Genomic DNA, 136,897 nt, shown 5'->3' with positions numbered 1-136,897 from the left:
ATAATCCAATATTTTATGAATTATTAATCCATTTTTAGACATTTGTTTTGCTATTTTTACTGCCATTTAAAAAAAAAAAATAGGCTTGATGCCATCCGTTTCTGTATATTAATGCTTTATAAAGTACACACTGAATGCATGGAAGTGTAACAGTTTGAAGAGTCTTTCAAGGGTTAGTTTTTACACCATTATGAAAGGATTTTTCATAGAAAGCATGATTCATGGCTCGCATATGTGTCTCAAATGGATATATTTCTCACAGGATATCTCTTAAAGGTTGATAAATCTGGTTGACCCCCACACTATTCAGTGTAACTGTTCTACAATGTAGTTTGCTTGTGCCCTGGTTGGGTCTATCACTGTGATTATATGGCATCACAAATGTTCATGTAACTTGAGGGGTATGAAGTGCTTCTCCTCGGCAAAGAGGAAAATCACATCAGTGTTTGTGTTTATCTATGAGAAGTTCATCGTAGGAGAGGCATGCATGGTGAGTAATTTTTGTCTATGTTATGACAAACACCCAATTTTTTTAATGTGTCGCACAGCTTTGTTTTCATGTCTTCTGTGATTGTCTTGCCTTAAAATCGTCGGTGTTAATTTGAAAGAAACAGGGAGAAACTAGGAAGTTTTCTACGATGAGCCCTTGCACGCATCCATATCCATTGCTTGGACAAAACAACAAAACAATCCTTACACAAATAATACGTCATATAGAGAAGTTATGAATAAAAAATGACAGCCAGACAAGATAAAATGAAAGTCCCAATGGGTCCCTTCAGGACATTTCTTTTTCACACAGTAGCAATAGAAAAGATATATGCTTTAAATGTCACCAAATAAACCACCAGTTGAACACTTGAGTTGATTAATTATTCCAGCAAAAGCATCTCTCCCACTGCTTCCTGGCTTCTGCGGGATTATGGCATTATTGAGTGCCATCTGGTGGCACAGTCACTGCAGGGCTCAGCAGAGCCGCAGTCAGTCTGAACATTTTGGAGAAAGTGATAGAAATGTCACTGGGCTGCTGAGGTCACCCGGGAAATCAAAGGGTTTCTAGGCGATAGATGAGCTCATATAACAGACAGCTTCCAGCTTCCAGCTAAAAAAAAAATAATTGACAGTACCCAAAGCAAGAGTGCATTGAGATATTACACCACAACTCTCTGTTTTTTTTTTCTGATTTCCAAGAATGAGTGGCTCCATCTCCTGTATCTATAAATCTATAAGCAGCAGCCAACCACAAAATGCAGTTGTCTGTGGAGATCAGGTTCTTTTAGGGGGATACAGCGGTGTTGTTGTTTGGTTTTTTTGTACTTTTGTAGCACAGAGCACCAGATGCCATGTAACTAAAATGAGTTTAGGGTATTTATTGTGCTGTAGAGCTGAAAAGTCAAGGTTGTCTCAAATGCAAGCTGGAGCCTTTCATGTAATACCAAGAGCTGCCAGTAGAGTGCAATGCTCACACAACACTAGACAAACGTTCAATGACCACACACACACACACACACACACACACACACACACACACACACACACACACACACACACACACACACACACACACACACACGAGGAGTAGTACAGGAAGCATCATCTCTTCACCATAAATGACAATGAGCATCACAAACAATAAAGCTGTTGTATTGCTTTCAAAACACCATTTCCCAGATGCACTCATGATCATGATCATCCCCTCAAACTGAGATTTAAGATATAAAACTGCAGTCTGATGCTGGCGGGGAGCAGAAAAACCCAGGTGCTGCATTACATTTTGGCTTGAGGTAAGACATACCCCTTTTTGTCAGCGTCAAAACTGTCTGAACACACACACAAACATCTTATCTATGACTATGCAGCATCTCTGTGATATTTCATAATAATGTGCTCCTTTGCTGCCTTGAGGGTGTACAGAAAACAAAGTGAGAGGTTGGTCTCTCCTGATCGGCTGCTGGGGCAGAAAGCTTCCCCAGCACTAATAGAAAATCTCTATTTCAGGCTCCTCAATTAAGCTGCTCTGTTCAGCCTGCTGACTGTCTGTGGTGGACAATCTGTGCTTTTTAGATTCTTTGTCCCATACTGTACTAAAAAAAAAACCCTGAATTAAGCCTTTAATGATGGTCAGCACTGCAGCTTGTAGCTTCGCTTGATGTTGTTTCACTTCATTAGGACTCTGAAAAACAAGATGCAGTGCTGGAATAAAAGTAACAATTGCTCAGACAGATAATTACTAAAGCACTTGCACCATTTCTCGGAGTCTATTTGCAGTTCATGCTTCAGCGCCATACTAAAGAGGAATACAGCAACAGTACATACTGTACATTCACCGAGGGAGGCCATGCTCATACATGCAAAAGTACATGTATTTTTTTATTGTTTGAGACAATTTCTTGAACAATTTCTTATCAGGATACTTTAGCTCTCTATTTGGCTCCGCAGCTTTTCTCTGTGATCATCTTCCTTCTTTTGTCTGTCATCTCTCTCTTTTTTTTTTTAACACCTTTTCTATCAGACATGAAATATCATGCAGTGGTGGCGTGGTCAGCACGCTTGCCTCACAAAAAAGAAAATCTCTAAGTCAATCATGGGCTTTGACTTCTTTCTGTGTGAATTTCACATGTTCTTCCTCTCTGCAAGGTTGTTTTTTTTTAATAATTCAGTTTCCTGCCACGGTCCAAAAACATGCATGTGAAGTGTGTGTGTGTGTGTGTGTGTGTGTGTGTGTGTGTGTGTGTGTGTGTGTGTGTGTGTGTGTGTGTGTGTGTGTGTGTGTGTGTGTGTGTGTGTGTGTGTGTGTGTGTGTGTGTGTGTGTGTGTGTGTGTGTGTGTGTGTGCGTGTGTGTGTGTTTCTGTGGTTGAAAACTGCAATGAGCTCCAAACCTGTACAGCCACTCATGACCCTGACACGGTGCAATATGTGCGGGGAAAAGGTTTTTGAAAATGAAAGAACCTCAGATCAAAAGACAATAAATCGTGCAAACACTCTCAAAAAAAAACAAAAAAACTGACATTCATCTAGAAATCTCATTTATTACATTTTGCTTTGCAGAGTTCAACAATATATGTAGATATATAATAATGTGGTAAAAGAGAGGTATGGATGGAAGGGTAAAATGCAGTAATAAAAAAGGTGTTAGGGAAATAAATACTGAAAATAATAGAATATGTATGGAAGTACAAGGTTGTCATTTGACAGCTTGTTTGTGAGTTCAACCTTCACTTTTACTTGTGGACTTTCATGTTGTGCAATATTGCTTTTTTTAACGCACATATATGCGCACACGTTCAGTAAGTATAGAGGATTTCTTTTTCTTCAGATGTGTGTATATTCAGTTGGTAATTCCCACTGCTCACAAAAATATTGAAATAAATTAATGCCCCCAAAAAACCCTGCAGTCCTCTAAGTCCTCTTCAACTTAACTACAAGTCAAATTTTCATCAAGTCAGCACAATTTCATTTTGCTCTTTTGTACTTTTTCACCCCAATTTTCCACCACTCTTTCTTTTTTATCTCCTCTGACATAATCGCTGACTGAAGTGTTTTTGTAAAGTCCATTGCTCACTTTTTCTCAAAGGTGCCCTGGCTTTTGGTGAGTTTCTGAGTCCAAGTCCAAACAGAACATTGACATTTTGCTCAGCACTGACGGAACTGCACGGAAACACACACACACACACATACACACACACACACACACACACACCGGCGTTGATACCGCTACAGGAGGGTTATCAATTCCCCAGCTGTGATACGTCCAGGTTCCATCACAGGAAGAAATGTTTTGGGAAGTTTCTCTGAAACTGCAAAAGCCATGTTTAACCCCTGACACCTGGGGCCCCCAGTTTAAAGCATGAAGGGATGCACTGGGAAACTTCGACCCCTCTCGCTTCTGCGGTATTATTTCCCTTCTTAAGTGAAAGCGTTTGGGTATTCGAAATGAATATTTCATCTCCATTTCGCACCTGGCACTCCATCGTCGTTGCCAGACATAATGTGGTGATGACACACCACGATGGCACACGCGCGATCGGAGGAGGGATGGAAAGAGGGAGCGGCAAATATAGAAATCAGAGTCTTGGCGGGAGCCTGACGACAATCTAGGACCTAATCTGAGGCAGTTATCAGCATCTGTTGCCTGGCACCCAGTTCTGTGGGGGTTTTAGTTATTCATCTATTGCTCCATATCTGTCACTTTGCTTTATTTATTTATTTATTTATTTAGTTTGCATCTGAATATGCCCACAGAGGGTGTATTCAAGACTGTGGGAGGATGTAGCCTTTCAATACCCCCCAGTGCGTGAGCCAGTAATACACGCTGTGTCTTCCTTGTTCTGCTCACCTGATTGCATGAAGAGGCTAAGGTTTGGAAATTGATTTGTTTTGCCAGTGGCCGTGGCAAAATGCAAATTGCCCGAGCTGCCTGACCTTGACGCAGTCCTGCTCGTTTGCATATCTGCAGCGCGTCGATGCGTCTTCGAGCAGCAGATCCCTGTCACTGCGCATTTCTTCCCTAATCATGTGGAGGCAGCCCGATGCGAGATTTATTATTTATCGAAGCTTTGTTATTTATGTATTCACTGTGTACGGAGGCAACTTGATTGCTTACAATGTTTTGATGTGCGGCATTCACTGGATCCGTCAAAGTCTGCAAAACTGGAGATGTGTCCCCTGTTGGCTCTCCTATGCACGCGTACGTTGACTTCAATAACTAAAAGAGACACATGATCTGTGGGGGGATTAAGTGTGAAAGACATAACCAGTCTGATGTATCACCGGGACAAGAAGTCTCTGAGCTCAGACACAACTATGGTCCTCCTGAGTGCGAGCTGACAAAAGCGGAGCCCGACATAAATATAGAGCTTATAGGAGCAGAGAGACAAACATAACCTCGACCTGTCGGGAGTGATTTACCAGCATCTTGCAATATTTGATCCAACTTATTAACAAAGTTCTTCTCTCTCCGAATACACAAGCGTTTATTTGGATGCTCACTGCAGTCTTTGTGATTCACACCCGATATTTCTACACTGAAATCATTTGGATCAGCGTGGCGTTTGTTTTATGACCCTCTCTGAGCTCAATCCGTCTCCACTCATTTTCCTCAAGGTTGAGCTGTTTTTGTAAATTTCGCGCCGAGAAATAGATATGCCGAGTTTGACGATCGTGGCGCCGTTGGGCCAAAAAATGTTTGATACATAAACAAGGAAGGATTGCTTTCATAAGCTCAAATACTTCTCAACGTCAGCGGCAAATCTCAGAGTGTCATCTCTGATATGCTGATCAGTCGTGGCCTTCGTGTTGTCCATTCATCTGGTACATCATGGATAGGTCCTCAGTGCTTCAATAACACAGAGAGACGAGCGGCCATTCACAGCAGGGGGGCTTTGAGTGTATGAGGATGAGACCCCTTCACACAGCTGAAAGCTCACTGCGAACTCCAAGCACGTCTAATCTCATGATTTTATCTCACGTCAAGCACAATGTACGATTTCAATCTTTTTTGACATAATTGTTAATGGGTGTTGGAATCAATGATGATGATGATGATGATGATAATGATGATGATGATGATGATGATGATGATGATGATGATGATGATGATGATGATGATGATGATGATGAAGATATATACACATTCAGACAACCACAGAGATCAACAAAGGCACAGATATTAAAGTGTACAGATATCATATTCTTGCCTGCTCACAAATGATACTAAAAGAAGCGTCGGGAAAAGTAATTTGAATAAATAATGGATCAATATAGAACACACACACACACACACACACACACACACACACACACACACACACACACACACACACACACACACACACACACACACACACACACACACACACACCTCCTTTCAAAGAAACTGTTTATCCAGGCAAGCATCCAGGCTAAAAGCACCAGATAGCAACGATATGAATGGTAATTTAATCACATAATGGCTCCTACACTCTCCAAAAGTCTAATTCCTTGTGTCTGCTCCTCTGTAACAAGTATGCAGTGTGAATTTTAATGATGAGTATTCAAGACTATTGTTTTATTCCATTTGAGACAATTCCGTTCATGGCCGATGGAAAATGGTCTTCATCAGATTGAATATAATAATCCAAAGGAGAGCATCATGGAATAAGAGCACTGTTATACAAGTGAATTAGATTATTAGCTTTATAAGAAGTACCAAAGCTATAATAACTCAAAAAATGACTCGTTATGCTTTCTTCTCCTACTTCACAGGGAACATTCAACTATTTGTCCGCACAGCTCGAGTGCATTTGAGGAGACAGTTGATAAGATTTGGGGGATTTGTTATGGAATATATACATAAATGGTTTTGAGCCTTTATTATTATCTGTGCTATATTGGTTGTTGATTTGAAGCTTAATAAGAATTCAGTCCATCTGGGATGCCTGTAAGTCACCAGCTGTCTGCACAGCAACTGTAAATTGAACTTTGATATTCAAACATACTGTCGGGCAAAAACATTTTTATTGCGTTATTCTGCAGAATTTATACACAGAGTAACAATTTTTTCAAAATATATGCATATGGTTACAGTAATGTGGTTTAGGTTCAGGAAATATCGCGGTTGTGGTTACTGCAGACGATTTGAAGCTTGTGTGGCTGCGAAAGGAAGACGGTCTCCCGTGTTGGGAGTTGAACGTGTTATTTTCCATCCAGTAACTTGACCTCCATGTCCTTTCCTTCAGCTCCCTAAACATATAACACACAATAATTGACAATTTGCTCAGTGCAACCCCCCCAAATTACTGCAGTGGAGTCTATCCGCCTTTCCATTTTACACTGCATGCATGAAATTTACAGTGATAACAAGACGGTTCTCCAGCTTCAAGCGGGTAAAAAAATTAATCATATGGGGTACACCACACAAAACTTCACTTTGTGACAGATCATCTCCCATATTGTGCTTTTTTCTTCTTCTTTTTTTTGCTTAATTTTCCATGATTTATCTTTTGTAACACCCGATGTGGTTGGTGACTCTTTTCACCAACATGTCCAACTCAATGATATCACATTTAATTTTGTGCTTGGAGGGATCAGCGCTTCAGGTATTATTCATCTGTCAATTCTCCAGCAAACCAAATGGTAATAAGTGCAAAAAAAATTGAAAATGAATTTTTGTTCTTGTAACTCTGATTAATGTAATATTGTATTTTAGGATAAGTTCTGAGAGACCTTCAGTTATAGGAAAATGGAGAACTTTTATAATACTGTTCATTTATATGAAATATTTCACTTTGGCTGTAAGTAATCTATCGCCAAGGGATGGATTTGGGTTAAAGCCGGAGGACGTATCCCACAGGACAAAGCATGGCAGGTTGTTGCTCAGTCGGTGTGGCTCTGAAAGCCATTCACATTTAACTTTTATGTTAAGATGATGGCACTATTGATTCATTGACCAAAACAGTGAGGGGCTTTCAAAGCATCTCCCCCATCCCCCCCTTTGGTATCAAAGATGTGTCTGAAGGGATTTACGGGTGAACGCCTAAAAAGAAAACCCCAAATCGGAGCAAATGCTTCAAGAAATCAATGAACGATAAGAGGCATCGCTTTATGTGTTAAAACGATGGGCAACAGGGAGCAACCGCCAAAGAAAATGGAATGATTTCTTGATCCAGAACAATGTCAGCGTGTCAAACGACAGACAGGTTTGTTACGTCTGTATCAATTTCATGATGAGATATTTTGATCTCAAGCAGGCTGGTCTTTAGCTGGACCCCCCCGCCCAGAAAACAGCATTTGACTTTTTAGGTGAGTAATTTCTCTCTCTGATGTGAAATGGCAGACTGTGACTGCTCATGTAGTGCAGTGTTTACCTCCAGCTTTGTCATTATCGCTCACCAGACAGATTGGCTCCCAGGCACAATCAGGCCAGTTGAAGAAGATTGTTTATGTCTCTCTGGCTTTAGGTATTTTCTATTTTTTTTTTGGGTTGAGTGCCGTCCCGCTTCAGTCTTGGAAATAAACCACAATTTCACTGTTCACTATGGCAAAGGTCCTTCGAGTAAACCTCCTATATTCATTCATTTTAATAAGTATATACGTCAAAAATAAAAGATTGATCATTGGCGACGCTGATAGTCATATTAAGTGTGTAACAAAGGATTTTTTTTTTTTTAAATTCAAATTGAGTTAAATTGAAGTGTCGTAGCAGCAGGCAGATTTCCCAGAACTTTAAAGAAATCTATTTTAAACGGAATTATGAAATGACACACACACACACACACACACACACACACACACACACACACACACACACACACACACACACACACACACACACACACACACACACACACACACACACACACACACACACACACACACAGCTCGGAGGAAATTGGTCGCAGCCAAAAATGAATCCTGCTGCCCAAAAACTTTAAGTCCTCAGTCATACTTCACTCTAATCTAATTGAGTTGGAAATTAAAGCTCCAGAATAAGGTTAGTGACAGAGCTTTTATAAATGAGGTATAATAATAGCCAAGGAAAATTGGATGTAATGATATCATCAGGTCAGTTTTAGGATTATGACTTTGTATAGAAGGTAAAATACCTGCAGGCAAAGTAGTGTAAAGTCACCATTTTTATTTATTTTTTTTGTAGGTACATATGCAGATGGAAATATTATTAATACGTTTTGTATTCAAGAGTGAGTGGAAGTGTGTGTCTCTCTGTGTTTTCCCTGTGGTGCGAGTATGGTATAGATGCAGATGAAGCCAGGTGGTGGATGAAGGGATAAAAACCTCATACATGTATGAATGCAGGGGATTAGGTGGGATGGAGTGGGATGATCTGGTGGTGGTGACCCCTGAAGAACAGTCGACACAATATAAATAACTAAATGCGCCTACAGAATAGTTTTGTAAATTGTCCAAACAAAAATGCGCCCTCAGAGTCTTTTACAGAATCATGTGTAACAATGTGTACTGTTACTGATGAAAGGATTGTAACAACCAATCAGGTGATTATTTTTGGCCTTTTTCAATATAAATACACCCACAGAGTAATATTTGCCAATAGTTGAATGAGATATTTGATCTATTATTGCTCGATCATTTTGTCACATTCTTTCGTATAATAACAGCAGCCAAGTAAGTAATATTGAATCAATAGGTCTGCATTTCTTGAAAATAAAAGCGTTGTTTGTTTTTTCTTCAGGTGTTGTGTTGTTTGCATACAAAAAATAGATCTGGTGGATTGAATAGTCATCAAATTCATTCATCGAGGATACACACAATTTTGCTCTTTTATTACGCTTAATAATTATTGCATTACTGGCCATTATTGTGTTATTGGCTGTTACAAGGCTAGTATTGGAAACCTGCTCTGCTCTCCTCAAAGCGACCTGTTTAACTTGTTCCTGTGTTTGACTTTTAAAGCCCATCGGGTTCATAGCATGCATGTAAGCTTTCAAGCTACTATCAACATTGTCCGTGAAAATATCATCTAAATGTCATCACAACATCATACCTTACATGTCTTTGTGAGTGTGCAGCCACCGACCTGTGGCTGATTGGGCCACAGTGTTCACACGCTGGTATGAGTGTGTCCTTGTCTTTGATTTCTTGCGTTTGTATTTTGAAGCCTCAGTCAGTACAACGTGATGCCTCTCCCTGAATGCCCACTCTCACACACTTCTGTGGGTTTTTGCACACCGTTATTCAGCTTAATTTCTTAATGCTGTCATTCAAAGTTCTATATTTCTCATCTAAATTTCCATTATTATACAATGACACTTGCATACATTTAAATATACACAGAGTACATGTGAACTACAGCTTGTCCAAAATGCTTTAGCAACTGCACAACGTTGGCAGGAGTCTGCTTTTAGGCCTTTAAACTTTTTTTTAAATCACTTTCAAAAAGCGCTTTACGATATTTCAGATTACAAATGAAGATATAGCTGTATATTTGAACTGTGAATACTTCTTGTTAGTCTTGATGCTTCGACTTGTATTTCGCGTTCCTGGTTCAATACCTGCTGGAAATATTCTGTGTTCAGTTTACACATTCTACTTGTGCCTATGTGGTTGGGTTTTTTTTCTGGGTACTTTAGTTGTCTGTCTCTCTATTTACTCTGCAATTAGATGTTTGCTGCCTATCGGTGCAATTTAGCGACTGCAACAAACCCGTCTGAATAAAGCAGCTATTGGAGATGGATGCAATGATGCTCATCCTTAAATTTGTGTTTCAGTATTTTTCCTTGCTGTTATCTAGTCTGTAAATCAAACAATTCGTGGAGGACCTTCCATGAACTTTGGACCTGTCTATGAACTAACTGGGAAGTACTGAAGGTCCTTCTACTTTGTAGTAAAAACGCATCTGATCTAATTCAAAGTTTCCCTGGATTTTGAACCTATTGAAACAATTGCAAACACAAGAAAAAAAAATAACGGTTCTACTGCAAATTTGTACAAATATAGTGTAAAAATAAAGTGCTGAAGGCAGCGTAATTATTATTGTCACGTTGATGCTGGAAACTTAGGACAATTCCCAACGGGTAAACTATTAATAATATTCTCATATGATTCTGTTCTGTTTCCAACTTTGTCATTACAATGCAAAAGTTACAAAACTCAAAAGTCAGAGATTTGAAAATGATGTGAAAGTGAGAAAATGAAATCAGCAGTCGATCACATCAGTGAAAGTGGAACTGGAAAACATCAGTAGCGACACGGCTCTGGGGATAACAAAGTTGGTCTCTCGACCAGGCGGCTCTACGCTTTGATCCAGACTTAAATATCTCAACAGCTCTTGGATGGATTAACATGAACTGTGGCACTGATGTACAACGGTGCCCAGAAGAAGAATCCTAATTACCCCAGAGGTTCTCCTACACATACATTATGAGGAGACTTCCATGATTTAAAGACAACCCATGGTGATGTGAGGTCCACCTCTGTAGGTCTAATTGAAAAATGTCCACAGGTTCGATGCACGTGACATTTAGTACCCATATTTACATGTTTCATGATCCATTGTGACTTTTCCAGGACATTTTGTCTGGCGCCAAAACCACATCCAGTTCTTAGATGTCCTCATAAAAGCTGTCAATTAATCAACTCCCCATGTCAGCACTTGTTGCTCAGCTTGCTTCCATCCAACAACAATCATGTGACGTCTCTGAATGATTGTTAAGATAATGATGCAAACAATTAGTAACTGGGTCAAGACAGCAGAGACCCGGTTGGACTTCTACAGCCTCCCGCTGTCACTTTGCCATCCAGCAGCACAGCTTGTGGGTTTTCTGCTCATTAGAAAGGCCAAACATACATTACATTAAAAAAAAAAGAAAAATTAAGAGTGAAAGAAAGAAAGAAAGAAAGAAAGAAAGAAAGCAAACATTGCTGACTCCCACATGAGATCCAGCTGAAGCTGTTGAACAGGACAGAGGTTGTCTCTTTTGAACCCGTGGCAGGTGCCAATTTTGTCAGCCAGGACTTCTATAATTGAAATTATTCATTACTGTATGTAATTTATTACTTCGTCATAAATCAGGCAAGGAGTCCTTGGTCTGTGCTCATTAAAGCTTTAATTAAAACATAGAACAACGATAACGTTGAAAATTCCTGAAGGGAAATTTAAAGTAACAGGGGGGGAAAAAAAACTATATCTGCTGTTTGTTGTTTTCTGATGTATAATAAAAGGTATTACCATAATGAACAATGTAGAGCTATTTCATTAAGTAGACATCTCCTCTGTGTTCACAGTTTCTTTGTTTGTAACCTGAAAAGTAAGATCATATGAAACTTGTTGGGCAATTTTAAAAGAAAATGTGTAGGTTGTGAGCCAGTGAGTTTTATATATTCTCTGTAGAATTACTTCGAAGTGAACCATAACTAATAATTCAAATTAACATTAACCTTGTCTAATGTATGCCTTCATTAAAAAAAAACAAAAAAACATGATATTGTCCCTATTTGGAACTTGATTTCTGTTCTCATAAAGAGGACAAACGCCCATGATGTGAGTAAAACAGAACTGTGACATGAGCCCTCATGGGTCAGCGAACAACCAGGTTGCCCGCTACGACTGAAGCACACAAATTTACACACGACTGAGCCTCATCAACACCACATTAGTAACAAACACACTTCTGCAGTTACATCCACTTTAACATAAAATTGCTTATATTTACATCTCGAAAACACCTGCAATCATTTGCTGTTGACTGACGAGCTTTTAAAACTTTGCATTGATGCTTTCTTATTATCTATTCAGGGGACTTTACACCAGGATAAAATGGATGTATGCTAATCTATCAGTTTCCCCTATCTGATCTGAATGCGTGAGTTTTTGGCTGCTTTGACGTGCGCATAGAACTTTGTATGCTGTTTGTTTGCTCTGTAGCTTAAGAGGTTCCCGCAGGAAAAAAAAAAAATAAATTTCATTTCAAGTGGCTGAGCTTTCATGAGCAGCTCCAACACGACGGCCAGCCTGGTGATGTTGGTCGACGCTGCAGTCAATACATCTTTTGTTTTTGATTTTGAACATCTTCAGGTTGCATGAATGGGATTTACAAATATGTGCTGTTCTGTGTTGTGACTTGTGCTTTGGACAATGGAGGCCGGGCTCAGTTGTTTTGTAAGTGAGTCATCAAATAGCTGTTTAAAGACAATCAATGCCTTTTGGTTTTCATGTGAACTCATTTATCCACACCCAATCTGTCTATTCAGCCTCGTAGCCTGTCAGCCCGCTGGTTGGTCTTACACTCTCTCCTTGAGATATCCCTCTGCCTTTTTAGTCTTAGAATTCACATCTCGTTTCTATAATCTCTTTCCTGTTTTATTTCTCTCTTTGCTCTATTGCCTCTCTCGCAGTCCATGCTCTGTAACTGTTTAAAAGACACCTGTGGGCCATATCCACAATCTGACTCCTCCTTTCTCCATCGAGTTGTTATGCCTCAGCTGCTCTGTGTGATTGTTAACCTTTTTAAGGTATTCATTGAAATACTTTGGAATTTCAACCCTGAAGAGTTGTTTAAGCAGTTCTTAAGACTTTCTTCAATTTTGAAACTTAAATCTGCTTATTTAGATGCTTTTTTTGCCATGGCCTTTATCTGATTTTCCTTTCTTGGCTTTCATTTGTTGTTACTTCTTGTCCTGTTTAGACTACATGGTTTGTATTCACGGTTATTTTCTACACGTACACATATTGGTCTCTTGTCTCCAGTTCATGTCTGGTGTGTTTGTGCCTGGGTACTTCCTCTTTCCCCATTTATTGTGTCTTGTCTTGTGTTTTCAGTCCATCCCACTGCTGGCCAATCTGCCTTATTCTGGATGATTGTTGTAGTTTCTCCCTCATTTCCCTGGATAAACATTGCTTTAGTTGAACCAGCCCGTGAATTTGAGTCCTTTGTCAGTCTGTCAGACAATTTGTATATACAAGTATCAGTTGGAAAATATGAACTCGACCAAAATAACGATTCGAGATTCAAAACAGGATTTCTATAAAAGACTGTCGATATACTCATGAGTCCCATTGTCTTACAACATAATCTTTTTGGGAAAAATATGCCAAAATATAACTTCCTAGATGCTTTGGACATACAGTACATCTTGAAGCTGACAAGTTGGGAGGAAGTTATCAAATAGGGTCACTTGCTTCAAATTGGTTAAGTTGGTAGAGTGGTTTGTCCTTCACGCCTACAGTTGATGGTTCAATCCTCCTTATCACCCTGTCCTTGGACAAGACACTTAACGCAAAGTAGTTCCCAGTAGTGTTCGGACACTAAGGCAGCCATTGCTGTGTGAATGTCTGTATAAATGTGTAAGCAAGTGGCTAAACGTTACGGATCTAAAGCACATTGGGACAGACGACACATTAAAATGTGAATATAAGTCCATTTATCCTCTACCCTTTCTTTCCTGAATCTCAGTACTGCAGTTATTTCAGCAAACAGCAGTGTGATGGATGATAGATGTACACAGACTCCTACCGAATAAAAAAAAAAAAAATCTAAATATCAAACCATCTATATTTACAGCATTTCCACTTATGATGAATATTCAATAGGCTGGGGCTCAGCGGAAAGATTGCATGAAAGCATTCGTGATTATCATGGGTCATACGAGGCATGTTTTATATATGAGTTGAGCGGCGTGAGACAGCGCAGAGTAAATTATGAAAATACACGCTCCTTTTGGTTTTAATTTCCAAACCAAAGATTTTAAACAATAAATGGCTGTAATGACAGCTCGGTTTATTACAGGCGTGCAATGGCTCTCCGATGTTAAAAGCGGCTCTATTCCTACATTTAGATAGTTAGACATTACAATTTTCAGGGAAAGGAAGTTGTAATTACACAATAAAGTGAGCCAGTCTCTGAAGATTGTGAGTAAATACAGTACTCATTTTGTCATTAATACGCTGCTGTTGGCTACACACACTGCTATTAATATGGCAATTTTCTCTATGTAAGTTCATGTTTCTTTTTCCACACTTTGTCTCTATGACGGAAACTTTTCTGTGGATCTATGAACTCTGCCTTCAATAAACTGAAGTTAAACATGCTTTTTGAGTCTTGGAAAGATTTTTGAAAGAGAGCAAATTCAGGACATATAAATGATTCCACTGTAAGGACAAGGATCCATGTTTTGGATTTCACATAATTGCCAATTTGTTCAGACCTGGTTGCCTCAGCAAATTCAGCCCAAGAGATAAATCCTTCATGTCAAAATGAGTGTCTAATAGAACAACCCTGAAAGTTTATTCCTGGTTCTGAATTATGTTTTTTTATCAGAGTTGGCTTTTCAAAGAGCTGCACACACAACCAAACAAAAGATTGTTCAAACTGTGGGGTGAAACAAAACACTGTAGAAGGTGACTGGTCACAAAGGCCAAATTTAAGGTACATCACTTAACATCTCTTACAATAAAGTCTGTAAGTAGAAGTCTCGGGGAGCCAGCCAAGGAAATCACTTTCTTTGCAATAAAAGCAACATCTCTGCTGAAGGCTGAGTCAGGTTGCATCTACTTTTCAAATGCATTAAAAACAGACACATGTTTTCAAAGGTAGTAAATCACATTGCACACAATTATATTTGTAGAAACTCCTAGTATCTAATGCGATCTGGGGGAAACACACACGATATTCATTACGTATTTCTTAAGGATGATGTGCTATATACGTAAGTAAGCTTGGTTCGTGTCTGTCGGTAATCTACAGACTATTATAGTGTAGGTGTCTCTTCAATCATCTTCATCATCATGACGTTTCTGATGCTATCAGAACATTATCTCGGGCTATCTGTGGTTGCGCCACATGACCTTGACAATGGCAGAACACTTCACCCTCTCTCTGCACAATACAAGAACAGAAATTGTATCCCATGATCAAAGATAATCTCTTTTTCCTCTTCCTTTTTTTTTTTGAAGTTTCACAGTGCACAGTCGTCGTAAGGGTGCTCAAAGGAGAACAGGAAGCACTGGGGAATAAACAAGACATTGAATAATGTAACAGCATGGAAAAGTGAGAACAAGATGTGACTCAGTCCTTCGGAAAACATGACTATGACTGAATACTCATAACTTAAACTTAAACAAACCTAACTAAAAAAAAACATTAGACTCGACACTAATGTGGCTCACAGGATAAATATAAGTTAAAGTGTTGCCCTTTTTTTAACCTTCACCAATTTCATAATAAGTAGAAGTAAATTTCTGCTTTCCAAAATCATTTACATACACTTGATATTTCCATCTCTCACAGTTGGGTTGAGCTCACCAGTGCACAGTCAAAAAGGAATACATCTTTAGTTCTCCACAAAGTCTGATGTGTGTGAACAAAAATCTGACTTTGAATGACTTTAACCCATTTCATTTCTCTCAGTTCAAAAATATAATTCATAAAACCAGTTTTTCTCTCCAGTGATAACTCGACATGTCACTATAAACGTCTCTTTTTCAGCTGAAGTGTGATGCTGAATGTGGAAAGTGTCGCAGTCAGCCGCTCGTGAAAGGAGGTGTTGATAACCATTCACTTCAGTTTTATTCTCACTGAGGAGGTGAAGTCAAGGTAATAGCTTGTAAAAGTTGTGAGTTAAGAGAGGATTGTCAGTAAACGTTGTTTATGACAAGTTCTGCACAAAAGCCAACATGTCTCCAAATTTTGTGTTATTCCATGGGGCTTCAGAGCAACTGAAGAGTGGCGATGGAAAATGTTTGTCCATGCAACAATGAAAAAAATTGTGGAACAGAGACCAAAGAACATTCTCAACACAATGGTGATCAAACATCAGAATAGATTTTTTATTTTTTATTTTTTTAAATTGAACTCAGCTCAATCAAACTGAGGGAGAGGTCAGATAAAAGGAAGCATGAAGGTTGCATCAGGTTGAGTACTCTTGTGGCACTTGGGTTGAAAAAAAAAGAAGAAAATGGTTGTCAGTCAACCAGCAAACTGTAGCCTGGTTCAGGACCGCCGGAAGAAAAAGCCTGAAGTCTCGGCTGCATTCGCTCCAGTCAACTGAAATGCAGTGATGTGTTGTGACAGAATTGTTAACAATTACACTGTAGGATTTACATGACACGCATAATAAAACGATGGTTGTTTTTATCTGTTTTTCTAAAGGTCAACGCTCTGAACAGATTAAATTCCGCTTTATTATTGCACAGCTAAATGACACACGCTGGTGCATTCTATTATCAGTGACCATTTGAGCGTTAGTATGACCTGATGTATATATAATGTGTGTGCATGATGTGTATTACCCTGAATATGTATGCAAAGTTCACTTCATAGGTACACCTTGCCCTACTGACATGAAAGGACGCATCCATCCCGCCTTACAATGCAAGACTGCATTGTGTGTAGAGTACATGACATCAACAATTGATTTCATACCCTTTGGCAAGAGCAAAAGCAATGTGAAAGGCGAAGAAAAACAAGGAAAGATAAGAACATCAACACATTACAATAAAACACTAAAGCAAAAATAATACAAGGGTACAAGATACATTGCAACATAAAATAAATGCTTGCTTTACTGAAGGTTTTCAGCCTTATTATAAAATAGCTAAGAATTAGGGGATTCTCAGCAGGTCTCAAGGATGTCAACAGTCAATGCTGCTGCTGGTGGTGTCACGCTCTAGGATCTTTCTTGGAAGAAATTGGTCCCCTTATTTGTTTTCCTAAACTTTATTGTCATTCTGACAATTACATCAGAGATGCACTGCAGAACGAAATTTCAATGCAGGGTCAACGATAAAACATAAAAAGTACCGGAGATAAAATAACTTCAAAATCCCTGACATTAAATGCTTTGCCTAAAATGCAAGAATAAATAAGTGGAATAAGTTAAAATGGAAGAATACATAAGTATTACAGTCCTCTGTTTAAAAGACGAATGGCGGTGGGAACCATCAGAGTATCGTTCAAGCGCCACAGCCTGTAGCTGATGATTGTTTCACACCATGTCCGTTCCTTCATGGTGACAGCCATCTTCAGATTATTGTACTTCAATGACATCCGCAGTCATCAGACCTTAATCCAATCCAGTACCTTTGGGATGTGCTGCAAAGGGAAATTCACTTCATGGAGGTGCAGCCGGCAAATCTGCATCTGTGTGATGCGATCATGTCAATATGGACCAACATCTCTGAGGACTCCTTGTTGAATTAAAGCACCAAGTATTAAAGCAGTACTGGAGGCAATCGAGGGTCCAAGCCAGTATTGGCAAGGTGTACCTAATAAGGTGGCCAGCGAGTACACTGTATAAATGTATAAATAACACACACACGCACGCACGCACGCACGCACGCACGCACACACGCACGCACGCACGCATGCACAAATTGCATACTATTTCTTTTATTTCACTTTCTGTCTTGTCTATAATGGTGCTGCTGTGACATACAGATTTCCCCTGGTGATCATTTGATTTACTCTGAACAATGAAATTCCCTTAAAATATCCACACAGCAATTTATTATAAATCAGCACCAACAACCAACTTGTTTATTGACTTGTTGGCAAGGTACAGTGAGGAAAAAAAAACAACAACAAAAAACCCCCGATGGATTAGCAGGGAAACAAGAAAATATGCTGCAGTAAACAATGATGCATTACCTCAACACAACGTTCCAATACTGTTGACATAATTGTTTTTCTTTTAGTCATTTGCGCACCAGTTTCTCTCTCTGCGATGTATTCTCTTCTGACGTTCTGTCCTTCATTCTCCTCAGATATTCTTCTTTTTTTTTTAATATCTGAAAGCCTTTACTGTCACCATAGCATGCAAAGAACCGTGAAAAATTGCAAGTAAATGTTCTTCTCTAAAGTTCAACTGCCACCCCAGAGGTTTGAAGATGTCAGAGGAAGGAGCGAGAGCGGGGAAAATGATCCACAGCATAGACGGCAGTATATTGGCATTTGGCAGATTGAGGTGATAAGTGAAAAAAAAATGTAAGAATTACTCTTCTGCAGACAAATGATGTCAATGATATCAATGTCAGAAACTCTAACGTCATTGTTTCATCTTTGTTTTGTTTTGTATGCACTAATATTTCTTTCAGAGCATGTTTTGATATAACTGTGAGTATAACTGTGAGTATTGTCTGAATTTATTGTGCTCCAGCTTCTGCTTTAATGATACAGTGCTGAAGCAAGCCTATGTGGCTCCACCACAGAGCAAAATGTAAAAAAGAAAATAGGAAAACACACCTAAAAATATATCAATCTAACACCCCAGGGATGAGTACAGATAAAACAAAAACAATCTGTCTGTTTGCATGATAAACCGTGCAACTTAAAATATGTTCAAAGACTCGATACATGAATATTTTACTTGGCGTGCCAGAACTTCATCTGAATATTTGAATGTACTGGAGTCCATCAATAGCCTATCTGTCTCAAAACTGACGTCACGCAGCCTCCTTGCCTCTTCCCCTTTTTTTCTTTCTTTCTCTCTCCGCTCTGCCTCTCCTTTCCAACGGCCACACACAAGGCCGCCCATTCAAAGGCCCTCGTCATGCAGCCGCAGCAGCCCCCTGAGGTGTCTCTGGACGGACCGCGCTGCCCGGGATTGAAGCGCTGGATAGAAGGAGCCAGTGGGGCTTGTTTCTTCTTCTGCGCATGCAGGCGACGAGGCTTTATGGGGCTTTCTTTGACACCCACTCTGTTCTGCTCGGCTTCATGATGAAAGCATGCTTGAGCAAGATGCAGACCAATGGTGCTTTTAGTAGTGGTTAACATTTATACTTATATCTTGTGTCAGAGAAAGAAGTTGAAAGCATCATTAGACACTGACACTACGCTGCAGCATAGCTCAAGCTTTTAGAAAAAAAAAAAAAGGCCTGGCTGGATTTATTTTTGTTGTCCCCATCAGCCGTGTGTGGAAGTCCATAAAGAGAGGGGGCATGCTGCTTTGTTAACTACTACACAATATACATACTGCAACTTCAGGAGGCACTAACATTAAAACCCAGGGAGTGATAACCCACCAGACTGAGCAGGGAACTGCTCCATAGCTCTAAAACTTACACTGATTGGATTGAAAATTTATTGAATAATATTCAACGATAATGTTTGGCATTCAGGGATTTTTTTGCTTTTTTTTTTATTTTCTTTTGCTTTTTAAATGCTTATATTTTGAGTCCATCACAATTTATGTGTTTTAAAAATGCAGACTCACAAAAGTTTGGGACATTTAGTGTTTTCACGGCCAATATCTATATGTTACATTTGGGAGAAAGAAAATTGCAAATAATGGCATTTTTCCATCCTTGTTTTTACCACAGTTCTCTATACGTTGTAGGACTTCCTTCAACCAGCCAACTAATACATAAATATCTAAATAAATCATTTTGTGTTAAGGATTGTTAGCCTATATGTGCTTGTCTGCATGCTTGTGTCGATTGGAAAAACATGATGTCCATATTGCTTTGTTTGGAGCTGTGGTTCAGTTGGTAGAGCAAATCGTCTTTCAATAACAAGGTTGAAGGTTTGATCCCACATCTCCATCGGTCTATATGTTGAAGTGTGTTTGATCAAGATACTGAAGCTGAAATTGCTCCCGGTGGAGGCTAAGTGCCTGTCAGTCGTCACTATTGGTGTGTTTGTGTGTGTGTGTGTGTGCGTGCGACTCTAAACAACGTTGAGAACATCTTGCGCGGTGAAAAACATTTCTGCTCTCACATAATTTACATGTGCAAACCTATAGTCAGTACAAATACAATAACGAAGGTTAACTGTAGTTCCTGAGATCACTAGACGACGCGAGCCCCTCCACCACGTCCAGGAAGGCGATCGTATGTCAGTATAAATTCTTTCGTTATTGTGTCTGGAAAGAAAACCAAAGCACATAGTGTCCTGACACACACTGATACGTTGTTAGAGACAGGATTGTAATGATGGCAGCTGGAGATGATTTGAGAAGTACCCTGCTCACAGAGCGAATGCCTGAACACGAGAGGACTATCTTTTGCCATATGAAAGTTGAATGAGTTGCCAGTTTAATCAAGTCTGTGGCAAAAAAAACTTTTCACCTTGATTTCTGTGTACGAATCAAGATGCCTGCTTGGATACGTTGGCAGTATTTCCTTGTTTCCTTCTTAAACATTCCCCTGAAGCTCTTTGCTTTCTGGCTTTAGCGAAATTGAGAACTTGTCCTTGCTTGTACACTTAAACTGGCACATCTTGTGGTATGTGTTTGTAATTTAGAATGAATGAATGAATAAATTAATTGATGAATGGATGAATGAATGAATGAATGAATGAATGAATGAATGAATGAATGAATGAATGAATGAATGAATGAATGAATGAATGAATGAATGAATGAATTAAGTTTTTTTGTCTATAAAATAACTAAAACAAACAATGAGGACAATGGAAGCTTAATAAGGCTCCAAAAAGGAGTAGGAAGAACAAAAAGGTTATTAAATCCGATTCCGTCTCCGTCTGTGTGCATCCTGTGATTATTTTTCCTGTTTTTCTTTACTCCTTTTTTTCAATCACATACTAAATGAAATAACAACAAAATAATACAATAAACAAGTAAATAAACACAATCGCAAAGCACATAGTGCAGGTTACACCCTTCTTCTTTCCTGTACTTTGTAAACACCATTTCTTTGTACTGCTGTCTCATGCTCGGACGCTGCCCCGGCTCCACTGTCAGTCTGTTCCACAATTTCACTCCACAAATGGAAACACGGAATGTTTTTAAGGTTGTGTGAGCACATGGATTTAACATTTGGCTTGCCTTTCGTTTATATCTCCCCTCTCTTTGAAATAACTTCTCTGGGAGTAAGCTATCTGATGCTTTGTGCATGATTTGTGCTGTCTGAACCAGATCAGTGGTTTTTAATGTTTTAGGGATAGTGGATGTGTGTGTTTTCTGTTAGAGGTGTTGTGAATTAATCTTAATGCCTTTCTGTCGCGGTGTGAACAGTGATTTCGGTGTACATTTGGAAGTATTCCTCTGAATCTCTGCACTGTGATTTAATTATGATAATATCAAGGAATATGGTGTGAATTGTGGTCTAGAATGTGTTTTGCCTTAGTGAGTACTAAAATGCTCTGTGACAGTTTGCTTTGCACATGTTTAACATGACATTTTTGGTAAAAAGATTTTCATCACATATGACGCCAAGACATCTGATCTCCTGTGATCACACAATGTCAACACCACCCATCTCTATTATTGAATAAGAATTCCTTTTAAAAGGTTAAAAACGTTATACATGTCATTTATATATAAGGAGTCAATACTGGATTCAATACTGACCCCTGGGGGGACGGCACAAGCAATGTCCAAGTATTGTGACCATGCTTCACAAACTGCATGTCCCAACTCAAGGGCCGTAGCCAGGATTTTTTAATGGGTGTGGGGGCTGAACTCAATGTGTGGTGTACATTATACACAGCTTTCTTTATGAATGGTACACACTGTTTTTCACAAGTCATACACATTACATGTTGGTTTCTTGCATAACTGCTCATAATTTGAAATTGTGTCATCAACTTCTACTTAATCAAAACTTCCCACTTGAGGCTGGGCACTACCTCACATCTTGACTTGGCTTCAACATTTTCACAGCTTGGATCCTAACTTTAGGAACACGAGCGGGAAAGAATAGCCTCGGTCCCACTGCGGTACATGGCGGAGGGGGACGGTATGGTAAGGCAAAGCGCACCCAGACTCAACTCTGTTCCGCCTTAACTGTACTCTCTGTGGTGGGACCGTGCACCAGAGTTGGGTCTGTGTATGCTTTGCCTTACCTTAACGTACCGGTCCAGCCTGACACGTACTGCACAGTGGAACTGCGGCTTTTCACATCTCGACATGCCTGTCACGGTTTGCTTTGATGTTAAGGTCTAGTCAAGTAGTCGCGGGGGGGGGGGGGGGGGGGGGGGCTCTTACTGGGCAGGGGCAGGGGGCTGGGCACATTTCATCTTTACACCTTTACATGCCTGCAAGATCTTGGATAAGGGTCATTGGCTCATTGCTGCAACTTTCACACAGTAGAGGGGGGGGGGGGGGGGGGGGGGGGGGGGGGTTCTGATTGAGCAAGAGGGGCTGAGCAAGGGCTTAGAGGACACGTTTCCTTAAAACTAACATTTAAAACACTTCAAATAATTTTGCTGAAGAACCCCCAGTTTTTCTTTCTGATCTGCACATACAATTCTTGCAACCTATCATTCTTTCAGTATTTGCCAGTCACCTGGTGTGGGAGCCCAACTGGGGACAAGTGTGAAGTAGGAGTATTGGCATTAGCAAAACCCACCTTCAAACAGCAGTCCCTGTAGATCTGCAGGCAAGCTCCATATAGTGCCAAACTTCCTATATTCCCATGCACAGAAGACAGTTGAAATTAGACATTTAGCACAATTAGTAATTTTCATTCTTGTGTGCTCATAAGGACTGCTCATTATGTGTCTTTGAGAGTCAGCCCTCAGTGTGTCAGCAGGCCGTTGCTGAGGGTTTAACGGAGGAACAGAAGATTTCTTTTCTGCTCTGTGTGCCCCTCTGCAAAAAGGATGAAGACAATATCTTCCAATAGAACCCATGTGACACAGTGGTTCAAGACCTTATTAAAGACTTAGTCCAAAATGGGGTCACACCACTGAATTAGTTTGAATATTACTTTTACTCTCTCACCTGTTTTTGCATTTGGAGATGATCATTGTTTATTCTGACCGCATGAATAAAACAATTAATCATCCAAGAGGTGTGTGCAAGAAACAGACAGCCACACTAGGATGGTACCTCATCCTCGTGGTAGGATTAGTTTTGTTCTGGGGGAAATTGACAGCAGCTCTAAGAAGGAGTCATAACTAAGAACTAAATTAGAGACATGGCTTGATATATGTATATATATATACACAACATCGTTAAATTTGAACAAAAATAAATGTATGTTGTTTGAATTTTGTTCAAATTACTAAATTGAATCATCAATAAAGTTAATGTAGAAAGATTGTAAGAAAATGAGAGTGAGATTTTAGACCATATCCTCTGCTGGAAACTATATAAAATTATGTAAGTGCAAAATAAAATGATGCATAAAGTGTTAGGGAGAGTCCTTTGTTGACAAGCAAAACATTGCATACACTATATTATACACTTAATTTATGTGCAGAAGTGTGGCATCAGGGTTAGCATGCACAATATAAACAGACTATATATGGAGAAGGTGATTATATTTATATAGGGACAATACATTTATACAAAAACTAATCTTAGAATTAAATGTATTTCATCGTGTTGTGTTTTTGTGGGAAAAGATGACGGGAAACATTAAACCAAGTCAAAACGTCATACAGTTTAAAGAGTGTTCACTTCATCTGCATGTTTTTGGTTCTTTCTACTGCTTCTTCTTCTGCAGTGACTGGACTGGAGTAGAAGGAAAGCCAGGCTTCATCCAATTCCATTCCAGATAAAAGTCATCCTCAATGTGCTGCAACAGTTCAACTGTGTGTAAATTATTAAATTTATATTGTAATTTTTATTTTTTTTAACTCCAGTTTATTTTCCCCTTCTTTCTTTTATTTGGTACACACCAAAAGTTGATCCTGCAAGTGAGCATTGAGGTTGAGGTCAGGATTGCTATTTCATTCTCTCCACTTAGAAATGCCAGAGGTATGCCTCTGATAAAATCCACTCTGTGGGGGCGACCTGGATAGAGTTTGGGCTCAGACTGTGGAGGGATTGGACTGCTACTGGTTGCAGAATCTCATCCTGATCTCTCTCTCTCTCTCTGCATATAAACGTGCCAATCCGATATTAGGCTGTGCTCAAAACAAGAATGGATAACAGAGAGCTGTTTGGCACTGACAGGGAATTTTCACATTTTTACTGCTGATTTTACACAGATATGGCACAATGAGACGGAAATAATTAGGTTTTCCAGTTGTATGAGATGCACCATTATAACAAAGAAAGATGCAAAGATTTCAGCAGCCTTGAACCGTCCAGCAATTCTTTTTATTACAGGCAAACACATCTGTTTGGAATTAAACTAGCCGCAGTACTGTATTTGAGCTTAATTCAATAAGCCTCTTTTAAGTTCACACGCCTTATTATTTCTCATATAATGTGTCGTTTTTGGTTTAACCAACACAGCAGAGCCGAAACAATATTGGATTCAGCTGGAGTGGCAGGTGAGTCTGTCACAAATGCTGGTAAAGTGAGGCAGAGGAGGAGGAAGAGGAGGAGGAGGAGGAGGACTGAAGACAAGGAGGAGGCTCAGTGAGGGAGGAGAGACGCACATTGTAGTTTGTGCAGGAGGATAGAGGAGGCGCGCGCTGCAGCTCCTCACCACGTTTCACTTTACAAACACTACTGACGGGGAAACAAACAAGCCAGGATGTGATAATCCGTCAGGGGGGGAAAAAGCCCTCGATTCCTGCCGCAGACAGTTTCCAGTGAGTCCCGCTGAGTGTCCGTGCCTCGGTGGTTCGGGCGCGCTCGGCTCGGCTCGGCGCGGCTCGGCGCGGCGCGGCGGAGAGGCGCTGCTCGCTGCCTCCGCTCGCTGGATGGATCCGCGCTCCTTTCTCTCACTTGGAACTGAGGACTTCGTGCAAACTCTCTGGTCCCTGTTTGGAAGAGTTGGGATTTTGTTCCCTTCTCCACTCTGTCTGATTTCGGTGAGTGTTTCGACACGTCTTATTTCTTCTTTGTTCTTTTCTCAACTCAATTTCAGTGGTTTGGAAATGTTTCAAAATATCGCTGCAAAATTGGCATGTGTCAAGAAATCCGATGTATTTTCTTATTGGCTTTGATCGGAAGGGGGATTTACAGTGTGGAAAAATGGCACAGCTGTCCTTTTGAATGCAATAGGAATTGTTAACGCTTGTTTCTTTCACATGATAACTTCATGAGATGCTCAGTGCCAAATATAATCGGATTAGAATAAAAAAAACAAGTATCTATATATCAGGATGACGCTGTAATATTACAATATCAGATAAACCTCGAGCTTATTAACATTCAACAGGTTTGCCCCCCCCCCCCCCCCCCCCCATCAGTGATTCTCAATAACAGTTAACTATTGATCTGCCATAAGACAGTGAGGCGATAGAGATGTCATTATTAATAGTATGGACGCTGATTCGGAGCTTTTCATTTACTGTACGACAAACTGTACTTGAAGCTGACGTGGCTTGAGTCACAAACCAGTAATTTGGTTCACAAATGCAGCTCAACAAGTGCAAACTGTTTCAGACAAATTGGATTTCATTACAAGTGGATTTGCATTATGTATAGTTTCCTTTCCTGTGTGTTGCCCACATTTCACGGTTGGTTGACATTTGTGCTTTAGTTGTTGCCATTTATCAGCTTTCTCCTTTAAATTGGGTGACATTTTGAGCAGACACTGTTGGATTTGGAAAAGAGCTGCACAGAGTGAGAGAAGATTTTAAGAGGACTGAAACTCTTTTGGAAATATAACAAGCTTCAATAATATCATTGCCAAACATTGATAGTTTGGTTTTATCATTGCATGTGCAACTGGTCATTTTCACTTGCTTCTTATTATTTATGTCCTTCAGATGCCAGTTCAGCTTGAGGACAGTCGAGTCTGAAGGACGGGAAGACTACTCCCAGGACTCTGCTTCATCATGGCAGCAGGAGTCGCGGCATGGCTCCCTTTTGCCAGGGCTGCAGCCATCGGCTGGATGCCCGTGGCCAACTGCCCCATGCCCGTTGCACCACAAGACCACACCAAGAGACAAGATGAACTGATCATCCTCAATGTCAGTGGCCGTCGTTTTCAGACCTGGAGAACCACTTTGGACCGCTACCCCGATACCCTGCTGGGCAGCTCTGAGAAAGATTTCTTTTACAACGAGGATACCAAGGAGTACTTTTTCGACCGAGATCCTGATGCCTTTAGAAGTATCCTCAACTTCTACAGAACAGGGAAGCTGCATTACCCTCGTCACGAGTGCATCTCGGCCTACGATGAGGAGTTGACTTTCTTCGGCATCATCCCTGAGATCATCGGCGACTGCTGCTACGAAGAGTACAAGGATAGAAAGAGGGAGAACTTAGAGCGGCTGCAGGATGATCAGGAAGAGAACAAAGACCTGAAGCTGCCCAACTTGAATTTCAGAGAAACCATGTGGCGAGCCTTCGAGAATCCCCACACCTCCACCATGGCCCTGGTCTTCTACTACGTCACCGGTTTCTTCATTGCCGTCTCGGTCATCACTAATGTGGTTGAGACGGTGCCCTGCGGTTTGACTGCCAACCAGAAAGACATGCCGTGTGGCGAACGCTACACGGTGGCGTTCTTCTGCATGGACACTGCCTGCGTCATGATATTCACGGTGGAGTATCTGATGCGCCTGTTTGCCGCGCCGAGCCGTTACCGATTCATGCGCTCGGTGATGAGCATCATCGACGTGGTGGCCATCTTGCCGTACTACATCGGACTGGTGATGACCAACAACGAGGACGTCAGCGGCGCCTTTGTGACGCTGCGCGTGTTTCGAGTGTTTCGCATCTTCAAGTTCTCCCGCCACTCGCAAGGCCTGCGGATCCTGGGCTACACGCTGAAGAGTTGCGCGTCGGAGCTGGGCTTCCTCCTCTTCTCGCTCACCATGGCCATCATCATCTTCGCCACCGTCATGTTCTACGCGGAGAAGGGCTCCAGCTCCAGCAAATTCACCAGCATCCCAGCTTCCTTCTGGTACACTATTGTCACCATGACCACGCTGGGGTGAGTAGCGTCGAACACACTGTAAGCAAATCTGCCCTTGAGCTATTTGTTAAAGGACTAAAGTGTTGCTGGGGTTTTTTTTTTCTGTAAGGGTTTTAGTAAATACTCTAGATGCATTTGTGTAGGAAAACTGCTTTGCATTTCAAATAAGCATTAACCCCCCGATATTTAGCACACTACAGCTTAGTTGAGACTGCCAGTGTGAGTAATGGTGGGCAGCGTAGCGTTTATCTATCAGCACAAACACTCGTGGCATTTTGTCGGCCTCGCTGAGAGCTCGCCAAATAACGAGACAGTGTTTGAATACATACAAAACATCCAAGTAGTGAATGGATGCCCAGATGCTACACCGATTTACGTGTGGACTCAGCATTTGACTGATGTAAAGCTATATTCAGTGTCAACTGCTTTCTGCTTTTGGCTCAGGCTCAAATGATACCTTTTGTGCTCCATTTCACACATGTTGCCGGACCTGAAACATACACCCCGGGCTCCACAATTATCAAGTTTATTCTGATAATTGGAAACAAAACACTTTCAAATTCATGTTTATCCATTTAACTCGTACTTTTCTCTCATATGTTCATTTTATTGTCTCGGTGAGGAGAATGCCTACATTTCATTCTTTGACTTGAGTGAATATTTATCTGTTCTGATGTGTGTTTTAGGCAGATTTCTTCACTGGGTGCACCATAAATATGGCCCCAGCATCCAGTGGAAAAATGCTTTGTGAGGGAAATCATTTCTCTGCATTATAAAGTGAGATCTCTTCTCTGTATGCCCGGAGGCAATGTGCCCCACGAGACATCCTCTGTCACCTTTATTATGATTCCCCTCTGTTCTTAATCTTTCCTTCAAGCTTGCTGAGAATCCACTGCCATGAATGGCAAGGTGAACTTAAAAGTGTTCCTCAAGTTTAGTGCTCTTTCATGAAGGCAATGTCAGGCATAATTATGAGTTGCTAAAAATCAGTTCCTCACTCAGGCTTTCACTGTAGATAATGCTGCGGATGTTAATGAAAAACGTCCTTTTCAGGCAGTTAAAAAAAAAAAAAAAAAAAGACAGACAGACAGACAGAAAATTAATTTAGGTTATTTCAGTGAGTCAGGTGAGTAATATAACTCCACGTGAAAACAAATGGCATGATTAACAGAGAGGAAAATCATTCCCACTTTGCAAACGGTATCAAATACCTGCCGATGTCATTGTAACAAACAGACTGAGGCTATAACCAGCAATTAATGCCTTGAATGAAACTTGGAAAACTCTGTTTATCACCTGTTGATTGTTTAAGGTTCAGAACACCTAAAAATAAAGAAAAGCTGCCATATTACTTTAAAAGAGTTGAAAATGTTGACTTCACATATTTTTTTATGTTTGACCAAATAAACAGTAGCTCAAAAATCTTGTTATTTTATATGAAAGCAGCAGCAGAGGAATCAACCTGTTATTGTTTGCTATTTTTAATATGGAAAATGACTCACTGATGATGAAAACAGCTCATCATCTCAGCCCCATTCTGATTTATCTTAAAACCTAAAATTGCTCTTTGTGGGTATCTTTCGAATCAGATTACTCACAGTTTGAAAATACCAAAAACTGAAGCGCTTTACTTTGAATTGCAAGAGTAGCTTCAGGTGAAGTGCAGAAAAAAGTTTCAGAAAGGGGAGCGTCATCGTCATCATGCATGCTGCCTCAGTCTGGACATAAACTGTTTCTATTCACCTTCATCGGCAATCAGCTTCAGTTTAATTTAAGCGCAGGTGGACATTAAAAAGCTTTTTTTTTTATTTTATTTTTTTAAGCCTTGCAGTAAATATTTCTGCATCAATCTAATGAAGACACTTGGGAAAAAATAATAGTTGTCAGAAAGAAGTAATTCATGATTTTTATGATTTTTATTGAAGCCAGTGTCTTCTTATGGATTGTTCGATGAATTGTGGGAGGGTGTAACGCAGTGTGACTGAGCTGCACGAGGGGGATTTATTCTGTTGAGAGGGTTAAAGTGAAAACCAACCTTTTATTCTGTGATTTATTTTCCAGACGTTCCCCGAATGCTTCACGTGCAGAGAAATACTGAATGTTAATCAGGTGTCACCTCGTAAAGATGTGTTTATACTGTAATAGAAACCGAAACGTGGATGGAAGGAAAACTTACATTCAAAATCGACAGTTTCCATACATCAAGTATTAGTTGATTGAGTTTTAATAATGTGATTCTGTCAATGTTTTCAATATCACATTACTAATTTGCGCCTCGGCATATATTTTCTCACTACTGAAAAAAAATCTATCCTCTTTCAACAGTTGGAACTATTCCGCTGTAAACCCCCAGAGGGTTTTTTTTTTCTCCTAATGTTTGGTCATTGAAAACTGTCTTCTCAGAGGCTGTAAATACTGGACAGGACAATGCACAGGCAGCGCCTTATTTCGCCCTTTAGCGAAAGACCTAATGATGTGACCTTGTAGCTTTCACGTTTTCTCGCAAAGTGTGTTTAAGCCTCCTTGTTGAAGAGTTACACGTTCCGCTGGCACTCCCTAAACTTTCCGTCCTTTAGAGGTGACATTACAGCAGTTCTTTATAGAATCATGACTTGTGGAAAACCGCTTCTTTAGTCCTCAGGTTGTGGTCAGTGTGTCAGAGATTTGTCTTTGGAAAGAGGACAGAGGCCCGATGAAAAAGCGAGCACGAATCTCAACATCAGAAAAGCTCTATTGCTCTCGCTGCTGTGTAAAAGCTGAACAGGCTGCTTGACCTCACCTGTGAAAGTGTGTGTGTGTGTGTGTGTGTGTGTTATAAGTGTTATCTTTTGTGTGACACATACAAAAGGACAGAAATGCCAGGGTGAGAGCATTATGTAAATTGTGAACCTGAACAATGTGTTTGAGTGTGCAGCCATTATGTTTGACACACAATAAGCAGTGGCGCTGAGAGTCTATCTCCAGCACCCCTGCCATCTTTATCGCTGGCCAAGAACGATAATTTGTAATCATGAAAAATTATCAACTGATGCATGGCCCAATCTCATGCAATCGCTTTAGTGATTGCTGCCATTCAGTGTTTCATGTTCAGTTTTCAAATACCTATGAAATACATTTGAAATGTGAGGCCAGATGCTTTCAATAATGGTGTAATTTAAATTAAAAGTCCCATCAATTAGCCCGGCTCCATGGGATGAATTCAGTATGTTCACATTTTCTTTGGTCTCGTGAGACAAAAATCTGTTTATTTTTCCTTGAGTGAAATTGGAGATAGAGATTGTCAAAAAAAAGCTGATCTCACGCAAAGAAGCGAAAGGAAAGTCACAAGAAAATGAAAACCAGACCAGAATTATTCACACTTTAACACAAGCACCTTTAAAAACATCCCCTCTTAAAGTGATAGTTTAATATGATTTTTAAGAAATTTCAGTTTTTTTTTCTTCTTCTAAATATGTGTACAGCATTTTTGTGTTCACGGTACATTGCCCTTTAACCTTTGATAAAAACAACCAAAACAAGCATTTTTCTTTTGCAATTTGAGAACAAATATGTAAAAAAAAGAACCCATAAATGTGTTTTTTGTTATATCACACACAATTTCTATAGCTGTGCTCCTGCTATCACTGTATATGGCCATCGATTCACTCAAGCGTCTTTAATGTGCAGTAAAAGGAGTTAATGTATGTGTAATTACAAGTCTAAGTGAACAGCCAGGAGCCTTTTTATAAAGCCCGGTACTTCCTCCTCCTTCCTGTCGCCTGTCGATCTGCTCACCTGCAGAACGGACATATGCTCAGGTGATGGGGTCACCAACATCCCATCTGTTAATGCACATGAACACAAAGGTAGGGAAATTTTGTAAATAATGCTGATGGTATTTTTTTCCTTTCTTTTTTTTTTCCCTCCCCCGTTGCTTTCATGGTGAATCTGAACTCCTCATTGTTTTGTTCTCTGCATGAAAACATAAAAGTGTGTCTGATATCTCTCATGAGAACAACTTTGTCCAAGTTTTTCCTGAATTCGTAACAATCGTGTGGGTTTTTTTTTTTTCCAAATCATCCTCTGCGTTTATTTTGAGCTCATCATTTATGAGATGCTGTCGGTTGTTCAGAACTTCGCAAAGATTTCTTTTACAATTTTATTTAGTTGTGTTTGAGCATGTTTTTTTTTCTTTTCCAACCAGTTACTAGTAGTATTTTGCACGAGAGAGTAACAGCTTAATGTGCACACTTTTTTAATTTAATAAATAAACTTGCTCGTCAAAGAAGATGCAAGCTGTTTATAAAGACAACTTCTTCCAAGACCTTTGAAATAAGCGGCTGCTTGGAGATTGGACTGCAGTTTGCAGTAAGTGAATGAGGTGTAAAACAGCAGATGTCACTGAATTATTGATCATAGCAAGTAATAAAGGACCAATGGAATTTTAGATGTTTTTAAGTAGTGGAGTTGGAATGATGTCTGACGAGCTGGAGGAAGCAACCAGTTCATACAATTCCTGTAAGGTAATGGTAGAACAACTTTCAATAATTGTTGGCCAAGGCAAAATGGGCAACAGAGCACAGTAAGTTGTGAATAAATATAAATAAATAAACAAAAAAATATACTTGTCCCCCTTTGCACTGAATAATTGTCAGTATTCATCTGTTATTATGAAGTATTTTTAATGCTCCAGCCCACTTGAGATCAAATTATCCAAAGAACTTAAATCAGTTTGTGGCCGATTGGATGTAGGCTTGAAACAAACATACCGGTCTGTGACCCTCCAGGACCAGGAGTACTGAACTCTGCTTTAAGTTTTGACCCAAATGAGCTCGAAGAATAACTGGAAGCCCCAATAAGCCATAAAACATTCTTATCTACCCTCTTTAAACTTCAAAGAACATGCGAGCCCCACACAGGAAGGCCCTGGCCCACAGTCAAACCCGGATCTTCAGGCGACAGTGTCAATCACTGGGCCTCCTACTTACTTAGTTACAATATGTTTGTCATCACCTTGTTAGACGCAGAGTATTACCAAAACATGCAGTGTATAATCTATTCTTTGCGCAACAGAAAATCATGTCCCCAAAGAAAAAGTTTGTCAACATTTGTCTCGCCAAATGAAATGGTTTTCAGTCTGCTCATCACACTTCACTCATTTTTATTGCGGCAGAATGGGGCTTGTCAAGCCGACAGACCAACGCTGTCATAAAAATTTGCCATCTGCTTCGCAATTACCTGACAAATATATTTATTTATTTTTACAATAAAATATTGATACAAGGCACTCGTGTATTCGTGCATAACTGCTATGCATATTAATGTTTGGGTCTGTTTGTACAAGTCTAATATCTCATGAGTGTAGCTTTAGCTAGAACACAACTAATTACAGCCTTGGGGTTTTAATCCGTGTCGCTTTGTTGTCATTTTTAGGTAATCCTAATCCTAGTAGGTAGTAAGGTATCATTGAATCTTGGTGCAACTCTATTCAAACATTAACCTAATTATAAAATATAGTGTGCTTGCCAATATATTTGAAGTTAGGGAATGACACATTAACAGAAGACTTTTTCTTTTTTGATGCTCTCAGGCTCTACTAGCATATTGACTACATAATTGTCACACGTCCTTTTGCTGCCTTGGTAACTACTGAAACCTTTTGAACTCCACAGTCGCATTTTATGTTGCAGCTTTTCAAGTATCGCAGCCTGCACCTATTGAAATCCATAAATGTGTGCGATTCCTGTGGTGAGTCTTTGTCTATAGAGTTGGTAAAGTACCCTTTTGAATTGATTTAAACATGAAATGCAGAACGCATCTGGGTTCAGTAACATAACATTTCTCAGAACGTTATGTCTCGACTAAAGTTCCACTTCCAACCAGGGTGTCAAACATGAGGCTCGCAGTCAAATGCTGGTAGCTCCAAGGTTCAGGCAGGCCTGTTGTCTGTGCCTGCGAAGAGCGTCAAAGCCAAGCGTCCCATATTAGTCTGAAGAAAAACCTTACACTTCAGATGTTTCATCGCATTTGCCAAATAAATTGAATTTTTTTGGTGGAACAAAATTTAAAGACAAAGTAGGAGTCACAAATGGAGAACATCTTATTGGACATTTCACTGTAATGGGCATCCATAAAAACAGCATTATGTTGAAATTGCACTTGTTTTTAATAAAAAAACCAACTTGAAATGATTACCTGTATGTAAATGAATGTACATATTTTCCAAACTGTTTCACACTAAAACAAAAACGTTTGGAGTGGTTGTCATACCTTTGTAAGTTATCCTATTTGAATCCGTATATATCAATGTACTTTACAATGTTCAGCCCATTTCAGATCATATTGGGCTGCATGTGTAAAATGAGTTTGACACTTTTTGGTTAAACTGTAGGACGAAAACTTCAACAATAAACACACAAATGTTCATTTCTTCAGCCACACTGTGAAACAAAGCGGCAGACTTTTGATGTTGACAATCAAGCCTGTCAACTATTCATCAGATGAGTGAGGTGTATCCCCTGAGGAGCAGATTCACACAGTTTAGATGCTGATTCATTTTGCACACAGGAATAGTTAGTGCCTTTGATCTTGTCTGGGGTTTATGACCTGCCGCCGTGCGTCCTCTCTGTGTCTGCATGAGCCCAGACAGCAGAGCGCAGCAGTTCTGGGTAATGGTCTGGAGCTGAGGGAGATGAGGGGGGAAAGTCACTGACTGGCTGTATAATCAGCCGCTTTCACTGTCCGGGGCCAGGGGTGTTAAATCAACCTCAGGTGGCTGATAAAAGGATCTGGATTGAATCTCGGCGAGGTCCGCTCCCGGCGGCCGACGCCGGCACTGCCGGAGCCAGACGGATACGTGGCCACGGGCATCCGTGGAACGGGATCCAACAAAATTGATGAGGAAGGAGAAAACCCTTTCTCTCGCTCTTTTTCTCCGTCTTGACTGTCTTGCGCTCCCTGTTCCTCCCTTCATCCCCCGTGAGCCTCCCTGGGGAGCAGCTATTTTGAGAACACAGGCACTAAGTGTGAAAGGGAGTTTGCAGTTTCAACTATAGTCTGATACACGATCCAGACACAATGGATGAGAGCCGCCTGACAGGTGCACTGAAAGCGAAGGTTCACAGCCACACCACCGGTTCTCCCAGGTCTCCCACGCCTCTAAAAACATGATTAACCCAATAATGAGAGAAATATTAATGAGGTGTGCATTGAAATCTGACTCTGGTGTTATAATTAGAGTGATTCTCCCAGTTGTGGAGTCCTGGTCCTGGACGGAGGCTTGTTCTGTAGCTGAAAGTGAGAGAAAATGTTGTTATGCATGTAGGTCATGTTCCCATCTCTGCCTTAATCAGTGGCTATATATAATCTGCTTCTTTCTTCAGAGAGACTTTTAGCTCACTCCCATCTGTGTTCTCTGCTCAATGTCTCTATTAGACAAGGTGGACGGGGCCTGGGGGCCGCAGCTCGGATGGGAGAGTTCATCGAGTCAGGCATCAAGTTCACTGGAACGCTACGGCAAAGAGGAGCGTTGCTTGAGCTTTGGTGCACTTTGGTGCACCACAATCAAAAACTTCACAATCATCCGTACGCATGTGGAAGTACTGATTAGTTTCTTGGTCAATCTATGAGTTGATTTCTTTTCGTAAATCCATTAAGCCTAAATTACAGAGCACAAGTCTGTGCATCTGCGAAGGTCCTTGAGATGTAAATAGTGTTCGTGTCTGGAAAAGTTTGTCTGAATTGTGAGACGCAGCAATAAAATCATTGGATTTATGCCAGGACAAGTGTGGCATAAACAGAGACAGTAACGACTAAAATTCACCCGCAGTCAGAAATCAGTGTTGAGTTTATGATCTTGTCTCCTGATTTTATAGAACCACTAAACTTGCTAATGAGGAAGTAGGAGTACAACATTGGATCAACATGATTGTTACTGAAGTGTGAATCTAGTTTCTTTTAACTGTGATCTTTCATCACAGCCTGTCGGCTTCCAATTAAATGGTAAATTGATTTCATTTATATAGAACTTGTCCTCTGATTTAACTTTACCAAAGGCACTGAACCTGTCCAATGAGATTGATTTTGGGTTCAGGGTCTTGCTCAAGGATAATTGGACATGTGGTCAGGGGGAGATTGGTGGTTGAACCTGCAACCTTGCAAATGAAAGATGACTTGTTCTACCAGCCGAACCACAGTGATGCAACTCTGAAATTACACACATTAAGGGGCCTTTCACGTTGGGATACTCCGAGACTCGGTTCACGTGGGAGGCAGGGGAGCCGAGAATTTTCACACCTTCATTTGGTTCGCGTAGCGTTCACGTTCACTTTGGAGACCGGATCAATCTGCCTGGAAAATGTCATGCAATTACCACAGCTGCTCATTTGGGGACCAGAGAGGAAGTAAAGAAGAAACACGGCTCATCGATTGGTCCAGACCGCTTTAGCCCATGGTGACTAGGCTAGTTAGCTCGTGGCTAATGGGTAGCCACAAACAATCGCAATATATATTCTTCAGACCAGATATCAATAAGCGCCTTTTTCACAACTTCTTCCTCACTAATTCTTGCTCACTACTCCACGTCTGGCCATGAGATATTTTCCAACTTTTTCTTATTGCGTCTAATTCTTCTGATACGCACGGATAGCTTTGTTTGTTTACTACCCAAAATGCATTGCGCACTACGTGACGTCCTCTCACCCCGTCCTCTTACCTCGTCCGCTAGAAAGGTCATTTGCAGAGATCTCTTGTTTGCTCCAGTTCAGAGTTTGTGGGCTTGTTCTCGTCGCCCAAACGAAACAGGTTTTTACTCGAATAGAACTGTGAACACACCCTAAAATATTATTAAAGCTGTAAAATTTGTATTTTGGTTAATCTCTCTTCAATCTTTTTGTTCGTCACTCATTCATCCATCATACCGCTCTATCCTATTTATTGTAGTGGGCCGTTGGAGCCAATCCCAGCTTACTATGGGCGAGGGCAGGAGACACCTTGGACAGGTCGCCAATCCGTCACAGGACAAACACAGAGAGACAGACAACCACACAGACTCACATTCACACCGAGGGAGGTTTTTGGAGTGTAGGAGGAAAATAAAATACTTGGAGGAAACCAACTAATGCATGGGGAGAACATGCAAATTAAACACAGAAAGGCCAAGAGATATTTGTGCTATCCACTGCACCACTGCGTCTAAGGTTAACTTGTATTTGTGCATAAATGGACTCCTGGATCCTGAAAGTCATCAATCAATCAATCAATCAATCAATCAATCATTCATGTAGCACTTTTCATGCATATTTTATACCGCCTTACCTGACTTCCTTTATAGCTTCTGTCATAATTACTATAACCACTTTATACTTCATAAAATGTCACACTGGGTTGTTTTCTAAATGTCAACCAGTATTTTCCTGTTTATATTAGGATGATCTGCAAGATGCTTGGGGATCAATCACACAGTGGCTTTGACGTTAGAACATCCTGCACGAGTTGATCATGTAGGAGTCTGAACCTGGGGTCATTTCTGTGTGGAGTTGCATGTTTTCCCCGTGCATGTATCTCCCAGTATTCCATTTCCCCCACACAGTTCAAGAAAATGCTATGAGGTTCATTTGTGACTAACTTGGCGCTGTAGGAGTGTTTGCCCCGTGATGGACTGGTGACCTGTTCAGGTTGTATCTTACTCTCACCTTCAGTCAGCTCGGTTGGGTTCCGGACCCTCACTAAGTTGGATGAAGCTCCACATGACATTCATGGATGGACCATGACTAATATTCACTAAGAATTTTTTATTCTAACCATATTGTCAGATATCGCTTATCTAACCATTAAGGATAAATATCCCATTGTCAAAAAACCATGGTTTCTTTACCTAAGTTGTTTCTGCTCAGGAAGGAAACTTTCATGATAATCACAGCAGTTGTAGTGAACTAACTGGCTTAATTTTTCCTGTTTGGACTTGTAATTAGTTTTGAAGACACTACCGGTAATTATTTGATTTTGTCAATAATGGGTCAGATCAGGCAATTTGAGTATTTTAGGGTAATATTAGTAATACTTAGTTGATAGCTTTCTGGAGCGTTTGGTGAGACAGTTACATAAGCTTAGATACGGGGCTGTAAGTCTCCTTATCATGCAAAACACCATGACAAAAGTGACAGGGACGACCTTAAGAAATGTCCTGTTGCATTCAGTACTAAAAGGTGCTTAGTTTTAAACAACTTTTACCAGTGAAGCCATCAAAACTTCACATTTAACAAATGTGATCACAAAGTAGTGACAAGCATACTGAGTGAAATACTGCTTGTCAAACGTTTTATCAATTGATTATGTTTAGTGCCTCATGACATGTTTTGTAAAGGCAGAGAGAGGGAGAGAGAGCCTTTTATCTGTTTTAGCAGATCAGCATTGCTGCTGTTTAGTCTCATCCTTATGGAATTTGCATCCTTCAGCGGCCGACGAGCAAGATCCAGCCATTCTTTATCGCCAAGTTGGTGCTCCCCATGAATATTTCACAACATGTAAATGAGGTTAATTGTCTCACTTGACCAATGATCCCCATGCTGCCTGCACTGCTGTGGAACTGCAGTAAGCAAGTCTGGAGCAGTGAGTTTGGTGACTGGAAGAGAAGCGAAAGAATATTTTCTAAACTGAATTCTTAGCTTGAATCCCAGTTCTGTGTAAAGGGGTTAAATAACAATGGGTAGAACAAATACTCTCACCATCAGGCTGAATTAAGAGTCTCTTAAAATACTTTTAACAGATGTATTTGATGCCTGCCATTTTTTGTTTTGTTAAAATATTGTATCCTGCGCATTAAAATTGGTCTGGGGTGCCGTTTGTAGTTTTGATATGTGTAAACAAATCTATACATTCGAAGTATTTATGCAATGTATGTAAGTACAGTTAATAATGAAGTTGGATTGCATTTAGGGGGAAAAACAAACAAATGCTAATTAGGTTTGGAATGACATACATTGTATTGTTAATAATTCAGGATCCCTGCGCCAAGCTGAAACCGAACGGGGATGTAGTGCTGCATAGTTTGTAAGTGGTAATGTTCTTTCACACAAATCATCAGAGGTTACAGATTGTGGTGGTTTTCTGTGGCAGTCTGCTTTCAGATAGAATTAATGGGCTATTTTGTTGCCTTGCTGAACCCCTGGGGTCAAAACGAGTGCAGCTTGTAGGAAATTAGAAATATTTCTGCCTTTATCGGGCCAAGATGCTCATGGAGCCAATTTCCCAACACAAGGCACTTTAATAGGAACCTTTCTAATGATAGCTGTGGAATTTAATTTAGCTCCAACATGGGTTCATTTAACACCTAAACTCATTTAAAAGGAATTAAACTCACAAAGGATAGTGGAGTCTGGCAAGCTTAATGACCTCTACTCTCTGAAGCTATCCCTCTCGCTTCCTCTCACTGGTGGTGCAAAATGACCAAAGCCCTTATCCCATTGTACCACATGGTTTACCCTTAACATTCCCACATGCACAACGCTGACCTCTGGTTTTACAGCAGTAAACAAGAGAAATTGGCTGATAACGCGACGGCGCTGTGTTTTCATTCACACTGCATTTAACCTGCTTCAGTACTCCCATCACTTCTCCATCGGGGTGCAGCAGCAGCGCAGCCGGTGAAGAAAAAAAAACATTTAAAAAAAAAATAACCACTGTCAAATTATTGAATTGTGTGGCTTCTGCCTGAACCACATTATAAGATTGGCAGTTAGATTGACAAGCTCTGACTGAAGCTGTGATAACATAAGTACTCCATCAATTCCATCAGTGTAGTTGGAAAAAGAAGAATTGTGCAGTACATGTGGCACCTCACTACCTCATGTGGTAAAGATGAATGGATGTCCGGCCATTTAACATATTAGTATAGAAGTATTATATAAAGCCAGTAACAAAATAACTTGCCAATATTGTAATGAAATAGTATAAATCCAAATGAATTAATATGAAGACGTTTCTCTTTTGCATATTTACACTCCCAATTATGTTCCTTTACGTTATCTCTTTCAATTCTTCAAATTATACATTTGTGATACCCAACCATGTGTCTGGATTTTCAATAATAATGCAAAAGCAAATATACACTAATCAATAAAGTAATAAGCAACCAATAATGTAATAACTTAATTAAATACTTCCTACTACTTAAATGATTTTATTCACTATTGCTAAGTCACTGCTCTATTGATTCCATCACATTTAAAATGAACAACATTGTGTTATTGTCAGCCGTTGCTTTATCATTGCATTGTTGATTGCTACATGTGTAATCTTTATATAGTGAACATATAAAGATATTTATTTATTTATCTATTTTTTAAAAGCAGCCGATTCTCCAAATCATGGATGGATGGATAGATGGATGGAACTCTCCTCTTGTGATGATCTACTTGAATTATTATTCAGAATGGAAGTCCTAACTTAACATGCAATGATGGAATAAAAGGAATAATTAACGTAAATGAAGTGTTTTGTACAAATAATGATGAAAGAAAATGTAAAGTCATCAGACTTTTCATACCAGCAACGGACAGGGTCTGAAATAATAATTTCTTTTTATGGAGTTTGTTAATTCTTCATCTGAAAACACTTTGGCCTCATTGAACAATCCTTCATCCACCTTCAGAGCGATGCAGCTTGAAAAGGCCAAACTGTTCACTCTTATTTTCTGCTGGCACTGGACTCCAATTTTTGTCTTTCATCCTTTTTCTTTTATCTATTTTTCTCTTTGTAGCCCTTAATGTTCAGGACTCCCCTGCTGCCATTTAAGTGTAATGATTGTTTATGTATATATATATATATATATATATATATATATATATATATATATATATATAGATGACCCTGAGCTCATTCCAGACTGTACAGTAAATGATAATAGCTTTATAATCAGCACAGTGTTCTCCTGTTCTCCAGTATGTTTGTCTGAATGGACCAGTCAACGCGACACATATACAGCGAGACCTTTCTTGTATGAAAAAGCCAATTATGAATAAAGTCCTTCACTCTTATTGTCATTAGTTATGTCACGGAAACAACACAAGTTCGAAGAGACTGTCAGATCTGCATTTTGCGAATACGCTGGGTTTTGCTTTGTGGCAGCTTGCTTACAAAAATCTTTCTGCCGTAATCAAGAGCTGTCAGTGTCTCTGATCCTTGTTCCCACATTCCACATCAAATACGGAGGCGGCTGCCATTGTGTGCACGCTCGGAAGGAGAAATCCATTTTTTGTGACAAGAACCAACAAGAAGTTTGGTTTTGGTGCCTCTCCACACGTTTGAGTTGTCACATTTGCGAATGTAAAGTCACAAGTGTTTGGTTTTTCTGCTGTACAAGGCTGAAAAAGGGGCCGTGGCATGTGTTCTGAGCCTGTTTGCAGCGTGTCAGCGGCGTCTTATGCTCAGGTTAGCTCTGTGGCGGCGGAGTGGAGTCACGCAGATTTTTAAAAGTGAGTTGTCTGTAATTGAATTTGAATTGCTAAGGTCAGGAAAGTGAGGGGGAAGTAAAGGAAGAAAATTAGGTCACGAAAAAGGGTTAAAGTCTAAGGTGGCAGGAGGAGAATGGAAAAATGTACAATTTCATGGCGTATAAAAGTATCTTGACAATGTGACATGGAAGGAAATGGCAAGAGTTAGATTAGAGAAGGTAAGAAGAAAGCAGCGAGTCGTAGGAGGAAGGGGAATAGGACAGGGGAGTGAATGGAACGTCAAATAAAAAAAGAAAAAAGAAAAAGGAAAGACAGAAAGGCCAGCTGTGAGGAGGAGAGAGGGTGCGATGCTATCTCGTATAGTTTCCGACATGCTATCTCAAGATGTTTGCATCGGGGCACAAAGAGGAACCTTGAATGACACGGCGTGTTCTGTACCCCGAATGAGCGTCTTATTTTTAGATGCCTGGCCCCTTATCGCACTACACAGCTGGCAAGGGTTTGGCTCAGAGAAAAGGTAACGGAAACGTACTAACAACCTTCAAGGTGCTGTGAAGGATGGAGGGAGGGAACGAGAATAAACGGGACTGGTACAGTTACAGAGACAGGACTGTGAAGGTTAATTGACTGTACGTTAGAAATTAAATGAAGCGCATTGAACTGTGGTGGAATACTGTTAAGTGGTTCTTTCCCTCAAAGTGAGGAAATCCACCCTTTGAGTTGTACTGGGTGGTGGAGTTTGCATGGTGTTCCCGTGCGTGTTCAAAGATCTTCTGAAAAACGTGCATTTGAAGCAACTTGGTGACTTTAATTTGCAAGTATGTGTGAATGCCAGTGTGTGTGGTCGTCTGTCACTCCACCTGCCCAGAGGCCTGTGCTGCCAACCGTGATCAACATATCCAGGATCTCTCTCTGTTTCCTGGGTTGACTTATCCGGACACGCACGATCCTGATCACCGTTACTACGAAGCAGGTTATGAACTCGCTCCTTCCTTGCGTTCACATGAAAGGGGCGGGTCATTTTCTAAGAGATATCTGACCGGTCAGGAGGCGGAGGTGTAACCTTTTATGTCTAACCTTCAGGTTAGACATTCAGCATAAGTTGCCGAGGTGATTTGTCCCGTGGAGAAGTGAGCGAGCGTCGTAGTGCAGAAAACCCAGGATTAATCCTTGAAGTTTATCTCGATAAGAGAAAATCCATCGTCGTAGTACAGACCTCAGGTTGTATCCTGCCTTCACCCTTGGTTAGCTGGGATTGGCCCCACGTGACCCTGAATTGAATAAAGTGGTATAGAAGATGGATGTGTCGATGCGTGATACGAGAAAGAGAGATAAGAAAGATATTTTATTTTGCCTCTCAGGTAAATCAAATTTAAATTGCATGTTAGTGAATGTTTTATGACCTTTGTATGTCAATCTTATCTACGCTTGAGGTGCATATGCCTATGCCTGTGTTGTAAATCAACATATATATATTACAATCCCAAATGCAGTCGTATGCCTCCCTTTTCTATGTACCTTTAAATATCAATTTATATGCAGTCGGACGTAAAAAAAAAAAAAAAAAGGCTATTGTAAGATTTCTTGCTTTTTTTTTTTAAATCCTGTAAATAATTCTTTAGTATCAGATTTCAAAGTGGGGATATTGCTCAGTTGCTTCAATCAAATTGAGTCATTCGACTGAACATCAACAATAATCCATCGTCGTAGCGGAATGCTAAGCTTGTCACAATAAAGACATGCAGCATATTGAATTTGAATGGCGTTGTTGGCTTTGTGTGCCCTTAAATCTCAACTGTGTCATGTTGAATTTAAATAAATACACAATATATGTCTATGACATAATATTTCATTCCTAATTTCACATGAGAACACATCATATGATGGAAATGTTACTACTTCATGGAAAATATTTTAATGTTTTGAAATTGATTTGCAGCTTCAGATCTCAGAAAAAGTTGAAACTGGGACAGACGGTATTTATGATCACGTGTCAATCCACCTTCGTTTAACAACTTTCTTTAAATGTCTGGGAAGCGAGGAGACCAGCTGCGGGAGGTTTTGAAAAGGAATATTGTCTCTTTCTAGCGGCGCAACACTTTTAACTTCTGGACAGCAGGCAGGTCAGTTCAACACCTGGGCTTTTGTTATGAGGCGATGCTTTGTGATGGATGCAGTATGTGTTTTGCTTGTATTTGTTGAGCCGTTGTTTGTTGTGTTATATTTAATGTCATGTTTCTGTATTGTCTTGCTGGATTAGGCAAGGTCCCTGAAAGCCACATCGGTCCTGATTTACCAAAGTCCTGCATAAAGTGTTAGATTGCCCAGCTGACCAAACAGCTTGTACTTTCATTTTGTTCGTTTTGCGTGTGAGCAGGAGCATTAGAGAAGCGTAACTAGAACGTGCACACCGTAGAGCGCATACCTTCACCAACGCCACATTTGTCACCATGGAAACCAATGGATTACATGGATTGCAGCATCTAATTTTGACCTTTGGTCTTGTTCACACACAGATTTCTCCTGATTCGCTCAATCTTTTGATGATGATGTACACTGTAGTGGGTTTCCAGCCATCGGTAGCCTGTTTCAACTTTATAAAGCGGTGTTACTGCCATGAAATTCAAAATGAACTGTTATTTGACGTGAGCATTGTAAATCAAACATAGTGAAATGGTGATATTTCTCAGTTGCAACGTACACCTTGTGTATTTTCTTTTGGGAATAATATATGGTAATATCTATGTACATTTAATAGAACGTCTCCGTCGTTCTGGAACCGGGGTTGTATTCTATTGTAATCACAAAGTAACCAAGTCTAACTCAGTTTCACTTACTTAAAAGTAAAGTGTGGAACATTTTATGACATCTAACAGGAAGCGGCTGCTGCCTGCAACCTACTAAATCCTCCCTTTCCTCCCACGTCCTCCCGTGTGTGTGTGCAGTGAACAAACTTGCACAAGATGAAAAAGGTACCTTCCAGAGTCAGTTTTTGGTTGTTTGTTCAGGACAATGTGGTGCTCTCCGCAGAGAAGGACTCGGTCCTTAGGTACTCGCTATAAAAAGCTCATAACAATGCAGCAAAACCACACTTCTTACTTTCAGGTAAATATGCTCTGATGAATACAAAGCACGGTCCTCTCTATTGTGTGAGTATTCCCTCGTAAATCTCACATATTGGTCCTTTTAGCCGTGGCAATTTGCGGGGAAAACAGCGTTTGGGTAATTTGGTTGTAATATAGCCTCAGACAATTTTTATAAATAGCCACTGATAGGATTATTTCTGCTCCTACATGTCTCCCAAACTCTCTTGTTCTTTATGGTTCACCCCGCACAAGTCCTTGGTATACACTTCACTGTCTAAATCAACAAAAACTCATCATTTACAATATGTGCCATGACTACTGCAAAGCAATATCACTGTCTTGGTGTGAGAGTGATACTGAGAGAGAACAGAGTCAGTTAGATGTCAAATACTACTAATACTACTTTCTCTGAATAACTATAAAACACATACAAAGTTTGTTTTATCTCCACAAAGGAAGAAATATTTGAAAACTGTTGAAAAGCTTTTAGATCATTGCTGACGTTTCTCTTCAATCTGTCAGTTGAATACTTTCTTTTTTCCTTCTTCTAAGCACTTTTGAAACTTTTCAAGTTCAGCTGGAAAGTTTGTCTCTGCAGCACTTTTCTTCAGTTCAATTTAGATTATTTGGAAAAGCCTTTAACCCTGTAGGACACCCAATGAAATTCTGTATTACTTCAAATTTACAAAAACAAGGTGAGGTAAGTTAATTTCATCATAAGTCATTAACATGTGTTAGAGACTTGGTAAATACAGATGAAGGTCTCTAAATAATAATCTCAAATCCTACCTTGAGGCATCAGGCTCTGTTTTTCTTTGTTAAATACACCGCCGTATCATCACAAATCCAAATGATCTACAGGGAGAGTCATTTAATCATTAAGTTTCACTTCAGTGATCTATAAGCGAGACAAACTTTCCTCAGAGATTCTCTACATTAAAAAGAGACAGGTCATAAGCTGTGAAACCACATAGAAGTTACCTTATAAGGTAAGTCAGATGACGGATTGGAATTTGATGCCTAATGTCTCCATTTTTAAAACAAGCAAGGGTTCAACTGTCTTTTAGCTGAATGAGGAGCCGTGACACTGATGCTGAAAGAAAAATAAAGAGGAAAGGTATGAGGAATGATGGCAATGACGTCAAACGTGGCAGCAAGTAGTTGTTTGGTTCAGCGCAGTATTTGGGTGCTATGGTAACTTATAATAGATCTGTACTTTATGTAACTCTTTGAGGCTTTGACACTTTAATGAGTGTGATTACTTGTATAGCAGTGAAATTGCATCCACAAAAGACGATTTACTTCTAAGAGAGGAATATTGCTTTTTTTTTTTTTTTAGTTATTGTCTTTTTAATTCAGCCCTATTGACAGTACAGTGACAATATTTTCCTTAACAGTATGACATTGGGTTGTAGAAGAAACCCAGCATGTCCAGAGGAAACACATTTAGCCACAGAGAAAACACGCACACACAGAAAAGTTCGAACCAATGTCTAGTTGACGTGAGGCAGGAGTGCTCACCATTGCAACATCATCCATCCATCCATCTGGAGCCGATTCTAGCTGACTATGTGTGAAGGCCGGGTACCTGGACAGATCGCCAGTCAGTCACATGACAAACACCTAAAGGCAACTGATGCCGCTTTCATAAAGAAAGTGAAACCAGACAGGGTTAGAGACGCGTCAGCGTTTCGCAAATTTTCACATTAGTACTGACCCGGGTTTACGTCACAACAGATGGATTGCACTCCTTACCCCCTACCTCTGCTGTGCAAGTCAGGATGTCATAACTTTGCTGACGTGATAGCTGACAAGACACAGCAAGGTCAACAAAGGGAAGCAGGATGCATACTAACAAGAGGGGTTTGTACTTTTTGTGCTCTCTTGTTGCTGCGACTCAATCTATGTGATCCCTGGTAATGGCCCTGGATCCATTTACAATGGTTGTGAGTGCATTATAATCATGTCTAAGGCCAATTTATGGCAATGCGTCACGTCGACGCTGTCGCGACCCAGATGATTTGTGACTACATGTCGAAGCAACTCAGATCAGGAGGTCTGTAACAGTAGGACGACATCACTTCCGGCATGCTTTTCCAGTTTGTTCTGTAGACACAGGGAATAAAACTGTTTGGAAACAGTTGGATGTTTTTGTTTTTTTCTAACAAATCACATTTTTATCAAATTGCAAACGCTTCAATCATTGTCCAAGTGTGCCACGACACACCATCTCCTAAATTAAACACTCCTCCGATGAGTTTCACACAGTTTCACAATAGATGTCCAACCTGATACCAGTCTTTAAAAGACCAGTCAGCTGACCTTGCTCTCCATGCTGATAAAACACTCATTCTACAAGTTAGGATCGGTGGGATGCAGGTCAGTTTGAAAACATTGGTCACTAAACCATCTCAAACTGGCTAAAACCCACACTTCGAAAACATGCAGACACACCCAGAAAGACCCCCTACCCAGACTCAAAGCGGGGATATTCTCACTTTAAATACATGAGCCTCTACTCTACGATGCCTTGTCATGCTAATTTGGCATTATAATAAAATAAAACTTCTCAAAAATACAAAATAAGCATTTTCCATTTAAAAAAAACCAAACATATTTTAGATTTTTTAAGAGTGGTTGTGTGATCACACTTTACTCAAAATAATCATATCTTGTTAAAAAACTTTTGTTTTTGCTTTATTAGTACACTTTCCTACTGTTTATGTTTAGTTTTTATCTTCTTTTTCATTAAAATTTGTAAGTTGTTCACTGGCAAAACTTTGAGTGACATTCCTGTCAAACGTTGCCGGCAGTGGAGTAGCTATAATGCAATTCGAAGTATAAATAAAACAGATAAACAAGTACCTCAAGCATTTCTCAATTACTGTTCGAACAGCCTCAAAGCCTTGTTGAGAGGCTCCATTCAGAATCGTTATCCTCTGTCAAACAGGAATGTGCCTCCATTTGTGGCCACGCCAACATGACACATCTCTCTTCAAGTGATTCAGCTGCTCTCGATGCCAATTATGTAGACATCCCAAGGCTAAGATGACCTCCGTGTGTCCTTGCAGTATGAGAAGCCTCTCGAAGACTTGTTATTCTCACACTGGCGGAGGTACTTTCTTCACCACTGCATTTGTGCTTGGAGTTCAGGTGCTGGTGAAGTGAAACGCACGGCCATTCATCTACGGATGATTGTTTTTTTTCCCCAAGCTTTTATTGGGCTTTAAGATTGTGCTCCACTTTACATTTGATTCACGGTGGAGATATTCAGTTGTCAGGGATGGCATTCCAAAATAATAGCAGAAGTATACAGTCATTTTCTGTTCTCTCACTCTTTTATTAAACTTCTGCCATTTTATTGCACTTTAAAGTATCTCTTGCATGAAGTAAATGTTCATTCATAATTCATTGCAGTCACTGTCTTGTTTGGTTGCTGTAGGGTAATTGCAATGTGATGTAGGAATAAATAATTGTCCTTAACGAGCAAATCTTGAAACGGTGGTTCATTTCCAAACATTCTCAAAGGTTGGAAATGTCTTCATAGGCATTTATTGACTATTAGACAGATTTACATTGGAAAATGTGCTGCACAACAAAATATTTCACATTTTTGCATGATTCTTATTTCCCCTTATCTTTTTTTGCTGCGATGCCACTGTTGTTCTTTCCTATAACTTTTCCCTGATGCTGAAGGTGCTATTAGCTGCGAGGAATGGGGTGGGGGGGGGGGGGGGGGGGGGGGGGGGGTGTTGTAGATCCCGCGTCTGGCTGATGCGTCCCACCTTCTGCTGAATTATTTCACTGCAGGGGGGATCAAGTGTATCTCCCTGTGCATAGTGATTAAAGCTACTTCACCAGCAGACTAGAGCAAAAATAAAACATCAAATTAAATAAATGTCCTCTTAAATTAAGTAAACCAGAGCTGCCACCTATCATGCATTGAAAATGAAACTCCTCCATTTACACGCACACTGGGTATTAAACCTGCTTGAATGAAGTATATATATTTTGGATTGAAAGAAAAACCAAATCAAGTCGCTGACCCATAAACAGTGATTGTTAGATTATTTTACTACCTGGAGTTTCTTTAACTGATGCAGCGGCAACATTTATTATGGTCAGACATTTAATTTAGACTGAATTAAAGTTACTAAAACATCTAGAGATGTAAAGCTTACTTTTAATTAAATTGATATCCTTACACTCCATCTACCGATCTGACCCCTCCCACATAAAGCCTGATTTTTCATCACATATTGCTCTCTGCCCAGACTGGCTACACCTACAAGCCCAGTTTAAATCACCATAAAGTGAAATAAACTGCCCTGATAAAAGATACATTAGCAGCAGGTTTGTCTGTCATTGACGGGTACACACTTTCACAAGGTTTTCTAACCGCGACAGTCAATGTGGTCATTACTGTCATGCGCTGAGTAATTGTGGACATCTTTTACTCGTTTAATGTCACTCCGTTAATGACAGGAGTTTGTTGCTGGCTGTAGTATCCCGCTGTAGTAAAGATACTTAAACATATTGCCACGTCCTTAAATTTCTCTGACAAGCACACTTTTGGCAAGTATTGAATTTCATCTATTGAATTCAGCCTGGCAGCTTTATTAAATCCATTCAGATAGTTTAAAATGTCAAGCTGAAAGGCTTGAAATATGTAGCCTGATGGAAATAAAATCCCCCACAGGCAGTCGGTCCGGCCCCAGCACGGCCCACAGATGAGACCAAATGGTGTATCTTCACAGCAAGTCACTTGAATTTGCAGCAGTGCACATCAGAAAATTGTCCTTTTTTTTCCTGCCTGAGTGCACCTTGATTCCTTGTTCTGAATCCTTTGACTGAGCTGAACTTGTTTATGAATCCCAAAACCCATCTGGAAAAGTAATGTCAGCTCAGGGAGGTGAAATCGAGAACACAGATAATGTGTTTCAGACTGTTTCTGTGTATTTGAACAGCATCAATGTCTCACAGCACTGCTGAACGTCTGTAAAATTCAGATTTAGTGAATCTGTGAAAATACAGTCCCACGACAGCCTCTCTTTTCTGTAGCCTTGCCCTGCAAGTAAACTCAACAGAACGCTTATGGTTTATCATTTATTTAGAGATTAATCATCTTTCATCTACTCATATTCTTTCAACGGTCCTTCTGAAAGCGTAGCTGTCTCTGGACCCTGTAATTGAATTCTTAACCCAGTTTAATATGTGTGTGTGATGACCTTGCATGCGAGGTCATAGGTCAGAGTATAAGGTAGTGGAAAAGCTCTTTATTTGTTCAGTTTCTACTTTTTGCTCCATGAAATTCTTAGCAAATATTAAAAATGAAAGAGGTGAATTCACAGAGGGTGTTAGTCTGCATTCATGCCTACGTTTGGTTCAATTAGAATTAAATCTGCTCCTAATTGCTCTGTTTGTGAGGGTTTTTTGTGAAAGTGTGAACTCTGCCATACACACATTGGATCAGACATTTTAAACAAGCTTCAATGAAGCGGTTCAGCTCAAATCTGAAAGCAGGCTGGTCTGCTATTAGTTCTCAACAGATCCTCACTAGTGTGTGTGAGCCCGGCATATCTGTTGTGGTTTTGTGCATCATATGAGTCATCAGCTGATTTAAAAAAAAAAAAAACACCACCACAGTCCTGAGAGAGCACACAATATAAGGGTTATTGCTATGGAAGTTACACAAGGAAAACACGTCCAACATGACAAAGACATAAAAGGCTTGAGTCTCAGCAGGTGAAAAAGCACTTCCTGTTTCTTCTACTGCTGCAAATGTATCAGTATATCAACGTGCACAATATAGATATTGTAAAAAAAAACTTACTGAATTGAAACAAATTGCTTCTATGCAATGTGCATTCATGCTCTGCAAATTCAAAAATGACAGGACTTTAAATATGAAAGAAAAGTATGATTAATCATCATTAATTCAGAAGAAATGTGCGATTAACTCGTTAAAAGATTTCTTTTGCCTGACAGAGAAAGGGCCATGTTATTTGGAAGAATGCGTTTCAAGGCACAAAGGCATTAACATCATCAATAAATCAATTGTGGAAGGAGACAATAATATCACATATTGTATGCTTGTGTGATATCGCTCAGCCTCAGTTTCTTCGTGTAGCCTCAAAAGATGTTTGTGCTGAGCATATGTCGAACAAAAGAACAATAAATGGGAAGATATAAAGTCACGATTGCCCTCGGGGAAAACTTGTTTTTACAGCCTGTCATAATATGTAAGATACAAGTCACACAATGCGTACTCACCATTAATTCACTCAAATGAAATACATACACATGAGGATTACCACAAGGTTGCAAGTTGTTGAGGTCAGCGATGGCAGAAGCGAAAAATCTCCTGATGAAACGAGGCAGTTTCCACTCAGAGTTCTGCAACCTGCAGACTGAAAATCAAAGAGGTGAATCCACGGAGGGCTTGAGGCTGCTTCCACGCTCACGTTCGCTTTGGTTAAATTTACCTCTATCGCCAGTTGTTCTGCTTGTTGGGGTTATTTGTGAAAGTTTGAACTCTGCCCCACAAACCCTGCAGGAAATGCTTTAAACAAGCTTCACCGACCCGGTTCGTCTGCAGTCTGACAGCAGCACGGAACAACCCGCTATCAGCTTGCAGCAGATCTTCACCGGTGTGTGCGATCGAGGAAATTTCTCTTCCCGTTGTGATTTCTTTGTACAGTTTGTGAGCGATCGTTTCATAAAAGGTTGAGCACCTTGCATGGCAGCCGTAAGCATTAGTGTATGTGAATGTGACTAAGCAGTGAAAAAGCCCACAAGCCTTTACATCGACTGGACTGATGAGGAAACAATTCAAGTAAAAAAAATTAATTCTGTCTTAACAGCCTACAACGACATTACATTTCCTGCTATAACAACAAGTTTCAGTGACTGTACGCTAATGAAGGCTCAGGATTTCTTACTTCCATCTTGACAAAAGCTGTTTTCTCTTCTTGTTACCACATAAATAGTTTAATCATACTGTCGTTAAACAAATTTCACAAAATGGTTCTGGGTTGTAAAGTCCGAAGTACCATGAGCGGTTCCTGCTTAACATAACGAAACACTGAAAGCGAACATAAGGTAATCTTTATCAAACTTTAAAGGAACATGTATTTTTTTGTTGCACTGTGTGCTTGTACTTTCCATCACTCTAATTTAGCACAAAAAGCTACATTTTGAAAAAAAAAAAAAACAACCTAAAACTAATAACTAAAAGCAGAAGCAGGTTTTTCTAAGCCACTTGTATGTAACACGGTGGTCAACAGGATGTAATGACCAACTGGAACCAACTGTGGAGTGGATTGACCAAATGAATTGCATATCAAATTTGAATTTCAAAGAGCTGCCTCCATGTCTGAGCACTTTATAATAAATAACAGCTTGGGCTGGCAGATTGGTTCTCCTTTGAGTAACAGAATAATCATGTGCCATGACTGTCCAGTATATTAAATTGAATATCAGAAGCCAACAGTATAATGCAGCAGGTTGTCACACATTATGCCACACTGATTGACTTCTGTTTGGCTGCAGAGAGCCAGGATCTTAATGGATATGCTGTAACACCCAATGCCTGATGCAATATATTAACTATTATTGTAGATGGTTATTATCTGTTATACTAGATGTGACTGTGCTTGAGTGCTAAATAATTTTATTTTGGCTTTGAAAGCTGCATCATTATGTTTCGCTACTTATCCTAAAAGCAACATATGGATGGTCGTTACTTTAAAAGCTGCGTGACTGAGTCTATGAATAGCATGATTTGAATGTGGCCTTGGTCTTAGTTGGGGCCTCCTTGTGCCAGAGTACCCTGCTTACTGTGCTCACGACATACTGGCTGGGAAGCTCACCCTTTAAGTACAACAAGCACCATCTGTGCCTTAAACTGGATCTCCTCCGCTGTGACACAGCAGACGCTCTTCAGTTTGAATCTCATCTGGAGTGAATTTGAAAAGGGAAAGGAAGCCAGAGTCTGCAAGTGGAGGTGATGAGGAGTGGCCACTGTGTTGTTGATAGCAGAACGCTTGCTTGGTGCCAGTTCGCTGTGGCCGGTTCTGTCGATAAGGTGGTGCATCTAGGAATGTAGTAATTAGGAGGTTTGGTGAATTTCAACACTTTTTTAAGTGGCATTGCCTGTGGGGTTGAGCCTCTTAATGAAGTGTGGGATCATTCGGAGGCTTCTGTTTTCACCACAGTGGTGGTGGCTGGCTTGCGGCAAGACTCTTCTGAGACCTGTGATATGTTCTTTGTGCTGGTATTACACGGCTATAGTAGGCCCCCGCTGAACCTTTGTCTTTGGGTGGATTGTGGGATCGTGGGCCGACTTGTGGCCCTGTGGGCAACTTACAGCCCAATGGGGTTGTTTCCCGATGCCTATGACTTGTGCTTTGGGTTGCCAGTGGCTTCGGGCTCACTGGGTGGGGTGAAGAGGGGTTGTGGTTGTGGGGGTTCTGCTCCTTTGCTCCGCTCATTCAAGGGTGGCTTCTAGGGTTCCTGGGGTGCGAGTTGTTTCACCTCTAGTCCTTTCACTGGCTTCCATGGTTGTTGGGGTGTGGTTTCTTGAGGTTCCTACATCCTGTAGTTGCAGTCATATTGCCCCTTGCATGCCCAGAGCATCACTCCAGCTCTCATTAAAAGTAACTGTTGAGTCCCACTAAAATGTCCATCCCTCTGACCCCTGACACTGTGAATTCCACCATTCTCTGTCCTATCTCAGGCATCTATCGGCAATTTCAATCACATACACATTCTAATAGCAATGAGGACTCGGTTGTCCGGCTGTGTTATTCCTATACCCGGCCTGAACACCCTCCAACCCCCATCCTCCCAGACACATTCACACACACAACCACCGACAGATGACGGAAAAAACTATAATATCTCCAGAGAGCCGGTGATGATCAAAGCCACGCACCCAAATTTTCATAATTTTGGCTCCAAGAAAATAAGAGTGCAACCTCATAAAAAGTTGACACCAGGTGGTCCATGCTAGAAGTCATGCTGCAGACAAACAGAAAACAACAAAAAAACAAGACCTCCTTGTCTCTATCTGACAGGCATCACTCTTCAACTAGTATTTGAGTGGCTGGAGGTAAAAACAAGGAGCCGGGTTCAATGGTTATGATTTGGTCTTTTCAGAGATTGCCAGAGGTAGTGGGACCGTCAGAATAATCTGCTGTGGAAAAAAGTGGTGCAAAACCTCTGGAAAACTTTTCCTTTAAATAGGCAGGTGTCACAGTGTTATATTTCACAACACTAGAGCGAGAGAGAAGTATTTTTTAATTTCCACAACCAGTTATATTGAACATTATTTATCTCAGTGCTAAACTAATTAGTTATATAATAATCACATCATTGCACCTTCATCCTATCGATAATTAAGTTTTCCTTTTTTTCTTAATAATTACTCGAGCAAGTTTTTATCCAGAAGCTCCTTTGTGGCTGTGATTGTGCAGTGTTTTTTTTTTTTTTTCTTTTCTATTTCTTTTGATTTTTTTTTAGCAGTGGGTGCTGCTGTTCCACTTCTGCTTGACTGAGCTGCGACGCTGATGCTGGGTCAGTTGCTCATTTTCAGAGCTACAAAAGAATTGCAAAGCATCCTCTGTCTGTTCTCTTGAGTAGATTTATTTTTTTTAATTGTTGAAATTTTTTGACTGTGGAAGAACTTTACAATAGACCGAAAGTGTTTCCCACAGTTTTATATGCATATTTAACTGAGGGAGCCTCTGATCTTTCTTCTACAGTAGTTTAGGACCATGTTCCCTTCTGTTTCACCAATAGACATACAAAAGCGAACCCACCACTTTCTTCCTTCTGAGAACTTTTGCGACACACTTTTGTCTCATCACACTGCATTAGACTGAGTTTTACCATCCAACTGAAATACAAAGCAAATGTGATGTGATTCCAATATTAGTCTTGGGCTTTCTGGACCATTAAGCTCATTTATATTATGGTGTGTTTTTGATTTGCTTGTTTGGACACTGCTGTGGGTTCTGAATCTTTCTGAGTGGCCCATAATGAGGCACCAATGTCAGCTGCCCTTTTGGCCTAATTTAATGGCGGCACCTCTTCGTCGCAAAAAAAATCAAATATCGAGAGTGCACCCAGTGGCCCCACTGCCGTCCCCGCTTATGACTTTGCGCGTGGGTGAGCCAAACAAGCCCCTTTTGCTTCCATTTATTCTACACTTGTGAATTATTGTTTGTCAATTCTTTATGAAACTCTTCAGGAGATTGCATAGATTTGTTTTCCCACACTGCTGTCACCTCGCATCTAACAGTGATTGCCACTATTGATTTTCTCTGCGTTTCCAGCCGCAGGAGAGCACATCCCAGTTTGTTGTGTCTGAGCCTTTTCTTTGTTTTAATAATTTAAAAAGGATTGACAATATGGAAGAGTAATGTCTGTGCTCGCTGGCAGATGTCACTCAGGCAGATAAAGTGATATGAAGTCAATTCTCAGATTGCTTTTTTTTTTTTAATTGTCGGAAGTTATAAACCATAAGATTAAGGTTTTTCTTGTCCTTGAAAAAATCACTCTTACGTCTGCACAAGGATGCTGTCCCTGTGGTTTATAGATTGCATTTTCCATATGAAAAAAGATATCAGCAGAATTTTTCACAAGCAGAAAGTTTCAACAACCCAAAAGATCTATCATTAGTAGAAAATGAAACCTGTAAATCTGGAGCTGTATGTGCAGACAACAACCATTGAATCAATTATTCAGTTTGTGTGACAAAAATGTTTGTTCTGATTTCTAAACCTAAATGTGCTCTTTTAATAATTTGAGCACCATGATTATGCGTTCCAGAGTAATCCAGTTTAAGACAGGATACTATCGATCACTGACATCCCAGCCCTCACCTCATCCGGCTGCACAAAACTACATACAGAGTTTGCAAAATAGTTACCAAAATATCTCTAAACATTTGCAGGAAATTCACCCGCATCTTTTTTTGCCAAATTTAAATAGTCATGGCAGACAGGGGACTCAAAAGTGCGACAAGTAAGGCCTCAGTGTGTCGGTCTGGTCTTTTCATCTGATTGGAATCCTCGTTCAGACGCTTCTTTACTTTTATAATCTGCATTTTTCTTGAGGTCTGAATACAAAACGATAGCTCTCCTGTGGAAAGACCTTGTATTTATATGGTCAAGAATTCCTAATTATCGTGCCTGTTTCACAACAATTGCCCAACATTTGTATGTTCATTGCAGTCACAAGCACCCAAAAATTTTAATTCTATCTTGCAAATGTCCTCGGAATCTCAAGCAAGACTTTTGCAAATGCAAATGAACTCTGGGTGAATTTTGGGCCAATTTTTGCTGGAAGTTAGTGCGACGTTCACACATTTATGTGACACATCCACATGAACTTTTCAGTTGGAAAATTGTTTGGATTGTGCATAAATACACGGAAATATTATATTGCTATCATATTGAATGCATTTAAAACGGGCCACCCAGGTCTGTCCAACTATCCTTCCATCCATTCACCCTTCATTCTGCATATTATACGTAATAAACAAATTAGTGAAATACAGATCTCAAACATCCCAGCTCATGTACACACTGTACCTCCTGGCTGGGTTACCATCACAGGCTAACTCAAAGAGGCAGACACACAGAAATGTGCCCCTCTGGGCAATATAGGGTTGATAATTAACTTACCATGCATGTGTCAATAATGTAAGAAAAAGCCAAAGCACCTCTAGAAATGGTTCTGGTGTTGGGTTAACAAATTTTCCCACTAACCTGTAATATATTCTATATTTAAGCAGAGTGAGTACATTTGAAGTAGTGAATTCATGACTCAATCACTTTCCAATCTTGGCTTTAAATTGAGTTATGTACTAGTTTAGACGTTAAGACATTGAATCAACAGTGATTGTGATGAAACGTGGAGCTGGTCGCCATTGCATTTGTGCTTATCATGATGACATCAACTCTGCTGCTCAGAGTGCATGAATTAATGAGTCTTAAATGGACTATTAAATTTCTCTGAGCTGGATAATTGTGAAGAACAATATCCAAACTATTGAGGTATTTTAATAGAATAGATTCAGATCATATCAGTTTTTACAATTTTACTATTCCAAAATACGCTATTACTCTGCTGCTATCACAAGAGTTTCACTTTCATACACAATGATTATTCATACGCAATATATTTTGACGAGACCCCGGTGAGTCTGATGTAGAGGAAGGCACTTTATAATTTAATGCAGTTATGAAGCACTTCTGTTATTTGTGGAACGTTGCCTTAAATGCATATGCAAAAAGAGATCTGTGCACTTCACTGATACACAAAGTGCGCCTCAGATGTGGCGCCAACTCCGCTCCCGGGCTGGTGTGTCTGTTTGATCAAATGCACACAGAGGGAGCAGAACTCATTTCAAATGAGGGGCACCGCAACCTGAGCAACCCATCAATAAAATTAATAAATGCTGTTAAAGAGTAAAGACTGGTTTAACAAAAGCAATTTATAAATTCCAGTTTTAATAAATATTTTTAGGTGCAAGCCAAGTACTTTTAAAATATTCATAGCATGGGTCATTGCTGATGGGCGAACAAGCATTCGCTAAATCCAGCCTTTTTTTTTTTTTTTTAAAGAGCACTGTTAAATAGTTCAAATTCCGGATGATTTACATAATTGAAAGGATCCCACCTGTTGAAGCTATGCCCTGCGAGGATTTCCTTTTTCTTGTTGCTTGAAATATCTCTCTCCTCCTCATCTTCTACTCAGCGGCGTCACCCCTTCATCCTGGAAATCCTTGAGATCCCTTTTATGAGGTTACATGGGAGCGCTCACCTCTATATTTAGTTAATACTGTAATGACAAATCTGTTACGCCAAAATAACTCAATTACATAAACATAACATTTTCAGAAGTGCCGCTATCTCCAGAGTGATTTCTTACTGTGGGGGCATGAAGCTTTTACTACTAATAAGGGAGGATTCTTTGCGCTGAAAGTTTGCTTTGCCTAAACTCGGCTGAGTTTCTTTTAAGGATCACACAGCGCGGTCCTCAGTGACTAGTTAGCTCGCGTCTTGAAGGAGCCGAAACTTAAGCTCCGACTTCTTTCTACTCTGTCATAAACATGAAGTTTGAAATGTGTCACCTTACAATTGTTGCACCATATACCCCCGCTCTGTATTTTTTATTAGGTCCTGATGCACCAAAAAATCATTGAATCCAGTTTGTTGCTGCTTCTGGAGCACTTTAGTTCAAGTCCCTTGATGTTTGAGAGGTTTGTTGTCTGTCAAATTGCATTTCAGTCTGGTTTGGATGAATAAAAGAAAATCCACATCATGACAAAAACAGACATGTTTTATCTGACTCAGAAGAACCTTTGTTATGGGACTAATCTGCTATATCCCACAATGCACCGCTGGAAAGTCCTTGAAACCAATAGTGTGACATCGACCAATAATGTTATAGCGGCCAGTAATGTCATAGTTCTTTTAGCCATAGCCATTTTAAATGTAATAAAACCAGAAAGAACAGTAACCTGATAGTTTGCCAATAATGTAATAAATTGAGGCGTTAACTTGGTATTACATTATTGACCTTGAATTATTATTATTATTATTATTATTATTATTATTATTATTATTATTATTATTATTATTATTAGTATTATTATTATTATCATTATGTAATTGTACCGATAATGTAATAATGCATAAATATTTGAACTCCTTCCTTTTGTCACGTTGCTCATGTTATATGTCGCGTATTGCAGTTAAGTGCCATTCTAGTCCTACTCCAGTTATTTAAATGCAGTTTAAGGTGAAGTCTGAATAATCGAAACTGTTTCTGTGACTGTTTGTAAAAAGTTTTGATAAATGTTTTCCAAGAACATATTGTGTGAATCCCTTTGACCATGCAACGTTCAAATAGACAGTGACACAAAACTCAGAATTACATGTGAACAATGAAATGGACAATACTTTGAATCAGGACTTTTTGTTTTTTTTACTTTTTGTTTAAAAAAAAGTGTTTTGCATCAACGTTTTTTCTAATTGGCTCTGACAACCATATTTAAGAGTCTTCAGAATATGCATCCTCACTGAGTGAATATGACCGACATCTACTGTATCTACTTTTGAGAAGCAAACGGCAAAGAAAATGAGTCTTTCCTCATGTTAACATGTTCGCTTGTGCATATAACCTGTAATATTGATTTTCTATGTCCTCATCATCACAAAGATCATTCCTGATCACCTTACCGAGGTATTTGACTCCGTCCACAATAGTAAGCACACTTCCAGATCGGTAGAAAGCGGGAAACACAGTGTCATGGTCCTCCTTGGTCCTCACAATCATAACCGCACCCTTTTACGGGCAGACTCCGAGCAGTTGTTGTAACCCAGCCGAATATGACAAGATCATCTGTATCAAGAAGATGGTTTAAGAGTCGGTCCCCCATCATGCAACCCATCTTAGGGCGTCCTAATCTTTGAGAGACATTGTCCATATGGAGATTAAACAGCATGAGGGACAGAATTCCACGCTGTCTGACTCCATTTGTCACTTGAAAGCATTCAGAAGTTGTTTGCCGCCCATCGAACTTGCATAGACTGGTTTGTTTACCAAAAATGCAATGTCTGTATTAGATAAGGAGGAGCACCTCGTTGCTGTAATTTCTCAAATAGCTTCCCATGGTTGATTCAGTGAAATGCTTTGGGGGCGTCCAAAAAGTATAGAAACATAATGGAGTTCAACATGTCAAACATTACTGACTGCAGTTGCTACATTTTCAATGGGTGTTTTTATACTACTTCAATAATAATCACTCAGTAATGTAATAACTTGTTATTGTTATGTTGATAACTGAAGTATTTTATTACACTCTTGACAAGTTATTATACCAATGACTTTATTATAATTTAAATGACTCAAATCATTATGCTATATGGTATTATCTTATTGCCTATTATTGCATTATTGGTCTCTTTTCGTGTTTTCCGGGCGTCTTACATATTGTAGAGTGAATATATTTGAATTTAAAAAAAAAAGGACACTTGGTTGAGCTTACTACTTCTACTATATTCGGAGTTACAGGTATTGGTGCAACTCTAGCTTAAACTATTTCTGTTTGCTCTGAAGCTATAAATTAATATCTATATCGTAAAACTCAGCAGTTCCATGGTAGACAGGTTGAATAAAGATGCAGTGTGATACAACAGAACACGGAAGCACACAAGGCCGTAGAGTTGTAGGTAATCATGTCACATGGATTTAGAACAAAGGGCTTGTCGTAGAAAGTGTTGGCTGGTTTTGAGCCCTATTCCCTTAGTCAGACTGTCTCTTTAAGCTGCAGCTGGCTCTATTTGGCCTTCAGGATGTCACTGAACTATTTCTTTCACTCTGCAATGACTCTCCGCGGACCAAAGTAACAAGGTAACCAAATGTGTTTTTTTTTCCCTCACAAGGGCATTATATTCAAGGTGTTGTACATTGCAGCACCTGCTGCACAAGGACATGAGTTTCATCTTGGGAGAAGTCACAGAGTGCACTCCTTTTAAACGTCGGAAAACCCAAGCCTAATGTTCACATATTTCAGCCTGTGTTCACCAATCTACCCTAAATCATTGCACATCTCACCATGTCCTGCTGTTGATTCAAGTTAAAAAAACCAAGAAAAAAACCTGCATGCACGCACACACACACGCACACACACACACACACACACACACCCACACACACACACACACACACACACACACACACAGAGTTTCCTTCCATATTTAATGAGTTAAAGTTTCTCTTCTTTTATTGATTGAACTTCACATTTGCATTTTATTTTTTTCAAATTTAGTGATACATCTTAAAACATGCTGCCCTGTACCTTGACTGTAGGGGACCTAGATTTGAGAAGAAGAGTGTGAAGACTCAACAAAGTCCCAATTGCTTAAACAATAATTGATTAGGAAGTATAAAAATTGTGGCGTCCTGCTTGAATGTAGCTCGTCTTCGCGGTCCCTGTCTTACGTCGGAAAACGCGGAATGATATGGCGTTACACATTGATTTGCGCTGTATTGAATGCTGAAGTTATTCTGAGGTGATGAGAGTCACACAAACGTCTGAGTCACTAGAAGAAATTGAGATGTGGAAATCGAGTTAATGACTCTCCTAGTGCAAGATAACAGATGAACTGCCCCCGATTCAACCCAGTTTTCATTTGCTTCCTTTCCTCCATGTAAAAAAAGGATCAACTGGCATTGCTAATATTATGCTTCGACATATACTCACAACTTTGTAGCTAGTTTAAATGTAAGTTGCCATCAGTCTTTGTACCAATAACATTTTTAATTAATTTTCTTCTTCGTGTAATCAACCTATCTGATGGGCCTTATAATGAAGACTGGTTAAAATGATGAAAGCTGGTTGATTTGATGCTTTGTTGCAGTGCAGACATAATCAAACAAAGCACCAAAAAAGAGATCAACTCTAATGGTGGTTTGTTATTGCTCTCTCTTCTCATAGCGAGAAAGTTGTGGGTTCAAATCCAGATGACACCTTTCCGTTTGGGGTTTGTATGTTCTCCCTTGTGCATGCTCTATTGTAGGAACTACAGTTTTCACCTATAGTGCAACTATATTAGGTTAATTGATTACCTGAAATTGCCTGTAGGTGTGTGAGTGTGTGGGTTGCCAATGGATATATGGATGGATGGATGGATGGATGGATGGATGGATGGATGGATTGATGGATGGATGGATGGATGGATGGATGGATGGATGGGGGGGGCAGACACCAAACTCCAGTAATAATTTCTAATGATGAAACATTTGGATGACTAAGTAAGTATAATTTCTTTGTGTAGCACATTTTGATTACTTAAATATTCTCAAAGCACCAACATATTCTCAGTTACACCAAATGAACACATGCACAAAGATATGCAAAGTACTTCAACCCCCCCACCCCCCAAGGAGCAGCTTGGACTTCATTGTCTCGTCTAAGGACCTTGCAATTACAGGATCACCCCCCCCCCCTCCCCCTTTATCAACTGAGCCACATCTTCCGGTCTAACATCAATAGAGCATATCCTGTACCGAGCCACGCAGCCCTGATTGTGAAGGTTTACTCCAGTGTGGAAAACATTTACCCAAAAATAATGTCCCACAAGTTCCACTGCTTGATGGTGATCCCTCTCAGTACTCATCATTGTGAGGTGGCGGAAGCGTCTTGTTAGCCCCGAGTCAGACTGAGAGAACCAGGCTAACTTTTCCAAGTGAGGAGTCACCATGGAGACCGACTGACTCGGCTTAAATTGTCTGTTGTGGCCTTTTCTTTTCTGTCATTGTCTCGTCAGACGAAGCAGAAGCAGCACAATGCTTCATTCCCTTGAGCTGTCAGGAATGTGTTCCTCTACTGTCCTCGCCACAATAGATGAGCTGTCTTGTTTGGTGCTCTTCCTGGAAAGCATTGTAACTGTGGCTCACATGAAATATCCCCGCTGCCAAAAGAATTGTTCTGTCGGACGTTACATTTTCACCAACAATTGGCTGTGACTTGGTAAATTTCAGGAGAAGTCGACTTAAGTTTGTTTTTCACAACAGACCCATGGTCACGTCTAATGATTTGAACCACTTGTTGGGATTTTCGTGTAAATCTTGCCTTCATATCAAGCCAGCAATTTGACCGAGCCCTAAAGAGCCCGAGTGAGGCTCAGCTTGCTAAATACATGCCGCTTTTCCCTGCACACCTTTTCAAAATCAAACACTGTACATTGGAGCAGTGGTGTTGCGCCACAATGAAGGACCCAGTGGGCCACCACCAAAGAACGTGACTGGTGCTATGATTATAATACTTTTAAGCTAGGCTGCACTCACTTAACTTTTCCACAAAAAACCTATTCAGTAGCCATCTGTGCTTCAGTTATATTGTTGTGATAGAGGTAAAATAGACATAAAGCCACTGAATTAAACAGAATAGCACAATTAAAATATGTTGTCTTGCATTGTGGAGCTGTGTTACTATAAACTAGCCCCAAAGAGCTCATTTGAATTTTTCCGCAGTATTCATTCCTGCAGTCAAGTGTTTTTGCTGTCTGATGTTATCTCACCATTTCGCTCTTTGGCTACCTCTCAGATTGTTTCAGCGTGGTTGTGTTGATTTTCAGATGCAATTTCCTCTGCCGCAGTGATCAGCATTGAATGACTCAGATACAGATACCTAATGTCCTCCTTTCATGTTTACATCTACGTACAGGGACATCTTGAAATACCCGCATGGCACGCGGTCCCCTTCTACAACATTTCACCATGGTCATTTAGGACACAGACGATGGATCCTAATTCTTCTCAATTGTATTTGGAATAGCTTAACTACTGTAAATAGGGAATGTGGAGTAGGCAGCATAATAAACTCTTGAACAAATGGCATCTGTGAAAGTCAAAACTGTTTCCCACAGAGCGATTGACCCATTTTGAAAGAACGTGAGCGATCATAATCTAATCACTGATATATTAATGAGTCCTCTGGTGAGGGTGGCACATGTAAGGATGATGTAAAGTGTGAATATGCCCCTGGTAAAACCGTTTTTTGGTTTTTGTTTTTAGCAATTCAAACACAAAAGATAATTTGATTTTGTTGGTTCAATTTCCCCTCATTGACTTGTAAAAAAAAAGAAAAAAAAGAAAAGTATAATGGAGCAGAGTTCCCTAATATATGTACCTAAGAGTTGTACTTGAGTTGATAGCACTTCATGGATGAAGTGAAAGAGTTGTTTAATCCACAAAAGAGTATAACCTATGATCGTATAGCTACAAACTAATTTGAGTGTTTTTATATTTGCTGCTTAGATTTGCACTCTAATGTCATACGAGTCTAATTCCAGCATGTGCACAAGGTTTTTTTTTTTCTATTGTTTCATCCAACTCAGGGAGGTGATCTCAATGAACAGGGTACACTGGATATGTCGCCAGTCCATCACAGGGCAAACACAGAATAATTTTTATTTAAACCTTAAATGTGGAAATAAATAAATAGATAAAAAAAAGTACACAGGAAAATAACACAAACTCTGTTCACACAGGATAGTAATTCAATCCCAGTACCATCTTCCTGTAAAATGACCGTGCGAACCACTACTTCAGTTTTCCAGTTTCCTAATATCAGTGTTGAATTCTCTTTTGCATCCAGTCTTCTCAGTTCTAATGGATGCTGTGTGGTTACCTGATAATAAAGATGCTGTACCCTGGTCACCTGACTGCAATGAGCAGTTCATTATCGGAGTCGCTGTAAAGCTGAGTGATTGCACATTCATTAGAGGAACGTGTGCAAGAGTCAGGGACATTTAGCAAACAGGACAGCAGCCGTTCTGGACCCAGATTCAACAAATCTGCCTAATAAGAGACACAAAAGCTCGGCACATTTACTGGATGAACTGAGTTGTTAAACTGTGGCGTGATGCTCATCATCACTTTTTAAAGACAGATCCTGGAGACATTTTAACCATTGACAATTTATTGCAGTCGTATAATGTACCCTTAGTAGTGTCGTTAAAGTAGTGTCGAGGACATTTTAGCAGAATCCCCTAGTCTGCCTGTTGGCAGAGTAAAATTTTCGATTTTTAAATGCTTCATGTCCTTCATCAAACATCTCAATTAGCGCTCACCTACAGCTTGTGTTGCGTAAAATGGTCCAAACAAGTGTCGCTCACCAGACCATCTTTTGTGTGTGTGTGTGTGTGTGTGTGTGTGTGTGTGTGTGTGTGTGTGTGTGTGTGTGTGTGTGTGTGTGTGTGTGTGTGTGTGTGTGTGTGTGTGTGTGTGTGTGTGTGTGTGTGTGTGTGTGTTGCTAAACAACCCTAATTCACACTCTGCGAAGTATCAGGAGCCAGACATGTGAAACAGAGGGACGGCATTGTGTTAATGGTTGAGTGGCTGATGATGATGATGATGATGGCTTGGCCCTTTCATAAATGAGCCACAAGATGACCACTCGAGCACAATGAATGTTCCAGGCTTTCAAATGAACTAATTGAGCTCACAGAATCAAACTCTTTCTTCATCTGTTTCATTCCCTTCTCTCAAATCTACATTTAGACTCAATTTACTCCACAGAACAATACGCCGTCTTTGAGAAGATTCGGTTAACAAGATTAGTCACTGGTACAACCCAGCCTCTTTGCACACGTGCAGGTAAAAAAAATAAAAAAAAATAAAATAGAGAGCGAAACCGATGTTTAAAGACGCATTCACTCTGATGTTCAGCTTTTCACGAGGCCCCAGGGACACAATTTCAAAAAACACGCAAACAACACTGATGGTAACTGACACCAATGTCTTTTGTAGTCGCAGTGGCAGGTGAACATAATCGCTGCAGCATTTGTACTCTTATTTTTGATGCGTAGTGCATGTATTGTGGCGTAAGAGAACACCCTGATACTGCATGCATGGTTGTACTAAACCACATGATGGATTCCTGTTTCAAGGAGATGTTGCACATGACTGATTTTATACCCTAAAACCAATATCTATCCAGAGTGAAAGACTGTAATGATAATGGCTCTGTAAGTCAGCAGCTATGATGGATGTCCACCCACATCCAAACAGGTGGCATCCTATAGGCGCAGCAATGCAAAACCTCATCAATAACATGTTTGCTTTTGGATATTCTGTCTGTTATTTGTACTTTCCCACACATTCAGATACGTAAAACAAATTAATAAAAATGCTCAAATGCATAAATCAAGCATACAGCCACATAGTGGAACAATTGATATAGAATGAACCTGCATTTGGATTGCAGTCAGACTTCTCCACTATAACTATGCAGGCTGAGATCCTAAAGACCACAGGTCATTAACGGACCAGACAGACAACAGCGGAAATGAATTTGCTGACCTTTTGTGGAGATTTGTTGCGTAGCATTCAAACACTGGAGCCGTTCAGGGCTTAGTGTGTGCACTTTATTGTTCTTTTTTCTTGTTTCTTCTGATTTCAGAGGGCCTATACTTTGAGTGCTTGACGTTTTTAGTGTGGAGTTATTTTCAGCATAAAGTATATAGGAGCGGTTTCCAGCCTTAGGGTTTCCCATTTCTGTGTAGTCATCAAGGGCCACACATTGGCAAACATACCACCCATTCAATTTTATTTCACAAAATCAAAGAAAAAATACAAATAAACGGCACAATTGAGGCCTTAAAACATAATGAAAGAAAATAAAGTGCAATTAGGGCTTAAAACTAATGACAGTTCAAAAAACACCACTGCAATGGCAATTTGAGCTAATTTGGTGGTGTTCAGGCTTTAAAACACAACACAACAAGTTAATAGGCCCAGTAAAAGAAAAAGGGCGGCAAATAAAACAGAACAACTAAAACTGAGTATCAAGCTCAAGCCCGATGGGTTCTTTTGTTCTGTCTTTTATAAATACAAGTACATTGAAATCGGGTTATCAATTCAATCTCTTGTTCCCCATCTGAAAAAAAAACAAAAAACTTTAACCAGCCTCCTGTCCACATCAGCTTTTCATTAAAATACGCCTTGACTCACCATAGGGTGGACTCTCACCATATTTCACAGGAAGAGGCAGCGGCTGATTATAGCCCCTCTGAGCTTGACGCTTGTTCATCTCTCACGCTCATCACTCTCTCTTTCCTTTCGGCTCAATAGTGGTTAATCAATCTTGAAGGTCATATTTTATTTACTGTACTGTAGTTGTAATAAATAACGATCTATCAACATCAGTGGAGGGAGAAAGTCAATGTGTCCTGATCCATTTACTTTATGTGGAAGCGGTGTGCTGGTTTTTATTGGAAAAGTTCAAATAGGCATCTGGCCTTTTTTTTGATGATTGCAAGAGATAGTGGAAGGTGTTGTTACTGTTTTTGCCTTTGTCCCGGTGTCAAAGGAAATATCAAGACAGGTGGAAGTCAACCTAGTCATTTCAATCATGCTGAGAATCAGACACCGAAGTTTACCTGATGACGGAAATGAAAGCGAAGACTGGCCTTGATCGAAACGGGAAACACACTTCGTGTCAACAATAAACACCATCCGATTGAGTTATCCAGAAAATAAACACAGCTGTTAGGTATGTAACATCTTTGAAACAAACTAGAAAATCCGATTTTAAGGGTTTTCATTCGGTTTTTCACACACTTGCTTCGACAACCATGGGGAAATATTTTTGGGTTTGGTTGGAGTGAAAAAATAAGACATTTGTGACTTGATTTAAAAAAAAAAAAGACGAAGAAGAAGGAAAAACAAACAAAATAAAATAAAATTTTCACCCGTGTTTTGTTAAGCTTGTGGAAGAGTCTAGCAACACCAAAAATATACAAGTGCATATTCGGAAACACCCCGACACTGCGCTCGCTCAGCACGGAAGAGCAGTAAGCAGGGTGCAATCATCTGGGTCGGGTCCTACTCTTTCTCTGGTTGACATATCCCCTCTTCTGCTGAATTCATTTTTTTTATCACAGCTCATTCGCCAGCAGACCAAACAAAACAAAACCCATCAAATAAACATGTTTTACAATCCAACTCGCACATATGAAAACTGAGAAAACCCCCATACTATTCACTCTGAAATCTCACACAAAAAAGGTTTGGGCATTAGATTAAGTGACAACATGCAATGTGATTGATGTCAGAGCAATGCTTGGTTGTTTATGCAAATCAAGATTTTTCTGTTATTGTAATGAGAGGCCTTTTCACTCAGCTGGCTGGCCAGGGCTCTTGTTTGCAGACTTTATTGTGAGACCTTTCATGCATTGTACCTTAAATTTGACTTTGTCACATGCACAAACTGAATACAATATATCATACCAATCTTAAATAGGACTTTTAGTTAATTTTGTCTTCATTATGTTTGTATTACATTCAAATCTAAAAATATATATGGTAAATATTACTTTTGAAATACACTTACTGAAAACAAATTAAGGATACACAAACCCTCATTTTCAAATACACTCTTCACAACTATTCTCTCGTGTTTATTTGTGTTACTTAGTTTTTACATGTTACATATCACACTGCAGGGGTGTTTCCTCCTCAACATACTTTTCATTTGACTTTGTAATTCAAGATATTGTTGAAAGCAAATCAAAGAAAAGGTTTTAGGCTCACAAAAAAAAAATTTCTCCCGTTTCCCAATTTCCACTATATTGTACAACTTAAACATGGTTGGCAGTGCCAAGTACAAGTTCAACAAGAAATTAAATACATACATAAAATCTCAAAAACTGAAACAAATGTATACCCAAGTCATCCATATTATTGGTAGTGCAAAGTGTAAAAACGTCATAATATGTTTCATCCAGGCAGAAACAATTAGAGGAGTTGGTGATTTATATCAGAGGAGTTTTATTTATTTAGCCATGTGTGTCCCAAATGCACTGAGATCACCTGGCCATACAAATACAGTGTTTCTCTGATTCCCCCAAAATAGCCAATAAGGAAGGTTGTTTTCTCATTAAGTAAGGTAAAAAATACATTAACAAAAAAAGATAATATCAAATTTGTATGTACCACATTTAGCTGAATGGAATGCGTCTAGAAAAGTTTCTTTCTTCAATCTTTTCTCAGATCCATCATCAGCTCTCCCTCTCATTTAGATTTGATTAAACTTGTCATGCTCTACCTTCAATATTTTTCTTTTCTTTTATTGTATAAGTTAGATATTTTTTTAGCTTTTGAATATTGGATATAACAAAGATGATTTCCCATGTTGATTCTGCTGGAAGCTTTGGAAAAGAACCAAAACGGAATCGTGCAAAGTAGCATATCTGCAAGTAACTAAACCAGTGGGACTGTGGAAAGTTACAAAAATAAGCTCTTAACATCCAGTCAAAGTCAATAGAGGCGTCACAATGTGGTGTCATGTTTAGCATTGTTCTTACCACAAGAATGTCCGGTGTTTCAGTGATTGCTTGGAGGCCTTTGTGTGTGGAGTTCGCATGTTCTCCCTCTGCATACTTGTGTTTTCCATGTCGTTTCCTCCCACAGTCCAAAAACATGTTTTTGAAGTTTATTGGTGGTTCTGAACTCTTCTAAATTTGAGTGTGTTTGGCTGTTTTCCTCTCTGTGTTCAACCTGTGAGGGATTTTCCAGAGTGAACTTTCTCTCATAGTCAGTAGGGGTTGGTTCCGGTTTATGGTAAATGTTAAATGGATTTATCTTATATAATGCTTTCCCACTGCTTCAGCAAGCCCCAAAGCACTTTATTTTGTTAATCCCATTCACAGATTGACGCACACTGCCACACTCCAATGGTGACAGCCACCATGCAATCTCAATCCATCCATTGGGAGCATTTAGTCTTGAGTGTCTTGCTCAAGAACATTTATACATCTGGCCAGGGGAATATAGGCGATCGAACCAGCAACCTCGCTCTGCCAACTGAGCAAGGAAAGTCAATTGACTTTCCTCATAAAATGTCCAGTTTTAAAGTGACATTTCAAAGTGCACTAGTGGTACTTCAATTTTAAACCCTGAAAGTCCTATGCACTGATCATGAACAATATATATATATATATTATATATAAATTCACATGTTCAGCAAAATGCAACATAGTTGTCGAGGACAGGTGTAAAACTGTGATTTAACAAAACAGTTATGACATTTAAAAGTCATTAACCTGTTCTGTATTCCCTGTTAATGAGTTTTGCTGCTGTTCCTCTGGCCTGGTGTCTCATTGTTTGAGGAAATAAATGTCATATGTGGCCTAAATATCATCATCGCTTGGTAGTGCAGTTGGTACCACAGCCAGTCGTGTCCTGTCTTGAATTCCACTGGTCCAAAAAGAGACAAACACTCTCAAGGGGCCTTTTTTTTGCAATTAATCGTAAGCAGCAGGAAAACAACATGACAATAAAACACCAAAAAATATAGTTCACGGAGTGACGGTAGAACCTGAAGCTCAAAAGCAGCAGCGGAAAGCCGCGTTGGTATTAATTAAAGTGCTCCAGCCAAATAGGCCATCTGTTAAAGTGAGTTTAACTGTGTGGTGGGGCAGTGTACATACGCTATCTAATGCTAACACAAGGCTTTGGTCCCCTGGGCTGTAGACAGAGGCTGAGCCAGATGAGTGCCTGATCATACTGCTCAGTGATCCCCCAGAGACCGCCATGAACGCTGAGTTCAACGCGGGCCGAGTTTAAATGTGCATTCATCCTCGACTGCCTAAAACGAGAGCTGTGACTACTCCTCAGCTCCACACCAGACGTGAAATTAGGTTTCTAATCATGTGCTCTCATACTTCCTGCAGTGTTCACACAACTGCACATCCTTCAAATGTTGCATATAGCCAGCATGTGATTACACTCGAGAGTTAAAACTTAAAAAAAAAAAAAGGAAAACTATAACATCGCTAAGCTACTGTGTAGTCTGATAGTGAATACACTGTACGCTGCAGGCTGCTGGAAGTTATGCCCAGCTTCTGAATAATAAATATGCCAAGCTCCAACTTCAAAATGTAAAATCGGTTTTGTTTCTCTATCTGAGGGCAGCCGGCAGGCTGAATTGTAAATCACCCAGCTGCTTAAATCAGTCTGCAAATGAACAGTGTTGTAGTAGAAACTGGACAATAACCATTAAATACTTCTGCTTCATCCCTGCCAATGTTCCTAACTGCATTGTAATGTTCTGTATTTTACATACGTGTTTAGGTCAGAGGGACAATTAGCAAAAGTGCTGTGAGATCAAATATGTGCTGAGGTCAGGCCGGTAAGGACAAACTTTTATGTCTTTTCAATCTCTGAATAGGTGCCATAATGTCTCATTCGAAGGTGCCAAACAGTAATGGCAAATAACTTCCTGAAGAACTGACAAGGGCACATGGTCAGCGGAGGGACAGAAACGTAGTTAACCACCTATTTCTCAACTGAACTGTCGGGAACAAATATTTCTGACAGACCCTGGCTGTGGTCTAAAGTGATAAACTGCTGCTCTGTGTGGTTAAGGCTGTGACACTCCCGGCATTCAGACAGAGAAACAGCACTGCACCAACCAAACACAATAAATGAAAAAAATCAATGAATTCTGCTGCCCAGTGGTGTTGTGGTTGGCACACTTGGAGGTTGCACATTCCTCATTATTCCCTCTGTGGATGGGCAAATAAATAAATCTTGAGTTTTTTTTTTTTTTTTTTAAAGGAGCGAAGGTATGATCTAGGAATCTAGGATGGAACAAGTTCAGCTGCAGCAGCAGTATCATCGCAAACTGATCATGTATAGTAATTAAATTGAATAATACATTTATATTGATTTATACGATCAAATTTGTCAGCCCTGAACTGAACAAACCAATTTGCTTTGAAGCTGATTTTTTCATCTTTATCCAAACATGGCCTCAGGTTATAAAACTCTTCAAAGTTTGGCCCAGTTGCAAATAATGAAAGTCTCTTTCATCGCAGCCTTTGCAAACAGCAGAAACGCAGTGTTCACATTACGAGGTAACATACCATGCATTTATTGTTGGCATGTTGCAGGGTGGCTGTGACCCTGTGTCTTTGTTTTTTGCACTGAAAACCTCAGAAGTAGCATCTCCGAAGTCTGATGTGACGCATCTGCTCGCACTGTTATGTTAAGACAATAAACAGTATCTCAGTGTACTTTTGCAATTCTTTTAATTAATTATTCACAATGTAGCTGCTTTTAAAGATGAAAAAGAACAAGGATTTTTCTTGTGCGCTTGATTTTTAAGGTTTTGTTGGAGAAATTTCGGAGCTTGTGGTCCTGCTGTTTCAATTCTGTACATAGACTTACAGCTGTGAGGCCACAGATATTGAAGAGCATTGCTTTGTTTTTAAAGATAATGATTTCGACCGCCAGATTCCACTGGGGGGTATATGTGTTGTATTGAAAGAAAAGAATGAGTTGTAATCTGAAAAAAAAAAGATGGGCAGGGTTGGGAAAAATGGAAAAGGTTATTTCCCCTCTGACTTCTGCGTTCCCCATACAGTGTGTCATGAGATTATATTTTGAATCCTCGTGTAAACAAGAGAAAATAAGTTCATCTTCGTAGCTCGCCGTCCACCAGACCCTCGGTCGATCCTGGGTTGTCTCTGGCCCAGTGGAGGGAGAGGTGCCACTAAGTGGCGGGATGTAATTTGTGGAATCTGCGGTGCTTCTGCTCGCTCTGTTTGATTGCGATAAACAAACGTCTCTCTCAGCCACTGACGGCTGGACACCAAAAGACGCCCCCAGACAGCAAAACAAAGGTGATTTGTAAATTACGGGGCCTTGTTCTGGGTGAATTGCACTCAGTACCTGCGAGTGGTGGCAAAGGTTGACCGAGTTATTTGATTTCAGTCATAGCCGCTCGTCTCTCTGGAGAGCAGAAGTGAACAAACCTAAAGTTCAAATGCTTTTATTCATTGTCCACGTTCGTGTCACAATAATACTCAGGCCTTCGTATTGTGTCACCGGCCTGAAATGGTCTCAACTTTATTGTTGCCACTCATTATACAGAGAACACGACAGAAAATCAGCCATTCAGGTTCACATCACAAAAAGGTTACAGTCGTGATTTAGGTGGGCAATAACATTCCAGTACAATGCCACAGAAATGAGTCCTGAAATCTGGAAAATTCATTGGGGTTTCAGCAATTCCAGTATGATTAGTTCAATTTATTATTTTTTTGAGGAGGTTTTAAAATTCGGTCACCACAAATCCCAAAGCAAACACATAAACAGTGTTAACGTGAACAGGAACAAGAAATACACGTCAAAGAGCTTTATTGGTTTGTGATATACTTTCAGTATACCTAAGTGATTATTTCACTGTATTGGACAATCCCATTCATAGTTAACCTTAACAACACATACTTATACAGCAGAGTTCAAATCACGTTTCTAAATACTAGAGTTGTGAGATCCACTGGGAGCGACTACAGAGGGGCTAAAGAGCCACATGTGACTCCAGAGCTGCGGGTGGCAGACTCGCGCTCCAAACCTTTACTGCCCCTGAAACATCACATCACCTATCCAGTTAACTCGCTTCACTGCCTTTCAAACCTTTTTGTCCCTTCTTTCGCAGAAACAACCGGTTCCACCAAACCCGCCCACTATTCATTCCTTTCTGTTGCAGCTTCTGCTGTTGTGATGTGGTTTTTGGATTAAAACAGCAGAACTATATTTGTTTAGGAAATTCCTCTTTCGCTTGTGGACAGAACCGATAATCTGATGTGAAGCTGTTTGTCATAGACGTTTGTTATACACAACCGATCATGACACACCAATTCTTCGGCATTAGTTTGCTCATGGTCTATCTAGCCAGGTATCTGTAAAAATTATTCTTACGGCAATCAGTTGTGACTGACTATTATCAACAGTTGTTGTGTCTGCCTCTCCTCTCGCAAGAGGATTCTTGGTCAAGCGTGGGAGAGTTCAGATCAGCCTGGTTTCAGACGTCTGGCAGGAGAAAAGTATGAAACTGTGGAAACTCTAAGAACTGACCCTGTCAACATTTTCACACTTTTAAGTGTTACTTTTGTTTGTTTTCTCGGAAGACAAGTGGCTATGAAGCATCTGGGGGATTATACTTTTAACTCCTTGTTGCATTAACACTCATTTTCTCCCAAACTGTTAAACTTGGTTAGACTTTGAGATGGTCCCAAGAGAAAAGGCGTCTGTAGAGAAGGTTGTCAGGCTGGATTTGTAAGTTGTAAGACTCAAACATATTCACCTCGTATGCAATTCATCGATTGCGTGGCATTTGCCTTCTACTTCTTCTTATTGGCCTGAAGAAATTATAAAACGTAGGTATCTCCTCAGTTGGCTAGAAAAAGAAAGGTATTGTCCCACTGGATCTCCCACCCAACAAACGATTACTATTTTCATCCTCTGGCTTAAAATGTACATCTAATTAACACCAATAGTTTGTTTGGCTTTTTAATTTTGAATATATGTCAGCGTTGGCATTTCCCCTGGTTTGTCCTTCTGTCAGCGGCTCAGTAGCTATCTGTTTGATCCAGACTTCATACGGCCATTTTTGTCTTCGTGTTCGGTGGCTGTGTGAGGCTCTTGCATTGTTTATTGTAATTACTGCACTTCGACTTGACGCTAGATAAATCAGTAAGTCCTAACAGCCAGGCTGCTTCTCCTGTGTGCAGTACCTTCATGATTACGCTCGTAAAAATCTTTTCGCCATCGGCTCCCTTCGCGCAGCCCCACCTGCCCACAGCCCCACAATACTGTACTAATGCCTTCCCGGGTGTTATTATTATTGAATTGGTAATGTGAATTTGGGAATAATAAATCAGTCAATAAATCAATCATTGAGTTTGTTTCAGACAATTAAATGCAATTCCAAGCGCTCTAAAAGCATCAAAAGGAAGCATGAACCTGCACATAATTATAGTAGCGCACATGCAGACATCCAGAGTGATGAAGTTAAACACAGAGATGAATACATGCCTGGGAGAGTTGGATTATGGCTGATTACAAAGTGCTTCAGTTAACTGAGATAATTGCACATATGACAGTAGCTTATTTGAATAATTTATACTGGGAAATGCAGCAAACTCATTTACATCAAAACATACCTTAGACAACATTAAGCGGTTCAAAATAACCTCTTGATGGAAACGTAATCAAATTCTTGTTGTGTAAATACATTCACAACATTGCATATCACACCTCTACTGGCAGTAAAACATACATGTGCAGAAACATTTGATAAGAAATAAAAAATTGCTCTCAACTATTCTGAAATGGTCAGAAAAAATCAACAAGTGTTTCTGGTTTATTAGCGTTTCCAATGTACAGAGTACCTGAGGTAACATCAGTATGGCTGGCGGTTTTGAATTGTATGGCATCTTCATTTAGATGCACACAAATAATCAATAGTTAGCCATCGTTCATCAGGCTACTTGCTTTCAGGGGTTCTTGAGTTTCATGCCTGCCCTTTTGAGGAATATTGATCTATCTGTATGCAAAACCAAAGAAGAAGAAAACTTTATTGTGCGTGCAGCTGCAGGACTTGTTCTGCAGGATCTGCCTCTAATGTAGTTTTATGTTCCACTTAGCCTCTGAGTAAAAGGTTTACACTATTCTTAGCAGCGTGGAAAAGTTTTTAAAAAAGGAAAATGCAACACCCCTTTTCAAAAAAAGTCCTAATGGAATTTTTAAAAAAAACAAAAAACTGGCATCCTGTTTTTGTGACTTTGTAGATCCTTTTTTTCAATTATATTACTTCACTGTACATGTGTTTTTAACCATTTACATAGAGGCATGTGTACTCTTTGTCTCTCTCTCTCTCTCTCTAGTTCTCTCGTATTTCTAAAACATACATGCATATATTTGGATGAATAAAACCACGGTGAAGGTCAAAATACAATGTAAACGTGAGGCATTATGATAAATTACAAATAGTATGTGTCAGATCCTCTTGTAGAATATTCCTGTGGTTGGAAACCCCATCACCATGTGTTTTTGTTCTACTTTTAGGAACAACAATATATTGAAGAGCCAGAGGATCTGAGGGGTCACCCAGGTTCATCAATGAAAAACACTTCAGTCAAGCAGTGTAGACTGTGTAGGTCTGTTTAAACTGATAAATGTTCTCATATTCAGTATGAAAACAAACAGGGTCAGGGGCCACAGATTTGCTCCAGAGTGGGCCGGAGTAGGGAAATTATATAAATAATCCTTAAATAACCACCACTCGTGTTTTTTTGTTTCTTTTTTTTTTTTTTTATTATTATTATTTTTCACCTTTGGTCCAGAGAAATACAACTCCATGAAATTTTAATTCAATATGGTTTTTGTTTTTTGGAGTAAAATGTTGAAATTGATCAAGAAAAATTCGTTGAAATTTCAACATTATGCCATATATTTGAAAAATCACAATACTATGTCTCTTTCAATTTCATAGCAACTCAAAATTCAATAAAGGACTTGAATTTCTTCGGGTGTAAAATTAGTTCTCTTTGTCATTTTTACACGTTTGCACATACGTTTGACACCCTTTTATTTTAGCTTGATTTACTTGTTTTATTTTTTTTTGTTGTTGTTGCTGGATTGACTTACAGCTGATGGATTGTATAGGAGAGTATTCCAGAGACCTGCTAGTGAGGAAGACATGAATTAATCCCAGCTCAGAGAGTTGTCACTGCTTTCTTCGAGTTTAGTCCCTCTGTGCCAGAATCGCTGCCATTTTCCCTCTTGGGGCCTTTGAACCACTTTGAGAATTGTTTCGATTCTTAAAATTCTCGATGACGACCAGGTGCTATTTTTTAAATCTGAATTTCACAGATCAGCGAGCTTTTCAGACCCATTACCTCTTGTCATTACATAAATTCTATTTGATAGCTATCCCTCTCCACAAAGACTCCACAAACACTGAGTCATAGATGATTTTCTTTAACTTGCCCACTTCACACAGAACCTTTCAAACCTTTGACAAAATAATAGAAAACCTGCTTTCAAATGACAGCTCCGAAAAATATTTTTTCAGTATTTTACACTTTCTTACCAAACACAGTTGGTTACAGGGCGAGTGTCTCCTTGTGTTTGTCTCACGCTCACTGCTAAAGGTCGAGGTCAGACTGAAAGGTGCGTGAGGTGAAGCCTCAAAGCCAGAGCGAGACGGAGGCAGGTGTACTTTGGGCTTTAGACGCCCCTGCAGAGGACCACAGTGGGCTGATGGCCCTGAATGCCACGGACACACCACACCCGGCCTCTGTCAGATGAAAGCAGGGGGATGATAGAAGAGACGTGCGGTGTGAGAGGAAGCGTGGAGCTTCAGAAGAATCAATAGCGCAGTATTTCACACTGTTGTTCTCTGCCTTTTGTTTTATTCCCGGCAGTCAGACAGACCTTTTACGTGCCCTCCTGTAACCTTTCTTCGTATACTCCGTAATTCGTATACGCTTTCCGGCAAATGTAAATATAGAGCTTGTCATTTCAGTCATTTGATTCCCCCCCCTGCCTCCAGCCATTATGGAACAGATTTCATTAAATCCAATCTCGCACTCGCTTTCCATTTCGGCTCTGCTCTGTCATTAGGTACAAACTGCAAGTGTCTCACCTTGTCTGAGAGTTGGGACTGATCTCGAGAGTTGAGAACGGACATTTTGTTCCTTGTCACACTTTGAAAAAGGAGTCTTGCAGGATTTTAAATTCTTTAAATTCACCTCGGGACTGAAGAGCAAGCCTGCAGGCACTTTTGAAGAGATCCAACCTCGACGTAGTTATTACAGTCATTGAATGGCTTGCTGAAAACTCAACAGTTAGTGTGTTTCACTGTCTAATCTTTTTAAAGTGCTCCAAAAATCAACTTTGACAACGAACGCATTGCTATCTGCAACGCTACAACCGTGCATATTTATTTTTCTCCTTTAGTTTGAGTTGATTTTGTAACATGTTACCATGGAAACATCCCAGTGAGAGAAATGTATTTTAACTTTTTCAGTCACACATTGAGAGACAAGCAGTGGTTAGCACGCTCACCTCACAGTGAGGATATCCCATGTTTGAGTCCAGACTTGGGGTCTTTGTTCTGCGTAGTTTCTGTTTTCCATTTGGTGCGTGCAGCTTTACCAGGTAGTCCAGGGGCCAGTACCACGACTCTGGATTTTCTCTTATGGAGGCAGCTTCAGGGATTTAACCCCTGGGTTTTCTGTACTGCAACGCTCGTTCATTTCTCACCGAGATAAATCACCCCGGCAACCTATTCTGAATGTCCAACCTGCTCCAGACCAAGTTACGTTCTTGATAAGATCTCAGCGGGGATAACAGCGCCGCCTCCTGACCAATCAGATCTCTTGGAAAATGCCCTGCCTGTTCTTAAAAGATCCTCATTGGTGCGTGGATTCAGAGCAGCAAGAGGAGAATGAGTTTTGAGAGTGATCTTTTTGAAGCTGGATAACATAAATCCTCCTCACTGAGCATTCTGAAGGATGTTTTTCTTCTTTTACTTGATTTGTTCCCAAGTCTGTTTAGCTCCACAAGGGTTGATCTGTAATACTGAGGTTAATAATAGACAGAACTGCAGAAACATGATTTTATGGAGTGCACACCTACTCTGCCGTCACAGCGATGAATTAAAATTCCAACACAGAACGCACTCGCACGGAGGAAAACTGAGATCCAAAACAACTCAATGGAAAATATCAACTAAAAGAAGAGCCGTGAGGAAGCTCTGCCCGACACGTTCCTGCTGTGATAAAGTAAAACTGAGTGATCCCAGTTACGGGCATGTCTGTTTATATTGTCAAATTAATTAATATCGTATAATCTTATGAAGTCATGCATTAAGAAGTTGGGAATTTTTTTGTCTTTGGTGGTGGATGTGTTTTAATTCGTCACTTTCTCGGAGAATAATTGCTCCTCTCTTGTAAAGTAAATAAGATCGATATCCTGGTTATTTCTATTTATCACGGATCGTCTTATAGGACCCAGGTACCGTAGGTGTGATTGTGAGTGACTGTCAGTTTGTCCTCTGAATGACGGAGCAGTGTCTCCATCCATCGCAAGCTGGGGTTGGTTCCCAGCTTAACTCGTTTTAACTGATGAATCCATTCTTCAGTTCTTACAATGTAGGTGGGCTGAAGTCATTTGGTACGGTATTCCCTCCATTCAGAAATGGAAGTAATTTACAATATATTTGTCAGTCAAACTTAACCTGTGTCTCAATCCATAATGACGCCACTATAAGCATCAGGCAGTCCTCATTCATCCTTATGCCCTTCATCATTTATAGATCTTCCTCCCATCCTCCTGTTTGTACCCACCAGTCCCCGCCTGCAGTCCACCAGGAGCCCAGACTTTAACAGCTTCCTGCAAACACATCATGAGGTGCGACCTCCACACGGTGACATTATTGGATATAATCAGTGTGAGGCACAGGTGCACAGACACAGTATGTACGATGAGTATCTCTCCTTCAAGGTTTGACAGCTACCGAATTGCCTCTTTTTTTTTCTTTTTTTTTTTAGTATCCTAAAGACTTTGCTGATTGATAAAAGCTCATTTATCATGTTTAAAAAAATTTCCAAAAAGGGTCTCTCATGATTTTGTCGTATCATATAATATAGTTTTGACATGGTTTTTTTTGTTGTTGTTGTTTGTTTTTACACATTGTAATTCATGAAGGACTCTAAAACCAATGACTGGTTTGTTAGCAACGAGACACCAATCTGATCTGATCTAGGCACTTCTTTGTGTTTGACAGATCTAATTGGTTTTCTTTGAGATGAGAAGAAGACAACGATCAGATAGCCAGTTTATTAAGATTTACATTGATTCTGATCCCTAACAGGAGCTACTGTCAGTCATTTTCGCTGCTTCTAATGAGACTTATAATTGTATAAGATTGATACTGCATTGTTGCTCAGGTGCAGGAGTGTCAAACATGCGGCTCGGGTCCAAATCAGACCCCACGAGATTGTTTAAGCCGGCCTGTGAGATGACCTTGCAAAGTGCGAAGACAATTAAAACAACACAGAAGTGAAAACTGAAAAGATTAAACTAGTTATAAGAGATCAGTGACGCAGCAGGTAAAGCTTGGTGCCTTGCTGCTACTGAAATAGCATTAGTGTTTGAACCTATGCCATGACTTTGAGTTTTTGATAATAAGCAGACTCAATGCTGCAGAAATCCTTTCTCACATTGTTGAGGAGAAAAACGGCTTTTTATGTGTGAAAGTATTTGGTCATTCCCAGTATGTGTCAACATGTTTTGAATGTACTCGTTTTGGTGGGGTTTTTTTTGTTTGCAATTAAACTAAGAAAAAAACTTTCAAAATCATTTTACTCGTCCGGAGCAGTTGAGATCATCCTCAGCTGTCTTAAACAGGCGTTTGACATCTTTGGCTTAGAGGAAAAACTATTTAGTGATTTAAAAACAATGCAGATAGCTCATTTTCCAATTTATTTGACATGATCTTAAGTGATATCCACGGGCTGTAAACCGTAGCTAATAGCTTGGTTTAAATCCTCTGAGCAGTGGATTTAAGCACTTTTCATGCACGACTTGTCAGCATCAGCTACGCATTGTCAAAACAGCTTAGTCTGGTTTTCAAGGTTCAAACAGACATCTTTTTGCTTATTATAGCTAAATTATTTTAACATTTTCTTTTTTTAATCCATGTGTTTATTTGCACTGTGCGTTTTAATGAAATATCCACAAACCATGGATGGAAATCAAATAGAGTGGGCATAGGTAAAAATCCTGCTCCCTCTCTTCAAAGAACGTGTCAATAAAAACACATATTAGTAACTTTCAAAAGTTTTTTCTTTAATTGCCCCTTCCTCTCAACGATATAATAGAATTTCCAAGCTCTTATGCTTAACATGAATGATTTAAATCATACTTTATAGAGCACTCTTTAAAGAAAGAAAGAAAAGAGAAAGGACATTTGAATGGAAAATTTCCAATAGTATTTTAACACTTTTTTTTTAAATGTATGACTTTTTAAATTCAATCAAGTGCAAAGTGAGCAAAATGACATAACAAGACACTAATAAAATTTCACAATTTATAATAAATAAAAAGAAATCACTTGACATGGATTACGATTTTTGCGGAATCTCTTACACAATCTTGTTTCACTCCATAAACTACATGATACTAGCATCCTTACAAAATTAGGAGAAAGGCAGGATTGACTGTATATATGGTTGCCAGATAAACCGTTAACATTTAATTTATTTATGCTATGGTTTTAAAACAAAACTACAGAAAAATGCCAAAAAGCATCCTAATCATCTTGTTGGCATTCAGACAGAATGGACTGTGACCAACAATAATATAATATAATAATAATAATAATATAAACCTTAAGTCGTGTTGATTCGCCGATATCTTTTGTTTTTGAAAAAGAAAAATTATGTGCTTCTAAATTTCATCCAGCACAGCAAATATATCATAATATGACGTCCAAATACATGGAAGAGTGAAAAACCTAATCACAAATTTTAGTAACTCACTAAAAATCTCACTCAGTACTTATTTCAGTTTGGTATCCTACATCATAAGAAAAACAAAAATTGATTGATGTTGAATCTGCTCATTTCCACATCCATCATCTTTGCATAGATTCAAATCTTCTTTTTTTGTTGGTTTGTTGTGCGAGTTGTTTCAGTTCTGGCGTCTGCTAAGGCAAAAGACTCAGGGTAAGTCCGTCTGAGGCGGTGAAGAGCAAAGTATGCCTGGAATATTCTGAGGAAAATAAACCATCTGTGACCCAAATAATCATTCAGAAAATGAATCCAAAATTGCATCTCTGGATTTTCCCACATTCTAAAACAACAACAAAAAGAATGTGTCTTTGCTCAAACTGGGCCACATTAGTAAAATATATGTTGAGGTTTTGTTGTGTTGAATCAACTCCAATATTCGTGTGTTTTTGGGTTCATGGTGTTTTTTTTCTCCTCACAGCAGGTCGATCCATCCCAAGTTGTCTTTTCTTTCCGAGTCACGGCTGTGTTCTTGTTCTTCTCCCGCTCTTTTAATGACGATTTCTTTCTAAACACATAAATGCCAGAAGGGCGGGGGCTTTGTTCCTGTTTATATTTAGGATGCGTTATTCTTGCGCAATCACATATTATTGCCCCAACCAAGTCGACGCATTGGAGGCTGCAATTCAGCGTGTTTTTTCATCGTACAGTCTGCACACAGCAAACTTCATGTCATGACCTGAGTTTATTTAGATCCGTGTCGTACAGTGTGGCAATCAGGAAGATTGTTAAAATCGCACAGTCTGCAGGAGCTTGAAGAGAAGGGAGTAACACCGATATGCTGATATACCATTAGCATTAAAGCCTGTGGGGAAAAGCTGCAGAAATGCTTTACTTTTGGAAGCAACAGGTTTTTATCCCATATTAATCTGAAGGAAAATCCACAACAGGTTTGGTTACGGATTGTATTGTTTTCGTACGTATGTTTGGATTGTTTGGTAAGAAGTGCAAAAGTTGTTTTCACTGGTCAGGTCATCCTTAAATTAATTAATCATGCCTGAATACATCATCATTTCTCATTTTCAACAATCAGATTGATTATTTGATAAAGAATTCTTATTAAAGATCATTATAAAAGATAACCTGTGGTTTTTTTTGGGGGGGGGGGGTTTAGTATCTTCTGTGTTTACACGCTAAGAAAAGAGTTGTCACTACGACAGGTGTGTAAATAAATACTGACACGGTCATGCAGAGCACATTAGAAAAAAGTGAGTTTCTTAATATATGCATCAACAGAGATCAGTCACACTGAATACCAACGAAGATACGTGTTTTCACGATGCCCATAAATAAAGAGATTGTCATCCAGCCCTACTGGAGCAGCTGGAAGCCATCTTCATTCTACACATGAATCAGATCTACATCTTCCTTCCCTGTTGGGTAGCTCACATTTCCATGCTATTACATACTGCTCACACTTCTGCTTGCGGCAGGAGCAACCCATAGGGAGAGAATGATTGAGAGATGAAGTTGGAGGAGGAAGAGACTGAAGTGAAATACATGGTGAGAAACAAAGTCTAGAAATATCAGAAAAATAACCGGGGCACGCAGCGGAAACCTATCAGACTGGATTCATAGATTTTGTATGTTCATTCACAACTTGTAACACATACACATTAAGCGTAGCAAAGGAGGGGAACAAATGAATGGATATGAATAAATAATACAAAAAAGAAAGTGTTTTTTTTTTTTTTTTAGTGGCACAGAATCCCAACATTATCACCCTCATGGAAAATGTCAAATATAATTTATTCTGTGACTGCCACATAGCTCGGGGAAGCTTTGCTGCCTAATATTTAAAACCTATCGCAGCTGAGCAGATGTTTGCTCTGGGAAATGGCAGAGTAAATAGTATTTGTTAAAGGCATCGTACACGGGGCAACAAGCACAAACAGATGGTAATAATCTTGGAATTACCTCAAAATGCACCTAAAACTGACATCAGAACAACGTCCTCATCTGGGGCGCAGTTGTGCCTAACATAATAGACGGCTAATGCAGCTTTTGTTACTGAACCGGAATGTGTGCACGCTGACCTCATCTGACCGCCATGTTCCAGCTCAGCTACAGTATTTATTCTGTGATATTTAAGGTCAACCTGCACGGCGCGGCTCTGACCTTCAGTCCCATATTACTCAGATCAACAAGTAGTTTTGTGGCATTATTATTTAAAGTCATCTGAAAGAGTATATCACTACACTACTGCTGTCAATACTGAATAATTAAGGATTTTGACTTTTAATCTAATTTAGTTTTCTCAACTTTCTTATTACAGTTCACAGCGCCGCATGACTGTGTGCAGGAAAATCTGATTTATTTCTCATATCCCAATCTTTAATATTGGCTTGCCCCCAATGGTGTTTGCATCTGATCAGATTTCAGTCATCAGGTATAATTAACATAGTGTTTCTGTGAGGCAGATATAGGTACAAACATGAGCAGTGTATTTTCATATGTGCTGTGTGGTATTCATTATTCATTAGAGTATAAAAGTTTCAGACTGAAGATCTGTCCAACATAGTCTTTTGAGAGGAAATATAGACGTGATAGAAGCCCAGATGTCCCCCGTCCCCTGGAGGACGCTCTGGGTTCTGCTCAGGACACAGTTGGCTTGGGAATGACTCGTGATCCCCAGAGACCCCTTAACATGAACAAATATATCAAACATATCTTTAATAATCAATGTAATTTAGCACCAGGACTCAGGGTATCAATATCATCTGTAGAATTTAATACAATCAGGTGATATCGCTGTTGTTAACATCTTAATCTCATTATGAACATGAGGCATTGTGTTTGATTCGGCTCCTGTTTTAAATTTGGCTTGTTAAAAATATGCTCGGTTGACGCGATACATTCTCACCTTGCTTGTGTGAAGTTGGATCCTCTTCTGCCTGCAGAACGTCTTTATTTGTAATAGCACAGGCTTCAGTAGCATTCTGGAAATGTTCTTTCCAGATTTCGGTCTGTATTGACATGATGGCATGACAAGTTGCTCAGTTATTGTCTGCATGTCCATCAATGTCAGCTTCCATCACATCCCCAAGGTGCTGCATTTGAACTGAACATGGCTAGTGTGGACGCAATCACACACCACCCCATCATACGTGCACCCTGGAGCAAGTATTACTACCCTGGAGCAAGTAGTAATGTAGCAATGACCAATACTGTAATAATTTGGTCCCTTTTGAATATTGCAAAGTCAATTATATGATAACTTGCAGACAGTGGGGAAAAACACAAAATTCGATAACATAATAAAAACATTTTGAGAATAATTTAACAAATTATTACATTATCGAAGTAGCAACATAAAAGAAGTATGAATATATAAACATTAATTATAGCTGCGAGCAGTATTGAACGGGTCCTCGCACCACTGCATGTTGAAACGTGGTTTTGTGCACGACAGAGTGCGAAGGAAATGTCGGCTAATAATATTACACTGAAGTGGCAAAAATGACAAAGTCGTAGTTGCGATGTAAAAGAACCCGTGTCAGATTTCTCCACGGGGCCTGACCGGGTCTGCAGCTCACTGCTGGACCTGCGTCTGTCGGACCCGACATGTCAAAGTTCAGTGGGCCGCCCAAGGACACGCCCATTGACGTCACAATTTTCACTATGAATCATCATCAACATATTTTACACTCACAACACCACTTTAAGGTTAATAATTAATAAAATTGATAATATAGAAAAATGGAAGAAAAAAACAAACAAGATCTTTCCTGTTGCCAGCAGGTGGCACTATGTCTGAATGGATTTTAGCATATGGATGATGGATGTGATCAGGGCGGCACTGTGATGACACGTGAAATTCTAGGTAGAATGCAGAATGTAGAGCAGAGTGACACGTCACTTCCTGTTTCATGGTGAAGCATCAGATCTTCATTGGAGCGCTGTGGCCACGCCCTTTGAGTTTTTGTGTAACATTTTGATACGTTTTCATCATGAAGGGCTTTATGTATGTATTGTAAAATGTTTCAACACTTTCGACGTGTGTGCAAATTTTCATCAGGCCGTCAAAAATTGCAGCAATTTGAGCAGTGGTCGAAAATGAAATAATAAGAAGAATAAGAATAAGTCCATGCGTTTCAATACGTTCTGGACCAGCTCTGCTCGGACCCTGATAATGTCACAATGTAACTTAATTTCTTCGGAATAAAACATGTTTTTGTGCAGTCTACTTATCAAAAACAAGCATAATGGAAGGAATACTCTTCCTGGGGAGACATAATTTGCAGCACAGTTTTTCAATTATGTTGGAAAATAAATGGGGTGTTTTTGCTATGTTTTTTTTTTTTTTTTGTGATATTGTGTTTGAGTCAGCTCCTGTTTTCAAAATGGTTTGTTAAAAATATGCTGCCCTGAAAGATGGTTACCTCATTGCGAGCAAACAGTGTTTTTGGTTTGTTTGGGGTTTTTTTTTTTTTACATTATACTGTATTTCGCACCAGAAGCTTTTATCAAATGTGGCTTCATGTTGAGATTGCAGTCATTTTCATTAGTAACTGTTTGGTTTTGTATATAGACATTTTAATCACATATATTCTGCGCCACAACAAAGAGAAGCTTTTAAGCTTGAATCTAAAGGGCACTATTTTTACGGGTGTGGTTCACTCAAGATGAAATTGGGGCTCGTATGTGGCCCCTGAACTAAAATGTGTGTTGACAACCTGAACGTAAAGTAAATAAGGAAAACAAATTAGAATTTAATTTTCTTGACTGAGCCAACGATACCCGGTTCCGTGGTTTAACTTCACTGCCATATGTCCTCACTGCTGGTTTCGGTCACATTCACCATCATACGTAAGAGGGGCTGTTCCCACCTGAGCCTTCGCCTGTCGACCACCTTCAGTCTGAAAACCTTTCATCTATGACAGTCAAACCGATCTGAGCTGCTCAAAATGTTTTATCGCAACACAAAATCTGTGGAATCTGTCTTCTGGCTTCTGTCCTGATTTTCGCCCAACGTTCCACGACAAGAGCGACGCACCGTCCAAACATCTGTTGCGCGTTCTTGAAGTAATCTGCAAGATGATAATCTGTTATGCCTCCAAGACGTGAATTTAATCTAAAAAGTTGTTTTTACCTTCTTTTCAATTAAACAGTTTTTGTTTGCTGAGTGTTAATTGAGCCTTGTGGCTGCTCCAGTTTGGCTGCAGACTTTCTTTTTTTTTTCTTTTTTTGCCTTAGTTAATTATTGCTGAGTGTGTTTTTCTGCGATAAGGCGGGATCTATTTGATTGCCTGCGGGGGGAGTGAGATCGTTGCATTAACAACAGTGATAGTGCAACAAAATATTACAAAACAAATCGGCTTGATACAACTGACAAGGAGCCAGGTTCTGTGTTGAGATTCATGTTTGATTTATTTCAGAATTTACGTATCCTGGGGTATTTGTTCGGAAATCATGAGAGGATTTAATGTGTTTTACCCTGGGTTTTCAGTCTCTACCAACACCCGAAGGGGATAACTGAGATTTTAGCTGCTAATTCTCCTCGTAGTTCACCAGCCGCTGTGATGTACTGTCTTTGTCTGTTTGATGCTTCGCGTGCAGCGTGCACTGGTGTTTCTCCAGTTTAAGGAACAGCAGTTGTTTTTAGCAACAACAACAACAACAAAAAAAGTCATGATAGGAATCAAATACTGAAATATATAAGTACACTTTCAGGCTGTTTTAACATCTGATACGTCTTTAGTATGAAACCAAGTATGAACCTGCAACGCCGATGAGCAGGGTAGCTTTGTTCCATTCACCCAACTCACCCACATGCGGTCAAGGTGACCATATAGCGAGCAATATATCTGAAAGAAGGATTTAACACTTTTCAAAGAGGAGAAATAATCACTATAAACTGCCGAGCTTTTATTAGTTGCATATCTTGTGTTAGACACAAGTAATAGGCTAAGGCCGTGAACCGGCCAAGAACTAGTTCCTGTTCTTTTCTGATTAAAATACGATCATTTAGTGTGAACACCCACATTCATTCACAGTTTAAAGAGGTGGAAAGAGTACTTGAAATCTGTATTTATGTAAGTGTAACTACTGCTTCAGTTGTACCCATTTACAAGAAATGGTGCTGTACAAATCCAAACAACTGTTATCGAAGACTCAACATTTTTGTTGCTTTTCAACCACATTGGAGTGCTTTGCTCATCCACCGATAATCAATTAATTTCCCCTTTTTAAAGCACTCGCATTCATAGAACAATACAAATATTCTAAAATAGGCTACAGCTAATTGTTGAGTCAAAAATCTTGGTATGAATTGGAACCATTTTCTATAAATGAAGGTATTGGCAGATGAAAGAAAAGGTAATATATTAATTGGAATTATGGGCAAACTCAGAGACTTTTAAGAGGATTTTCAAGGTAGCAAAGTAGATTATGTGGTGTGATTTGTAAATAAATAGGAATAAATTGCATGCTTTAAAGCTACGTAAGTGTCCATTGGGTTGTACATAACCCAACATACTGTACACTTTCATGATTCATATCTTATTAGTTTACCACAGCAAAGAAAAAACAATTAGTGATAGTAGAATTGAGTGACCCAGTGTCACTTTATCCAGGCAAAGGAAAAACAAAAGAAAATGTGATTTCCCTTCAATCTTTCAAATATAGTTTACTTTCTGAAGATGAAATCTCTCAATGCCCTCACAGCGTATTAAATTCTTAAGGTTATTTAAGAACAACCTGAATAAGTATATTTCTATATTCATATTACCTGTGTATATCATTTATTACTTGTCTGTAGTGGGCTTTAAATATATTGATATTCCTGGAGACAAAAATGTAGAATAGACTAATTCTCTTTAAAATGTTTGTTGTTTTTTTTTTACATAATTTCAAAATATGTTAATGCATGTTAATGCACTGATTAGTTTGCTTTAACTCAATGTGGGTTTGGATGATGCCTGAAGTTCAACCGATGCATGACGTCTAGAAAATACTGTATGTTAGTTTGGTGGTTAAAAACTCTGTAAGTGTTGTGTCAGTGGCGGTCAGGAAACACTCCCCAGTTCTCATTATTTTTTTAGAAAACCATTACTAATGGTCTCCACACACCAATATAGTAAACCACCAGAATAACTCATTTCATCACCCCCTTATTAAGGTTTGTTTACATCCACCGCTTCTACTTCCGGGTCCAGTGAATACCCAAGATGGGGGTATTTCTCTCAGACACACACAGATTATATCTGATTATATGCAACATGATATGTGGCGGTCAAATCAGAAAAACTGCATTTGACTGACAGTTGTAACGAGGCTATTCCTAATATCCTGTTCCTACACCAGGCCCCGGGTTGTATTTCTCATCTTGGTTTGCAGTCAATGAGCCAGAGGGCGAGGTTTACTGAACCAACGTGGAAAAAACAAAGCCAAGATTTTTTTTTTAATTAGAAACATCAGAAGTCAGAAAGTCAATGTAAATGAGCTGTGTAGAAGAAGCAGTGCTAGGGGGGGGGGGGGGGGGGGGGAAATGATTTATATTCATCACACAAGATAATACTCAAATTGTAATGAACTTCACACAGCAGAGATCCAACTATCCGTGTGTAAATATTGTTGCACTGTACAGATGATTTTGGCTTGACTATCACACATTTGCACAAATGTCTTTGAATCCCTGGTGGTAAGTAAGTCTAATTCTAATTAATTTGAATGAATGGAAACACCCTAAAATTCTCAGTATATTTGGTCAAGATTGACACGATGATGAAACCTCTAGAAACCCGCCTCTTTGTTTTCTTTTTTTTCTTGCTTTTCCACTGCTGCGGAACAGCTTATTTGGTGATATTTTACGTTCTTACCTTGTAAAAATGATACTTCCATTAGTCGATCCAAAGGCCAGCTCTTTCATATCCCTTCTTTGGAGTTTGTCCTTTCACTTTAATTAAATTCTCATTGCATGAATAAGATTTTAAGAAGTAATATATATTTTCTTAGATTTATAAAAGCCTCCATTGTTTGCACCATTCATGTTCTCATTTCCTTGTTTCCAAGCACTTCTTTCGTTAGTTTGCCCCTCATAAAACAATAACTACACCACTTGCGCTATTATCATTTAATTAGATTCGGTCTCTGGACTGTAATTTTAGTGTCTCATTAAATCACCTCCGTTTGGCTGAATGTAGTTTAAATAGCTTGGAAAGTTATGTAAAGTTTAAAAACATTGTCCTTCAGGTTTATGAGCCTTGATTGTTGGTGCTTACATTTCCTGTGGACTCTTATCTGTAGGATTTACTTTTAAATGTTTGTTTGTTGTTGTTTTTTTCATTATGATTGTGCAACTAATTTACATCTTTAATGCAAACGAATGAACTATTACTCGGCCAGTGAACATAGTCAACCAACCAATCTTTATACCAAAATAAACACTTTTGCCAACTATTGTGAGTTATCCTTTGTAAGTGTTAATACTATGAAAGAGATGCTTATCTTGCTGATGCTTATTCAGCAAGAAAAAAAAAAAAGTCATCTTGCCTGTGGCTATTTCTAAGGAAGTTGTGAAAATTAGAAACCAGTGCAAATACAAGGGAGCATTTTATCAATGACAAACTGATCTTGGAAGCCAACATGGACTCACTTTGTGAGAAGGCTCATCAGCAGATTTGTTGTTTTTGGAGGCTCTTTGGTTTTAATTTGGATTCCGTTTTCATGAGAATATTTTGCATTTTTTATCGAGTCTTCATGAACTTTTAACTTCATCTGCTGGTTTGGGTTTTTATCTTGCGAGAATAACAACAGACTCTGGAGCTTTGATGAAATGCACATTAAAAACAGCTTATACAGTCTGTGATGACCTCACTAACCGGCACAAAGTGTGTCTGTGACTGAGCCTTAACTGATCCCAGCAGACCCCCTGCCACGACTCCACCACCACTCGCTGTTGGTTCCATTTTGACCCAGATAACTGATGCTTATTTGACCCTGTCGTGATCACTCCTTTAAATGGCTTCAGTGATGTGACTTCTTTCGTTGTTGTCACATCTATGTGCTGTGCATTTTGTTTTGGATCTCACTGGCTGTTCTTGCTCCCCTGGGTGATAATAAAGATATAAAAATACCAAATGAACCAACCATTTCTAGCTTCATTAGTATTGCCAACCAACACTCCCAGCTGTTAGTGTTTTACTACTAAATCTATCAGGCATTCGGGCAATCACTCAGTACTGACCAACAATTTGACCAACCAACCCACCAAGCAACCAATCAACCATTGAGCCTACTGAAGAACTAGTCATTTTGAAGTCCAACAGAAGAAACAACCAGGCAACATTTCTCATTGTGCCTCTATTCAACCACTCAACTAGCCAATAAACCAACCACTTATCAGAATGACCAACCAACTCTACCAAGTTTCAAATTCAACAAATCAACCCAGCAGACATCGAGGCAATCATATCATGCTACGTAAATAACTAAACAAAAGCTTCATTATTGGCATCAACCAACCAAACAACTAATGAACAGAACAACCATTCAAATAGTACCACCAATAACTAACATTCCTCATAGTCCAAACAATCAATAAACCAGTTTTAGGTCCAACTAATTATCCAACAGTCATCATAGTTGTATACATAACAAACTAACTGACTAACCAACTGATTGACTGACCAGCCCACCAACCAACCAACCAACCATCCAATGAGGAATCATCTTGTATCAACCAAAAACATAACCAACTAGCAATTTAGCCTGTATCACCAACCATTATATTAAAGTAACCAATCAAACAATTAACAAACTAAAAAACAGACAGCTTTAAGTCCAACAGTATTACTAATTATCATCAAAATGGATCATCGTATTCCAACCAACCAAATATCCAATCAATAATTTCATCAGTATCAAAAAAATCATTCAATTAAACAATTGACCACCTATAAAAGCATCTATTTGTGTGTCTAACTGTCCAAGTTCTATAAACCTACCAGCTAACCAGTCGGTTCCACCAATAAACTTACCAAATGTGTCAATGAACCAAAAGTCTAAACGAATAAAAAAAAACCTCGGTCCAACAATACCTCTCTTCAACAAACCAGCGTTTGTCATAGTGCTACCAACCAACACCCATTGTACAGATAAAGAGACACAAACACTCTTAATGAGGAAAACAATGCATTGTTTCAGGAAGGAATGAGTGCCACGATAACAAATGAGCAAATTCAGTGGGTATACACCAATAACAACCCTGTAGGATTTAAGCTTTGTTTACCCAACACTGGTACAGATTTACATCATCTAACTCATTTGGAACTGTTCCTTTATTGTCTCTGCTTAATATTAAGCGATCCATCTGAGTGAGTCATTGTGGGTGATTACTTGGAAATCTCTCAATATTTTGACTGTTGCTAAAATAAAGTCTGACTGTTAAGTTGATTTAGTCCGTTTACAGTGAAGTGAATCTGCACTGGTGGTATAAAATTTGTAATTGTTGGTTGCGTGCACCCTAACAGCCACACACTCCACTTTTTTAGCCTTTATAATTCTAATTAAATGTCAATTGATTTTAATTCATTTGTTTCTATAAATGAAATAAATCAGCAAGACCTTTACTGCTTGTCAACATGGACTCACTTTACGCCCAGTGGATTATTGCAATTAGTTGAAGTTGAGAGTACTTACTGCTACGGGGTTCACAACATATCTTTTTATAATTTCATATATCAGTTATGTGAAGTGCATAATAGCCTGAAGGTTGAGGTCAAACACAAAGACGTGTTCTTCAGCACTTCAATCAGATCCACACAGGTCTCGTTTCAGACAGAAAAACCTCTGTTGCATGTCCTGCGTATCTTTTTTTCTTTCTCTTTCATCCCTCTATATCTCTACAGTCACGATTAAATAAAGATCTTTTTTTTTTATTTTTTAAAAAGGCTTTCTTCACATTCATGGGTGGGTGGCAGTTCAAACAAGCCTTGGGTTACTAATGGTGAGTAAAATTACCTTTTTATCACTGCCCTGCTGCATAATAGCCTGCATCCCCTGCCCCACAAAGAAATGGAGTATTCTTTTACCATTTTCATGCTTAATTATAATTTAATTAGTGAGGATCATCCCTATTATATTATAGGAGAAGTAAATTGGTTAATTCAAATTAGCGACAGCTGAAATGAAAAGTTGTAAAGTTAAAAGCTTGTGGAGGCTGTTTTTTGTATTTTGGTTTTTTTTTAGGACAGCCAAAAGCAACAAGACAACTGAAACGTGATTTTATGTGGTTTCAAACGATTTATGGCTCTTACAGTTTCTTTAATATTACTGTTTTTGATTTGTGCATTACCAAAGTGAGCTGGAGGAATCATAAGGGAGTAATTTCAATCCTCTGCATTTGATCACGATCGAGTGCTTTTTAAGGAAAGGGTTCATCAGATCATCTACGTATGCCTCGCTTAAGATACGGCCTTCGCTGTCACCTCCCTTGGGCTGAGCCCTGCGCTCAAGCATACATTCGAGGCCAATTACACTTTAGGTGCTGCATCACAAACACCACATCTCTCTTTCCCTTTCCTCCGTCTCTTCATGTAGACTCCTGAAGTGGGATGCCACTCCTCTTGAGTGATACAACAGTAGCTCCTTGGGTCTCTTGAGCCTCTCTGGTAGCCTACTTTCTCATGTAACCTACTTAGGAGGCTTTTTAAAAAGATCCCAAAGAAAGCTTTTTCATTTCTCTTCTCATCTCGCGTTCTCTAATGGAGCCAGATCGAGAGGTAGCTGATTGGAGGCTGAACTTGAGAAGGGATATACCTTAAGTGAAGGTACACACGTGGGACAGCGCTTGATGGAAATGTGTGACCGGAGTGTAGGAAAAGGAAAAGCAACGAGCATTGCTTCAACATCAGTAAACCTTTTAGCCATTATGACATTAGAGGATAAAAGATTTATCAATGAATAATCTTTTGTTAATATTTGCATCACAGGGGCAAGAAGGTGTGCAGACGCTGCTTCGTTACAGTGATCAGTAATACTAATGCTAAAGCACACCTCTGCAGAAAGTCTTCATTATGTTGATCACGGTGCAATTTCTCGCTCACTAAAGCATCTGTAAAGCCGCGTGCTGTCACTACATCCTGGCAGTCAAACACAATTTGTGGTTTTTGTTGCCATTCAAGAGGCTCTAATTATAATTTATATCTTTAGATCTTTCTTTCATTTTGTCGAGGTTTGTTGAAATGTTTCCAGAACTGCGAATCTTGTACTTTGAGGATGAAATGTACTGAACAGCTGTTTGGAAAGCCTTGTCAAGAAGAGTGGCCATTTCCCAGTGAGCCGCTCGGCACTATCACTTGCCCGTGATTAGTTGTGTCTGCTTGACCATCTGGATGGATAACAGGTTCTTACTCGGTGACTTCATCATCCAATTCTTTTGAGTTTTTTTCAACCCTGCTCATTATGCTGTCTGCCTCGTGTCCGTGTTACAGTAATGCAGCTGCAGTAGCTGTATGTCATTACTCTGGAAGAGGTTGAAAAAGTCCTTTTTTTTTTTTTGAAAGGAAAACCAATCCAGTAATGAAATTGGAGAAGTGCTGTAAAAAACGTGTTATCTCGAGACCAAAAGACAGTAGATAATAGGATTTTCTTTTGAAGACAGCCATAGTGGTCTGTCTCGGAGGAAAGACGATCCTTGCTGTTTTGAATCTCAAAACAAGACATGAAAAGGATGAATGAATCCGTAATTACTTCCTTTAATTGAGAGGTGGTTTTTTTTTTTTTAGCATGTTCATGTTAGTATGTTAATGTTTGCATTAATGTATGACTGTCTTTAATTTCCATCCATTATTTATGCCCATATGTGATTGTGAGGTATTCTCACTAATCCAGATTCATCAAGTCATTTCAAGGTGGGATTCATTTTTTTTTCCTTGTCACACCAGCCGTTTCAGAGGCTAACTAGTTGCATCTGTCTGACAAATCATCATCTGATTCTTTCACAGATAATTTTTTTGATTGGTCTAATATGTTGATTTTAACCAATAGGTTCACTTGCTCAGAGCACTTTGCATTAAAGTCAAATTGAAAGTATATAACCAGAAGGTTAAATGTCAGCATGGGTGTTGCCATGTGCCTCTCTTTTCAAAATAAATCTTAACCCAATACTGCTAAGTGGTAAGTGGGTTGTTTAATATGGTTTAAGCATGTAGGAGAGAACATGTTCAAGATTCAACATGTTTAAGATTTTATTACAACGTGGCAGAAGATTTGTTTGCTGCTTTTTCCATTAAAATCTTCAAATCCACTGCTAATGTTGAAGATGTGACCCACAGTTCTTGTTCTGATTGATACTAAGGTGGTACTAATGGTGCATTCATGGCAAACTGGGATGTGGGAAAAGTCACAACTTCCAAGTATAGCAAGTTCATTTAATGTCAAACTAGAAGCTTTCTACTGGAAAGATGCTGTGGTGTTTTAGTCTAATATCACTGAAGATGACTTCAGGTTTGATAATGAAATACACCGGCCCTGTGCATAAAAAAGTATTTTGTTACTCCTATATTGGCTCATACTGTTTTACCTCAAATTTGACAACCACCAGTTCAGTGGAATACATATGCAGATGATGACTATAAAGCTTTGTAACAGCAGTTCTAATAATATCTACATATGTCATTCGCAGGAAACATTTTATTTTATATTTTTGCAAAAAACATTTTGTAATACGGTATTGTTAACTACAGGCTTGACACTGTTGATTACCAGATTAACTGAAAATCGTATCAAATTAGGCCTGTATTGTGTTACTTTCTGCACAAAAACTGAAAACTGGCTGGTATTAGATTTTCAAACACAGCGGCAAAATGCAAACTATATGCAAATAAAATTTGTAACAGAGTGGGTCAGCGCGATGCATCCAGCTGTCCCTTGATATTATGTCAATTCAGCCTGGCTCCCACACAGCCAGTGCAGAGTTTGTTATAGCTTCAGTGATGGAGCTCAGTCACAGAATTACCAGATTGGCCCATTAGGGAGGCAATGACAGGACAGCACTTCCTGCTTATTAATTGCCACATTTTCATTTCCTTGCCCCTGATACGACACAGGAGGCAAGTTCCCCAGATCCACGGCTAATTGTGAGGCATTCCATCACATCATGTTGTAGGAAATTCAAGTAGTACCATTGATCAAGAGCTATAGCTCCCTTCCACTGAATACAGCCATGGTAATGGTGATTAAGGCCAGGGGGAAGAGAAGCCGAACTCAAACAGAGATGAGAAACTAATTGGTTGTGGGTTATCGCGCTGGCGGCAATTATGACTCCTCTTGTTCAACATTAGATTCACCAGATGCTACAAATTCCAACTTAAGAAAGTTCAAACTGAATGTCCTTTTTTAAGGTAGAGCACATAGTATCTTCTTATGGGGAACCTGTTCTTACTGTTGGGACATAAAAATAGGCTCGGCTGCCTGCATCCTTCACGTGGCCTTCAGAGAAGATCAAACATGGAAAAGATGAATAGTTTTCATGAGCTGCAGCAAACTTTTTATTGGAGCGATTGAGGAGACCGCCAACAATGGTTGCTATTTATTGAGCAAGGTTACAGTGTTTAGTACAGATATGCAGTATTTGTATTCACGCTCACCAGTCCTCGATTAGAGTGAGACTCTATGTCCATCTTTTTTTACCAAGTATTTCATCATCATTCCAAACATGCAGAAATTCTAATTATTCACTTCTGATAAGTACCATTCATTGCAGTCCTATAGTATAATACTTTAAACCCTGTATTCACACAGAGGAAGCGTGTGGTTTAAAATAAAGCCTGCAAAAGAAACAGTACTTTGGAATTGTGTTTATAACAGACGCCAATGAAACTCCAGGGGATTAGAGGGCTTAATGTTGTTTTTCATGAAGTCTTTTTATCACAAAAAATAAAAGTCGACACTGATCCTTTTACCTTGCCCACTACACACAATTGCTCCTGAACCTTCTGCTGCCCTGAGCTGCTTCTCCTCTGCAGCAGAGTGAAGCACAAAAGACAAATATGAATTTCCTGTCACATCCTCGGGACACTATGCTTCATTACTTGTGATGATTGTGTGGCTGAAATTGTCAATGAAATCTATCAGGCAGCACGGAGAGCTCCATGATATAAGCCCATGCAGCATTTATGAACAGGAGGCAAAGAACAGATATTGATGACTCAGAGTTATGGTCCATCAGGGTGGAGGGGAAACTGGCAATACATGCCGCACTGGGCTGATTTAAAGAAGTCCGGAATTTATGTGGATCAGGTCTCCATCTTGTTGGTGTAAATCTTTCATTTGTGTCTGTGAGATTTGTTTTATGAGCGTCAGATTCAGCAAACCCTCTGACAGGCTCCCAAAAAATCAGACCTACAGTATATCAATTTCCACACAAGCATTTCTAAAAGAGCCGTGCAGTGCAGAGCCAGCTTCAGGTGAAACTGCTGCGTGTTTCTTTAATCACCCGGAGTATATTTATTTCCCCAAATTATTATTGTTGGAATAATGTCTCAAACTATTCAGCCACCTAATTTGTCAAGTCAATCATTTACTTTTTTGTCCTCTGACTAATTGCACACATTCTGCTAATGGAGTGATGGATTTTATACGTATGAAGAACAAAAGCATGTGTGAACCATCACAATGCGAGGAATCAGGCGCTCCGTGGATAAAGTCTCCTCTCTGATCCGTGCCTGATTCTTTTCCAGTCATTGCGTAATAGCTTTGAACCAGATTTAAAGAGTTGAACACTCTCCAGGTTTTATTTTGCCAGCACAGCTTACCTGAATGTAGCACCTTTGAGGTGCTGCTGCACGCATACACTTTCTTCTTGTGTCTGACAGCTGTTGCACAGGCACTCCTTCAGTCAAAGTGACAGAAACACAAACAATGGCAGCGATAGAACGCGTGACCTCAAGAGGAAATTTTGAACCGGGCTATATATTTCCCACAGTGGATTTGTTTGTCAAACTTTGTGACTCCTGTAACTGCTGTGCATACACTAAGCTGCATATATTATAGTGTACTGTGGTAGTCAAGGACTTGGTTTTGTTTTCCTTTTCCTTCTATAATTGCCAGCAATATGTCTGTTATAAATAATTCATTTTTAATGATAATGAATAATATTTCTAACTTCTTTCCAAATAAAACACGAGTCAATAATAAGATACAACTATTTATCATGTGTAAGGAGGCTATGAGGAGGCACTCTGGTGGTATTTTGCCTCACGGTGAGAAGACCCCCTGTCCATTCCAAAGTTTACATGTTCTTTCTGTGCATGCTTGTGTTTCCTCAGGGCGTCTCCGGTTTGTCACATTCCACAAACCTGCATCTGAGGTTGAAGTCATAAAGTGGGTTGAACGGTTCCCCTACATTGCTAAAAATGCATTTCACCACGTGTGTAAATTCTGTACTTTACCTGCACATCAAGAAGGTTCCTGGTTGGAAACTGCTTTTGTGTCTGAAGCCTCCATGTTCTCCCTGTGGATGCAGGGCCACTGGAGAGCCCTGCACCGCAGTGCACAAAAGAACAGTTTGCTCATGTGGACTGTTTCTGTGTCAGCTCCTCCACAACCCTTGTCTATGCAGATATAGAAGATGGATGATTGGTTGTTTTGGCCGCATTTTCCCCAAACTGTACATCATGAATGCAACATTGCTTTATATGTCCAATGCCGAGTGAGAAGCTGCTCTGAGGCCTGAAAATCGCAGGCCATCTGGAAAAAAAACAGAAGGAAACTAAACAAATGAGTAACTCGGAAGCGCTCGGTGGTATTACTGGGCAGTTTCTGCACACAAGGGGTATGAATATTAAGCAGGGAGTTGAAATGGACATTGCACGGTTAGGAAGTTTTCCCTGAGTAAATAAAGGTTAACAAAAATGGCCTAATTCACAGTTTTTATTTTAAGCTACTGTGCCGCAGTCGGGCCTCTCATACATCATACTGTAGTCTGCAATGAACCACAGTTGAACCTGCTTTATTCATGCTCTTTTTTAAAAAATTTAAACGCACCTTTGTTTACGCTATTTTCATCGGTCCTCTGTGCCCTTGATGTTAACTTCCCCTGTTGAGACACACCGGCCTCTAATTTAAACAGGAGCTCACACAGGTCATGATGGATGGTGCTTTCTTTCCCGTGGCAGCAGGTCACGTGCACTAATATCCCACATCGCTCACATGCCCGCGTGTGTAATAACAGACATCGGGTTATTTCTTTTTTTTTCCTCCTCCTCTTTAATCCCACCTCACCCCTCTCTCTTTCGTTCGTCCTCCTTGTTATCGCCCTGCCTTTTCCGTCTCCTCGGTTGGAAACGGAGAGACGAGATCGCGTGTGAATATCAATACAGTTGGTCGTATCACCCCACTGTCCTCCGGGACGAATGGTCCAGTCAGCTATTTTTCATGTTTGGCTTTCTTGAGATTAGTGGAGCAGATTGGGTTCAGAGTTGGCTGCAAAAAAAGAGGAAGGGGTGTTGAATGTGTCCCGCAACATGAAAGGGAACAACAAACAAGCCCGTGCTGGTGCTGCAGGGAGTCGGTTGACCTGTGAATGCTGCTTCACCTGCAGGCAATCCGGAACTGTGCTGAAGTCATGTTTAATTCACCTCTCTTTGAGGTGTCAGCTCAGCTTCCAGCAGCATTTCTAATCAATTCCTCATGTGACTCTGCACTTTTAGATGTTTAAATGAAGGAATATTGCTACAAAAACAGAATAAGTGTTTACATTTCCATAGCAAATATGAAGGTTTGGCGCCAATATGCTCAATATGCACATTGGAAAAGACAATATATTAAGAGTCAATGCAGTGGGCATGTCAACATATTTGGCCAAACGGATGGAGAACCCACTTCTTTAGATTGTGTGGACAACAGGTAGTATGCAATTTCATTATTTCAACTTCACACATCGCGGAAACAGGCCAGAAGTTAAAAACTCAGAAACACAAAAGTACAAAAATCAAGAAAACTCAACTTTTGCGTTGTTTCTGTGAAAGATACTTTTCTTAAGAACATTACTTTTATTTATAAGTAACTACAGTTTAAGCAATGTACCACTAGTTTTCTCTTTCCCCATCAATATGTCCTTCTGTCGTATTTCTATTGGTAGTGGTGCTTCTTGACTTGATTAATGACTTTTGACTGTAGTTTTATCAATTTAAATTAATGAAGTGAAATTTATTTTTGTTTTGAAACCCCTGAAAGAAGTTTACCATGGTCCTTATTTGAATAGTTTATAATACAGACATGAAGCCCCTTTAATTGTTGATGATGGCTGTACTACCTGAACAGGTTTCCAATCACAGAGTAAACACAGACAGACAGTCACACGCACTCATATATGTACGTACGGGTGATTTGGTGGAACCAACAGAGTACCCAAACCTATGCATCCACAGGGAAAACATGCAAACTCAACATAGAAGGCCCCCCAAACCCAAACTGAGGATCTTCTCACAGTGAGGTGATATTTCAAACCACTACAACACTCACAGTGAACTACTATGTAACTTCATTCAATCGGATCAAATTATACATTTAATATCAATTTTACTATTGTGATTTAATGCCCTAAGCTCTTTAACCTCACAGAAGAAATTATACAGCAACATTTGTTAAGTGAAAATTCAGTACAGTTAAATATAGATACAATAAAACTGAAATAATAGTTTTTTCTCAAATCTTTAACATTTTGTGATTTCCAGTGTGTTGTTTAGCATGTCATTCAAGGACATGTTGATAAAAAAATAAAGAAAGTGAAAATTAAAGGCAACACAGTAAAATGTTTGAGTGTCTGGTTTAGATAAAACGAATCATTGCCTTTCATGTGCTGAGGTCATAGCAAATATTTGTTTTCACTCCTAATTCTGGCCAAAAATTACAATAACAAAGGTGCCAAGTTGGAGCGGGTCGAAGTAGTAATGCTTAACCTTGCAGGTTTAGTTTGTTTTGTGTTGTCCACGGTTGCCGTGGTAACAGCCGCTGTTAAATGCTGCACACCTTTGAATTCAGTGAGCACACCGGTTTATAGAAAATACAACATTGGAGGTATTTATAATTTTGTCACTTGAGTACTGCATGTTTCCATAAAGTTTTCAAATCTGTGTGTTAAAATTTGAAATGATTAAAATGTGTAATGCCTGTAGTTGCCTTCATGAATGCATGAATTTTAGTCGTGCGCATCAAAAGCAGCACCTGCTCTTTTGTGTCTTTTGTTGTGGTGATTGTTCCAGTGGCTGCCAAAGTGGATTGACATTCTCCAGACTGTGCACTCGTGTCTACAGTGGGATTATCCCGGGCTGATTTGAAGAGCGTACGATCAGGGCCACTCAGATTCGAGGCAGATTATGTAAACATCACGCTAAGATCTTCTATTAACCTGCACTGTCACACAGGTAACGTACGTGTGAAGAAAAAAAGCAATCAAGTATCCGCAGCTTAGCAAAGAGAGCAAGAGATTAATATAAATTTGTTATACTTAATCCTTTAAAGACATGAAAGTATGATCCACTCTCATTTAGCAAATGGCTATTTTCAAAACTTTACATGTACGTGCATCAGGTTGTAAATAAGGTGAATCATTCCCCTAGCCTTGGTATTATTACCCTGTCTCGGATGCTTGCTATTTGATGAAATACTAATGTCATTTGTGGAATAAATTTAACTCCATTAGAACAAGTGTCACCAGGTGTAAATGCTCCTTTTGTGCTGGTGTTGCAGAAGCTACAGCAGCTGTCTTTTACTTCTTCTCTCAGCAAATATCTTTTATTTTCCTTACATTAGTCTGTGCTTGCTGTCTTATTTAGTCAAAAGCAATTAAAAAAAAAAAATCCAATGTAGACATTTGTGCTCGTGTGTTGCTCTTTAGTTTCAGAATGACACAAAATGAATCACAGAAACAAATGACTATTTGCTGTAATGAGTATAATGAATTTGCACTTTGGATAATAATATATGATCTACCCATCCATCCACCCATCCTCTATCGCTTATCCTGTTCAGAGTCGCAGGGCGCTGGAGCCTATCTCCTGTACTGGGGGCGAGGGCAGATTATTTATTTATTTGTTTGTTTGTTTGTTTATTTGTTTATTTATTTATTTGTTTATTTATTTGGGCTTGTTCTGCTGTAACTGTATACATCACAATCCTACATATACTTTTTTCATGGTTTTCTACTCTTCTTTTCTTTTTTATATTATTATTATTATTATTATTATTATTATTATTATTATTATTGTTGTTGTTGTTGTTGTTGTTGTTGTTGTTGTTGTTGTTGTTGTTGTTGTTGTTGTTGTTGTTGTTAGAGAGAGACAACTGTATTCTTTCATTGTTCTTTCATGTTCGCCTGATAAAAAATGAACTGAATGTGAAAAGTAATGAATTGAATCTGTGTAAGGGTTAGGCCAAACTAACTTCGATATTCTTCCTGGAATGCTCTCTTTAATGAAAAGTACTTTTGATATTTTTTATCATTTTATATGTACATATCATTATTTTCATTTATTTCTTGGTCTGTGTCAAATATCTTTGACACAATATTTTTTTTCTTTTAAATTTTTTTTTCATCCTGTCAAACAGTTTCAAACTTCCAAAGACTGATCCTGCTCTTGAGGGTGTTTGTTTACTAAACCTGCATCTAATAGAAATGCATGTGCAGCTTTGCACGTGTCTGCTCTGCACCTACAGTAACACCGTCTTCTGATATCACCTTGAAGTGGCGTTGTAGTGAAGTTGTGCTTAATGTATATTTAGTGTGTTGCAGACAAACAAAAAACCCTCAAGGAAAAGCTAATGAATACTTAGTTGTTCTGATATAACTAACAAGTAAAGACCCACATGATTAACTGAGAGACAGCTCGGGTTTCAAGAGTTTAGTCTCCGTTCAGGGACAAGCATTATTCGGTAAACAGGGAGGAAGTCCATCTGAGAGACGAACCGGGCTTGATCGTAAAACAGGCGAGGGTCAAAACACAAACTAAGTAATCAAAATCCAACATGACTGTCGACAAGATGAGCAAAAACAAGGTTGGTAGTAACTCACACAAGAGACAAAGAGACGAACAGACGGTGTATACTATATACACAGCGGGGAGTGTGGCGCTTCCAAGACCTTCATGACAATAATCAAGGGATTAGAGATGCTGCAAGAAGCTCAGGGGACGACACAAGGGCAGGGGCAGATGAGTATCTGACATGAGAGGAGAATCAATGTCACAAAAAAACACCAAAACATAAGAAACATGCTGAGAGAAAACAAGAATCAGTCACTACAGTTACATGACGCCGAGAAGCAACAAATTATTACATTCGTGTGACTGTTAAAAGTACACAGGTACATTTTACTCAAAGTTCAAGAGAGGTTCTGTATCCAAAGTAGAACATCATGTAAAAAGGTAATAACAAGATCCACCTGGAAAAAGCCAACAATCCAGTAAGATCATACAAATTAATGTGGAGATGATAAAGCTTAAATATTCTATACTTCATTGAATTTTTTATTTATTTTAAAAATGCATTGGTTGATATACAGTATCAGTTTCCAGGTATTTGCAGCATTGCAGCCTTTTTCCAGATTCACTTTTGATGTGTGTTATGGAGCCCGTCATAATCAATCTTGTCACGCCGCATTATGTAACAATGGTGCAAAATGTAATAACGCATAAGATTTTCACCTCATTATGTAATAACGTTGCATTCTGTAATAAACTTTGCCGCTTCTTGTAATAACTTGTTACATATTGCAACAGTTATTACAAAATACTGGTGTGTAATGCCACATTCTGTAATAATGGTGCAATATGTCATATTGGAATATATTTAAGTCATTATGTAATAAAGCCGCATTTTGTAATAACGTGTTGCATATTGCAACCGTTATTACAAAATGTGGGAGTTTCACTTTTTCTCCTGAAAATGTAGTAATTTGGTGCATTATGTTAGAAATGTTGCCCTTTATCCGTATACACCGTTCTATGTTTAATAATGAGAAAAAAATTAAGATTCAGTTCGACTAGTATTCTTTGTCCTGCCAACATAGCAATGGCAGAATGCAGGGCTCTAAATCAGGTTTGACTTTTTAGATCACCTGCCATTCTGGCTGGTAGATCTTTAAAGTTACAAGCCAACCAGTATTTCCACCAGTCATTTCTTTTATTTCTTGAAGAAATGAAACCAGATTGTTGGTGTCACTGAGTGCATTTAATCATTTAACCTGCGTTTTGTAATAACTCTTACAATGTGTAACAAGTTATTACAAAAACATTATTACCTAATGCAGTGCTCCGATCCTAAGTTGCTGAACATGGCATTTGTGGAGAGTGTGACCTCTCTGACAAACATTCAAACAGCTTTAGTTTCGGGGTTAGAATGAGATTGGGCTTGAAATGTAGTCGTAATGATTGAAGTGAGGAGAAACGGCCTCACAAAGATAGAACTGCAGTCGTGAGTGTTTAGGTTCTTGATTGATGACCAGGAACACTGGTCATTTTCTTGGTTTACAGGGTGTTTTTCACAAACTCTCATACAGGTTCTCAGTCTTCATGAAATATAGAAAAATGACAAATTACAAGTCTCACAAGCACCTGGCAACCTGGGAGCAACACAGGTACTCAATGATTGAAAGCCAGCTCTGTCTCGTGGTTGCTCCTGTAATAATCGTTTAAATGTTCTTCATTGGGGCTTTGACAAAGTCTGACGTTATTTTTTTTACGTCGCCGCCTTTGAATGTGCCGTACATTAAACAGAAGTCATTCAGCCACTCTTGATTGTTTTGGTTTGATGACGCCTTTCTGATGCGGCACGTCCAATCCAATTCCGATTGATTTGATTCCCATCGCAGGTCTATCAGGTGCACGATGTTCCTTAAACACATTGTGCAAACGGAAGAGCTTTTTTTTTTAAAGAAAACCAAAACAAGTAATTACTGGAGGAATATTTTTTACCTCAGTAAATGATTTTTTGCCACCTGCTTTAGCCGTCTGCTTCATATATATCGTGGCAGAAGGGAGGGACAAAGTGAAGTAATGATGTAAAAAAAAAAATTTAAGTAATCAATGCTTGTGGTCAATTTATTAGAGAAATGGCCTGACTACTGTGGTCTGTTTTGTATTGTTTAATTGCTCTTTCAACCCGAACAATTAATTGCTTTGCTGTATCTCTTGTGGTTTATCTTCATATTGATTTGAAAAAGCCAAAAAGATAAATAAAATAAGAAAGAAAATAACATATTGACCATGTCTGCAATACAAACACCTGTCTGACCTTCAATGTTTTGCAATATTCAAGCATAAACATTTATTTTTGTGATTGTCAGTGACTCATTGACTCCATAATTAATCAGTTGTTTGTGTGGGTACGTTTCAAACTCATGACATTTCACACTGCAGCTGTCATCGTTCCTACCCATTTCAAGTCTACTTTCCCAAATGATGCAAATTTATACGCTTGCTAATGCAAAGTCCAGCCATGGGAATTGTGAAATACCTCGACAAAGCATGCTGAGCATCACATTACCGCATACAACAGTTTAGTTTACGTCGAGGAGTATATTGTAAAAACTTTTTTAAGTTTCAAAAAAATCATTACATTCATAACTGGACACTTTAAATCATGCTACATGTATTTGTCATTTTGAGCAGCCGTGCACAGTCCAATAAGTAGCTGGTCTGATAATGTTTACTGTAACAGGAAACTCTTTCTGACGGAGTTCAAGGCACAATAATGGTTGGAGCTGCATCAGGTGGTTTCAAGGAAGGTCTTGCCTTTTTTTTTTTTTAAAACAGCTTTGCTTTTGCAAAACCAATGCACCAGTGGGGAACATGTTGCTTCAGCTACCTGTGACACCACCAAATATAATCCAGTCCAATTTTAGTGAATAGAGCTGCGGCGTTGAAGGCTGCTAAGATTGATCCAATCAAATCATCGACAATTATCTCGAAAGAGCCCACAGAAACATTATAAATGCAGTAAGGAGAGTCTGGAAGCTGTAATTTTGATTAAAAGTATGTTTATATTTTACACAGCAGGTAATCACTGCTTTGAGGGAAGGGGTGGCTCCACACAGTCAAAACCCCTTTTGTGCCTCCGCGAAAGTAATCACAGCTATCCATTCATCATCATCAAGTATTTTGGCACCCCTCTTTTTTTTTTTCCCCTTCAAGTAGACCTCCCGTTGTGAACTAATGCATTGCACAGAGCAAAGTTTGGAATAATCCGCGACATTGCAGTTGTAATGATGTTTGACATATCGTAGTGCGCGCAACGTGTCAAACATTTTTGCCGCGAAGCCGTCGGAGACGCGCGGCCAGGAGAATGTCATCTCTCATCGGCTGACGGGCTGCAAGTAGAGCAAGCTGTGAAATCATTTGTCTGCTTGTCTGGCAGCCAGGAGAAGCACTGAGCAACAATAACAACAGGCCCTGTGGTCAAATCTCCATCGCTTGTTAATGATCCTTCAGATTTCTGAGCCTTCTCAGCTTGCAGTCCACGTCGGCCTGCATGTCGGGTTTTTCAAACGACAAGAGAGGAAAAACTTTTACGCACAGAGAAACTCTGTCTGAGTTCCAGTTTAGTGTAGGAAGAGAAACAAGTATGACGAGGCTGAGATCCATCATAATTACCATTTCCTCAACCGCCTTCTTCTTTTGTGTTGATACGTCTGCATAGCTCTTCATTTACAAGCAGGTAATATTATGATGCATCACACCATATTTATCTTTTTTCTTGTGGTTGTGTCATAAGTTAAATGTTGAAAAAATTTGAAAAATAGGCCTTTGAATATTCTGGTAAATTCCTACTATATGCCATTAAAATCAAGAAACTTTGTGTTGATGGAATATTCTGTTATTGTTGCAGTGCTTTGTGGTCGTGCAGATAGAAAGCATGTTTATTTTCCTTTTGAATGGAGCCACATTTGTAAGAACAATGCATTTGTGGGATGAGCAACCAAGCTCATTTTCGGAGAAAAATTACTCCGTTCAGTCACAGGCTCACACACGCATGTTGAAGCTGATCTGTTAATGAGGATCTTATCTGACAGACACCCAAAATACTGGGAGGAGTTTATGGCTCACCGAATGATGTACAACATACAGTGGGATTTTCCTGTCACTGAAAAGGTTTGTGTTGTTTATGACTGCCACAGTTTTAAAAAGGAGGTAAAACCAACTCGGCCTTCTGCAAAGACGTTGTTATTGTGTTATTGTGATTTAATCAGCTGACCTGCTTTGAACTTTTGTTTGCAGACTTTATGATAATACTTTTTTTTTTGTGGGTTTTACTTCAAATTTCTACATTGTGATATATTATCTCTTGCATTCCATTTTACCGTTCCTTATTTGTCTTTACAGAACTCAGATTTGTTTTTTGGAACCCTTGTCAAATGACTCCACCAACATATCCAACTCCACATTTTTGTGGGAGCTTGAACGTGGAGGTTTTACTGTCTCCAGTTGATTTTGTGCTCGCAAACTGCTTATTTGGTCATTGTGCCACTCATGGAGTTATTCTTAGTGAATCACCACCTATTCGCGTGAACGTGCACTTTAGCACAGAGGATCTTAGTGAACTAGGGGCCTCAGATATAAAGGTTGCTTACACACAAAACGGGTCCTGAAAGATCTGTACGCCACCTCCCACGCAAAGTTTGAGAATTTATTTTTTAAAAAACTTTGTGGGAGAATGTGCATACCGATACGCCAACTTTGGACCTTGTGCACGCACATTTTTAAGACGGGGGGGGGGGGGGGTGGGCGCTGATGGTGAGGTTGAGAATTGAAGCCAGATTGATCTCATACATTTAATGTCTTCAAATAGCAGACTTATAGAGCCACATAATCATAAACAGCCGAGCTGCTGTGTTACAATCTGAGCCATTAATCTGAATCAGCAGCACCATGTTCATATGTCAAGCTTTCATCTTCAAATGATACAGAGCGGTGGATAGAACTGATTGATTATCAATTGTGACAAGGTGTGTAACAATCAGTCCAATTTCAGTGTAAGCATATAAATAGCGCAGTGACAGCCGTGCGCTCTGGACGCACTGGTGCTGGAGACAGACGACCTCCTCGTCACCCACTGCTTCCAACTCCAGTGACTGAGGACACAAAGACAACGTCACTGAGCCTTTTCACGCCATTTTCAGCTTTTGTACATTTTTAGTAGTAATCCTGCGCAATGTTTTATAAATGAGGTCCCAGGTCCTTAGTCCACATTAAACTGGTCAGTTCTATCCGAGGGAACATGTGGTGAACTTTTACCAGATGATGTCAATATTATCACTCAATTATTTACAGGTATATATCTAGCATACCATCTTTTTATGGTCTGTTGAACTTGTTTTTGTCTGTAATTGTGCTTCACATAAACTACTTATTTCCTCAGTATGAGAATAATAATAAAGATAAAAACTGAGAGGATTTGAGCAACATCATCCTCTTCCCTCTGGCCCATATTTACTCAGGCAGAGCAGAAGGCTGGGTTCATGATAATCCCTCAGCTCTTCATTCTGCAGTAGTAAACAGGAGGGAGGTAAGTCTTGTGATTATGGAGCTCTTTCAACAGGAGAGTAGGCCAGAGTGGGAGGTCTGGACCGAAAAACAATAGTCGGGGAGAAAGTGAAAAACCAGAACACACCCACGTCTGAGTGGAGCGCAGCCGTCAGGAGGCACAGCGGTCAACAGTGCAGCGGTCTTACCTGTCTGGAGTCTCATTGTGTCGAGAACGCAGTGCAGTAGAAACTCGGTGGAGCCAAAAAGGCCAAAGCAGTGAGAAACTAAGAGGGAGGAAAAAAGGCTTTTTGACACATGCAAGTGTTTTAGTAAAAAAAAAAACCTAGAGGATTAAAGTCAACCTTCCATGCTTGATCAGCTTCTTTAAAGTGTCTCTTTTAGCAAATAGGTTTGTCAAGGACTTGTGTGCCAAGAAAAGTCCCAAATTCCCAAGTATTCCCCTCGCTGTCTTCCTTATTTCTCGATGCCCCGTGTTTCCTTTCTAAATGTTACCTGATGTGTGCGAGAAAACATCGTTTCCCATCATGTCGTTTCACAGTCTTTAAACTTGTCTCTCCGTGAGACGATTTCAAGGCCTTTTTTTTCACCACCTTACAAACTTGTCCCAGACGTGTGCTTTTAAATCAATTTGTTCCACCGCATGCCATCATGGCTCGCAGCTTTCGCCAGCAATTGGGCTTGGGCTTCTTCTTGGCCCTGAATCCCACCGGCGAGTCTTTGTCATGCCCGGTCTGAGCCACACAGATAGCAGTGGCTCTATCTCTCTGCTTCTGTCCACCTGTTACAGCGGCCATTCACCTGTGTAATCAAATTACAAGAGGCCCGAGGGAAACGGACAACAGTGGGCGCTAAAATAAACGTAAAACAAAGACATGAAAAAGAGCGTAGACAATGACAATGTGCCAGTCATCACTCATTTACTCATTCACTATCATGTTAAACCTGCTCTTTGATGGGTGAGCGGATCATACAGCTATATGAATGAGTGAACTTATAAAAAATATATATATATCTTGATTGTCATTACATCACATGCCGAATGGCATTTTGAAAGGCTTTGTCTCAATCATGTAAATAACAGATATAGGGCCTGATTCACTAAGACACTGCATAAAGTGTGCTAAGTTGCACACTCGTGCAATTGGATAACACTTTATCGTCATCAATTCAAAGTAACGCAATGAACAATATGACATGAACATTAGTATTTAGTGAGGATTTTGCATTCAAAGGCGATCTTATGCATATGAAAATTGAAATGTGAAACTATGCAGTTGTGGATGTGTTGGTGGAGGGTGAAGGGTTGATAGAGACAAAGAAATTGCAACAAAAATGTATGTCAAATAACTATCCAAATCAAAAATGTATTTATTTTCTGTCTAATGTCACTATGCAGCTATTTGCCAACATGAAGTGGCGTTTTAAAGCTTGATTTTACTGCTGAAGTAGCATCCACTAAGAATACTGCAGTGTCTCACAAGTGTAATTTCAAATTATAATTTTAGAATAAAAGGCGCTCACGTTCAAAGCCAGTTGAGTGTCCTTTGGAAGTCATTCAGACGTGTCGAGATAAATCAAGCTGGATCTTCCCGAAGAGGAATGTGAAGCCTCCAACGCCAAATCTTCTGCTACTATAATTAAAGTGTGGCGTCAGGCAAACTCGTGAAATTTTGCTTGGAATGAAATCTTTTTAGGATGCCAGCATGTCACAGAGTTGTTTCATATTTGAGAATTCAAGTGAATGACTCATGAATTGTACAACACCAGCAGGTCTAGTGATTTTACATGTGATAGCATTTTTTTTATTTGTCTTTTTTGGTCAAATTCACATGAAAGTTGCTGGGTAATTCCATTTGTTTTGAATTCAATTTAATCACCATACGTCCAATTCATAAAGTTAAAGATTTGTCTAAATTATTCTGTCATATATGCATATCTGTCGTATGTGCTCTTCGTCAAAGCCTTTTCATTTCTTTCATTTGTAGGTACGGAGACATGGTACCAAAAACGATCGCCGGAAAGATCTTTGGCTCCATCTGCTCCCTGAGCGGTGTGCTGGTGATCGCTCTGCCCGTCCCCGTTATCGTGTCCAATTTCAGTCGCATCTACCACCAGAATCAGAGAGCAGACAAGCGCCGCGCTCAGAAGGTAAATAAAAAAAAAATTAATCTATAAAAAGGTGTTTCTGCTGTAACTGGGTGGAGGGTTATCTGTGGGTTAAACGCCTAAGTGCATATGTGTTTTCAGCGTGAGGACACGCATATTGCCTGACCATTAGCAGTAGACGCTGCCGATTTTCACGAGGCCAGAGTGCCACAGGATTATGAGATATTATTAAGTTAATGAGAGAGAATGGGAGTAAAAAAAAAAATACATTTGGGTGGGCGGATACGAAATAGTTAAACCTTTGAAGGTCTTCCTTTAATGGGCAAATCATTATATTGATGGTGGTGAGCTAAGAGAACCTCTTGACAGATGAGTTTATTTTTCATGAAAAATACAAAACAGGCATTTCACAAACACACACAAAAAAAGGGGGCATTGTGAAATAATTTGACCTCAAATAGGAGCGCTATGTTTGCATCATAAATAGTGTCCTTCAACCTGCTTCAGCCCACATCTTTTGGCTCCATCACACACACAGGACATGTGTTCCTTTTCAAACACATTAATTTAATGCCCTTTTACACACACCCTTGTCTTTCTCATTCTCTGAAACACACACACACACACACACACACACACACACACACACACACACACACACACAGACACACACTTCAAATCCAAGCACCAAATGTTATAGCCGTGCACTCAACACAATCTCCCAGTAGGCTTGACCTTTCAGTACGGCGAGATAAGAGTGCAATTAAGTTAGAGAGCAGCTGCTGATAGCTAATTGAGGACGGTATAGTCTGAGTTGAATCCACAGCGATGCAAGTATCCTGGATGGGTGGTTTGTATAATTAATATACGTTTTTATTCTCTTTAAAAGAAAAGCGGAGTGGTTGAAGCACTCTGACGCCATCACACAGCTCCGTGTCACTTCCATCCAGTTCCGAGTGCAATAAGTCCGACCGCAAGCTGAAACATCATCAAGAAGTAAACGTATGAATGTGGAGGAATTTCAATGAGGGATGAACCTGGATTTATTCATTCGGTTTGAGAATCAAATCACATCAAACAACTTCAGTCCCAAACTGGTTTTGGCGATATTTGATGGAATGTGTTTGTGGAGGGAGGATTATTTACTGACATCAAGCCTTCCATGAAACAAAAATAATTCATGCTGATTTATACTAATTATTTGGCAATAATCTGCATGAAAGACGGCCCACCTGCATGTGATGGATGGAAACCGATAGACGAGGCACTAAGACATTTTTCAATTACCTTTCTGACTAATGAAGTAACTTGAGTTCGATGGTATTGAGTAGTCATACCACAGATACACTGTTGAGCACTTCTACTCACACGACCAACGCCAGTTCAATACAAACTGTTATCTTTGACAAAATGTATTTAGACCGACAAAATGAAGACCGCTTATAAGTCGGCATGTTTATATGAGCAGGAGCGAATTGTTGCCTGGAAACGGCAGGAAACACTCATAGTAAAGTTATTTTCAATATGTTCCTTTGACAACCTTGATGTGTTGAGAGGAAAAAGGCTTTTTTGTGTCCATGTGCCACCAATTGTTATTGGTGCTATGATTTAGTTTTTTCCGTTGTTTCTTTTTTGTTGTTGTTTTGTTGTATTTTTTTTTTTTTTTTGGGGGGGGGGCATTAAGTTGTTTTCGAACAAGTTTACAACAGAAAAAGATACAATAAATCAGTTTGACATGCATAACAAACTAAGGATAGGAAGATAATTGAAAAACAAAAATGAATCAAGCAAATTCTAGTGTGCCCTGTTGGAAAATAGAGTAATAAGACATTTACAGGTTCATATTCTTTCCTGGTTTCGTTACTGTATACATAACTGTTATTAAATGCAGTATGTGTATTACTATACACTGTATAAAACTATTATCATTCTATATCTCATTACAATTATACAACCCAGAACAACAGAACAGAACAATGTAACCGAGGGGGCACGTACAGCCTGATATTAATGTTGAAAGTGGCAAATGACGACTTTATTGACACCTTCTTTACAAAGTGAGAGTATTACTAGTTGAGAAATTCTCCTCACTTACCAGAGGGTTAGATTGTGACGGAGTACGTCTAGTTATAAAAGTAATATGGTGATTTGGAGTAATATCAACTGATACCTGGTTCAAATCTGTTGAAAATCATTTATAATTTAATACAATCTGGCTATCGGTTTATTGCCCACAGACTACTGCAGAGACCAGAGCCACATGTGGACCACTGGCTGCCAGTGACCCGCATTATGTCTAAATATTAAAGAGAAACATCAAAATTTACTTTCTGACTGTGTTGAGAGTTGATACACTCAGATGTGAGAGAAAACTGGTGTAAAGTGAAGTAATTTAGTCATTCAAACAGATTCAGAACCTTAATTCACACAGCATTGGAGGACATAATTTACTAAATGATTGCATACTGCTTAAAGAATTAAACTGCTCATGTTTGTGTTTTTGTGCTCGTGTACAAACAGCCTCCTCCATGAGTTGAAGAAAATGCATCTGCCTGCTTCTGAGGAGAGGCTGTAAAAAACATTTTAGACCCCAACGGAACAGTAAAAGTCACACTAATGAAGTTCTTCTCGCAGTTTCTTAGCAGCTGCACAGGCCCACCCATCACATTAGAGCCCTCAGAGGAGCGACTCGCTGTAAATTAATTTCGAAAAAATGAGAAATTTACTAGAAAATAGACCTATTAGTCTAGTGAATGATTGGAACACTCATAAACTTTTTTTTAATGAAAGTCTTCATCCATCTATCCATTTTCTATACCACTTTATCTAACTTAGGACCAGATCAGATCCCAGCTGACTACGGCTGAAGGCAGGTTACCTCCTGGACCGGTCACCAGCCCATAAACACACGACTTGGAGACACACGATGGTTAAAAACTGAGGTCTGACATCTAATTACACACCATTTATTAAGAAACATTCAAATGTTTGTGGACAAATTTTCCTCAGCCGCAAAGTAAAAACACTTTTTTCACATCTGATGTTGCCTATGAGTCAACGTCAGGGTTGGTTCAAAATAATTATACTAATCTTAATGTCAAGCCTGTGTCAGCGATACTTATTATAAACGAAACATAAAACAAAGAAAGGCTGAAAATCTTTATAAATAGATTCAGTCGATTGTCATAGGCAGGGAAAAATAACTTTCATCTGTTTCAATATACAAGTTGAAAGCGCAGTATGATGTACTGATGTGTTGGGAACTTTGAGTCGGTATCTCTCTGACTTTATTTATTTATCAGCTAAATAGTCACAACGGCAAAACTCACGTCGTCGCCACGTCTATTTTTATTCACCTGTTCGTCCAAATCAACCCTTTTTATAGCGATATATGTACCATATGTTTTCCCCTGTTGTGTGAGTTTGAAAACAGAACAAGAAGGAGAAAAACAGGGAAACCGGGAGATTTCTTTTATATTTATATAAACTCTGCGCTTCCAGTCTCGCTCCCTGGATAACAGCTTCTCTCCTGGCCTCCCCCTTCTTCTCTGGATCGCATTCGTCTTCATTCTTCTGTAACAACACACTGTTCCAGGCTCCCATTACAATTATGCAGTCACCTGGGGATTTGCCTTTAACAAAAAGGTCCTCTCGTGTACCTTTCGTAGCTTTTCAGTCAGAAAATAGAAAGTAGAGAATCCAAATTGGATTTAATGATAGTTATTGCCTACCAGCTATTGTAGCTCGTGCCTCAGTGCAGCGCCGCGTGTCTCTTTGTCAGATTCAGTAACCCACCAGAGACAAACCCTGATACTAATGCTCTTAATTCCCCGACAAGTTGAAAAGGAAACTTCCAGAAGAGGAAGAAGCCAGGTTTCCTTTTCTATTTCTGCACAAATCAGCAGTGCAGCATAGTCGCCGTCAGAGTGGCGGTGAGTGTCGAGGCAGTAAATGGACTGAGGTCACACCGGTAATGGGACAGCAAAGTCAAGTGGAGCCACCCTGAGAGATGGCAGGTTGTCAAGAGGGGGGGGAAAAATAAAATAAAATAAAAAGACCGGAGACGTGAGGGCAAAACAAGTTGGTCGGAGAAAAAAAAAAGGGAGAAAGGAGAGACGGAGGCTGGACGAGAGGAAAAAGAGAGGAAGAGGACACAAAGAAGACAAAGAAGAAACGGAGACAGTCGGCCAGAGAGAAGAGTGATTGGGGTGAAAGAAAGAAATGAAAGATGAAGGGGTCACTGCAATAGTTTCAAGGCTCACTTGTCGTAGAGGTGAAAATGTGGAGCCTTTCTCCGCGGCTGTCTGGCTGCATGTCGCACTGTGGGAGTTAATGTTGGAGCACATAGGCTTGATTTTTGAGTTCAACCAAGACCACCGAGGAAGTAAAATCACCCGAATTTATCATCACCGGGTTTTATTCAGATTGTTGAAAAGGCTGAAGAGAGTTCAACGTTTGTGCAATTGAACAAAAAAAAAACCCTCTCTTTTTCAAGTTTTCAGGATTTAGCCTTCAGGGAAGAGTTTGATAAATGTGTAAATGTGGAGATTAGAAAAATCAATCTATGTAGATTTTTGAGAGTTGTTTTTGTTTTTTTCATTATACTTCTTAAAAGTAATAATATTTCATACTGTGTTTAATATTCATGTGAACAGAACCCGCTGTTTTTAGTGTATTTCAATGTGCTGCATCAAAAAACAAACACCACATGTACATATAACCATCAGGAGAAATACTCAAACAGTTGATTTGTGTCACCTTTATTAATATTACAGTTGAGGGTTGTTTGGGGATATATTCTGATGGTAAATCTATTTAACTTTATTGATATGGCATTATTTATTTCACATTGCAACAAGGAAATTGAAATGAAGCGCAACTGAATTTTGGATTATAAAAACTAAAGTTTTTGTTTTGTTTTTTTATTAAAAAGAACTATAACAGCATTGAATAAGAAAAAAAGGTAAAATAATGAATCAACAGAAGAAGAAGAATAAAAAGTAAATCCATTGGTAGAATAAAAGACACACCACCATAAAAAACAAGTAATTGCTTTAATGCAAGGCAGCTTCCTCAGCTTTGTTTTACAAGTACTCAGCGTTGACGTCATCCTCTGGGTTTCTAAGAGCCTCTTGGTGTATAAAGACTGAAATAGCATCTGTTTGGTTCTGACCGTGGAAACAAAGCGGGTTAAACCCAGACAACCGGAGATAACAGAGGATCAGAAATGTATCATGGTCGGAAGTCATGTAGGGCTTTGTAGACAAGTACGGCAGTATTATTTCAAAGTCAATTCTCTGAGCGACAGAAAGCCAAAGACCCAAACCAAACAAACAGTGTGACTTGAACTCCCAAAATGGTCGTGATATGACATGATGATGATATAATGTGATAGTGGGCCAAAGATGGAGCTCTGGGGAACTCCACTGGCAAATCTGTTCAGCACTTTATTTTTTTTTTACTAGTTTGCATTTGGCCGTAGGTCACTGCTGGAGCATTGTGTGGTCCCTGGACTGTACAGAGCTTTGGGAGGTGCAGATCAACAGGTCTCCAGTATCATATTGCTAAAACTGTATTATAATGTAGTTACAGATTTCATTTCATTTACATTTATTGAAGTAGCATTTTCATTGTCTCAACATCTGCATTGTTTGAAGTCAACGACGCCAATCAAACGACGGAAGCCTCAACGTCGTTTCGGTGGATTTCTGGAATTTGGAGAGCATCAAATGATACATCAAATTGCATAAGTTCAAATGATCGACATAAAAGCAATGCAAATTTTACATTCATCCGCGAGCTTTAGCAATCAAGGTCAAACAAACAGATTGTGTTCCACAAAACAAGAGAATATGAGTTTTATATCAGCTGTACAACTGAACAGGCTGAATATAACTGATTGAACGCATCTTTCAAAGGCTCAAGATTCTCACTGTACATGCAGATGACAATACTTTAGGGATGTTCTGCCATTAGCATGTGAATTAAAGGAAGAATTGTTTGGCCACAGTAACAACGGGAATGTTTGACACGGACACAGACAACTTCTCAGCAGAGGAAATTCAAACGGACTGTGAAGCACGGGGGTGAAAATCTTCCAACTCTGAATGGGTTCGTTCGCCTCGGGGACTGAGCAGCTTGTAGACATTGATTCAGCCATGAATTCTGTATCATATCAAAGAGTCCTTGAAGGCTATGTGAGGCCATCTGTCGAAAAGATGAAGCTGAACTGGAAGTGGACCTTTCAACGGGATAACGATCCGAACCACTGTTACAAATCCACCAAGAAGTAGCTCAGAAAGAACGCTGGGTTATGGAAAGCTTCCAGGACATTTAAAAAAAAAAAGAAAAAAAAAGCTTTCAGCTGTTGTGCGAGATTGTGAAACAAACCATTAAAAAAAAAAACTCTCCCCACAATTGAAGGATTCCTAAAAGGAAGAGCAGTCAAATATTGAAGCAGGCTACATTCTGAATTCAGCCTGCTTAAATGATGCCAAACGCCTACGAGTATTATCCTCTGCTGAAGAGGGCAAGGCGAGCTTCAGAGGCCAAAGCGGTACTTTCTACACCCCTGAAGATTTGTTCGTTAAGTCATACTAATGGAATGAAATAACCGTCTTTGAATGGGCGAATTTTTTATCTGTAAGCTTTGTTTCTTTGCGCTTTGTGCACACGTAACTAAAAAGCCCGCAGGTCCAATGGGATTTATTCGCTTTTTCTTATAACTGCCTGTCAAAGTTTGCTCATTTTCATGAATTCTATCAAATCAATGGAGGATAGTTACCAAACTAGACTGGTGAACAAATGAGTAGGTGTGAAGCCAAACAAGGATACAGTTAAAGGCAGCAAACTGCTTATAATAAAGCTTTTTGAAGAACGGTTTTGAACACCAAATGATTTATGACTGTGTTTGTTGTTTGTGTTTGCTGTGAAAAAGGCGGTCCTGGGTTTATTCTTCTTCGGTATGTCGCTTCCAGTTTTAGAGAAGAAATAACAAATCAGACTAAGAATTTACATACAGGAAACTGTTATATTTAGTGATTTTAACGTAAAAAATACAAAAACATGTTTATTTTCCAATCAATGTTAACAAACTGAAAATTGTCAAAGTTGAGTAGGCCCACTCTACTTTTTTATGAAAACCTATAACCTAATAACTTTAATGTCTGAGTTGGTTTACTGCACAAACTTTAGCCATTATTATCTATGAATTTACTATTTGTATTACACTAAAGTCTAACTTTTGGTTACACTAGGTTCGATAAAACATTATAGAAGATGGATTAAAGTTCCGGGTCACCAATTACCCCAACAACTAGAGACAATAAATGTATCATAAATACAAAATTCACCCGAATCAGCAACGGACAGGGAGTGAAATATGTCTCTGTGGTTGTAAGAGTGAAGCGCAAAACAGGCAAAATAACAACATAAGCCACCATTACACAAAGCATGGTGTTTGTAGTCAGCAAGGAGGGCGAGAGGGAGAACTGACAGGCTGAAGGTCCGTAAGTAACTCCTACACTCTTCTCTCAGGTATGATAATTTCATAATGAGTGGAACTGCAAGAGAATAACAAGTTTGACGCTCCGAGTAGGAAAAACCCATCATAAGAACAAAGTGGCGTCATATTAGAGCCACGCAGACACTGCAAGAGCAAACTCAACAGGGAAAGGCCCTGTCGAAATGCACATTCGAATGTTGTTGCTGTGACGTGGCAACGCAAACTGTTGCGCAACATATCATTTGAAAGGTCTTGGATGCAAGTTTTCACCGCCACCTTTACAGATCGTGTTTTCATGTTGTTTACACCCACTTCTGACCATAAAATCAAAATCTTCAACTATAAGCTTGGAAAGTGATCATGATTCAATTTAAAATGTTTTGTATGCCACTGTAGATCAAGGTCAGGAGAATGTTCTGTTTCTACATCCAGGTATTAATGTGCAAAGCATTCAAATATCTCAATTCAATTTTGCTTTTTCTTTCCTTCCTGGCCGTCTCTCTGCATCCCCCTATGTCGCCAAAGTTACACATACAGCAGGTTATCTCTCTGTGCCGTGTCATTCATTGTCATCGACATCAGTGAGTCACTCTGAGCTGTGTGATACATTATCTGACTGCAGGTTTTTGTGAGTCAGTCTCACACATGGAGCCGTCCATCTCCGACACCTCCTCATACAACTTAGCGTTGCGGGGTTCTGGATCTGATCCCAGGGTACTGTGGGTGAGGGAACTGTGTGACAAGTCAATCACAGGGCGACCACAGAGAGGCCGTCGATCATACGCACACGTACCGACAATTCCGGGTCAGAAGTTTAAATGCATGTTTTTGGACTGTGGGAGGAAACCAAAGTACCCAGAGGAAACCAAGCATATGCAGCGAGAACTAAACGGAAAGACCTCCCAGGTTATTTGTGCTGTGAGATGAGTTCAAACCACAATACCTTTGTGTTTTAGTTGTTGTTGTTCTGCACAGATTCTGATTGACGGTTTGCTTTGTGAGCATTTTAATGATTTAGATTTCATACAAGAATACAGAATAAGAAAGAATAAAATAGAAGAGCTTTATCTTTTAAAAGTAATGCTGATAATATTTGGGGGGGGTCTTGGAAAAACAGCTTGACCAGGAAACGCTTTGGTTTCAGTAAGAGACATACATGATGATATCACAAAGTAAAAATGGACACTGCGGTCCTCAGTCGGGAAATAAATAATTTTTTTTTTACTGCGGGGAGACAAATATTGATCCTTCTGTGACACTTTCATCAACGATTTGGGAGCTTGTTTTTAAGCCAGTTTGACTTAAGATCCGTCTCAATCCCTCAGACTGAGCTCGGACTCTCTCCCGGGACTTCAAAAAGCAGCCGAGATTTCATCAGTTCCGAGTGTGTTTGGAATAAAAGTTTCTTCGACAACCGCTCTCGCTCAGCAGACCATCAGAGAAGACAGGGATGCTCAGCAGAACTTCTATGCAACCAATTGCACAGCTCTTGCACTTAAACAAGAATCAGGGTTAGTTATTCTTTCATATTTTTTCCTCTTTCTTGTGTCAAGTAAAGCTTTTGATCAATAAGAAACGCGAGCAGCCTACGACAGCGATTTCACTTTCAAATTCATTCATTCTTCAGCTCAGGCACACGTAGAAAGGAGCAGTCAATGGTCTTCTTCTTTCTGTTTCGCATCCCGCACACGTACGCGCCATCATTATTACATCTCGGATTCCTGCATTTCTTGCACCTCCACAAGTCTCTACAATTTCTGAAGCTTCCAAACTAATCCCATTACTTCTGATTCATGTCTGGGAAGAAGATATTGCTCTGTCTGTCTCCTGCTTTCGAAATGTGTTTATGGGAGAATGAAGAAAGAGCAGGAGGACCAGGTTAAAGAACCCACCACCCCCCCCCCCCCCCCTTGGGTCCATAGGCAGTTAGGGCAGCACAATGCAGTCATCCTAATATGCTCTGAATTTTAAAAACAAATATCGGTAAAGCTCGGCTTTCAATTTCTGTCCGTCTTCTTGGCTTTGTTCTGTTATCGCATCTTTGGATTAAAGGGGTTTTATCTTCGTGTTACACAGAGAGGATGAAATACGTGCAAAAAGTACACAAAAGAAAGATTTTAAAAAAACATTTTTTTTCCCAGTTTAGCCTTTTAAGAGTAAAATGAATGGATAAATGACACTTGTTTAATGTTCACCAGACCGGTGCTTTGTTGTGAACCTGTTACCCTCTAATAAGCACAATCATCACAAAATGTAATAAACCATCCATTAAAGATTAGTGCTGTGTCTCAATCACAGGTTACCTCAGCAGCAGTACTTGCCTTCTTGCTGGATTTGCATTTTTATTAGTTTTCACATATTTTCTTCATTTTTGGATGATGATGATGATGATGCACAGTTTACACCAAGCCTGTAACATAATCATCTTTTAAAAGGAGAATTCAGAAATGTTCACGCTGAGAAACTTTGCAACATGTTGCAATATTTGCACTTTCCAAATGAGATGTGCACAATTTCTTATGTTTAGATGTTTTGGTATTTTGGGACTCCACATGAAACTGCACGAGAAGCAAACAGACATTTTTTTAAAAAGAATGTGTGAGGAATAATTTTGCTGAAGAAATATGAATCAATATGAAAAAAAAAAAAACCTTTATTAAAATAAACATGAGAGAAAAGAGAGAAAGACTGCAACACTTCTCTTTCTTTTTCTTTTTTTTTTTTTACAGTCGTCAATTAGTTGTTTTTCTATTTGAAATTCTGTTGATGACTGAGTGGTCAATCTTAAAGATGGTGTGATGAAAAAGATGTATATTGACTTTTTTAACTAATAATATAATGACGTCCCGCTGTCCACTTTACCAACAAATATATATGAAATATTAGTTTCACCTACGGTGGAAAGAAAAATGCCTGTTTGTCCACATATTAACCAAGTATCAACAGCAAAGAGTGTATTAGTATGCCTTCTCTCATTCCATTAATCTTAATCTACGATAATCTCTTCTTTTTCATTATATCTGTCACCATAATTGTCGTATAACTTATCCTTGTGGTAGAACTAAAGTTTAGAGGTATAATTTCTTATTGTGTTGTTTATTTGCTGTAGATTATTTATTTTTATATATATATATATATATATATATATATATATATATATATATATATATATATATATATATATATATATATATATATATATATATATATATATATATATATATAATTTCTTTTGCAATCCTTTCAGAAATGCTGGTCTTTTAGTACATTTCTAGCTGTTTTTAGGCATTTGTCATGTGTTGAGGGATCAATAAAGTATCTATCTATTTTTTTTTCTGTCCAGCACTTTGCCCTCTGTCACATTTTATGCCACAGAGTTTACAACACGTGGCAAAGGTTGATGGAAAGCTCTTTTTGTTTCAGCGTGACAACACTTTAAGCAAAATCCATAAAGAAATTGCAGGATTGTCCAGGATTACACCGTTGAATGGGCGTGGGTCAAACTGGAACACAATGCCTTAAAAGTCAAGGATACAGTTGCTCTCGTGCCAAAATGTTGGCAAATATCTGTTGAAAGATTCTTTTTTTTTGTGGAAAAATGTTTGCAAATACCTGACGAAGTGGATGTGAATTATTCAGCTGTTTGTAGAGCATCATATCTCGGGAGAAAAATGCTCCTCGCGGTCAATAAAGATAGGAATATGAAGGTGTGAAGGAAAGAAACGCGGTGGAGTAGAAGCTGTGAGAATTACTATTGAGCTTGTGTGATGAGTTGGCAGATTTGTTACCATTAAATCAGGCGTTAGTCATCTTCTGTGACCTCCCACCCACCCTGTCTGATGTTGTGACCTCTTCTTCTTCCCACGTCCAGAAAGCCAGACTGGCCAGGATAAGAATAGCCAAATCCGGCAGCGCCAACGCCTTCCTTCACAGCAAGCACAATGGACTGCTCAACGAACTGCTGGAACTGACGGTGAGAATGACCTCTGACCCTCACTGAACCCTAACAACCATCAACAGCAGACGCAAGGATCCCTGGGAAGTCGTTTCAAATGTGTTCATTAAAAAGTGATGCACGATGCCAGCACCAATGTAATTCGGTATGAAGCATGAATCACACTGTTCCTTGTCAAACACCCTTCTACTAATTATTTCAGTTCACTGCAGCTCCATAGCTGGGAAGCGACAACCTCACATCTGCCGTGCACACACAAACAAAACGACAACAATTACTGCTATAATTAACCCAAGGACAATTCAAAAGTAATTTAGAGGCGATAACGGAGCAGCAGAAGTTGGTGTCATTACTTTTCTTGTTGTTACACAGGGCAGAGGTGATGGAGAAGTCAAGCTAATAATCCTCTGCAGAAGTTATCAGGGTGTAATCATGCAGAAATACTTTTCCTGGTTGACTTTCCAAGATTCACAACACGAGTATGGCGCCGGCGAGCTTGAACAACAGAGGTTGTTTCCACTTGCCTGGGCGAGTCGCTGGTGGTGATAATTAACCGGTTAGTTGATTAAAAAAAAGATGAAATAAACTTCAAAACAGCGCAGAGCAGTGGAGACTTTACAAATTAACTTCAGGGCAGTTTTGAACTTTGGTCAGACAAAGGCTGTTTTTATGCGTGGCCATGCAAATAATCTCCTCAATTACACTCCCTACTCGGGAAATGTTTCAGTGTTCTCATGTCTTTCATATACAGTATGTTATCGGGATGGGATTGGCTGGAAGCTATGTGGAATTTCCTCACCCACCGGTCTCTGGCATAATGTGTCTCAGCATCAAACTACTTCATGTCCTGATCAGACAAATTACATAAAGTAAATGTGTATTTAAAATAAAAACCAAAGTGAGGCTACAAACCCATGCATGCATCAAGAGCAAAACTATATCAAAATGAACTTTAACAGCAAACTTTTTTTCTTTTTTTTTTTTTCAAATGTATACGCTTCGACTTTTTTTATAGTGATGATATGAAATAAACATCTTTTTTTCAGATGACAGTAAATGTTTTGGAGGAAGTTTTATACAGTGGGAACTGTAGCTGCTACCCACTTTGCTTCAACCTTCTGGACTTTATCCAGTCCGACTTCCTACACCCACTGCTGACTCTATCCAGCTATCAATATAGGCTTAATGGCACACTGTCTCTGTTTCCAAGTTGTCGGTGGCTGGAGTGACCTGCTCACTGGTGAGAGACGATGACTCTGGCTGTCCGAATCCTGGCCCACACAGACCAGCTCACTCACTCACGGTTATATTTTCACGGAGAGAGAAAGGCAGGTCTGCTCAAGGAAGGAGGAGAAGCAGAAGGAGATCTACTCATTAATGAAGGGGCTTCGCACACAGCGTGTTCAAGTCGCACTGGACAATTTCCTCGGTCGTATCGTATGAGCATTTTAACATGTTATTAAAATGGATTTTTTAATTATTTTTTTTTATTCCCTCAGTTATCAATACTGGTATACAGTATTTCAACAGTCTGACACTCCAATATCATACATGCTCTATCTAAATCCGAATAATGATTTTCAGTCAAAAGGCCAACTTCCAGGTGGGTCTTTAATCAAAAGATATTGTCATGTGCTGTCAGAATCCATTGGCAATCAATGACATTTTTTTAATAATAGAAACACCTATGACACCTGTTACACACATTATGGGCAATTAAATATTTCAATGTTGTCTTCATTTATAATTTCCACATTAGTGTACATTACAAGTTTTAATGGCTTGCTGTGGTGACCTTGTATAAGGGAGCAGCCATAAAGACCAGTCTACTTGTTCTTTATTTATTGAGTTCATTTTTACTCACGCTGATGCTTTTTTTTAATCATGAGTACACAGAGCAAGGCATATTGGAAAATGCATCCCCTTCGCTTGTCTCTGATTTCCTCACAAACAGCACCCAATAGGGAATCATGTTTTTCAAAATATCAAATACTTCCCTATTAATTATTAAATTTGTTTCTGTACATACATTGTCATACACCAGCTGACCGTTCACTTCTCTCTTTTTTTGGGGGGGGGGGGGGTTAGAAACTGTCACCACCATGGGAAAAATGTGTTTGGTAATGCATGAGCAAATTGCCTATATCCTTCCCATCCAGTCCATCACTCTTGCATGCAGTGACACACTCCCCTCCTTGCAGATGGTTACTAAAATCCATTTGGATCTAATCGAGTCCAGTGCGAAAGCTCATGGGTGTCTGGAAGTGGTTAGAATTATCATATAAATGCCATCTGTGAGTGCAGAGCGACCCCCATCCTTCTGTGTGTCTGTGATGAGGCTGCCAGAGTCCTTGCGCATCAAATTACGTCGGTGTCACTGCTGACAGTCAGTCAGTGGTGCTGCGTCGGTCTGTGGAAGAAGTGTGTGGAGATATGAGTGACAAAATGACTGGTTCTCTCTAGTAAGATTAGAAGTTCATTGCCAGTCTGTTTACATTTTCGATTTTATTCTTCTTTTTTTTCTTCAATGTTTTGACAGTCACTTATTTGTTAACCAGATCACAGGCTCGTTGTCATGGAGCGCTGGTTATCAATAATCCTGTCAGGTTTAACGGTCGCGTGCCTTCGGATGCTGTTTACCTAATTTACCCTTTTCATATCACAGTGACGGGACTTCTTTAGCCTGGTGGTTAACGCTTTCTTACTCTAGTCATGTACATCTGAATAGTTATTTTTACGTGTCGGATTATAGTGAGGGGTGCAACGTTTATTGACAGACATATTCTTGATTAGAGAAAAAAAAATCTTTGAACTAATCTGATCACTGGAGGGGAAAAGAGAGGAATCAGCAATGAGAACATCATGTTCCTGAATGTGAAAAATTACAAAGCACAAACAAATGTTAATTAGAAACAAAACAAAAAGTCACAAAATAGATCCAAGTATAATTATTTGCTGAATTTGAGTGCAACTTTTAATTAATCTGATTTGCATTTTTGTAGCTGCAGTGAAGATAAAAAAAAAAATTAGAAAAATATAAAACAGGGTAAGGAAATGTGATTATATGAGCATTTTATACTAACTTAGCAAATGAGTGAAGTATAAAGTATTATTACTCAGCATGACATTTTTGTTTCATTCTGACTTCATGGTGAGTACGCAGGGCGGCAAAGAGGCAGAACTGGAAGTTATTGTTTGGAGAGCCAGATCCAATATGCGCACACCCATCTTCATGCCTCTGTGATAATTTTCATTTTACCTCCATTGTTGTTCTCATCATTTTCTTTTTCACCTGTCTGCTTTCACAAGCTTTCTTAAGTCCCATGTTGCCTTCAAAAAGAAAACAAAACCCAAAGAGTTCTTGCCAAAAAAGTTAAGAGTAAAGTTTGGAGGGCGGGTTTACTGAGGCACATAGTGACGGCGTGATGCTGGTTGTTGCCGAGCAACACATACTGTGCTGATGTGTTTAGTTTGAAAATGATGATGGCGAATTGATTGTTCAAAAAATTACCTATTTGGAAACCCAAAGTTGTAATCTATAGATCTATAGAGAATATATCAAATGGAGATGTTATAAGAATAGAATAGAATAGAATAGAATAGAATAGAATAGAATAGAATACAGAGTACTCCACACAGAGTATAACAGAAGAAAATAGAATAGAATGTCAAAAATATCAAATAAGACAGATTAAAAACTAAATTAGTAAATATTAATGTATTACTTTGCATTATAAGAATGGAGTTGACGAAAAAAACACAACACTATTTACAAATGGGACCTTGAAAGGGTGCCACAGGTCTCAAGGGGTTTTATTTGTTTGTTTTTTTTAGATTTTCACATATCTATGAAAACCATAATAACAGATTTTAATAATAGCAGGCCTGGTTGAACTGCCCTTTACTTTTTTTGTGAAGGCTCCTACTTGTGTATGTAGGTAATATTTGGTTTCACTGTGATGTTTGTAAAGCAGAGCTCAAACAGGCCGTCCACAAAGTTTCTGGCGCACAATTTCAACCACATAAGGAAAGAAAAACTCAAAACAATTATTGTCAAAAGCTCATTTAAAGATTTCCGTGCACAGTGTGATATCAGTAATATTAATATGACTGTAAATTATGACAAAAGCAATTTTTTTTATTTTTTAGCTTTTAGCTTTTCTGTTTTTCTTTGATTTAATGTCTTTAAGAGTCAACCTGCATTATTTTAACCTTTTCCCCAGCAGCAACAGAAAATGTAGCAACAGTTCACTCTCTCAAACTGTAGTCCTGCCACTCAATATACTGTTTGTACGAATTAAATCAAAGGAATTGATTGGTAACCAGCCTTTCTACTGCACTCAGTTCGCCAGAAGTGCAGACCTCAATGTAACTTCTGTTCCTTTCTGTCGAGACCCTGTCACACAACTTCCACCAGTGTCTCAGTTCAATCCACACATGAGTTGAACAAGTGGACCCCTGACGGGTAAGATCAGCAATTTTATGCAAAATCAAACTGAAAGCTTTTAAACAAGTCATCACAAATCGTTGACTGATTTAAAGGCTGATTTGAGAAAAATATGGAGTTTCAATATTGCCCAGTTAAAGGATCAGGCAGAGGAGGAGTGAGCTGAATACTGTGAATCATAATCCCACATGACACCTGACGTTTAAGCTTCAAAACGGCCATAATATTTGTTTTGAGTAGAGTGTTGAAAATGCAAAGTCTTTTCTGATTGCAAGTGATTAATCCTGAAGTCAGTTTTTAATATTGTACTAATACATGACTTTTCAAATTAGGTTAATTCACTCAATTATCCCAACAGAATCAATCCTGAAGCTGTTTTTTTATGTATTTTCTCGACTTAACATTCTGTCACTCACAGCATATGTAAACGTGTGGAAAACTGCAAGAGCTCTAATTGGTTTCCTTTTCATAGTTCCCCATCCAAAAAAATGTTCAGTTTACATAATATGCTGTTCTCCATGAGACCATTGCTTAGAAATGATCGAAGTAAACATGTACGTTAAGCTGATCGACACCACAAAATGTTTCTTTCTTTTGCATGAAAAATCATCAAACTGTGATTTAGGACTGAGGTCTGAGTCCAAGGCTACATTTAGTTTATATATTGGACCTCTGGTGGAGGGCAAATACACACAGAAAGAGCTCAGAAAAACATGCAGTTCTTTTTCCCTTGTATTGTTCGTGTTCCTGGAATCTGAATGAGAGTCCTTGGGCTGGATCTCCTCCGACCCAAATCCTCTGAGTGAAAATGCATGCTGTGGGGAGAGAATTAATTTGCTTTCAGTTTTCATGTTATTTGGCAATTGTGATTACTTTGAGACTAAGCTATATTGGACGCTGAGCTTTGAAACCAAGTCCTGCTTGGAGAAATACCAACAAATGCTTCCATAAGTTTCTCATTTTGTTCCACCTCAAACTCGGCTGTTTTTCTGTTTCTGAATCTTAAAACATCAATAACTATTCAGCTGCCTGCAGCATCAAATAACACTCAACGGTAACTACTTAGATAATTAAGTCGAAAAACTGGCAATAATACCATTTTTCTTTTCAGAATTTAAGCAATCTATTCAATAAACGAAAAGATGTTTTGTTTTTTGAGGTGTGTGTTTTTCCTTCTCTCTGCGACCCACGAAAGAGAAAAAAACAGTACTGATGAGAGAAAACCTGCACAATATGAAAACAGAATACAAACAAACCCTTTGCCAAGGTAGACCTAAGACCCAAGGATGAGAGATCAATTCACATCCAGCAGAAATGAGGTCCATTATGTAGCTAATTGGCTAGTAAATTATTTGAAAGCAAACAGCAGGAGCTGGTGGCTATCGGCACATAATAGAAATGAGAGCGAAGCAATCATGATGGAGATAGTTGAGCTGTAAATGGACGACATGAAGCAGAACGGACGCGTCACATCACTGACTTTTCATTACTGGTGACAAAGTTCATTTTCCTCGGCAAATATGAAAGCGTCGCTTCAGCTTGATGTGTCCAAGGCTGCACGAGAAACATCCCGAGTCGTCTGTAAACACAAACCAATTGTCTGCGTGTGCGTGCGTGCGTGCGTGTATGTATGCGTGTGTGATTAATCAGGGTACAGAGGAGGATGAGCAGAAGCTGACAAAGTCCACGTCTTTGTTAGAGAGCCAACACCACCACCTACTGCACTGCCTGGAGAAAACCACCGTGAGTGCACTTTTCTCTCTTTTTAACTTTAAAGCCCTCTTGCAATTCTCCGAACTTAATACTGACACACACACACACACACACACACACACACACACACACACACTCCGTGTGTTCATGCTTGTCTCAATATGCAGTTTTGTTTGTTTCTGTTTTTAATACACGCTGGGTTCTTTAAAAATTGCCACAGATCACACGTAAACCTTCTGGTTATTTAGAGTCACCAAATTAATCTCAGATACATGTTTGAAAGGCGACGGGTGTTGAAGTGAAACGGTGATTTGCACGACGGCCTCACAGAGTTCAAATCCGGACTTTGTTTCTGTGTGGAGTTTGCATGTTCTCCCAGCATTAGTTTTTTTTTTGTTGTTTTTCAAGGTTCTCCTCATTGTTTCCATCACCTAAAGGCAATAGTTGTTTGCCAGATTTAAATTGCTCATAGGTACGATGGTAAGTGAGTAGGTATCTATAAGGAGATGAAATATCAGATGAGCTGGAGAAAATAGATGGAAAAACCGACAGAGGAGGAATGAGAGAAATGAAATTCATTGGAGGGGGTCTTCAGGTGAAGGCTAAGAGAGGAGGCTGAACTTATGGAATGGGTGATGGGTAGCAGAGTTATGTGGGAGAGAAGGACGAGTCCATGAAATAAAAAATAAAAGAAATATGTAGGTGAGGGATAATGGAGGAGGGTGAAACGGGAGGCGTCGGGGGAGGGGGGAGGATGAATGAATGAACGAGAGAAACGGAGGCAAAGACATCAAAACAATGGAGATGAAGAACGCAGGGTGGTTTGATCAATTATGAGAAGACTCGCCAGACGGTCTGAGGGAGTGACTGAAGTGTGACCCTGCTTCCTGCTCATCAGTGATACTCAATGAAAAACTGACCTCAGCTCATCCCAAGTTATTATCTCCTATTTGGCAAATTATCTCTGTTTGCATTTGTCTTTGTTGTCGTCGATTTGCATTGTTTTTGATGCTTCAATCAATAGTACAGCGTCTTATTTGATCGTTTCCTCTCTGTTTTGCTCTTGTGTAATCCATTACTTTTCAAATTATGGATACATTGTCTTTTGTGCCGCAACAAAGGAAAAATAAACCTGAAAAAAAAAAGGATAAAATAAACTATAATCACACAACTGACTTCAAAATATGCTCTGGGGAAAAAAAAACCGCATTAAAACTGTAGTAGTTATTAACAGTGAGAGTAAAGGACGCTATTCGAATAATGGGAGAACAGAGGAAGTATGATATGATTCCTTAAAATACGGATTTTCATGAAATGGTTCTGATGCACCACTTCCAGCAATGAAGTGCTAAGAGAGGTTTTTTATAGAGAGAAAGCTGAAGGAGCAACACTAAAGGAAGTGAAAGTTATTCAGACTCAGCACTGTAAATGTCAAGGCTCATCCTCCTACACATAAAACTCTGCTGTATATGAAAAGACTTACATTAGGGTTGCGTTCCAAATCAGATTAAAAAAGTTCCTGAAATGTTGGAAATTAATACAATTCACTGTAGAACGGTAGGAAATAGTCCCATAATTAAGTTCACAACCTTAAATGTTGTTGCTAAATTGTATAGGCTCATGTGTTTCTGGTTTATCAGGTTTGTGACAATCTGTCCGTTTAAATCGAGGAATAATAATGAGAGACTAAAAGCAAAAAGGCAAGTTTGTGCTTTAGATACTAAACAAGCCCTGCATCCGATTTTTTTTGCAGAATGAGTCAAACCATTACTTTATTTATGTGTTTACTTTGAATTTTGTTTGATTGTGAATTGATATAGGCCGAGTGCTCCAGGCATCAAGTCCCAGGACTCTTATATATTTACTCACCAGTTTTTGTTGTTGTTGTTTTTTTTCCCCAAAACCGTCTTATTCAAGGCTCATGAATTTGTGGACGAGCAGATGTACGAGCAGAACTGTTTGGCGACGGCGCTGCAGACCTATCGCTCACGCAGCCCCTCCGCATCCAGCCACGACAGCCCCGCCGGGTCCTGCTGTGGCCGGAGGGGGAAGAGAAACTCCGCTCTGCCCTCCTCCCATCCGGCCCCTTCGCACCAGGGCCCGCTGCAGGAGCTCAGCGCCCTGCACATGCAGTGTGGTGACCCGCTGTCACACCCGTCCAGGTGAGACCCGGCACCAGCATGGCACTCTGAGGGTGGGGGTGGGGGGGGGTGGGGGGGGCAAGTTGGTTGGTTTTGCTTATTTTTATACGACCGTCAGGTAAGATCTCAGACAATACTGGGTTATATTCATTTCACTCCACTTCTGTTTATGTTCTATTTTATGACCCTTTTTGCATCTGGGGAAAAAAACAAAAACAAAACTGCCCCACATGATGGAAAAGAAAAATGTTCCTTTACAGGGAAGAAGAAGATCCAGAGTCCGAGGTGGAAGCTTTCTGCCTATAGCGCTTTGGGTGAAAACATAGAAAGTGGTAGAGAGAGAAGGATAGGGCCGAGAGGGCAGAGAGCGGCAAACACATCAACAAACTGCAGACTTGATGAAAGCAGGAGCCACGGGTCACAGATCCGGAGACGACAGGGGAGACGTAATATAAGTAAATTGCGATGGTGACATATGACTATATAGATGCTGCAAAAGAAAAAGGAAAGAAGCTCGGTGAAGAGCTTCCAGCAATATACACCTGAAGCAGGTTCACTAATAACGCTTTGAACTACATGTCTCACTACAAAAGTACTCTTGTATAAACTTTCGCTGAGGTGGACAGAGTACTGAACATTTGTCCGGTTCTTCCTTTATAATTTATCCAATCACAAGTGAAATTCTTGTTGTTGGAATTTACTCGACTAAATGATACAAAGTACAATACAAACTCTTCTCAAAAACTTCTTTAAGGATTTTGATTGTCAAAGCAATCATTTGATGCAGCTGTTTAAAATGTTCAAGTTCATTTTGTTGACAATAATAATAATTAGTAGTAGTAGTAGTATTAATACATTTCTCTGCAGTAATAAAGTTATTGGCTATAAAACTGCAGAATCTGAAGTATCCTATCCTAAGTACTGTGAATTTAAACAGAATATAAGTATATGTTATTATACAGTCGTGGTATTAAGTTTTTATTTTTATAGAAAAAGATTTGGTCTTTAACGGGTATATAGAGGCTTTCAAAACTCTCTCTATTCATGTCTGTAACAGACATTCCTAGTATATTTGTTTATACGTATGTCATTAATACATATTTTTCTGATTGCTGGATTGGCAAACAACATTTTGCAAAACAAGTGGCGGCTGAAGCTGACCTCCATTAACATCTTGCAACGTCAACCGGTTTCCAAGTCACAATTTGTTCAAGAGAAAATGCTTTAATTAAAATGTAAAACTTCTTTTTATGAGGTTTTTCTTTTTTTTTTTATAATGTTAGGAAATCACATAAAGCCATAAGCACCACCCACAAAATTGTCAAACGTTATAAATGCCTGCATAGAAACCATTAAGGCTTAGTGGAATAATGTCTTTCCATTTTTGGTCAAATTGGCTCTTAAGCCCATTAAGACCGGAGGCGACGTTTATGTCTATTGCTTTATGATCACTTGTGCGGTTCTCCCTCCCGAGCTGTACCGTGTACTTTTGCATTTTCACTCATGTACTTCTGCGGAGCGCAATGCCTTAAACATTGTCATCGTATAAATGTGTTTGCCAGCTTCAAAGGGAGCATTGTGTTTGTTTTGCTCCAGGTCTTTGCAATTATCTGTCTCTGGTGAAAAGCTCCGCAAGTATGTCATTTTAAAAAAGCTACTAGAGGGCACTCGGGGGATCATTACAATGCAACGCGCTTCTGTTATTAGAGTGTTTGAACATATTGTGTGACACTAATACAAAAAGATTCTCTGAAGGTAATGTCATCTGAGTATCCCTTTGTGAAGATATAATAATTTCCCCGCAAAAAATTAAGGATTCTTTATGAAGCACCATAATTATTATTATTATTATTATTATTTTATTTTATTTTTTGTCGTTTTACTTGTCCCTCCTAATTCAAATTTACTGGGATAATTTGGAAGGAAGTAGTGTTGACTTTATCCTCAGACAGCCACAGTTAGTTTTTTTATCATTTCCTTTTATGACATTTTTCAGTCTAATGTGATATCCAGTGAACCTTTGCACAGATAAAAGTGTATACCTCTTCCCCTCCGGGATATACAGTGGTGACATTTCTTATCTCCCAACACCAGCAGATGCATGTATACATACAATCACACTGATAATCCACAAACATATAAACACTGATGCACTTTAGGCACCGTGGATCATATTTTAATGTTGGGAAATGTGTTTATGTTGAAAAGGAAAAAAAAACATCAGTGGTCAGGAGTTTATGATGACTAATATGCCAGGTTGAGCTTCAAACTTCAGAAAGTTTTTTGGTTTTTTTTCCACAGTATAGAAAACACACTTTTTTATATTCTTCATATTGTGATATTAACTGTAATGTTTTGCTTAAAGAAACAGCTGAGCTAAATCTCTTAATCTCTTAATCCATGAATCAAGTCTCTTTTATTCTGTAAACAGTTTTACATTTTTGTCAAAGACATTTGTTGAGAGCGTATTCAGGCTGCCTAGTGTACTTCAGGGTGAAACATCAATAAAAGAGTTTCTATAACTCTTACTTTAGCCACCAGCCGTAACATTATGACCATCGACTGTGAATAATGTTCCCTGTTAATGAGTGCTATATTTTGAGAACATTGAATCGGAATTTTATGTTTTGAAAAACGGTCAGGGTGTGACAATGAACGACTGGGTCCAAGAGTCTCCGAAGATACGGCTCCTGTGGAGTGAGCTGGACAGTATTTAATCAAAAAGTCCTCTCAGTAAGGAAACGCCTGGAACATAATGATGGGCTCAGAGATGGACGTTGTCCCACGAAAGCTCCGACTCACAGCCTCCGGGATTTAAAGGGTGTTCTGCTCAGATCCTGCTGACAGATACCACAGCACACTTCTCAGACAAAGTCTGTTTTGGCGGTGAAAGGGAGGCATTCATCATCATGCAGGTGGCCCTGGTGCTACGGCAGATTGGTGTTAATGAGAAAGACTGCAAGCGCAAAAAGGTTCGGTCGAATTTCAAACTTGCCAAATTTGAAATTTTTAAGTGCCGCAAGCACACAGTTCCAGCTCGTATTCCCCTCACAAGGTCACCCTTTTCACTTTTCCATGTCCTTCCATTGCTTTATTAAATCAAGTATCTGAAACGTTAATATGGTGTCTCACATGTCTTCATCCTCACAGATTCAAAAGGCAGGAAAGAGAAAGTCTTCCAAAAAGACGGTCTCTTCCCTGCTAACAATCTCTTCAAAGAATCCCTTTTTGCCAACAAACACTCATATTTATATTTATATTTATGTCACACCAGGACATAGTCATTCCAGGGCAGTTTTTTTCTTTTTCGCAAACATTCTCGAATTTAGCAAAACAAACAAAACAACACCTGACGACATGAAGCAACACCTCCCACACAGGAAAGCCTCCTTTTATTTCTTCTTTTAGTTTTGTCTTGTTTGGTGTTGCCACAGTGGGTCTTCTTTAGCCTCCTCTTGCTTTCCTCCCTCCTCACATCAATCTCCTGCATGTCCTCCTTCACAGCGTCCGTGAACCTCCTCACTGGCCTTCATCTTCTCTTACCTGGCAGCTCCCTAGCTGTCGTCTCTCCTGCATTCATGGCGGACCCCTCCACCTACCCGGGACCCTTCCCTCACCAATCTTTATCAGTTGATCAATAAATAACTCCCGTCCGATTGCTCCCTCCACTCTCCGGATCCTCGGTTTCACTGCCCTCTCTCCTATTCACACACACATACTCTCTTTTACCCCTGCTCGCCATGGTTCCTCTCCTTTTAAATGCAATCTCCCACTTCTCCATGTTCTCCTCGACCTGCTCCCCGACTGTCACCGCAGGTCTGACTGCACGTGTTATTATGTCCATCACCACAGCTAACAAGAAGGGGCTCAGGGTGATCGTTGGTGTAATACCACCTCCACTTTGAAAGCCCGTCATCACCCTGACAGCGCACATTACTGCTGCCAGACTCCCCTCATACGCTGTCCTGTACCTGTTCCTCATTCAGTACCACACTTCCTCTCTCGGCACGCCGTCATCTGCTTCCTCCGAAATCCACAAAGCTCATTCTGAGGTCTGAAATCTGACTGGGTGGTTTCAGGAAGGAGTACGGCTGACCTGAGATCAGGAGAGAAAGCGATGGCGAGATCTACAATCACACCCGGTGTCCTTTTGTCTCATAACAGCCGTTCGAAGCTCAACCTGAAAGCCGACGACAGCGGCCGGATCAACTGTAAAAGCGGCCGCATCACCACGGCGATCATCAGCCTGCCGACGCCTCCGGCTCTGACCCCGGACGGCGACGGCCACCACGGGCCCCCGCAGCGGAGGCCGCCCCTTCCTCCGGGTCACCCTGCCGCCCCGAGCATCCAGACCACCACGAGCTCGGCGGGCTGCAACATCGTCAAAGTGTCGGCTCTGTGAGTCTCCGGCTGACAGGCGCACTTCGGCTCAGCGGGGGGAGAGGAAAGTGTGAGAAGAGGAGGAGGAAGAGGGAGCAGGTAAACACGATATTGTTCGACGCACAGTGTCCCCCTCTGGCAGAGTCAGTGAGAAGAGCGCTGCTCTCCAGAGGACGTCACCCCCCACTTAAGAACACAACTGAGGTAAAGGACTGTAGATATGTGAACTGAGAACCGCGCGCTAGTCCTGCTGTATAATTCCTGTAGATACGGAGAGAGCCGCTACATTTCTAATAGTTTCTAACAGCAGCACCGATGTTTTACAGGAAGTACTGTGGAAAAGAGAAGACAGAGACTTTGTGCAATTAGCAGAAACTTACCACAAATTCAGAGTTAAACAGTGAAAAGGATATTTGTTGACTTTAAATATTAAAGAAAGATGTTGACTGTGTTTACTGAAATTTGATTGGTCTTGTTTGTGTCATGTGTTGTTCGTCTTGACTATTTTGAGGAGCAAAAAAAAAAAGAAAAAAGAAATAGATAAAAAAAATTTAAGTTTTCTTTACAGCATCATTTGAAAAAGTCCCAGCACCCGATGCTGCTAATACCACCGATGGTACGTGTGTCGTTTCGTTTGTTGATGAGTGTTTTCGTTTCCTCGTGTCGACGCCTCAAAGCCAAACGTGATTTTTCTTTCGTTGCCTCGACGTTTTGACGATTCAGAGGAGGCCGAGTGCGCAGAGTGAGGCTGATTGTCTTTCGCACGCACGTTAATCAAAGCCGAGCCGAGGGTAAATAATCCACGAGACGATGGCAGCGGCTCTGAAGCGAAGCTGTTGGATCTCCAATCAAAGCAGGAGGCGAACGACGCCCTGCGTACGTCCTATTTTATGTATTACACGTCACATAAAAAGACCAACGATTGCTTTCTTACTTCCTCTTTGTGGCACAAGCTCTCTCTTGGAATTTTTTTATTTTTTATCTTAAACATCACAGAAATGACTAGTTTGTCTGTTTGTTTGGTTTTTTTTTTTCAAAAAGTCTCAACAGATCTTAACAGTATTTTTTTTTTGCAAACATACATTAAATACCCAGGAGTATTTGCAGTGGATTGATTGGACATTAATGACATATTTCAATGTGAAGAAGCAATGTGTGTAAAACAATAGAATAATGTAGCTCATCGTGGTATATCTTAGTGAGCAATATCTCAAACTTTATTTGGTATTTAACAATAAATAACATCATGTTTATAGTAAAGTTGAAAAGAAAAATGAAAATGGAGAGTAATTCCTATCCCTTTAAAAAAGTAACACACGTCAGTATTTTTACATCCTAAGGTTCAGATAACGAATGAATTTGGAGCGTTCCGCTTTGGGGATGGTAAAAAGACAAAAAAAAATCAGAATAGACTTTAAGTTTTAAAGTCCAGCCAAGCTGAGCACAACGTTTAGAGATCATTACCACTCGGTCCATCCATGGACATTACAGTTCAGCGGTTTTTCAAATATGAAATAACAGAAGTTACGTTTCTGAAAAAAGGCAAACGAATCGAAATCATGATGAAAGAGGGCTACGTGGAGTTTAAACACTCTCGAACTGAATATAATGCAAAATGAAATAATGGGAAATTCCGTTAATGAAATAAGAACCAAAAGTGTGGGATTTCCAACAGTCGCAGGGAGTATACGTACATGGAAACATTGCATGTGTAACGAAGGAAAGACGAGGATTCAGCACCAAAGCAAAAAGCTAAATATGACAGGTGGGTTAGTTTAGAGTTCATTGGGGGAATCTCGTACATGAAAAATTGTCAGTCCTTTGAAGAACGCTTTAGATGGGACATATCAAACCTACCCCTCTTTAACAATAGACTTTTTCTTTTTTTTTTCTTTTTTTTTAAGAAGGTAAAGGCAGTGCTATCTCGCCATGTGTCACTCTTTGTCTCACTTTAAGAAAAATTTTTTTTTAAATTGTTTCATTTGGCTTCCTGATCTGTCTTCTGGCATGAAAGATTTTGTGGCCCAAGTTAAAGTAATTGTCTCTGCAAGGAAATGATTTCACTGATAACTCGAAAACAAGCAAGATGAGGGTTGGTTTTCTATTCCCACCAACTTAAAAGATGAACACAAAATTTAAGTGTTGTTTTTTTTGTTTGTTTTTTTAATGTTTATAAAGGAACTGATAATTCGACAAATGAATGAGCCGCATTCGCAGAACAATCACAATCAAAGTAGTTTGGGGATGTTAAAAACTCTCTGCAGGATTTGTTTACAACACATCTGTGAACAAACAACTTATAAAAGTGTCATTCTAAATAAAGATAAATCCACACTGAGATGGAAAAACAGGGAAAGCCACCTTCTACTGAAGCTTCACTGAAACAGTGTTTGTTTGTTTTTTATTCATTTGCAAACTGTTTTTATCATTTCGTTTGTGTACAGATAAAAAAAAAAGTTGGTTGTGAAATCGACTGAATAATCTCAGAGATGCTCACAAGAGGGCAGCAAAGATGCATTGTTACCCAGGCGATAGACTGAGCCATGGTTCCTCTCCGGCGTCACTCCTGCTGAATATATTGACATTTATGCTCATCTGAAATAGTATGTGACTTCTTGCCGAATGTGCTATAGTTGCTTGTATCAAATAAATAATGTGTTTTGTCATTTGGTTTGGATTGCCATAGTAGAGATTTATTTAAATTTCAGGTGCAAGTGGAGTTGTTTTTTTGCTGTGTCGGTATATTATGTGTTGCACTTTTGTATTTTGTCATGTTTTGAAGCCGACGTGAAAGCTCTGTGCCAAAAAAGGTCAAGTTCCCATCTTTCTTTAAGAACAGTTGAAGCACTTGTTCTCTTTGTGCTGCTTTACGAAATGAAATAGAACCGCAGACCCTTCAGTAAAGTCCTTTCCTCACACAGTTAAAACAACATGCGACGGCCCACTCGTGGTTTTCACGAATTGAATCCTCCTTACTAATGAAAGAGTGTGTGGATTCGAGGTATTTATTGCAGCATCACAGATCAACATCATGTTTCAGACGTTTCTTTTTTCTAACGAGAAAAGCACATCGCTCACGTCAGAGTGACTAATGGTTGGGGTCACTCCTTCAAAAGTCTTGGCATTGCTGTTTGTGTTGTTTCTTCTCTTCCCATCCTTTTGAACTGAGCTTTTTTTTTTTTTTTTTTTTGTCTTGTTTGCTGTGTATATTCTGTCCGTTTGTTTGTTATCAAGACTACAAGGTGTCAGATGAAGATTAAAATCTGCCACAGCAACCGAGACTCACGTTTCTTCTCTCCGCTGGCACACGTCATCGTTGCACCAAAATCTATATTTAAGTTCACTTTCTGTTTTTAAAACCTCTGTTCTAATATGACTTGTAATGTCATGAGGATATAAACTAACTTTTTTTTTTTTTTTTTTACAGTAACTTTATATCTTTGGCCAACCGTTCATTCACTGCCAAACACCATCAGATATGTAAGTACACAGCAACCCTAAAAAAAAAGACAAAATTAAACCACAGACTGTAAAAGCTGGTCAGCTTTAAAGCTAAAAAACTTTGTTGTTTTTTTTAATTGTAGTGAAAGTTACGCACTAACCTTGTGAAAATCAACTTACCTAAAATTAGTAGTTTATTGCTATTAACGTTTATTTAAAAAAAATAATAAACCCTAATGCGAAACAAATGACTTTCATCTCTTTTAACTGTTATTCAGAGTGCCCCGCAGGAAGGTTTATGCACATATCACAGGCTGAGATGAGAAAACAGAAAACACAAGACAAGAATGGAAACAGTCATTTAAATGGTGAAGTTATTGAGATTAGACAAGATTTAAAAAAATAAAAAAATAAATAATGAAAAACTGATGTTGAAACCAGGTAAATCCATTTAAAACGCATACAATATACATGGCGTATAAAATGTTTTAATAAACGATATTGATTATATACATAAATAATAATGTGATTCCTCTCAGCGCTGACAACTGATCCACTATTTAAGTTCGGCTGCAGTTACATAAATTAATGGGAAGAAAGTTTTATCACAGAGAAAGCTGAAATAAGCCACCAACATGCAGAAATTATTCTGAATTAGGTCATGTGATGGTTTTTTTAAGGTCCACAATGATTCTATCGTGAAGATTTCTGTTATTTTAACTATTTGCTCAGACATTGTTCATGTTGCAGTTGGTTGAAGAGTCATTGTTAAGACTAACAACGATCAAACACAACAAAACGAATGAGTTTAAAGCTCTCTGAATCTTGTGAATACAATTCTAATAGTTCACACCAGGAAGAAAACCCACAGTGACTCAGGGAGAACATTAAAACTGCTCAGAGGTAGGCTTGGTTTGCCCAGTAAGAAACAGGTACATTTATAGTATGTTTACATTTCAGTACTGAGCCGCCCATATTGTAAAACCATTCAAAGAGTTTATGACTATAGTTGTGTAAAAAATATTCTTTATTTATTTGCTGCCATAAATATAACTATCTCATCTTCAGCTCACAAATA

At 39.4% G+C, this 136,897-nt stretch overlaps 1 protein-coding gene across 2 annotated transcripts; it reads left to right on the top strand.

Annotated features, from left to right (window-relative positions):
- The first annotated feature begins 24,735 nt into the window (after positions 1-24,735).
- On the top strand, positions 24,736-132,893 carry LOC308108714 (A-type voltage-gated potassium channel KCND3-like). 2 transcript variants are annotated; one of them, XM_080461882.1, is made up of 7 exons: positions 24,741-25,122; positions 26,026-27,197; positions 108,118-108,280; positions 119,614-119,715; positions 125,795-125,887; positions 127,775-128,019; positions 132,163-132,893. In XM_080461882.1, the coding sequence occupies exons 2-7, from the start codon at positions 26,095-26,097 to the stop codon at positions 132,398-132,400; spliced, it is 1,944 nt and encodes a 647-aa protein (XP_080318008.1). In that variant the 5' UTR covers positions 24,741-25,122; positions 26,026-26,094; the 3' UTR covers positions 132,401-132,893. The 2 variants fall into 2 exon arrangements, with proteins under 2 accessions (XP_080318009.1, XP_080318008.1); XM_080461883.1 differs by lacking the exon at positions 125,795-125,887 and having other exon boundaries at positions 24,736-25,122.
- Positions 132,894-136,897: the final 4,004 nt, after the last annotated feature.

Source organism: Lipophrys pholis, assembly GCF_963383615.2.
Source record: "Lipophrys pholis genome assembly, chromosome: 4".
Lineage (NCBI taxonomy): Eukaryota > Metazoa > Chordata > Actinopteri > Blenniiformes > Blenniidae > Lipophrys > Lipophrys pholis.
The sequence above is the reverse complement of the archived record's forward strand: the minus strand, read 5'-3'. Positions and strand labels throughout refer to the sequence as shown.

What these genes read in the sequence shown, in the direction of transcription:
- LOC308108714 (XM_080461882.1), top strand. Translation starts at nt 26,095, where the DNA reads ATGGCAGCAGGAGTCGCGGCATGGCTCCCTTTTGCCAGGGCTGCAGCC. An exon ending in GTCACCATGACCACGCTGGG is followed by an intron (nt 27,198 to 108,117) that starts GTGAGTAGCGTC and finishes TTTCATTTGTAG; the next exon opens with GTACGGAGACATGGTACCAA. An exon ending in ACAAGCGCCGCGCTCAGAAG is followed by an intron (nt 108,281 to 119,613) that starts GTAAATAAAAAA and finishes TCCCACGTCCAG; the next exon opens with AAAGCCAGACTGGCCAGGAT.